The sequence below is a fragment of the Mustela erminea genome, chromosome 4 (assembly GCF_009829155.1).
Source record: "Mustela erminea isolate mMusErm1 chromosome 4, mMusErm1.Pri, whole genome shotgun sequence".
Classification (NCBI taxonomy): Eukaryota; Metazoa; Chordata; class Mammalia; order Carnivora; family Mustelidae; genus Mustela; species Mustela erminea.
Window position 1 is genome coordinate 49,488,478 of NC_045617.1, and position 144,179 is coordinate 49,632,656.

At 36.6% G+C, this 144,179-nt stretch overlaps 1 protein-coding gene and 2 non-coding genes across 4 annotated transcripts; 1 reads left to right on the forward strand and 2 right to left on the reverse strand.

Moving 5' to 3' along the window:
- Nucleotides 1–31,416: 31,416 nt before the first annotated feature.
- LOC116589532 lies at nt 31,417–31,527 on the reverse strand. Its single transcript, XR_004285308.1, has one exon. It is a non-coding gene; the product is annotated as a U6 spliceosomal RNA (small nuclear RNA).
- A 14,530-nt stretch (nt 31,528–46,057) lies between these two features.
- Nucleotides 46,058–109,225, forward strand: LCA5 (lebercilin LCA5). Of its 2 annotated transcripts, XM_032339216.1 has the most exons (9): nt 46,058–46,161; nt 63,760–64,093; nt 68,806–69,335; nt 92,459–92,497; nt 98,299–98,436; nt 99,371–99,467; nt 100,156–100,298; nt 102,585–102,717; nt 104,364–109,225. In XM_032339216.1, the coding sequence occupies exons 2-9, from the start codon at nt 63,901–63,903 to the stop codon at nt 105,224–105,226; spliced, it is 2,136 nt and encodes a 711-aa protein (XP_032195107.1). In that variant the 5' UTR covers nt 46,058–46,161; nt 63,760–63,900; the 3' UTR covers nt 105,227–109,225. The 2 variants fall into 2 exon arrangements, with proteins under 2 accessions (XP_032195107.1, XP_032195108.1); XM_032339217.1 differs by lacking the exon at nt 92,459–92,497 and having other exon boundaries at nt 46,059–46,161; nt 104,364–109,224.
- A 32,811-nt stretch (nt 109,226–142,036) lies between these two features.
- On the reverse strand, nt 142,037–142,147 carry LOC116589545. The gene has a single exon (XR_004285319.1). It is a non-coding gene; the product is annotated as a U6 spliceosomal RNA (small nuclear RNA).
- Between the last annotated feature and the right edge of the window lie 2,032 nt (nt 142,148–144,179).

Sequence of the window (144,179 nt, forward strand, 5' to 3'; positions counted from 1 at the left end):
AAAGGCAAATCATTTAAGATTATTTCTTATAATGTGAGATTTTCTACTATAAAAATCAATAAGTCAGTGTTAGTGTCTTTATAAGGAGGGCAATGAGAAATGGTGAGGAGGGTGTGCTAACAGGTTAAGGACATGTCTCCCTGATCACAACCCCAACAGAGAGAGAACACTGGCTGAGGTGCTTCCGGTCTTTATTAGGGAACACGCTCTTTTGAGAGTTATTCTTAAACAGAACACACGTTTCTATATTCAGCTGTTTCTTACGCTAGAAGAACAACAACAGCAACATACACTATAAAATGCTATAATCCTCCCTGGTATTTCTGGAGGGCTTTGGTTTATTATATTTCCCATTTGCTCATCCATTTGCCGCCACCAGTACTGAGGCTCCACCTAGGGCCCTTTTCTATAATTACATTCACAGTCATTAAAACTAATCTCTCTTATGACGGCAATATGGAAAACATTTATGCAAATAAGAAAGTGCGGTTGAGTCTTTGTTTTATTCTGGGCATGTGTCTAACATGTACAGATTATATTCGGTCACTCCTAGGAACCGCTCACTGAGGCAGCGAACCTTCGCGGGCTACTGGCCAGGCGAGGACGTGGTTAACATCTCCTCTCTGGCCTTGGACCGCTGCCCTCCAGGAATGCAGCCGGCTAACCTTTGTAACGGATGATCCCAGGCCAAGCGGGGACCTAGAAGCCGAGAAACAATAAACTCCTTGTGCATCACAGGGCAGGCCAGCTAGGAAAGGTGGGAAAGGCTTAAGTCAGAGAAGGCAGAGAAAGATCAATGAATCTGGTTTTTGAAGTTACAAAACAACACCTAAACCCGTCTCCCCCATCTTTTACATTTCCATTAGTTGGGTTTTCAGCATTTTCCTCCTAGTCCAATGGGCGATTTGGTTTTTGATTCCGTCTCTCTCCAGCAGTGAGTAATAGAGAGTGATTTGAGCTAACACCCCAGAGTGTTTCGACTCACACCTGCCATCTGTCTGCTTAGTCACTGTGCAACCATCCCTCCCCCAAGTGATGATTTCTATTTGATAGAAGAACTGGCAGGCAACAGTGGTTGTGTTAGGAGATCGCTAGATTCCCAGTTTTCTTTATTCTTGTGATGATAGCAGCATAGCGCATTAATGTTTCAGATATTCATTTGGCTTTTTCTGGGAACTACCATATGTTCCTAAGTTGTAAAAATGGAGGGGGACAGGGAATTATTTTTGAAAATGTTATTTTAAAATTGTAGACATATAGACTATTACCACCCAAGACAGGGCAAAGTAGAAATCTCCCAATTTATTCATATGCAGAGCTAATATAAATACCACCCTCAATTTCAGCCAAATTACCCCTATTTTCTGCATGTTTCCACTGATAGTATCACTCTGTAGAGTTCGGGTGTAAATTCCCTGTGAAGGAATATAGAGCTATAAAGAAGAAGTTCTATCTATATACAGTCATTAGAACCATGCATAGGAAGCAGAAATTATGCTTAAAATGACCATTGTTGGTATACATCCAGACTACTTAAACAAATCCACATTAGAATCATAACACAACTGGAAGTCCAGTTATTTAGCTGAACACCTGTTACATGGTAACCAAAGATTCATTCTGAATTATTTTCATATATGCAAAGAATATATGATATACATACATAGGGTATGACAAAGAGAAATTTAATAAATATGCCCACCACTCAGCGTAACAATGAAAACTGTAACCCCGCCTAGCATCACCATTCTTCTCAACTTACTCCATTCCTTGCTTTCTAGGTAACCAATATCTTGAATTGTGGGTTATTATTTCTTTATTTTTCTTCGTAGTTTGAAAAATATGTGTCCCTAAATAGCATGTTTGTTCAGTTTTGCATGTGGTTGAATTTTATATGAATGGAACTGCAATCTATGTATTCCTGTCACTTTCTTTTTCATCAGCATTATGTTTCTTTCATCAAGTACATGAAACTGTAGCCCATTTGTCTTCATGGCTGTATATTAAGTATTCCATTATGTGTATCTACTACGACTTACTTATCCAGTCTCTTGTCATTGGTCCTTTGGGTTGGTTCCAGTTTTTTACTGGTAAAAACAGTGCTGTGATGAATATTTTAATACCTGTACCCTCTTGTACAAACATGAAGGTTTCTTTGGATTAGGGTAGATATCTAGGGTTAATTTGCTGGGTGTGAGGCATAAGCAGCTTCAACTTTACTGGGTAAAGTCAAATTGTTCTCAAAGGGTGTTTAACAAATTCACTCTCTCATTAGCAGTTCCTGTTGTCCCTCATCTTCACAAACATGTTGATTGCTCAGGCCTTTAACATTTTTGCCAACATTTTAGGTATAGAAAAGTATTTCAGACTTTTCTTGATGATGAGTGGAATCGGGCATCTTTATATGTTTACTAATCATTGGTTTTTTCCTCTTTTGTAAAATAGGCATCTACTTTTTTTGCCCATTTTTCTATTAGTTTGAATGTGTTTTTTTGGAGAGTGTTTTTATATATAGAGAAAGAGAATACTAATACTTTGTTCTAACTAATTTGTGTTGGAAATATATTCTCCTGACTTGGGTATTGTCTTTTCACATTTTTAAAGTTGTCTTTTTCAATAAATGGTCGTTCTCATTTAATAGACTTGTTATAGATTCTGCCCCTTTTATGATCTTAAAACCTTTTTGTAACACAACTTTGCAAAGATAATCTCCTATATTTTCTTCAGAAGTTAAAAATTTAAATATATTTGTATCCATCAAGAATTTATTCTTTGGGTGAGATGTGGTCCATATAGGAAAAGATTGCCCAGGCATTAATAAGGTGTCCATTCCTCCAACACTACTCTAAAATTGTAGCTCTAACTTCTTTCATGTATGTGAAGATCTGCTTCTGAGGTTCCAATTTTTGTTTTATTGCTATATTTGTCTGTTTCTGCACCAGTAACACATTAGTGAAACTTGAAATAATCCTGGAAATCTGGTAGGGCAAATCCTCTCTCTCCCCATATGCACATTTTTTCTCCAATAGTGTATTGATGATTATTCTTCCTACTTGGTTATTCTTGCTCTTTTGCTCTTTTGTATAAATTTTGCCATTAGCTTATCAGATTTCACAAAAACAATTCAATAAACTTTTTGCAGGTTTACTTTCTTTCCTTATAATGTCTCTATAACATGGGCTGAGTCTGCACAAATTAGTGTTATACCATTTCAAAGGAACACTGAGAGACTAAGGAATGCGTTAACTCAGTAGCATCAATCCCGAAACATTTAATTAGCGAGATTTCATTTTGTTTAAAAGACATGGAACATCATAGCCTATAGGAAACCAGCCAAGATCAATGAATAGAGATATATACTCTATTTCAGCTAATTCATTTTTGAATCAGGTCTATCTTGGGAGAATCTAAGCTTTTAATAAAATCAGTGAACAAGTATTTATTCATAAGCAATTATAATGTACCCAGCCCTGTTCTAGATACTATAGAAAACATATAAATAGAGTAAAATGTGATTTAGGTCTTCTAAGGATTTAAAACTTATTGTGGAAACAATAGATAAAAAATAAAATTCCAAACTTGGGTTCTGACTATGAGCTTTAACGGAGTAAGTTCAGAGAAAAGAGTGAACAGTGTGGATTGAGGTAATCGGGATAAATTTCATACTAAATAAGTAGGATTTTTTAAAAATAGGAAAGGAAGGGGCGCCTGGGTGGCTCAGTGGGTTTAAGCCTCTACCTTCCGCTCAGGTCATGATCCCAGGGTCCCGGGATCAAGCCCCACATTAAGCCCTGCATCAGGCTCTCTGCTTGGTGGGGAACCTGCTTCCGCCTCTCTCTCTCTGTCTGCCTCTCTGCCTACTTGTGATCTCTGGCTGTCAAATAAATAAATAAATAAATAAATAAATCTTAAAAAAAAAAAAGGTTGGGGTGCCTGGGTGGCTCAGTGGATTAAAGCCTCTGTCTTCCACTCAGGTCATGATCTCAGGGTCCTGGGATCGAGCCCCGCATCGCGTTCTCTGCTCAAGCAGGGAGCCTGCTTCCTCCTCTCTCTCTCTCTCTCTGCCTGCCTCTCTGCCTACTTGTGATCTCTGTAAAAATAAATAAATCTAAAATAAATAAATAAATAAAGGTAAAAAAAAAAAAATAGGAAAGGAAGAGCAGTTTGGGCACAGAATAGACATCCAGTAAATATTTGTCAAATGAGTGACATCACGGATTATTTGGCCAAATTGGTACAGAAGGTATATATGGCACTCCGGGGGAAAGTCCATTTGATAGATTAGAGGGCAGAGTGAACAGAGAAGAAACTGAACTACAAGGTAGTGAATTCATCCAGTTTTAAGGCAACGAAGTTCTGCAAAACACATCCTGGCAAAGTGAATAGAACATAACTTGACAAATAAAGAAAAATTTATCAAATAATCAATGAAATTAGTGACATATTAGGTCACTAAAAAGGAATTATTATATTAATTAGTATCTAATAAGAAAGGGAAGAGTCAAAGATTACCTCAAATTTTCTCACCTAGGATCCATAAATATGATTAAACTGCTGATTTCCTCTCTTTTCCCCCACAAATTAAGAAGTTAGAAAGACTTTCTAGCAGGTTTTCGGGGGTTGCTAATATTTTTGTTCTGGGTATATTGAGTTTGGAACAATAGAAAAATATAAGCAATTGGAAGATGAGATGAGAATATAGTTGAGATGTCAGCTAAGGTTTTCAAAACTAAAATTATAGTGGGATCTCTCAACCCAAGACTTTGAATAGGGCTCTGTTTGGAAGGGGCACTTCTGAATTCCCTAGAGATTGGTAGAGGCTGTGGCTCAATTCCAGAGGTTTGTTGGATGAATTCAATATGATTCCAAGCCCCAAATATTTGGGACCAGCAAGCAGCTTGATATTATTCCCCAGAAGTCCTTCCTGTCATGGAATCCAAAATCTGGTAGGCACTGAGATGCTCTTGGGAAGTAACTCATTCAGAGGGAGGAAAGTGTTGAACACAAATTCTGGGATGAAAGGAGGAAGCCCTCAGATTCACTGCTCTTCTACCTTTCTCCTCGCCCCAAAACTCACTATGGCCATACCACTCATCTTGCTTAATACTAACTATAGGAATGTCGAGGAAATATGCAATTTTTGAGAAGCAATTTGTACCAGGATCTATCTGGAAAGAGCTAGAGCAGGAAAATTCACCAGCAATGATGAACGGGATGTCATTGCAGAAAGTTAAAGCAGGAAGAAGACAAATAGGTGCTGGCATGTGGGAGTGCAGAAGACTATTTCATGAGAGCAAGACGACCCCTTCAGGTTCCATAATTAGTTGATAGAAATTTAGAAGGGAGAAGGAGAGAGTTTTGGCTTTATCAAATTTGCCTATACCAATGAATCTCACACAGTTAGGGACAATATCATACCCCCAGAGTATCTGTACATGGGTGTAGGCATTTTTGCTTATCATGATGATTCTGGGGCCCCGCAGGCATTTAGTGTATTGGGACCAGGGTTGGCAAGCCAATGCAATGCTCAGAACAATCTCACACGAGGAATTGTTTTTCTGCTCCAAATGCAAATAAATACTGTCTCTATTGAGAAATCATACATTGTAACAATGCCGAATATGATAAGCTACGAGGTTGTATTCTAATTATCTTTGTTCCACAATATTTAAGATACTTTGGTAAATGATGAAACATCAAGTACATTTAATGACCTTTTTTTTTTCCTAAAGAGTTGCCAATTTCATTTTGCATTTCAGTGTATTTTATTTTTTTAATTTAATTTAATTTTTTTTTCAGTGTTCCAAAATTCATTGTTTATGCACCACACCCAGTGCTCCATGCAATATGTGCCTCCTTAATACCCATCACCGGGCTCACCCAAACCCCAGCCCCTCTCTCCTCCAAAACCCTCAGTTTGTTTCTCAGAGTCCGCAGTCTCTCGTGGTTTGTCTCCCCCTCTGATTTCCCCCAACTCGCTTCTCCTCTCCATTTTCCATTCACTTTTTTTAAATAAAACAACATGGCACAAGTGGTAGAAGATGTAATTTGTGAAATCAAGGAAAATACAAACAAATGTTGAACTTAAAAAATGTAATATGGAATAAAATACAGTGCAATTTTATATTCTTAAAGTTTCTTTTGCCACACATAATGGTCATTGTAGGAGGCCTGATTATTATTGTATTCATGTTTTAAATAGAGAATTTTCTTTTTTCCAAATCCCAAGAGAATGAAGATTATGAGGAAATTGAGCCAATGAGGGCTTAAAGAAATTTATCATCTGTGTTCTCTAATTCCAGGGAAAATAACATATAAATTGTTCCAAGAATAGAGTTTTCTTCCCTTTGTGGAAGGGAAAAAGAAAGAGCAATTATCTTAACTGAATGTATCCCTCCCTTCCTAAGTAAGTTTCATGTTATATCCTCCTGTTGTTGAAAATCCATTTCTTCCTTGTTCTCCTGCCAAGGAAAATTTCATTTCATTAATCTAAATGGGAATGTTCCAAATAAAAAGGGAGAGAAAGCTTATCCAGAAAAAGAGGACGACGCTAAGCCAGAAGCAGCAGGAGATCCACCAGGAGAAAGTCACGGGTCACATATCAAAGAGAGTCCACCTTCAGTCCCACACTGCTGGGACACCATCATTTCCTCTCTATTATAATTACAAAAGTGGAGAGCACAGTCTAGCCATACATAATGTATCATTCTATCACCCATCTTGAATATTAAAAGGATTCACTTCTCTGAAACTTGGGTATTTTTTGAAAATCCTTATAAATGAAAACAGAGTAGACATTTTATTTTAAGTTAGATAACGTACATTGGAATGTTCTCCTTTTGGAAAAAATTTGGAAAATAAGGAGGAAGAAAAGGTGTTCTGAAGAAAATATGAATTTGGGATCCAGATAGCTCGAGATCAGATCCCAGCCTTATTACTTGCTGTGCAACTGAGCAAATTTCTCAGCTTGGAGTATCTCATCAGAAGCCTCAGAGATTCACATTTTCTAATAAAACGTCATGGCAAAATTAGTAAAAAAAATAACCAGAATTTACAAACTCAAGAAAAGCACAATTAATACTGGATTTAAAAATCTAAAAAACTGAGGGGCACCTGCCTGGTTCAGTCGGAGGGGTGTGTGACTTGGCGTAGGGGTTGTGAGTTCAACCCGAACTTGGGTATAGAGATTACCTAAAAAAACAATCTTCAAAAAAAAAAAAATCTAAAAATTGAATAAAATATAGTACAGTTTTACATTCAAGGTTTCTCAAGATCATTATCTTCTAAATTCTATTTATAAACTGAACAGTTCCTACTTGACCTCATCTCTCTTTGATATACAGTGACCAGAAACTAGTTGGCACTGCCTAGAAGTCTCTTTAGTCAGATTCAAAGGGTTTGTGAGACTTATTTTCTATTTTCCAAGGTACCACAGGTGACAGTAGTAAAAATGGTTTCACTGATACCTCGCAAGGGTCACCTTTTTTTTCAGCCTGCCATAGCAGTTTACTTACAGTTGTTCCAACCTTTATTCTGCTCAACATTTACTTACTGTTGTTCCAACCTTTACTCTGCTAAACGTTTTTCCAGCCTCTGCTAACACTTTTCTTGCTACTATTCCTGTCTTTGCTAACAGCCTTGGTCCACAGTTTTCCCAGCTTCCACTTGCTGCTACTGTTGTACATTTTAGAAATTTGCTCCGGCAACACCCCACTTATAGATACAAATTTTTAGATCAGTTAATTTTTGCTTATAACAACCCACCCACAAAATAGTCCTTCAATAGCATAATTAGTTATTAGCTCACAAGTCGTAGATTAGTAATTTTGGCTGGTTATATCCAGATGTTCACGTCTGGATGGTCTCTCCCAGATTCACTCATGAGTCTACATTCACCCAGCATCACTGGGATCTGGTTGTTTATGAACGTCCTCACTCACATATATGGTAGGTGAATGGTAGGTCTCCCACATGGTGCGAGCTAGCCTAGACTTTTTCACATGGTTTCTGAGTTCCAAAAGCAAAAAGAGAAAGTAAGTTTCAATGCGTAATCACTTTACAAGTCTCTGTTTGTGTCACATTTGCTATTTTCTCATTGGACAAGCAAGACACTTCGGCCAAGGCAAAAGTCAGTGGTCAATATGGGACTTCTTTTCAAGGTCATGGGTGTTAAGGGAGGAAATTAAAAAAAAAATCTATAACAGGTAGTGATGTCTGAGCTTGGTTTTAAAGGATATATAGGATATTGCAGATAGTCAAGTGGGAAAGAAATTCATTGCAAGAAGAGGAAAAATAGCGGCACCTGGGTGGCTCAGTGGGTTAAGCCTCTGCCTTCGGCTTGGGTCATGATCTCAGGGTCCTAGGATCAAGACATGCATCAGGCTCTGCTCAGTGGGGAACTTGCTTCTCCCCCTCTCTCTGTCTGCCTACCTCTCTGCTTCCTTGTGGGTTCTCTCTCTGTCAAATAAGTAAAAAAAATCTTTAAAAAAAAAAAAAAGAAGAAGAAGGAAAATTTTATTGAAAGACACGGAGGAACAAACATCATAGCCTTTTCTGAAAATATGTGTTTCTACCCTTTCTTCATTTTGCTACCATTCAACCTTGCATATTTCAAGCTTCAAAAAAAGAACCTAGACAATTTTAATGTAAAATTTGAATTCCCACCCCAAATTTGCTCACCCCCAATAAAAGAAATCTTAAAACTCATTAAGAGAACAGTAAAAAAATGCAATTTGTATTGTTGAGCCAATTTGCCTATCAAACTTCAAACTGTCACTGTTTTCTAAATATGCTAATATTTGGGGCGCCTGGGTGGCTCAGTGGGTTAAGCCTCTGCCTTCGGCTCAGGTCATGGTCTCAGGGTCCTGGGATCGAGCCCTACATCAGGCTCTCTGCTCAGCAGGGAGCCTGCTTCCCCCTCCCGCTCTGCCTGCCTCTGCCTACTTGTGACCTCTCTCTGTCAAATAAATAAATAAAATCTTTAAAAATAATAATAATAAATAAATAAATATGCTAATATTTCAAGTCAGTTCACTAGCAACAATTAATGAGTCATTAATATTTCTTCCATTCAAAGTCAAGTCAGATTGGGAGTGGTGGTGGGCAGGGTATGAAAACAATAAGCATACCTATGGAATTCCTTGAAAAAACCATACTGTTGACTGTGATGGATTTTACAACTATAACTAGGTGGAAGTGATGAGTGAGTAAATTTAGTTTATGACTAAGTAAAGTTTATTAGTGATGGTCGTTTTTATGCAGAAAATGATTTAACCAGTTATAATAGTTGATCTTTTGTGTTACATACCCTACTATGTGCCTAAGTGACATTATACAAGTCACCCTATTCTGATGTTCTGAGTTGAAAGAAGCATCTGCATGGAGATACATTTCATCTTTAGCTGCAGGAGCCAGAGTGTTTTGCTACCAAATCTCTTTTATGCCACTGCCAAAGTGTCTGTTTTTTAACATTTTACCTCTGTGATCTAGATGTTGGAAATTCTTGCTCAGAGCACTTTTAACCCAAATTTATGTCTTGACTCCCTCATGACCTATCTGATATAGTGAGAGTTTTCAGATGAATGCCATACATTTGGGAATCAGTGAATTACTAACCTTTTACATCTGGAGTCTTGCAAAATTTCTAATTTTTTTTGGCAAAGGTGTGGGGAAATTAATCTTAGAGTTAAACTGGAGATTGGAAATATGATTCAACCTTTCATTTTGACACTGCCCAGAGAACTGAAGGATATTGTCCACAGCTCCACAGCCAGTTAATTGCAGAATTGAGAACTTAACCTAGTCTACCCATCTTGGTCTAGTGCTCTTGGTCTCCACATCATGCTGCCTCTGATCAAAATTAAATTTGTGGCACAAATAAATGACGTTGTATAAATATTTCCAAAAAGTGCTTAACCACTGATGAGACCAAGTGATAAGTGCTTAAGGTAGAACAGTGAACAAAACAGTACCTGCCATTGTATAGCCTGGTTAAAATAATCACAGAGCTGATGATTATGACATCTTATAATTGTTTGCTCCTGTATTCATTCATTCAACAAATATTTCATAAGCACCTAATATTATGTCATCATTTTTCCAAGCACTGGGAAAGTGTCAGTGGATTGGAAAAAAAATTCCTGTTCCCATGGAACTTATAAGTATTCACTTAAAAATGTATTTCTTTTTATAAATAAATATAAAATATTCTAAGCTAAAATATTAAAATAAATTAAATGTAAAATGGAGGGGCACCTGGGTGGTTCAGTGGGTTAAGCCTCTGCCTTCAGCTCAGGTCATGATCTCAGGGTCCTGGGATCAAGCCCCGCATCAGGCTCTCTGCTTGGCAGGAGCCTTTCCCCTTCTCTCTCTGCCTGCCTCCCTGCCTACTTGTGATCTCTCTCTGTGTCAAATAAATAAATAAAATCTTCAAAAAAAAAATAAAATGGAATATGAAGTAAACAAAAAAAATTGTATAACTAAAAATGTATATATAAGTAATATGGCATAGAGCAAAGGAAATTTTCTAGTAATCAGGAGATGTGAAATATATCTATCTGTATATATGTGTGTATATATATACATATATATATATATATATATATATATATATTTTGTTTTTTTTTTAGAAAGAGAGAGCATGAGCATGTGGGGTAGGGGCAGAAGGAGAGGGGGAGAGAATCCCAAACTGAGCATGGAGCCCGATGCAGGGCTCGATCTCACCATCCCAGATCATGACCTGAGCCGAAATGAAGAGTCCAACACTTAACTGACTGAGCCACCCAGGCATCCCAGAAGATGTGAATTTTAATTTTGATTTTTGCTTGTAAATAGTGTGACTTTTAGCAAATTTGAATAACTTTGCTGGGTCCCTGGAAACAAGGGGAATAGACTCATCCCACACTATCTACTATGGTAGCCACATGCCAGACCCTGGAATCTACTAATCCTTTGGGAAGCCCTGGTTCCTTTCAGGAGAGGATGACATTAAAGACCAAGATCTGGGCACTGGGTGTACTTGTGGTTACTGGAAAGTACTGTTTCCAGGCTTTTTCACAGGACAGATCTGCTCCTGTTTCTTTTCCTCCCGTCTTCCCCTGTTTACCTCAGTTATCCCTAACTCTTTCTGCATCTTTCAGCCTAGTTGCCTTACTTTTGCACCTGCAATACACTGTTATTCTACCAAACAACCCTCATTCCTGATTTGCCTTTCTTTTACAGATACAAACAGATACATGTTGACTTCCTTCTTTTATTTTCTTTCATTCTGTGCCTTGGAAATAGAATCAATCTACCATTTTGTATGGGTGTAAGAGTATGGTTGGATTGTGATTTTTATCTCACACTTCTTTTTAAAAAGATTTTATTTATTTGATAAAAGGAGCACAAGCTATGGGGAGGGGGTTGAAGCAGGGAAACAGCAGAGGAAGAGGGGGAAGCAGGCCCTCTGCTGAGCCGGGAAGTCTGAAGCAGGGCTGGATCCTGGAACCCTTGGATCATGACCTGAGCCTAAGGCAGCTTTTTAACTGACTGAGCCAGCCAGGCATCCCTCATTTTACACTTCCATTTTAATAGTTCTTATATCATTGTAAGTACTCATTTTACTCTCAGAGTACAATATTCTTCTAGCAGCTTCCTTAGTCCTTTTCTCTTGTTACAACTTTCTGGACTAAATCCTTTTATTTCTTTTAATTTGAACTTTGTTCATTAAATCGTTCATTTGTATGTGAGTGAGACTGTGCTTGGTATTCCAGATAATGAGATGAAAGAGTCAGACATCCCCTGCAGTAGTAATTCTCATCAAAGTCTATGCCACCAAAATATTGTTTTTACTTGGTGAGAGCTACATGGAGATTCATTATATTAATCTGTTATTTTTTTAAGATTTTACTTATTTATCTGACAGACAGAGATCACAAGTAGGCAGAGAGTCAGGCAGAGAGAGAGGAGACAGTATGCTCCCTGCTGAGCAGAGAGCCCGATGCGGGGCTCGATCTCAGGACCCTGTGATCATGACCTGAGCGGAAGGCAGAGGCTTTAACCCACTGAGCCACCCAGGCGCCCCTATATTAATCTATTTTTGCATATGCTTGAACATTTTTACAATAACGAGTTAAATTAAAATACACCCCAAGTGCCAAGAGTGCATCTTACAGGTTCACCTCAGTTTATTATCCTAATCTTTTGCTGAGCAACAACTATCTCACCATCAGTCAGAAGGTCAATTAGGGATATTTCTTATATCATGGAAAACTCATGTGGAGTTTTCATTTTTTAAAGTAAATGTATCACTGTATTTAGTTCATAGATTCCTGGTTTAAATACCTTCACATAGGGGTGCCTGGGTGGCTCAGTGGGTTAAAGCCTCTGCCTTCCACTCAGGTCATGATCCCAGGGTTCTGGGATCAAGCCCCTCATTGGGCTCTCCGCTCAGCAGGGAGCCTGCTTCCCACTCTCTCTGCCTGCCTTTCTGCCTACTTGTGATCTCAGTCAAATAAATTTAAAAAAACCAAAAAAATAAATACCTTCACATAAATTGCTTTCCCCTTTCCAAAGGGACTCTATAAATCAGGTTTATTCTATATATTTATGCAATTATGGAAAGATCTGTCCTGATACCAGCATGTAATGCTATCTTTATGTGAGCAAAATCCTAAACCAATGCCCATTTTACTGTAGTCGACACTTTTGTGTATAGATAACCTGTGCCCAAACTGCCAATTTAGACTCTATCCATCTGTGGAGCCAAGCTGCCTGCAGGACCAGCAGCAGCAGGCTCTACGCACACCCTCTCTCCTGTTGTTTGCCTCCCTTGCATGTGTCACTCATTCACGTGAAACTCGTTTGACACTCATAGCAAGACAACATGTTGATGTGTTTAAATTAGTTTCCTCTCTTAGGAGAGTCTCATTTAAGATATTAATTTGCATCATCAGTGTTTTCTTTCTTGATGATTTCAAGAAATACAAGACCCCAGTTAGATCTGAAAGATCACAAGTCCTAAATCACGGAGGTTCAAAACAATAAACTGTAATATACATAATAGTCTTTCCATTCCAACCTGGTTAATTCCAAATTCCCCACAATCAGGTTAACTTTTCTGGATGCACTTTGGGAAAAGTTTTGCATGCCAAATGAGACACATAGCTGAATAATTGTCTCATAAAATATTAAAATTTACTTAGAAAAAAGACATGCTCGGGACATCTAATGTTTGCTGGCTGAAGCAAGGTTGTGTCCTAGCAAGCTTATCTGCTACTAATTACGATGCTCTTTCCTCCAGTGCGTATTTAGTCCAAATGTAAATATTCCAAACATAATTACTCTTGGAAGGCTATTGCATGGTAATGGTTGTGACAATCTGGGAACATTCCCAGTGGAATAGCTCCAGTTTTCTCATTTATCTATTAATAGTTCTACACATTTTTTTAATGTACAGATGTTCTTTGAAAACCTTGCTGGATGTTTTCTGTTGCTAATAATAATTTAAATCTTTAATATTTTGATAACTTGGATAATTCAGTATCTTCTCCTTAGTCACAAATTTTAATTTTTCTTGTCCTGAACCACTAAAATAATCATGACATTAATAGACAAAAAAATTACAGGTAGGTATTCATTTTAATAAAAATTAAAACATAACCCACAGTTGTAATCTTTATTTCTTCTTCTTTCCCCACTTATCTTATTTATCACCAGTTAGTTTTGCAATGCTCTATAAGGTATTATAAAAAATATTAATTGCAGATATTCTATATCTGTTGATTAAAACTAAAGAAAATTTCTTTTTTTAAATCAAAGTTTGTTGAAATATATATATCCTTCTACTTAGACACCCAGGAATCTATAATTATGCATGTGGTTAGGGAAGAAAAAAACTGGCAATCGTTATTTTGTATATTTCTCACATAGGCAGAAATGTATGAATTATTATAAAGTAAACATGCTACTTTCAGTTTTCAAAAGTATCTCTTTCTAATCATAAAAGTTAAACATGTTCATGATAGACAAATCAGAACATACATTTAAAAAATAAGTAAAAAAGTTATTGTAGTTCCACTACCCAAAGACAAAAGTATATTTTTGCACATTTATTATACTTCCGTATGGAAGTGTATTTCTTTAGAAAAAATTATTATATTTCTTCTCATCTTTATAAATTTTATAAACATTTTAAATGTTTTCCAAAGTTTAATCATATACTGTAATATATGTAATCACATTACTATCTATGGTATGTTCAATTTTCTTTTATAAATGAATTTGTGATAATTATATGTACATTACAATTTTTGTATTTAGGAATTTCTTTAAGGAAAGTAATTTTAAAAGTAAAATATTGGGTTAGAAAATACAGTCATTTTAAGACTTTTATATATTACTAACAGAAAGGTTTAAACCAGTTTATACTCTTACCCAGTATGAGTGTGCCTTTTTAAATTATTATTATTCAAGTATAATCAGTGTACAGAGTTCTATTAGTTTCAGGTGTACAATATGATGATTTAACAAGTCTATATATTTCTCAGTGCTCATCAAGATAAGTGTATTCTTAATTCCTTTAGTCTATTTCACTCCTTCCCTACCCCCTCCCCTTTAGCAACCACCAGCTTGTTCTATTTAAGAGTCTGTTTTTTAAATTTGTCTCTTTTTTACTTTGATCATCTGTTTTGTTTCTTAAATTCCACATATGAGTGAAATCATATGGCATTTGTCTTTCTCTGACTTATTTCACTTAGTATCATATCCTCTAAGTCCATCTATGTTGTTGCAAATGGCAAGAGTTCATTCTTTTTTTTATAGATTCTATGATGTGAAAAACAACATCTTTATTCATTCATCTATGGATGGACACAGGTTGTTTCCGTATCTTGGCTATTGTAAATAAAGTTGCAATAAACATAAGGGTGCATTTGTCTTTCTGAATTACTATTTTCATTTTCTTTGGGTAAAAACCCAGTAATAGGATTACTGAATCATATGGTAATTCTGTTTTAATTTTTTGAGGAAACTCCATAGTGCCTACAAGACTTTGCACTCCCACCAACAGGGCACAAGGGAACATCTAATGTTTGCTGGCTCCATATCTTTGCCAACATTTCTTATTTCTTGTGTTTTTGATTTTAGCCATCATGACATGTATAAAGTGATATCTCATTGTATTTTTAATTTGCATTTCCTTGATGACTAGTGATATTGAGCATCTTTCTATGTATCTGTTGGCCATCTGTATGTATTCTTTGGAAGAACGTCTCCTTAAATCCTTTGCCCATTTTTTAATTGGATTTTTTTGTGTGTGTGTGTTGACTTGTACAAGTTCTTTATATACCTTAGATATTAACCTTTTATCAGATACATCATTTGCTAATGATGTAGGTTGCCTTGTTGGTTTATTTGTGATTTCTGTCACTGTGCAAAAGCTTTTTATTCTGGTGTAGCCCCAATAGTTTAACTTTGCTTTTGTTTCCCTTGCCAGAGGTGGTATGTCTAGAAAAATATTTCTGTGGCCAATGTCAAAAAAAATTACTGCTTATGTTTTCTTTTGGAATTTCATGGTTTCAGGTTTAACATTTAGGTCTTTAAACAATTTTGAGTTTATTTTTATGGGTGGTATAGATAGTGGTTTAATTTTTTTGTATGCATGCAGCTGTCCAATTCTCCCAACACCATTTATTGAAAAGACTGTCTTTTTCCCATTGTATATTTTTGCCTCCTCTGTCATCTATTAACTGATCATAAAATCATGGGTTTATTTCTGGACTCTCTATTCTGTTTCATTGATCTATGTTTCTATTTTTGTGCCAGTACCATACTATTTTAATATAGTAGTGTATCTTGAAATCTGGGATTGTGTATCTTGAAATCTGGGATTGTGATATCTCCAGCTTGCTCTGAGCATGGCTTTTTTGTCATCTTCTTACAAGCATTCAGTATTTTTATTTTTGAAATGTGAAATAAGTGGTGAAATGAAAATGGAATCTACCTGGATCTAATTTTAAAGGCCTCTAATAATGTCAGACTTTTCCACATTTGTTAACATGTATTAATTTCTCTTTAGGCAATTATCTATTCATATCCTTTGTTTTTTTATGCTTAGTGGAGACTTTCTTTCTCTATTTTTAATCTTAAGAAGTTTCCTCTTTGGAGAAATATGATAAGCATTTACTTTAGTTTTATGCTTGCTTTTTATATTTTGAATTTTAAATTTAATTCTTAAATTCATTGGTATGTATTTAATGAAATGGTATAAAATTCTGATTAGAAATAAAGATCTCTAAGCCTACAACTTTTCCCAGAATCATTTAATGAATAATTCGTTGTTTTTTTTCTTTGACTTGGGACATTTAGTTTATCATATATTTTAATTTTGTGTTAGTACTATCTTAATATCTGGACATTTTATATTTCTCCTCATAATTATTATTTTTCATTTTTAACAACTTATTTTGTGTGTTTTTTCATTTAAAAAAATTTAAGGTTATTTTGAATAACTTAAATTGTTTTGAAATGTCAGTGAGTCTATAATTCAATTTGGGATGATTCAACACCTTTAAATTATTCAGTTTCCTTTTCTAGGGGCATGGTGTATTTTTAGTTTTTTTCCTTATGTAGGTCACAGAATGTGACTACTGTGAATGAAATATCTTGTCTTTTATATTATCTAGCCAGATATTGGCAGATATATAATGACAATATTTGTATTAGTTATATTTGTCTATATAATAATATCTATCTCTTTCATTATCTACCTTGTTATTACCAGGTATATAATAATAATATAATAATACCTACATTCATTAGTCTTGGGCTTTACTAAGCAATTGTCTTATTTAACTTCCAAAACAATCTGAGGAAGCGGGCATCATGTTTTCCATTTTATAGGCAAGGAAGGTAAAACAGAGATTTGAGTAACCGGCCTCCATTTGCATCTTCTGGATGACAAAGTCAAGTCTCTCTGACCTCTGACTTGATGGTCTGTGCTCTTAACCACACCACTTTATAATATGAAAGCTATTACATTTTATATTTTTCACTTATATTCTGACTGACTGAATTTCAGGATTTAGAGAAAAGTGTATTTGAATAACAAATTTCGTGTCAGCATTCTTTATTCCCTATTGCAGACTCCTCAATAAATCCTCTATTGAATTTCAAAGAATACTCCAGAAACAAGAACTCTCAAATGACTGTCAGTAGAACGTCAAAAGAAGATTAGAAAGGCTCTATTAATATTTTTGCATATATTATGTCCTAAGCACAAACTTTGCAATTTAAAAATTATGTCTCCCTCCCACCCTGGAATTAAAAGCCTTCTGGACACTTCTAGAAACTCTTATTTAATTTTTGCATACACTAGAAAACCATTATAATGATATAGTATTAATATAACCACTATAGGTACAACAGGAAAAATAGAGGGAGAGATAGGTCATTTCCTCTCCAAAGTCCATTGAGGAATTGTAGTTATGAGCTGGAGGTTCTCAGCACAGCTCAAGTGACCACCTAACTAAAATGACCATTAAAAAATGGATGATAACATATCAAATAATAGCTTGTGAACAACAACTATAGTATTTCCTCAGAATGGAAAAAGACAAGACCATATCATTTTCTCAGAAAACTAGGTATTATCAAAGATACTTAGTTGAAGAAGAAAGAAAATGACTCTGTCTTATAAGATTAAGTCACTGGGTGACTTAATCTGGGTTTGAGGTTTTTTTTCTGTTCTTTTTTTAGACATAACAAGGCCTTATCCCTTTTATTAAGGACGTGTTGGAGGCATTCATATGTAAGAAAATGGTTTTCATTATACCTAACTTATAACAAATTTCAACACATCATTCTATTATCTCTTTAATTAAACCTTATTGTGTCATGAGTTTTAGGCATATCATTCAGGTTTTTAAGGAGAACATAAGGAAATGTTCTGGGTGAGATCCTCCAATATATCAAGGCATAAAAAATGTCCTCAGACTCTCTGGATCCCTGTAGACCTAGCCCATACTGCTAGTGTCTGATTAAATTTTCCCGCATATATGTATTTCAGAACAACTGGATCAGTAGACTCAAGCAAGCCTACAAGGAGAACAGATTTTTAACAGTAAACAATTCTATTTTCTAAAGTATTCATGTGATTTGAATACTATCTCTTTCCAGCAGCTGGTAAATTCTGAGAACAGAAGTGACCTTCATGTCACTCATACTTTTAGATTTGTCCTTTAAATATTTCTTCAATTAACAATTCAGCTTCTCATATTAATCCTTGCCCTTAGGTAGCTTAGTGTGATCAATGATGATATTGATAGGGTTTTGGAATATAGGTGAGGTTTGGTGGGGGTAGAGTCCAGAGCCTACAAGCAAGAAAGAATTTTTGAGACGTCTTTGGTGCAAAAAAAAGGTGATTTTACTAAAGCATAGGGACAGGACTTGTGGGCAGGAAGAGCTGCTGCACCAAGCTTGTGAGGGGTGGCTGATTATATACTCTGGGGTTGGGGGAGGTAAGGAAAAAGGGAGGTTTTGAAAGAACTTTCAGGTATCAAAGAAGACCTACAAGATACAAAGGATGGTGGAGCTTGCCCCTGTCAAGTTAAGGTTGTTTACCCCTCTAGTAAGACATTAACATTAAGATAGCTGGGAGTTTCCTGGAAGAATGTTACACTCCTCCTATCTTGAGTCCTTATCAATAGGCTGCGGGTTTCAAAGAAATTCAATTTTGTTTACATTTCCTTCTGCCTCAGCCTCCCTCAATCTAATGGAGGGGAGGGTGATGGTAGGGCTTCAGGAAACTGAGTTATAGGTCTCTGGAAGTTAGGCTATTGACCAGAAAGTTTCTTCCTTATAAATCACTAGGAAATTTGTAAACTGAGGTCTTGCAGGATTGTGATTCCCATTAATTAACTACTTGTTTTTCCTTTAGGGCATCCAGGAGTCCCTGAGGAATGTCGCTTATATCCCACGGTGGGGGTGGGAGTGGGGGTGGTATCAGCTTCTGCTTTGTCCTCAGGTAGCCTCAGTTCCCTCATCTGTTTCTATCCATCATAGCTGCAAACATCACCCTTGTTTTGATACATCATGTTTGCATGCCCATCCAAATGGTAAAACAAAACAAAACAAAACCACACACACACACACACACACACACACACACACACACACACAAAACCAAAAACACATATGAATTTTTAGGTTCCTTCTATACACTGGAGTCACAGCATGGATTATTTTCATTTAGATGATGAAATTCTTCATGAAATTCATTTGAGCATGTGAGTATCTTATCCAAAACTGAGTTTTTGTTGTGATTTTGAAGGGGTTCATCAGAATTCAGACTTGCAAAGTATTTCCATGTGTAAGAAAATATACAAACACCATTTTCTTTCTTTTATATTTTTGATCAGAGTAGTATCAGGACCGGCTGGTATAAAATCAGAGACAATGCAGATAAGAGGCTGAAATGAGAAATTTGTTCCTTAACTTGCTTCAGCTGTGAACTCTGTCCTTTCTTTCTTCATTTGGTTGTGTAGAACATGTAAATGCTCCTCAAAGGAAAATTCCAACCAATAACTGGAAAGCAGCTTCCATATGAAAAACTCTTTGGGAGTTGGAATCCTCTCTGAGTTAGGCAATCCCAATTAAAAGGGTGTGAATCACCAAGACAATGAAGGGGTTGATTCCATACCCCAGGGCATAGTATCCTATGCTTAGAGTAACTGCTATTTGAAATAAATACTGCTGTCATTATGAGAAGCATCCAATCTATCTTAAATATCAAATAATCAGTATAGCATGTTCAGAAGTTAATTGTGAAATTTGTAAGATATAAAATCTCTGTGTTGACAGCTGTGAATATTCCTAAAACAACCATGAATTTTCCTAAACCAGTACCTTTCGAACTTTATTGTGCAGACAAATCACCTGTGATAAAGATTCTTATTCTGTAGGTCTGGTTTGGGACCTGAGATCCTGACTGATTCTCAGCAATGCTGACATTGTTTGTTCAGGGACCCCACTTTGAGATGCAAGATCGAGGCCAAAAAAAGATCCCAGCTGACTTTTGGACATCCTACTGGGAAGACAGCCATGGCTTCCTTAATAGTTCCATAGCCTCTAACTGCTCCATTATATAGTAAAGAATTAGGGATGAGGCTTTGTAATTCCAAAGAACTTGTACATAGTTTAATCATTACTGCCTGCAATGAAAAAAGCCCACCAGAAGAATCAGTAGAAAAGGTGCTTCAAAAAGTAAAAATCTGGGGCGCCTGGGTGGCTCAGTCTGTTAAATGGCTGCCTTCGCCTCAAGTCATGATCCCAGGGTCCTGTGATCCAGTCCAGCATCAGGCTCCCTGCTCAGTGGAGAGCCTGCTTCTCCCTCTCCCTCTGCCTGCTGCTCTGCCTACTTGTGCTCTCTCTCTCTCTCTCTCTGTTTCTCTGTCAGTTAATTAACTAATTAATTAATTCTTTTTAAAAAAGTGAAAATCCTTCAAATTTTGGAAACATTGCACAAAACTCTCAAATGGCCTTTATCAGTGGTCCTTGAAATGTGGCTCACTCGCTCGCTCGCTTGCTTGCTTGCTTTTAAGATTGTATTTATTTGACAGAGAGCAACCGAGCACAACCAGGGGGAGCAGCAGGCAGAGGAAGAAGCAGGCTTCTCACTGAGGAGGGAGCCCGATGTGGGGTTCCATCCCAGGACCGTGGGATCATGATCTGAACCGAAGGCAGACGCTTAACCAACTAAGCCATCCAGGTGTCCTGGTATGTGGATATTTCTGAAGGAACTCTTTTCATGTAGTAGGCTGGCATGCTACCCTTTTGACGTTCCATTAACAGTGCATCCTTGACCACTGACTTTTGTAGCAAATCATTGCTGGATGTTGCATAAAAGAATATGCTCTTTTGAGACATTGGCAGAAAAAGTATAAGAAGAAAGGCACAGAGAGGCATGCCATGGTCATGACACTGAAGTACAAGTACCAGAGGTTTGCTGAAGGCACAAGTGTTGTGGCTGCATGAAGACTGCTATGCAGATGTACCTTCCACAGTAACCAGTTTCTCTCTGGTCATACTCTATATTAACCACACCGTATGTGACAAGCTCTTCTTGTGGAAAAACTCAACAGCGTGCATGGCCCCGACTCCTTGACCAAGTAAGAACAGTGTAAGGTCATGTCTGATTTGTAGGGACATGATCAGCAAGTATATGATCAGGAAGCAACAGCTTCAGGTGGAGTATGTCCTAATGGGAAAGGTCTCATTTGTGATCTCTGCAATAGTCGGATTTGTATCTGGTTGTAATAAATAGGAGAGGGAAAATGGATACGCATGCTCCTCATCATACAGAAAAATCTAGATAAACAAGATCACAGTGGACCAAAATCCAGGAGTGGCTCTGTAAGCTCCATGGCTGGTCAAACTTTCCATTCTAGTGTACATTCAGAATTTATTCCTTTCTGAAAGTGGTGCCAGCTTCCTCTCTTCAATCCCAACTTTCGCTTCTTCCAATTACCAGTGAATGGAAGGTCAAGCCTTTCTTCTTGGCCTCCTTGATTCTCTTTTATTCAGTAAATATGGTTTTAAATTCTTTATTTGTATGTATAATACTTTATAGCAAACCCATGGCCATGACATTTAATGATTTTTTTCTACTGTAGAAATAATGAAGTTAGGAAACTTGGAAAATGTACAAATGTAGAATCCACCTGCCACCATTGTCCATAAATCTTATCATTCAAAAATAACCACTATTAACATTTTAAAGTCACATTTTACATTTTCTAATTACTACCATTTAAAAATTAGTTTGTTTTTAATTAAAGCAATATCAAAACTTAGAAGCCTTTTAAAATTATACAAATGTGTCTGATACTCATAGCCCCTCTTCCCACTTCTTATGCAAGTCTCATACCCTAGACAAAATTATTTTCATCAAATAATCATGCCCATTGAATATTTTTAAGGGATTTTTGTTTGTTCCTTTGTTTGAGGCAGCTATTCTTTAAAAGAATATATTTTACTTCCATTTCTTGACTTACTGATTTTAGAAGTATTCATCAACTTGTTATGAAAGATGAGGAAATTAGGATACTTCCACCTCTGTTCTTCCCAACTTTTGTTTACTTCTTAAATTGTTGATGTTTACATTTATATTGTCTTATTGTTTTCATTTTTAAAAATAGCTCTTCTCTACTATGCTTATAGATTGAGTTCGAAAATGTAAACCTGGGGGAAAGATAGAGAAAGAGAGGGAAAGGGGATCAGGGAGGACCCAATAGTCTCAGCACTTCTTTACTGATTGTTCTGATGAGACCCCCTAACTGAACTGACTTTTGCAAATGACGCCTCTGAACTTGGAATTCCTCTGGACCTCCTTCAGAAAGGAGTTTTGGGACTATAGTGTTTCACTCCTCGATGTGTTCCTTTAGTCAGAACCTGTTTATGTTTTTGTTTGTTTATTTTTTTTTTCCCCATTAAAACATTTTGAATTCAATTAATTAACATATAATACATTATTCATGTCAGTGACACGTCAATATTATATAATACCCAGTGCTCATTACATCACAAGCCCTCCTTAATATCTATCACCCAGTTACTCCATCACCTCACCTCTCTCCCCTCCAGCAACCGTCAGTTTGTTTCCTATGATTAGGAGTCTCTTGTGATTTGTCTCCCTCTCTGGTTTCATCTTGTTTTATTGTTTCCTCTTTTCCCCTCTGATCCTCTGTTTTGTTTCTTAAATTCCACAAATCAGTGAGAGCGTATGATATTGTCTTTCTCTGACTGACTTATTTTGCTTAACATAATGCCCTCTACTTCCACCCACAACATTTGTTGTTGCAAATGGCAAGATTTCATTTTTTTATGGCTGAGTAACATACACACACACACACACACACACACACACACACAGAAGAATAGGTAAAGATTCCATATATATATATATACATATATATCTGGGCTCTTTCCATAATTTGGCTATTGTGGACATTGCTACTATAAACATTGGGGTGCAGGTGCTTCTTCTGATCAGTATATTTATATCTTTGGGGTAAATACCCAGTAGTGAAGTTACTGAGCTGAAAGGTAGCTCAATTTTCAACTATTTGAGGAACCTCCATATTGTTTTCCAGAGCGGCGGCACCACACTGGAAAACAGTGTAAGGAAGTTCCCCTTTCTCTGCACCCTCACCAACATTTGTTGTTTCCTGACCTACTAATTTTGGGCATTCGGACAGATGTGAGGTGTTATCTCATTGTGGTTTTGATTTGTATTTCCCTGAAGAGAAGTGATATGGAGCATTTTTTCATGTGTCTGTTGGCCATTTGTATGTCTTCTTTATAGAAATATCTGTTCCTGTCTTCTGCCCATTTCTTGATTGAATTATTTGTTCTTTGGGTGTTGAGATTGGTAAGTTCTTTATAGATTTTTGGATACTACCCTTTATCTCATAAGACACTTGCAATTATCTTCTCCCATTCTATCAGTTGTCTTTTGGTTTTGTCAACTGTCTCTTTTGCTGTGCAAAAGCTTTTTATCTTGATGAAGTTCCAATAGTTCATTTTTGCCTTTGTTTCCCTTGCCTTTGGAGACATGTCTAGCCAGAAGTTGTTGTGACTGAGGTCTAAAAGGTTGCTGCCTGTGTTCTCATCAAGGATTTTGATGCATGCATTCTTTTTTCACATTTAGGTCTTTCATCTATTTGAGTCTATTTTTGTGTATGGTGTAAGGAAATGGTCCAGTTTCATTCTTCTGGATGTAGCTGTCCAATTTTCCCAACACCATTTTTGAAGAGAATGTCTTTTTTCCATTAGATATTCTTTCCTGCTTTGTTAAACATTAGTTGGCCATAGCATTGAGGGTCCATTTCTAGGTTCTCTATTCTGTTCTACTGCTCTATATGTCTGTTTTTGTGCCATTACTATACTGTCTTGATGGTTATAGCCCTGTAATAGAGCTTGAAGTCTGGAATTGTGAAGCCACCAGCTTTGGTTTTCTTTTTCAACATTCCTTTGGATACTCGGGGTCTTTTCTGATTCCATACAAATTTTAGGATTATTTGGTCAGCTCTGTGAAAAAAGTCAATGGTATTTTGATAGGGATTGGACTGAATGTATAGATTGCTCTAGGTAGCATAGACATTTTCACAATATTTGTTCTTTCAATCCATGAGCAGGAACATTTTGCTATTTCTTTGTGTCTTCCTCAATTCCTTTCCTGGGTGTTCTATAGTTTTCAGAGTACAGACCCTTTGCCTCTTTGGTTAGGTTTACTTAGGTATGTCATGGTTTTTGGGATTGACTCCAAATGGAGTAAATGGGATTGACTCCATAATTTCTCTTTCTTCTGTTTCATTGTTTGTATATAGAAATGCAACTGATTTCTGTGTATTCATTTTACATCCTGTCACTTTACTGAATTCCTGTATGAGTTCTAGCTATTTTAGGGTGGAATCTTTTGGGTTTTCCACATTGAGTATCCTGTAATCTGCAAATAGTGAGAGTTCAATTTCTTTGCTGATTCAGATGTCTTTTATTTCTTTTTGTTGTCTGATTGCTGAAGCTAGGACTTCTAGTACTATGTTGAATAGCAGTGCTGATAGTGGACATCCCTGCCATGTTCCTGACCTTAGGGGAGAAGCTCTCAGTTTTTCCTCACTGAGAATGAGATTCACTGTGGGCTTTTTCATATATGGCTGTTATGATATTGAGGTATATTCCCTCTATTCCTACACTGGGAAGAAAGGATGCTATACTTTGCCAAATGCTTTTTCTGCATCTATTCAGAGGATCAGATGGTTCTTGTATTTTCTTTTGTTAATGTAGTGTATCACATTGGTTGATTCAAGTATGTTAAATCATGCTTGCAACCCAGGAATAAATCCCACTTGGTTGTGGTGAATAATTCTTTTAATGTACTGTCAGATCCTATTGGCTAGTGTTTTAATGAGAAATTTTGCATCCATATTCATCAGGGATGAATATGGTTTGTAATTCTCATTTTTGGTGGGGGTCTTTGGTTTTAGGATCAAGGTAATGTTGGCCTCATAGAAAGAGTTTGGAAAATATCCTTCCATTTTTATATTTTGAAACAGCTTCAGAAGAATAGGTATTAACTCATCTTTAAATGTCTCGTAGAATTCACTGGTGAATCCATTTGGCCCTGGCCTTTTGTTTGTTGTGAGTTTTTTGATTATTGCTTCAATTTCTTGGCTGGTTATGGATCTGTTCATGTTTTCTCTTTCTTCTTATTTCAGTTTTGATAGATTGTATGTCTCCAGGAATGCATCCATTTCTTCCAGATTGCCCAATTTGTTGGCATATAGTTGCTCATAATATGTTTTTATAATTGTATTTCTTCAGTGTTGGTTGTGATCTCTCCTCTTTCATAACTTTATCTATTTGGGACCTTTCTCTTTTCTTTTTGGTAAATCTGGCCAGGGGTTTATCAATCTTATTAATTCTTTCAAAGAACCAGCTCTTAGTTTCATTGATCTGTTCTACTGTTCTTTTGGTTTCCAGTTCATTGGTTTCTGCTCTAATCTTTATTACTTCTTTTCTCCTGCTGGGTTTAGGCTTTATTTGTTGTTCTTCTCCAGCTCTTTTAGGTGTAGAGTTAGGTTATGTATTTGAGAACTTTCTTCATTTCTTGATTCTTGAGAAAGGTTTGTATTGCTATATACTTCCCTCTTAAATACCACCTTTGCTGCATCCCAAAGGTTTTGAACATTTGTGTTTTCATTTCCATTTATTTCCATTAATTTTTAAAATTCTTCTTTAATTTCCTGGTTGACCCATTCATTCCTTAACAGAATGCTCTTTTGCCTCCTATGTATTTGAGTTCTTTCCAAATTTCCTCTTGTGATTGAGTTCTAGGTTCAAAGCATTGTGGTCTAAAAATATGCAGGGAATGATCCCAATCTTTTGGTACCAGTTGAGACCCGATTTGTAATCCAAAATATGATCTATTCTAGAGAAGGTCCCATGTGCACTTGAGAAGAATGTGTATTCTGTTGCTATATGATGGAATGTTCTGAATATTTCTGTGAAGTCCATCTGGTCCAATGTGTCATTCAAAGTCCTTGTTTCCTTGTTGATGTTCTGCTTAGATGAACTGTCCATTGCAGCAAGTGGGGTGTTAAAGTCCCCTACTATTATTGTATTATTATCAATGCGTTTTTAATTTTAGTATTAATTGGCTTATATAACTGGCTGTTCCCAGGTTAGGGTCATCAATATTTACAATTGTTAGATCTTCTTGTTGGATAGATCCTTTAATCATGAAATAGTGTCCTTCCTCATCTCTTAATACAGACTTTGGTTTAGAATCTAATTTGCCTGATAAGAGGATTGCCACCCCAGCTTTCTTTTGATGTCCATTACCTTGATAAATGGTTTTCCACCTCCTCGCCTTAAATCTTGAAGTGTCTTTGGGTATAAAGAGTCTCTTGCAGAGAGCATATTGATGTGTCCTGTTGTTCTATTCAATCTGATAACTTACATCTTTTGATTGGGGCATTTAGCCCTTTTACATTCAGAATATCTACTGAAAGATATGAATTTAGTGCTGTTGTATTACCTGTAAAGTGACTGTTTCAGTATATATTGTCTCTGTTCCTTTCTGGTCTATGTTACTTTTGGGCTCTCTCTTTGCTAAGAGGATCCCTTTTTTAATTTCTTATAGGGCTGGTTTGGTGATCACAACTTTAAGTTCTGTTCATCCTAGAAGCTTTTTGTCACTCCTATTTTGAATGACATCCTAGCTGAATAAAGTATTCTTGGCTGTGTATTTTTCTCATTTAGCACCCTGAGTATATCATGCCAGTCTTTTCTGGCCTGCCAGATCTCTTTGGATAGGTCTGCTGCCAATCTAATGTTTCTACTTTTGTTGGTTACAGACCTCTTGTCCCCAGCTGCTTTCAGGATTTCCTCTTTGTCTCTGAGATTTGTAAGTTTCACTATTATATGTAGAGATGTTGAATTATTTTTATTGATTTTTGAGAGGGGTTCTCTGTACCTCCTGGACTTGGATGCCTGTTTCTTTCCCCAGATTAGGGAAGCTCTCTGCTATAATTTGCTGCAATATACCTTCTCCCCCTCTTTCTCTTTCCTCTTTTTCTGGGATCCCAATTATTCTAATTTGTTTCACTTTATGGTGTCACTTATCTTTTAAATTCTCCCCTCATGATCCAGTAGTTGTTTCTCTCTTTTTCTCAGCTTCTTTATTCTCCATTATTTAGTCTTCTATATCACTAATTCTCTCTTCACTCATTTATTCTAGCAGTTAGAGCCTCCATTTTTTACTGCATCTCATTAATAACCTTTTTGATTTTGACTTTAGTCAAATTCATTTTAGATGAATTTTAGTTCTTTCATTCCTTTAGAAAGGTTAGATTTTAGTTCTTTCACTTCTTTGGAAAGGGATTCTTTAGTGTCTTCTATGCTTTTTTCAAGCCTTGCTAGTATCTTTATAATTGTTATTCTGCACTCTAATGCTGACATCTTATTATGTCCATAATTGTTAGGTCCCTGGAAGTCAATCTGTCCTCTTGTTCTCTTTTTTGAGCTGGGTTTTTCTGTCTTGTCATTCTGTCCGGAAAAGAAAAGATACAGAAGAGAACAAAATACTAAATTGGCAACAATGATTCAAGAGAAATGTGCACTAAGCCAATCAGAAGAGACCGGAAAGCAAAAATAAATAAATAAATAATAAAAATTGTTAAAAAAAGAAAGAAAGAAAAAAGGGAGTATTCAGACAGGTGAACTGAATAGAGCAATACACTAGATACTGTGTGTATTTTGGTCCCTTTGTTAGAAAACTAGATCCCCAAATTGTAAAGTAAGAAAAACATTTATGTACAAAAATAAAATTAAATACAATGAAGGGATGGAATATAACTGTAAAAGTGAAAATTAAAAGACAAGCAAAAACAGGAGAGAAAAACAACAACAACAAAGAAAGGAATAAAAACAGACAGGTGAACAGAATAGAATAATACACTGTATCCTGTGTGTATTTTGGTTGGCTTGTTAGAAGAAAATACATCGCAAATTTGTAAAGAAAGAAAAACTTATATATACAAAAATAAAATTAAATACATTGCAGTGATAGAGTGTAATTGTAGAGGTGAAAATTAAAAAAGACTTTAACAAAACAAAACCAAAAAAAAAAAAAGGAAGAAAGAAGAAAAAGCAAATATGATGAAACAGATGAATTGAACAGAACCATATAACTAGATTTTGGGTATATTTTCATCTGTTAGAAGAAACTGCATCCCAAAATTATAGAGAAAGAAAATATATATGAGTGTATATATACACTCATATATATATATATATATATATATATATATATATATATATATAATTTAGCTTAGTTTAGTTTTTATTTAGTTTAGTTTATTTAGTTTATTTAATTTATATACATATAAATTAAATACAATGAAGAGATCGAAAGTTACTGCAAAAATAAAAATTAAAAAAGATTTTAAAAATAGTTATAAAATAAGAAATTGGTTGAAAGTAAAGAAAAACAAATTAAAAAATTAAAATTGAAAGACTAAAGAATCTTGGTCAAAAAGTCATGGATTCTGTATGTGCTATGTTACCCTCCACTGGACTTTTGCAGCTCTCATTTATCAGTAAACTTGGTCTTGGCTGGATGTCCTTGCTGATCTTCTGGGGGAGGGGCTTGTTGCTTTGATTCTCAAGTGTATTTCCCAATGGAATTGTCAGGGAGCCAGGCTATGTAATCTGCTTAGGTTTGCCCTCTGTGATCTTTTTTCCGTGAAGGCTTTCCACACAGCTTTAGAAGATGAGAATAAATATGGTGGCCTCTCAATCTCTAGCCCCAGAGTCAAAACCTCAGGGCCCCACTCCTCAGTGTGCCCTCAGAGAAAAGCAGTCTGTCGCTTCTGTCTCCTTGGTCTCTGTCCACACTCCATGCTCACCTGACCTGTGACTTCGAGTTTCTATCACCTGTTTAGACCCTGTTTAGAGTCTCCAAACCCTGCAGACTCCTGTGGTGCACTCGTACACTGCTCCTCCAGGGGGAGATAGGAGAGTCTTGTGGTTCTGCTGCTTGTTGGGTCCTTGCTCAGAGAGCAGTTGCCTGACTGTGCCATGGTTTGCAGTTTATGGCAACCTCAAGCTAAGGGTCCTCTCCTGGGCTTGCTGATTGGAGCTGGCTTCCCCACTCTGATATCTGGGAGCTCTGCCACACTCAGGCACCCCTGTCTTCCTGTGATCCCAAGGATCTTGAGACCACATTGTTCAAGCAAGTGTTCTGATCCCACTTAGTCACCTGAGCAATTTCCTCACCAGAGCAGACTTCTAAAAGTTCAGATTGTACTCCCTGCTGCTATATAACTTTCTGGTAGCTGGCTTACAGAGGGTCCCTCCCCACTATAGTTTATCTTCCCGTATATCACCTAGGATTCACTTCTTAGATCTCTGGTTGAGTTCAGAGTTGTTTGGAATGATTTGATAGCTATCTAGCTGAATGCCTGTGACCAGATGCGACTAAGGTCTCCTACTCCTCTACCATCTTGGACTCCTTCTCCTGTTTAGGTTTTATCTTCCAGGATTTTCTCAGATTTGTGGTCTGTGGCTATGTCTATTCTGTGCCTCCTCCCTTAATGGTATGTTCTTAATCTTTAAAAAAATCTTTTAGGGTGCCTGGGTGGCTCAGTGGGTTAGAACCTCTGCCTTTGGCTCAGGTCATGATCCCAGGGTCCTGGGATCAAGGCCCACATTGGGCTCTCTGCTCGGCTGGGAACCTGCTTCCTCCTCTCTCTCTGCCTGCTTCTCTGCCTACTTGTGATCTCTGTCTGTTAAATAGATGAATAAAAATCTTAAAAAAAAAAATCTTTTAAAAATGTGTTTAATGACTCTTCCATTATTTTACTGAGACTGAGAGTCCAGGGGTAAGAGAGGTATGTGCAATCCACCACTTAGCAATAGTAGAAATAATTTCTCCCATATATCCATTGCTTGATTTCAACCATCTTATTATGAGCCTGATGTCTTACAGATTGTATTAATCAATTTAAATCTTAATGAAAACAAAGACATAGGATTGCATCAATGTTTATTTAGATGCCAGGGACCCAGAGCTCCCTTTTTCTCTTTGTCCCTATCTTCTGCTATATGCCTTGCATCCTTCATTATTTGTTTTGTATCCATTCTTGCCCTAATCACTTACTTATGTGATTTCCATAAACCCACTCTGCAGAAACCAAAGGGAAATTGAGGAGTAATTATGTCCCACTCCTACTCAAAATTGCTTTCATTTTTTTCTTAAGTATTTTTTTAGTGCCTACTCTGTTCTGGGCCCTATTCTAGGTGTTAGGCATACAGCAGAGAATGAAACAGAGATGAACTCCCATCCTTGTGGTGATTACATTCTAGAAGGCAGGGATATGTTACATCCTGTAGAATTATAGTCATGGGCTCCACACAAACTGGCAAACACTAGCAGGATAAAATGTGTAATGCTGCCAAGTTAAACATATCATCAAAACTCCTGGCTATCTTCTAACAAATTACTCAGTAATTAGAATTACTTTGGTCTACAGATCAGTGGATATTTAGTAATGATAATAATAATCACATAAAGGAACAAATAAATATTAAAATTCAATTCTTAGCATTTGAAAACAACATCACTGTCTTAGAGTAATGGTTAAATAAATTATGACATATCTGTAAAGTGGAAATATGAGACTATCATAAGTGATACTAATGAAGACTTTTTAAGATAGATGAAAAAATTGTTACTATTAAGCAAAAAATCATGTTATGAAACTATGTATATAGTTTGACTCTATGTTAATGGGGCAGCCTCAACTCAGTGGGTTATTAATAAAAAATAGTATCACTCTTCCCCATGACTGTTTTCAACTATGTTCTACTGATGAGTAGGACTCCAAGCACATGAAGTGTGCCTCCCTTGGGATAATGCTCAGTTTATCTAGCTCCCTTTAGTTGTGAGGAAGAGAGGGCAAAGTAGACTTCCCTCAGTTTGACTAGGAGTCCATCCTCTCAGCTTCCTCTCTGGGTTGTAGATCTACCGCCCAGCCACCTCCTAGGCAGCCCTGTGCTCTTCTGCCTCTCCTCTCACTTGTCACTCCTTTATATGGAATCATGAAACTCGGACATCTTTGCCATGGCCTTTAAGGTCATGAAGAACCAGACTGGGGCCAGGAGCCCTCATTTTCTCAGCTATACTGCATCTTTAAACGTTATTTGCAGTAGTTTTTTTTGACTCCTATCTTTGGACATTTCTAGAGTAAGAATGGACATTAGCATCTTAGAGATGCTACCATGAACAATGGAAAACTCTCTCTTTTTTTAAATTTTTTATTTTTTTATAAACATGTATTTTTATCCCCAGGGGTACAGGTCTGTGAATCAGCACTCAAAAATATGGAACGCTTCACGAATTTGCGTGTCATCCTTGCGCAGGGGCCATGCTAATCTTCTCTGTATCGTTCCAATTTTAGTATATGTGCTGCCGAATTCGGCGAGCACAATGGAAAACTCTCTTAAGAACTGTTTCAAATGCTTTACTCCAATGGCAGCACAAAGTTCCAAAACAGCTGCAACAAAGGAGCAGATACAAGTCAGGAATCTAGATGCTAGTCTCTTCTTCTTCATGGCACCTTATGATTCTCTATGAATTCTTCCTTTGGACTTCCTCCCCTCACCCCCACCCACTAGGCCATTCTGTTGGTGAGGTGAAGGTGAAAAGAAGAGTTTTCTAGGGGTGTGTTTGACAATAGGAAGGTTAGTTCTACACTTTTTAGTAAGATTTGGTAGATTTTGAGTCCTAATTATTTATGGCTTTTAAGAGAATCACCTAAGCTTCAAACAGTTTTAGGGCAACAAGAAAAACTCCAAGTAAGATTCCATTTGGCAGGAAGTGGGGTGGAAGAGACTAAAGACACTTTCAAATTTAGCAATTTTTTACTTCATTATTTTTATAATTTAATTTGTATTATCTGAATATCTTAATTCACTCAACTGTTATGATTTCCCTAAATATCTTGGATTGTATCATGTTGTTAGAGTCTACTTGGCTTCTGTTCCCATTTAATTTTGTTGTCATAAACCAGATCAAAACACACAAAATTGCTATCCTGTTCTCCCTACCTTGCACTGATTCCAGAAACCATGACCTTGACCTCACCTCTTTTCCATCATTAAGAGCAGGGAATTGATCACTATGCCCTTGAAGAGAAGAAACAGAGTTCGGTGATATCAAACAGGCCAAGTGGGATCATGCTTCCCGTGGTCTGATTTCTTACCCTAATCTACATAGCCAGGTCCCTTGCTCTTGTGTCAGGATCCAATATAGTGAATCACTAGGTTATTGATACTCAACCACAGCCTAGACTTGTCAAAGATCCCTTGTTGCATCTGAATTTTCAAAGAGGACATCCTGTGCATCAGCTTCATTAAACTCTAATGGCAGAGTGTGACCTGTGACCCATCACTAGTTTCTGCCTAGGTCAATTCACTAAGATTTCTTTCAGTAGGAATAACGACAGCTATAAATTGCAATAGTTTAAGCTTGTGGTAAAACACACATAAAAATGCAGAAAAGCTACTGTTTTAACGATACATTTCAGTGGTATTAAGTATATTCCAAGTATGTATAACCAGCACTACTCTCCATTTCTAGAATTTTTTTAACATCCCAAACAAAATTTCTGTAACCATTAGATGGTAACTTCCATTCCCTCCTCTCCCCAGCTCCTGGTTGCCTCAACTTTCTGTCTCTAGGAGACTGGATATCCTAGATGTTTTATATAATATGAATGTTTTTCTCAAGGCTAATCACCTCTGGTTACACTGAATGTTGTGTGTCCAGACTTCTGAAGCAGGAAGATGAGAGGTTATAGCTAACTTAAGAAAAGTGTCTGAATGCATGTTTCCCTTCGTCCCCAGAAAGAGAGGCAGGATCTTGGCTGTTAATACAGCACAAGTGTAGACAACTGAATTTCCTTGCTATTTGTTTGTATTGATTGATCATTTTTTAGTAGAAAGGATCACTAGTGATATCAAACAGGCCAAGTGGGATCATGCTTCCCGTGGTCTGATTTCTTACCCTAATCTACATAGCCAGGTCCCCTAGATCACTAGAAAGTCAATGTTATTTATAAATGGAAGACACTATAAAAATTGTTAGAGTTTAAACATAGTTCTTACATTTCAGCTAGAAACTACTGCATGCAGTTTGCATGCAAAAAGCAGTTCTCATTTTTCATAAAAAAAGTGATTAACAAGTATTAGCAAGGTACTAAAGACTACCAACAGATTGAGATGTTTTCTGAATTTAAAAAAATTCAAAGCCAGTTACTTAATACTGTATCAATAGATCACTAAAGTGATTTCAAGTACCGCTAGTGTTAAGTGATCAACGTTTTGGACAACACCACTTAGTAAATGTTTATAGCTTTTGTTATGTTTCCCTTGCGTTATGTAAGCCCTCTACACTTTACTCAGCCTAATAAAAATTCCTTATAAGTGTGTAGGGAGAAGGAACTTCAAATTGTATCTTTTATAATTTCTTTTCCTTTGGAATCATATTTCTAAAATTGTTTTCCTATTGGCTTAATTATCAAGAAAAAATTTTCAGGTGCTGAGATCAAAGAAGATTATTTAAATTTACCAAGGCATAAAAGGTTAAAAAAAAAAAAAGCAAAGAAAGAGAAGGCATGTTAATTCCTCTTTAATAATTCAAGATTTCAGTGATCTGAAAGTATTGGGGGGAAAAAAATCACCTGAGTAATAAAGCATGCATCATTTGAATGGATTAAAGTTCAAATCACTGCAAAGCAGCTTATTTTTCATCCATCACCATGGATACGAAAGGACAGCTGAAGTGCAGGCATCTGACATCACAAGCATGCCCAAACAGGCCCAGGAGGAGAGCTGCTGCTTGCAATGCCAGCGCCACAAAGGACAGAAGAAAAGCAGTGAAGGGCGGGGAGAGAGAGGCAGAGGGAGAGGGTCATTGTTAAGGCGATGAATCAGAAGTTCAGTTGGGAGGATTAAATGCGGGGAGGTTCAAGGCCATCTGAGAAGCTTGGAGACTGGCAGTTGTTTACACCGACCTTTTAATACCTTCTTAGCCAGAAATAGAACCAGAGGGGACTGAGAGAGAAGGTATATCAGATAATTCGCTACTCAAACGGCAGTTTCGATAATTTCTTTTAGGTTTTTTTTCTGTTATGGATTAATTTAACTAATGTTCTTTGAGCTGCCTGGCTCACTTAATACTAAAAACCAATCCCCAAAGTGACGGAAGACTCCAAATAACAGCTTGAAAGACAATGGAGCCCGTACCCACAGGACAATAGAAAGTGGTAAATACGGAGAAAAATGGCTATTTTTGGTACTAAGTCCTTTTTTCATAAACAGACACTTTTTTTTAAACTTTATTTTAAATTTTTTATTAACTTAAAATTGTGTTTCCTATCAAAAGACGTGCGTCTATTCCCAGGTTGCTGTTTAGGGTATAAAGACTTGGGCCCAGGAACCCTGGATACCAGTGTACTGGGAAAAGACTTTAACAGCAAGTTCTCTGGGGAAAACCCTGATTTGTAGCATTTACTGATGTCTGTGGTGTCAGTATTCTCCCCATGGCTGATTTCCAGCCACCAATATGATGTCAGCTGGCTTACAAAATTTCTGAAGATCTAATAATGGGCCCTTGTGAGCCAGTTGCCAGCTAGCTCTAGCATATCAATGACTTGGGTTCTGGGTCAGTTCTGCCAGGAGGTTGGGGTGAGATTTTGAACACCTCTCTGGGCCTCTGTTTCCCCATCAGATGAAAGGGTTGGAGCTAGGGTTAAACTCTAGCTGTTCAAAGTCTCCACGAGTTTGCCCTGGCGGTTAGAAGGAGGATTCTTGGGGCTTCTTTTGGGAAATAGTATTTGAGCGATGCTCCTCCATTAGGGTCGTACCTCCTCACATCCTCTTCAACTTTGCGGACCCATGCTGACTCTCTTGGAGAGGATTTTAGATTTCTATGTCAGGTACTGTTTGAAGAGAATCTTCAAAAGCCATTTGAATAATTGGTCTCAAAGTGTAGCTTCCATTTATGAAAATCAATACTATGAAACTTAAAATCGTGAGTCAAACACCAACATAAGGATGTCTGTGGATAGTACTGGACTGACTTTCTTGGTTAAGTGTTAAACAAAATGCTGGTTGAAAGAGTCAACCATGCCTGAGTGGAATTATATGCATGGGATCATAGACTTTTTACAGTATCTTAGAGAAGACTTCTTCCAAGCGTTTTCAAATGTACGCAAAGTGTTCATCAGAACCCCCTCAGAAAAATGCCTCTGTGTGTATGCATGTGTGTGTGTGTACAAACAGGGGTGTGCACTAACATGGTAATCCACTTCCCTCCCCACTACCATGTCCCTTTAGATGGAGAAGCAGCCCTTCCTATACATCCTATGAAATCGTGCTTTTTGTTTTTTAAAATACTGGGTTTCCATACAAAGTTTCTTTAGAAGAATCAGTTCTGCTAGAGGGTGAAAGGGGAAATAAAGGCATCGGATTAATGCTGTTTGCTTTGTTTAACAAACCAGAAACCAAGCTTTAAAGAAAACAAATATCTTGTCACTATCCCATAACCAGTAACAGGCAGAGGCATGTCTGGAATTCAGGTCTGTGAATTCAGGTTTCTAGACCAGTCATTCCCTTTTCAGAAGCTGGCTACCTAGGAACACTACTTCCCATTATATGTCTCTGGGTAAATAATCTAATCGTGTGTTGTCCCAGCAGGGTAGTCACAACCCAAATGTGACTGCTGAGGTACATGAAATGTGGCTCATCTGAATTGAGATGTGTTGTAACTGCAAAATACATACCCAGTGTCAAATTCTTGGCACAAAACAACAGTGTGAAATAGCTCATTGATAATTTTAAAGTATTGATTACATGTTGAAATAATACTTTGGATATATTGCGTTATATAACATATATGGTAAATTTAATTTCATTTTTTAAAACTTATATTAATGTGACTGGCTACTAGACAATTTAAAATGAAATATGTGGCTCATATATTGTGTTTCTATTAGGCAAATCTGATCTAACCAAAAGGTCAGTTTGCACACTATGTACAGTGGGAAATATCTGCCCTTCCTATTTTTCAGGGTTTTAAAAAAAATTTTATTAAAAACTTTTATTTTAGTCATCTCTATACCCGGCATAGGGCTCAAACTCACTACCCTGAGATCAAGAGTCACACACACTTCTGACTGAGCCAGCTAGGCATCCCTCTCAGGGTTGTTTTAAAATCAAATGAAGTAATCATTGTGAGTGCTATGCAAAACGCTACTCAAATATGATCACATTCTGAAGCATTTTGAGCATTTAAGTTTGCTTGGTTACCTACTGTGTTAATTGCTCCCTGGCAAGCAAGATAAGTTTTGTGGAGTTTTTCCTTTGTTGTTGTTTATATGTTTTGGGGGGGAAGGAGGTAGATCATAGTGTAGGCTGCAAACATTATAAAGAACACATTCATGCAGACTTATTTATATGCTGTGTATGTGCTGAGCCCATCTACTCATTAGCCTCAGTGCAGAGCCATATAGATTGTAGATGCTACTTACATGCAGTGAGAATCTCAGTTTGAGTGATAGGCCTTAGAATCCTCCCCAAAAAAGAACTTTTCTAAGGGGAAGAGTCAAGCATGGTTATCTTGATCAAGAGTTATCAAAGAAGGTAGTGTCCGACTATATAGCACAGTGACTTATTCAAAGATATACCAGATCACCTCCCTACTGGTTTGTGTCATAATGCATGAGAAATGAAAGCACTGCTTCACTAACTTACATGAAATGTCTGGGAATAACAAATGTCTTAGTTCAGGCTGCTCTAACAAAGTAGGATACTGAAGCCTCGGTGGATTGAACAACAGAAATTTATTCCTCACAGTTTTAGAGGCTGGGAAGTCCAAGATCATGATGCTAGCAGATCTTTTGTGTGGTGAGAACCCAGCTCCTGGGTTGCAGATGGCTGTTGTGTTGTACCCTCACATGACAGAGAGCAGAGAGCAGAGAGCTAGCTTTCTGGTGTCTTCTTTAAGGGTACTAATCCCATTCATGAGGGCTTCATCCTCATGGTGACATTACCTCTCAAAGGCCCCATCTCTTAATACTATCTCACTGGGGATCTGATTTCAACATATAAATTTTTTTGAGGGGGAAAGCACAAACATTTAGTCTGTAATAGCAAGTAACACTTTACTGGGATCCATTTAATAGAGAATAATACATAGGAAAGGGGCATTTCACATTCACCTCCAAAACTTGGTTCTAGAACACTAGATCAGTCAGGGTACGGTCAGGAAAAGAGAAACCACAGTAGGCTTGAACAGAGGGTATTTAATATAGGGAATTAGAACATAGGTGGTGAAAGGCTAAAAGATCACAAAGGGAACACTGAGATAACCTGGATATCTGTACTGCAGAAAGCAGTTAACTTGTTAAGGGAACAAAATAATTGGGGTTGGGGGTCACTAGAGCCTAGGCACTCAGAGGAGGCCCTACAGAGCTGATGTCTACACCTCTAGGGGACAGTTCCAGGTATGTAGACCTAGGAACAGCAAAAGACATGTTAGAATAGAGCCAGCTGCTGGTGTCATAGTCACATCGATAGAAGCAGGGACATGAAAAAGGAACTTTGCTCTCACCAACTCCCACCTTGCCACCTTTTCCTAATGTGTTCTATCAGCAGAACCTAATATTCAACCAACTAGCAAAGACTCTATGGGAAATGTAGTTTGTTGAGTCCTCAGCACTACATAACAGAATATAGAAAGGCAGGTTTGGATCTGAGAAAAATAGGTATACTTCTGATGCAATTCCAATTCAACTGTGGCCCTGACATGGTGGTGCCACTCAGAGAGCTAGTGACAGCCACCAGTGGAAGCTGCTGGCTTCTGGAAAGAAATGGGATAGACTTTTGCATAATATAGCAGTGGTCCTGATGCCCTTCCTAGGAAGGACTACCAATGAAGGTTGGTGTGTTTGTAAGTGTGAGACACTCTCTGGGAGGTCCCAGAAATTACTGTGGGAAAGTCTTTTGACAATATAAGCATTATAAATCAGAAGGGGTCAAAAGACAACCATATATGGTTGCTATTATCTATATTTACAGCCTATATAATTACATACTTTTTTTTTTTTTTTAAGATTTATTTATTTGACAGAGAGATCACAAGTAGGCAGAGAGGCAGGCAGAGAGAAGGGGAGAAGCAGGCTCCCCACCAAGCAGAGAGCCCGACACAGGGATTGATCCCAGGACCCCGAGACCATGACCCACGCTGAAGGCAGAAGCTCCAGCCCACTGAGTCATCCAGGCGCCCCTACATACGTTTTTCTTAAATGAACTTTAAATTAAGTATGCCAGACTGGTTTACAAACCTATTTGAGTAAAATTGTCATTGTCACTTTTGGGGACTTTTTAAAGTTTTGGCTGGTATTCTTTTTTCTAATAACAACATTCCAGTTTTCCTTTGGGGAAACATTTCTCTCAGCTCTTCTGGAAGAACATGAAAATTCAGGAGACTTGATCATACCCTTTCTACTTCCCCTACCGCAAGCAACCCCTTGGCAGCAGTAATTAGTTCATGTCCTGGTATGAGAAGTCAGAATGAATACCAGGATTTCTGTTGGACCAATCAGAAAAGAGGTGTTCTTTTCTCCATGGGGTTGTTAGGTGAATAGAGTGTAAGTCTGGAGCTTAGGTGTTAATACCTAGTATTTCCTACAGCCCACCTGGTATAAAACAAACACATAGGGAAGTATGTGCAAGATAAAGAGATCATTTTTTAAAAGAGAAAATAATTTTAATGACATTGAATGTATGGATTTAACCATATTTGGAAATAGGTCACCTTCTAGATTTTTCTATTTATATGTCAATGCAATTTTTTAATGAAGTCATTCAAAAAGTTGAAATAACACATACAGTGAAAAACACCTATTGTAAGTTTACATTTTGATGAGTTTTGATAGAGGAAACACTCTTTTAACTCCACCTCAGTCAAGATACAACCTGTTTACAGCACTCTAAAACATCTCTCTCATTTTTTTCTAGTCAATTGCTACCCTGTTCCCGTAGTCAAATGTTCTGATTTTCACCAGTATAAATGAACTCTGCCTGCTTTTGAACTGATTATTGGTGGTAATATACAGAATATATTCTTTTGCGGTTGACTTCTGCTTAACATACCTTGGAAATTTATCATGTTGATCAGTTAATTTTCTTGATACCCAGCATTATTGTAAGGATATACATTTTTGTTTTTTAAAGTTTTTATTTAAATTCTAGTTAGTTAACATACAGTGTAATATTGGTTTCAGGAGTAAAATTTAGTGATTCAACAGTTCCATATAACACCTAAGTGCTATTTCACCCATCCCCCACTCACCTCTCCTCTGGTAATCATCATTTTGTTTTCTATAGCTGAGTCCGTTTCTTGGTTTGCCTCTCTTTTCCCCTATGATCATTTGTTTTGTTTCTTAAATTCCACATGAGTGAAAAAAATAAACACATTCCTTAACATGACCTAAAGATATAATCACTTATTGTGTATAAAAAAAAAAAAGAAAAACCCCAAAGTGAAAATCATGTGTAGTAATCACTGTTCAATATTCAGCCTTACAAATGTTTTAGGTATCAAAAGATTATTCATTAATTAACTTGATGTACTATCAATCCAAGTTCTTAAGTTTCCTAAGGATTTTAGAAATTATGTTTAAACTGAACTACTATAATACATAATTACTGTTATAAAACATTAGTTGAAATCATGATTCAATTTAGTTGAACACAAAGGGATATACATTTTAAACATTTATGCTCATGTTGAAGGATAATTAGGTTGTTGCCTATTTCATAATATTAATAAATCAACACTGTTGATTAAGTATTTTTGGATATCTGATGTTGTTTCTCCTGTTTTACCTTGGAGTAAAATTACTAGGATATGCTAGAGATGTGTGCTTGTCTACATAAGAAACACCATCGGCATTCTTACCTGGATGTCCTGCAGATTTCTCAAACAAATTACTCCTTACTGTCCTTTACCTCGCACTTGCATTCTGTACTCACTGTCTTGGTGAAGGGTGCCACGTGTCTTACTCAGGAATCTGAGCTCAACCTAGCTTCCTTCTTCCCTCTACACCCTCCTACATGCAATCAGTCTGGTAACACAGGTAGCACATACCCATTTTCTTTCTCTCTTCATTATGATTGCAATATGGTGATTTTTTTCAAACTTTTTTTTACCTTTGAGATATAGTAAAAAAATACGTATTACATGTATATAAAAGTAACTGAAACAAAAACTTCACGGTACTTATCCTTTCTGTACAGAAAATACTTTATTTTTCTGTTCCACTCTATATCCATTTAAAAAATGTGATCATAAAGCATAAATTGATTTGATGATTCATTAATAAGTTGCAAACACAGTTTGGAAAAAAGATGGATGAAAGCTCAGGTCCCAGAGTCAGACAAGGGTTTAAATCCCTACTCCTCTATTTAACTGTAACCTTGGGCCAAGTTCTTAACTGCCACCCCCACCCCCCAACCATGGCTTCACTTGCAACAACAACAACAAAATAATAAAATAATATGGTATCATAGAATTGTAACAAGGGTTAAAATGGGTTGTAGCAAGGATAAAGGGAGGTTATAAAACTTTAACCTCAGGTCCAGGAATAGAAGGTGCTCAACTGATACTAGCTGAAGCAGGCCTCCTCATTTCTTGCCTTTATTACTCACCCCTTTCTGAAGTTTTAAAGCCCTTAGCTGACCTTCTGCTTCTGGTCTCACCCCGCATGAGGCCACTGAGAAAATCTTTCTCCAATGCAGATCAGATCGTATCAATCCTCTGTTCAAAAGCTCATTAGTCACTACTTGGCTTTTGGTATTAAACATATGCTTCTTAAAAAGGCATTTAAACATTTAGTCTTTGCTCCCTCTCTGGTCATATCTTGGGCCGTTCCCTTTCTAAGTGCTCCTCATCATGTCTTTCTCAGTGATTTGTCCTGCCCCTCTAATGCTGTATACTGATTTGTTTCTATCTTATCATTCTTCCCACCTCCAGTTAGCTTTTATGTAACATAAGCTACAAGTCGAGAGTTAGTTTTTCTGGGAAGCATATCTGGGCTCAACCTAGCCAGGTTGAGCTAAGAGTCACTCTTCCAAGTCCCCTTAACACCCTAAACATACCTTTATAATAGCCTTTACTACACAGTAACTGCAATTCGAGAAACTTATTTTTCTTGTTCATTAGACAGTAAGCAGCTAGAAGACAAGGACTTTATTTTTCTTATCTGTATTCTCTAACTGTGTAGTAAGTACTCAATATGTATTTAGTGAATGAATGAAAGTGTTTAACTTAGTTTTCCACTGTGATTCTGCCATTTTCCTGTCTTTACTGGAGAAATAACTGGCTATTTTACGCTAGAATCCTGAAGTAGTAAAAACACTTTTTCAGTAAAAATATTGATTCACCTAACATATCTGTCAATTAAAATTAAAAATCACCTAGCACATTATTACTTAGCAATAATTTAATATTAATTAAAATTACCTAGCATACTTACTGTAAATTAAAAATATAGTCACTGATATTAACAGAATTTCCTATGGATTATTTTTCTTAAGAACAGGCAATTGCCTACTAAGAAAATTGTACTGACATTCTCCCTTTCAAATCTAACAATGTAAACAAGAAAACAAAGAAAACAAATAGAATTGTTTTCTTTCAGTGCTATTTCTACTGCTTTGGAGATAGCACTTAGTCTGTAGGTCAATTTACTTAAAGATGTAGTTGTGGAGTAATGAAACCCAAGAACATTTATTAAAAACTAACTTAAACCAATTTTAGCTTAACTCTTTTTATGCTAAACAAAAGTAAAACATCCTCATGTTCAAATAAATTCCATGAAATCGAGAAACTATCAATGATTTATTTACCAGTTATGAAAGAAGAAAAATACTAGTAAACATCTCAAGGGTTTTATTTCTTTCTCCACTAATAAAATAATAAACTTGTAAATTTAATATAGCAATCAAAAAAGATTTATCCTTTGTTTAAAGCAATTTATCCTATTGTTTAAAGCAACAACCAAAGGGTATCAGCCTTCTGTACTGTAAGGGCAAATAATAATAATCAATTAGACTAAATTTATTTCTGGAAGATCAAATCACCATATGTGTCTCCAATTTCACTATTATTTACACCTGGCTCAAGTTTTCCTAAGCCATTCAATTTCTTTTGAACGCCTAGCATATTAGGTGCTGTTTAAAAGTTAGTATTATATGCTGACAATCTATTTACCTGTAATTTCTTTTTTTTTTTTTTTTTTTTAAAGATTTTATTTATTTATTTGACAGAGAGAGATCACAAGTAGGCAGAGAGGCAGGCAGAGAGAGAGAGAGGAGGAAGCAGGCTCTCCACTGAGCAGAAAGCCCGATGCGGGACTCGATCCCAGGACCCTGAGATCATGACCTGAGCTGAAGGCAGCGGCTTAACCCACTGAGCCACCCAGGTGCCCTGTAATTTCTTTTTTTAAGAATATTTTACTTATTAGAGAGAGAGAGAGCACATGCACATGCACCCATGATCATAACTGGGGTGGGGGGAGGGAGGGCAGAGGGAGAGGGAGAAGCAGACTCCCTGCTAAGCAAGGAGTCCACTAGGCCGTGGATCCCAGGACCCTGAAATGGTGACCTGAGCTGAAGATAGACGCTTAAACCAACTGAACCACACACAGGAGCCCCAACCTGTAATTTCTTAATAAGTTTAAAATTTTCTAGCAATATGGACACTGGAAGTTTGATTTAAAAGTTTCAAATTTTTTATTTTTATTTTTTAAGAACATCTTTTATTATTTTTTAAAGATTTCATTTATTTATTCGAGATCGAGAGATAGTGAGAGAGTGCAAGATAGAGCACAAGTGGGAAGGAGGAGCCCCATGTGGGGCTCAATGCCAGGACCCTGGGATCCTGACCTGAGCCAAAGGCAGACACTTAATCGACAGAGCCCCCCGGCCCCCAATTTTTTTATTATCACCTATCTAGGAAAGATATGTAAAATTGTGACAATGCTTTTTTCCCCCCCAAGAATGGTGCAAAATGGACAACTAAACTTTATTTTTTAATTTAATTTTTTAAAACGATTTTATTTATTTATTTGAGAGAGAGAGAGAGTATGAGAGTGGGGAGGGTCAGAAGGAGAAGCAGATTCCCCACTGAACGGGGAACCCTATGTAGGACTTGATCCTGGAACTCCAGGATCATGACATAAGCTAAAGGCAGTTGCCCATCCAACTGAGCCACCCAGGCACAACCAACCTTTAGCTAAGGATGATTATACTGGTGTGCTTTCTAAGATATGATTTTTTATAGTATGCTCCTTTAAAATGCAGTCATTGTACTTTCTGGATTGTCTACAGAAGGAAGTCTACCTATTAATTTTATGAAACTTCTGATTTATTGCTCAAACTTCTTAGTTTCTTCACATAGAAAATGGGAATAATTTCATTAGTAAGCACTTCTAGGAAGAGTTTAATTAATAATATCTATCATCACATGGTATTAATCAAGGCAATCAAAATCTTGCAGAAAGAGAACATTCAGTTAGCAAAATGATTAATCTGGAGATATTGCAATACTGTGTAAGGCCAAAATACTAAAAATAAAATTACAATGTTATATGAAAATATATTAAAAATATTTAAAAATATATTTTATATTAAAAATAAAACTCCAATTATACTGATTATTATAATATATATAGTATAATTCCTTTCATAAATATAATCTTTAAAAATAAGAAGGCTTATTCCTATTAAATACAATTTCAAGTGTCATAATATAAAAATATACTTTTGTTGGCTTTCTATTTTTCTGAAAAGCACAACAGAAATTATCTCATGTTTTGGGATACATTTTAAAGAATTAGATCAATAAGCTGGTTTTTAGTCCTGGAGATTTAGAAATCCTTTGGGTCTTTATTCAAGGTCAAATAAATTGATAGTCACTATTACTTCAAATATGATAGAATGAATAAAAGCGCACATTGTAAACATCTTGAAAATGTGTTATATACAATTAGATAATTTTTTGGAGACGACTAACCTTTTAAGTACTTTCTGGCTTTTTAGCAACTCTATTAACCTGTAGGTGAAACACATTAAAGGCATTCAGTTTGAAGCCTGGAATTTAGCTGACCTAGGCTTGATTCTTGCCCCTACCACTTACTACTTTAGTATTTCCTAGTGGATTCTTTCATTTCTCTGAATCTGTTTCTTCAGGTATAACAATGAATAACACCCATCTAGAATCAGCAATGAAGATGGAATGAGATTACATTGCCTAGCACATTGCTAGTGCAGAATGAATGTTAGTTTCATTCTCAGCTGTCCTTGAGTGCTAGCAACCTTCATTTGACTCCTTGGAGAGAGACGTTTGTTCTTTCACCTAAACACAGCATGTTTCTTCACCCTTTATAGCTATTTCCTTTAAAAGTACTCCACCAATGCGCTTATTAAACTACGTAATATTAACTCTAATGGAGTCAGTAATAACCAGTGAACTATTTTAACGAAGAGTATTAGCAGATTTAAACTGATGTTATTTAAGTGCACTTAGGTATTACTCATCTATTTTTCACTAACAGACGATTCCTATCTTCTACTTTCTATACAGAAAATTGCATTTAATTACAGTATTGTTTAGGTGGGTTAGTCTGTAACTTGAAGTGAAAGATATTGACAGGATAAAATGAAAGCTTTGAAATAGGGCAAAATTGGGAAAACGAGGTCAGGCCAGAAACAGAATTACCATAATTCATGGTGAGAGGACTGATTACAATGCATTTGCCTTCAAGATTTAGATACTCTGCAGAATGGAGGTAAAGCCCAGTTTTCAAGAAATTACCAATGGCGAAAAAAGCGGGGTGCGGTGTTAAGCCATCTGAGTAATCAGAACCTTTACAATTGCTTAAAATAGCCTTCACCGAAGAGAGCATTTTCTTTTTACTTTCCCTGCCTCCCGCAATTAATGCCGTTTAACGCAGTTTTTTAAAAGGGAAAATGCCATACTGCAATTCTCAATAGGTTACTGACATGCATCATGACATTTACTTTTTTTTTTTTTTAATGTGCAAGTCTCTCAAATGTCATTCCACCTCAAACCCTTTCCAAAACCTTAAAAAACCCACTTTCAAGCCAAACTTGCTGCGCGTTCGTTAATTACAAAGGTCAGGACCTCAAGGAAGGACCTACTTAGTACACTAACTCCACCAACTCCTGAAAACAATCTCGGTGCTAAGACCGAGAAGTAACTAGCTATTTGTTTATAATTAATTTCTTCCTAATTTAAAATCAATTGATTTCCAAGAAGGATTCAAAACAGTTTTCAACGTTTTCCATCACGCATTTGCCAATTTCTACAACTCATTACACCAACCCTCTTTCCCCTCCGCCCACATGCTCCCCGAACCATCCAAGGCCCTTGAAGCGGTGCGGTCGCGTGTCTCCCGGCACTGCCCACGGAAGCCAGGCGTGCCCCGCAGAGCTTGGGCGGGAACCACTTCCCCACTCCGGGCTGCCGCTACAACTGAAGCGGTCAACCAATGGCTGCCTTCTCCCGTACTCATTGTCCCGCCTTCCAGTTCCACTGACCCCAATAGGAATGGTTGTCTCGTGCCGGAGGCCAATGGGAGATTGGGGGCGGGAATCATTGGCTGCAGTCTTGCCGCAGTGCAGTATGGTCCTCTGTCTCCGTTACCCTGGTGCTGAAGTCGGCGCGTCGCCGCCGCCAGGGAACTACGGTCCCCGCCCCTAACCTGGCCCTGTGTTCAAACTTCCCGCACCCCGGCAACCTTGGCTCCCGCCCCTCAATCTTCGCAGCAACCCGGCACCCACTCTTGGGCGGCTAGACGGGGAGTTTGTTCCGCGGAGAGAAGGCAAGGAGGCGGGACGCCGCGTCGAATCTGAGGAGGGGCCGGGGCGGGTTGGGGGTGGGCTTTTGGCGTGGGCGTGGAGACTGGGGAGTTCGGGGTGCGAAGTGAGATTGGGACTGGAGCGTGGGGGGCTGGCTATTCGTGGATGGAGGTACGAGAGTGGAGCTGTTAAAGCGGGGAGGATGAGCGGATTAAGGATAGGGAGGGTTTGGGGACGCGGGGAGAGCAGAGTCCTAAGCAAAGAAGTGAGGAGCACGGCAGCCGGGAAAGGACGAGGAGGAGGGGAGGTTGGCTACAGGTGGGGGATTGGGAGGTTAGGGGGAGACGAAGTTATAGAAGGTTTGATTATTTGTTGGAATCGAGAAAAGGGGGAAGGGAGCTCGTTGCAGGAGGATCTAGAGATAGGGTTAGGAATTACTAGGAAACCCTAGAGGCCTGTGGAGACTGAAAATGGCAAAGGAGGGACAGAGCCGAGAAGGGGAAGGAGACTGTGAAACTTTCGGTATCTCTGGGATAACTGGAGATTAAAGACGGTTTGGTTAAAGCGGAAAGGCCCATTTATCCTGGCTGTGAAATTTTTACATGTCCACCAAGGCTGGGATGAGAGGAAAGATGTTTGGCAAAAAATGCGCCAGGTGAGTCGGAGTGCTCTGGTTGGTGTTCTGCGTGGGCAGGACCAAAAGGATACAGTGTTTCGCGGTGGTGAAGACCATGGGCCAGGTTCACCTGAGTTTAAACCCCCTCTCATTCACTTTGTGACCTTGGACAAATTACTAATATCAATTAGTAACAAATTGTTGGCTAGTAACAAGGGGCATATATATTTTTTTCCATTTGGGAATGGGAATAGTAGATACTGTTGTGAGGATTAATTTCTTGTGGTGTTCCTACCTATAATGAGATAACTGAAGAAAAAATTGGATGGTTCTCTTCAAGTGGATTTGTTCTTGAAATTTTGTTTGTGTGAGCAGTTCGATGGGCTGCAATTACTGGAGATTTTCTTAATCCTTTTGCTTGTTGGATCCTCCTCTGAAATTCTGAAGAACGTTTTGGCTCCTCTCCATTGGAAAGTACACTTGGGCACAAACATTTTTATGCTGGTTCTTTACCATCAACTTGGATTAAAAATATCTTTGAGATTAAAAGTCACCATTTAAGTGATTTTTATGTATTTATCTTTTTTGGCAGGAGGGGTCTACATGCAGTTTTGAAAAAAGGGTACAGTTCTGGACATTATTTATTATGTTATTTTAATTCATGTTTTCAAGTTATAGTTCCACATTTGAATTTTATATTACAAATATATACAAATAGAGAATCATTTTAAATATCAAAAAGTAGTTGGTGATTTTTGGAAAAGATTTTTCTTTTTTTTTGTCAGCATCACATCTTTCCTATTAAGCATTCATGGAATAGCAGACACAGAAGTCCATTAGAAGATGCTACTTTTGGGATGCCTGGGTGGCTCAGTTGGTTAAGCTTCTGATTTCAGCTCAGGTCATGATCTCCAGGTGGGGAGATCAAGCCCTGCATCACGCTCTGGCCTGGGCATGGAGCCTGCTTGATTCTCTCTCTCCCTCTGTTCATCTCCGCCCCCCCCCCCCGCCCCGCCCCCAAAGAAGATTCTGCTCTTTCACCGGGTTCTTCTTCTGCCTGTTGTTACTGATCTTCTTTGCTTCTTTGTGGATGCTCCTCCTTCTCTGCTCACCAGTATTGCGTTTCCTCATAATTTAGTCTTCTGCCTTCTCTTCACTCTGTTCTTTTTTTGGCTGAGTTCATCTTCAGGCTTCTGGTCATCTTGGCTTCCACCATCTATATTTTATTAATGCACAATCAGTTTTTGTCTCTGTCCTGGAACTCTTGAATTAGTTCTAAATTTATATAGCTAAATTTTCATGTTTCCACATAGATTTCTTACAGGCATCCTAAACTCGATGTATCTAATATGAAACCATCACCTTTCTCCACCAGACCTGTCCTATTGAATGGTACCATATTTACCCAATTTTTTAAGACCAAAACCTTGAAATTCATTTTCTGAATTTGGAAGAATTTTGAATTCTCTGTTCTCATAGTCCACATATAATCTGTCATCAAGTTCAGTTTGTTTTATTTGATAAACATTTCTTAATTCTATACTCTACATCTCTAGTTACCCTCTGTTAGTTCAAAGCTCTATCACTTGTCACCTGATTTCAAGACCAGCTGTTTTTCTGCCTTCAGCCTTATTGGGCCTCCAGTTCTTGGGCTGGAGAAGGTCTTTGTAAATGTGGATCTGATCATTTTAATCCTACTGAAGATCCTTTTTTTCTAACCAACTTCTTTGTATGATATAAAGATCCTTCTTGTAACAGTCTCTTCCACTTGATCCAGTCTCCTTTATTACTTTAATCACTACCCTCCAGCCAGTGCAGTCATTCTAAACCAGCATTGTCTAAAAGAAATATAATGTGAATCATATACATAATTTAAAACATTTTTTCAGTAGTCACAGGAAAATACAAACAGGTGAAATTAATTTTAATAGTATATCTTATTTAAACCAGTACATCCAAAATAATATTTTAACGTGATGAATATTTATTTTTATTATTATTTTTTAAATATTTTATTTATTCACTTGACAGAGATCACAAGTAGGCAGAGAGGCAGGCAGAGAGAGGGGGGGAAGCAGGCTCCCCGCCGAGCAGAGAGCCCAATGTGGGGCTCGATCCGACGACCCCGAGATCATGACCCAAGCTGAAGGCAGAGGCCCAGCCTACTGAGCCACCCAGGCACCCCTAACGCGATGAATATTTAAAAATATATTCAAGTAGATAGTTTATGGTTTTTTTTTTTCTTATGTACTGAGTTTTCAAAATCCCATGTGTATTTTACACTTAACAGCATATCTCATTTCTCACTAGGTACATTTCACGTTTTCAGTAGCCACTGTTTGAATAGCACAATTGCATACTTTTTGCAGTTTGATTATATGCCTCACCTATCTCATGCCTTTTACTTTTGCACATGCTGCTTTCTTTTCCTGAAATAGACTCTTCTGTCATGAACTGTGTTCTTTTAGTAACCTCATCTTCCATTATCCACCCCCTGCACCAAAAAAAAAAAATCAACCCCCAAACACCCATACTTGTGTTTAGCCTCAGGTAATACCTAAAGACTTAATTTAGGCATTATTTCCTCTGGAATTCTTTCCGATTTCCCTCTGTCCTCTCAATCTTAGTTTTAAGTGTACTTAGCCTACTTTACTTCTTTTGTCATTAGTACTCATACTCTTGCATTATCTTTTTCTTCCTGCGTTGGAGTTTCTGAATGGTAAGTTGTATCTTATTTTTTGTATCTCCATTCATAGTTTAGTGCCTGACATAGTAGGTGTTCAGTAAAGGCCTTATACATGTATGAATGAATATTCTGTGATGTGTTCATTTGACTGACTACACTTTGGGAATGCATATTGTAGTTAAGATGCTTTAATTTGAACCACTGTTTCAAAATGCCGTTTAAATGAAGCTGATTATGCCTTAAATTTTAAGTCTAGCATATGCTGTGCTCTGCCCTAGAGTCCAGAAAACTATATTTAAAATCTAAACATAGTTTGATTTTAAAGCAGGAGTAGGTGTTGTGTAAATAAAGGTAGAATTAAAAAATGCTTAGGAATATAGTGGAACATATCAGTAGAAGGGTAGAAAAATGACTTGGCTTTATCTGTTTCTAATAATTTTTTCTCCTTTGTAAGAGAGAATTAGTTGCAGTTTTATGCAACAAGATTGTTTTTAATTTTGTCTCATCTTCAGTTATTTATATTCCTTTTTGAGGAGAGAAATCTTCTTATTTATACCTTTCTCTCTTAGTTTATTTTTATTTTACTTATCTAGTTGCTTGTTTTGAGTTCTTTTGCTGGCAGCAGAGGTGGCCAGGCAGCAATGTTTTATACAAAGAAGCTGAACACAAGATATGAACAGTTCTTTGATTTTATATAGTTTTTTTCCTTAAAACTAAGAACCTTTATTCAAGTTTTGTAAATCAGATAATTATTATGCTATTCCATATATAGTAAGCTTTTCAGCTTAGATCTAGTTTTGATTCATTTGAAACAATATAAAAGGGACATTCTGGTACTGAAGTGGCTTATGGTCATCTTTTTTCTGACCTTTTACATGCGAACTATACTATTTAGGACTTTTTAGAAGTTTATTTTTGGATGAAAAATGACATGTTAGATTTGCTAGTTTTCTAGCATTGCCATGGTAGCACTCCTGGCTATTTTTAGAAAATAAACAATTCTTAGGAATTGAAATTGGGCAAGACTTGTAGTTTTTCTTTTTTGCTTTTATGTAGTTACCCTCTTACAGATAGGGGTGACAGATGAACCAACTGTTAGTTGATTTACTCCCCATCAAAAGGAATTAGCTTAAATTAGCTGGAAAACTGTACATGGAATATAGATTTTCAGTGTTCTGTTAATCTAGGTAACTTTTTTCATTTAAGAGAAAATAATATTTATTCATTTAGTAATATTGTGACCATATTAGTCAAATGGAAAATATTATTCTAAGTACAGGTGAAATTTATTTTGTCTGAAGCCATATTAGTTCATCTCAGTTATTTAAAATTAACTGAGTTAGAATATTCCAACTTTACTGTGGTAATGGCTCTGAGCAGACCTTTTTGATTTGCTAACTTTTCTCCCTTCTAAGGAATTTTAGAGATTTAAGTAAGTCTTACTTACTTAAAAGTTATTTAAAAGAGGGAAAATTTAACACTTCGTTTGAAACAGGAAGATAAACTTTATAGAATGAAATTATTAATGTTCTATTTGGAATAGCTTTATAGAATAATCATTCAGTCCATAAAAAATTAGTGAGTGGTGTTGTTACCATGGTGAACTAGGCAGACAAGATTTCTGGTCTTACAGGTTTTCTATTTAGTAGGAAGAGAAAGATGAATGTAAGATTATTTCTAATAGTATCAAGGTCTATGAAGAAAATAAAACAGTAATTAAGATAGAGTGACTGGGCTTACTTTAATAGAAATGTTAGGATAGCCATCTTTGAGAAGTTGACATTTGTGCTGAGAGCAGGAGGAAGAGAAGAAGCAAAGTTCTAAGAAGGACCTCTTAGGGTTAAAGGATGAAGCAAGTCCAAAGTCTGTGAGTTGGCAAAAGGTTGGCATGTTGGAGGCAACAAAGAAGGCCACTTTAGCTGAAAAAATATATAAGTGGCATGAGATAAGGATGGAGAAGTAGGCTGAGGGGTTAGATCTTGTATGAGTTTGAAGAGTATTAAGCAGGAGGGCAATGCTATCTGCTTCTGTGTCATAGCTTACTCTGTGGAAGCAAGGATAAAAGCAGGTATCACTAGGAGACAATTGCAGAAGTTCAAGTGAAAAAAGATGGTGGCTTGGTCTAGGGCAGTAGCAGTGGGAATGATAAAAAATAATGTGGAATGTATTTTGGGAGATAAAACCAATTGGTTTCACAGATGGCTTGGATGTGGGATGTGAGGTTAAGAAGGAATCCAGGATGATCCTTAGATTTGCGACAGGAGTTAATTTAGTAGATGGAAGTGCCATTTAATGAAATTAGAAAAATAGGAAAGAGTGGGGATAGAAAGAGGACAAATTATGATTTTGGCTTTGGACATACAATGATTTTTGGATACCCAGATAGAGTTGTCACATATGAAGGTGGATATGTGAATCTGGAAGTCAGAGTAAATGAAGCCTAGATGAGACCATCTAAGGAGAGAGTGTAGATGAAGAAAAGAGAGCCAATATGTGGTGCCTTGGGTTTTCCAACATTTAGATAAGGAAGAGGAGGCAGATTCAACAAAGTAGAGATAACATTCTAGATTATAGATTACTCTTCAAAAGAGATTTATTGGAAAATTAGAATAAAGCAACTGGGTCATAGATGTATTAGGACATCTATGGGATGTATATCTCCCAAAATACATTCCACATATCAAGCCACAGCTTTATTACAGCCTCTTTGTTGGTAGGAATGATCCTGTGCAGAGTACAGTAGCAGGGGCACAGTCCTGAGATGGAGAGAAGATATGGGAAGGGAGACAGGTGAAAGGTGAAAGGTTTAGCTCTGAAAAGGAACAGAAATGCTTCTTCAGTTTTAGTGGCAGGAAGGCAACAATATTGATAGATGCAAATGGAGATGATTTCAAAGATGAGGTAGTTTTCATCTGATTGTTGAGACTGAAATACCTAATGGGATACTCAACCAAGAGAAAACTTGTACAGGGATACCTTGTTTAATTGGACTTTGATTTATTGTGCTTCGGAGAAATTGCATTTTTTTTTTTAACAATTTGAGTGGTGGCAATCCTGCATTGAGCAAGTCTGTTGGCGCCATTTTCGTCCAATAGCATTTGTTCACTTTCTGTGTCACATTTTCTAAATTCTCATAATATTTCAGACTTTTTTGATATAGTATTTCTTATGGTAATCTCTGATTAGTTGGTTATCTTTGATGTTACTGTTGTAATTGTTTTGGGGTGCCATGAACTGCATCCATATAAGACAGTGGACTTAATTGATAAATGTGTGCATTCTGACTCCTCCACCAACCAGCCATTCTCCCTCTCTCTCCTTGTCCTTGGGCCTTTCTATTCCCTAAGAAACAGGATGGAAATTAGGCCAATTAATAACCCTGTGATGGCCTGTAAGTGTTCAAGTGAAAGTCAGACATTTCTCACTTTAAATCAAAAGCTAGAAATGATGTAAGCTTAATAAGGAAGGCATGTTGAAAGCCAAGAAAAGCCAAAAGTAGACCTGTGCATCAAACAGCCAAGTTGCAAGTGCAAAGAAAAGTTCTTTAAGGAAATTAAAAGTGCTACTGAAGTGAACACATACAGTAAGATAAGGAAATGAAAACAGCTTTATTGCTGATGTGGATAAGTTTTGGTGGTCTGGGTGGAAGATCAAACCAGCCCCAACAGTCTCGTAAGCCAAAGCCTATTCCGGAGTACAGCCCAAGCTCCCTTCAGTTGTATGAAGGCTGAGAGAAGTGAGGAAGCTGCAAAAGAAAACTTTTGCAGCCTTGGAAGCTGCAAGAACTTGGTTTATGAGGTTTAAGGACAGAAATCATCCCAGTAACGTCAAAGTACAAAGTGAAGCAGTAAGTGCTGTTGTAGAAGCTACATCAAGTTATCCAGAAGATCTGTCTCAGATAATAAAGATGGTTCCTTCTCCAAACAACGGATTTTCAATGTAGACACAGCAGCCTTCTAGGAAGGCTTCTGTGGAAGCCTTCTATGGAAGAAGATGTCATCTAGGACTTTGATAGCTACAAAGGAGAAGTCAGTGCTTGTCATCAAAGCTTCAAAGGACAGACTGACTCTCGTGTGGGCTAATGTAGCTGGTGACTTTAAGTTGAACCGGTGTTCATTTACCATTTCAAAAATTCTAGAGCTATTTGAAGCATTATGCTGAATCTGTTCTGCCTGTACTCTACAAATACAAAACAAAGCTTGGATGACAGCACATGTGTTTACAACATGGTTTACTGAATTTAAATTTTAAGCCCACTGTTGAGGTCTAATGCTCAGGAAGGAGAAAAAAAAAAATCCTTTCAAAATATTACTGCTCATTGACAACACAACAGATCACCCAAAAGCTGATGGAGATATATAGTGAGATTTATGTTGTTGTCATGCCTGCTTACACAGCATCTATTCTGCAGCTTGTAGATCAAGGAGTGATTTTGACTTTCAAGTTCTCTTATTTAAGAAATATGTAGCTGCCATAGGTAATGATTCCTCTGATGGATCTGGGCAAAGTAAATTGAAAACTTTCTGGAAAAGATTCACCATTCTAGATGCCATTAAGAACATTTGTGATTTGTGGGAAGAGGTGAATATATTCATATTAATGGCAGTTTAGAAAAAGTTGATTCCAACACTCATGGGATGACTTTGAGGGTTTCAAGACTTCAGTGGGAGAGGTAACCATAAATGTGGTGGCAATAGCAAGAGAACTAGAAGTGGAGCCTGAAGATATGACTGCATTACTGTAATGTCATGATCAAACTTGAACAGAAGAGTTGTTGTGTCTTATGGATGCACAAAGAAAGTGGTTTCTTGGGATGGATTCTCCTGGTAAAGATGCTGTGAAGATTGTTGAAGTGACAAGAAAGGATTTAGAATATTATAGAAACTTAGTTGACAAAGCAGTGGCAGGATTTTAGAGGACTGACCCCAATTCTGAAAGTTCTTCTGTGAGTAAGTGCTTTCAAACAGCTTTGCATGCTACAGAAAAATTGTTCGTGGAAGGAAGAGTCAATCAATGAGACAAACTTTATTGTCTTATTTTAAGAAATAACCACAGCCACCTAGCTTTCAGCAATCATCACCCTGATCAGTCAGCAGCCATCAACACTGTGGCAAGGCTCCACCAGCAAAAAGATTACAACTCACTGAGAGCTCAGATGATGATTAACATTTCTTAATTCTTAGCAATGAAGCATTTTTAAATTAAGGTATGTACATTTTTTTAAAACAATGCTCTTACACAGTTACACAGTTAGTAGACTATCATATGGTATGGTTCAAATATTCATATGCATTGGGAAACCAAAAAATTCATTTGACTATTTTTATTGTAGTCTGCTTTATTGCAATATTAACTTTATTTTGGTGGTCTGGAACTAAACCTGCAATATCTCTGAGGTGTGCCTGGATCCATTTCAAGGCTTATTAACTTAATTCTGTCACCTTAGGTAAATTGTACTCTTGGGCAAGTCAGTTTTTTTTTCTGGGTATTAGTTTCCTTATTTTATTCAGAGAAAAAAGTGATTCCTCAGGGTTCCTTCAATTGCAAAGTTGGTATGTTAAGCTACAGTACTTATTTTTATTTGCATACACACACACACACACACACACACACACACACACACATATTTTTTAATTGAGGTTCAAATGACACACGTTACATTAGTTTTAAGCATACAGCATAGGGATTTAACTCTATAGGTTATGCTATGCTTATTGTAAGTGAGGCTACTGTTACTACCAATGCACCAGTTTACATTCCTGCCACCAGTGTGTGGTGGTGTGTCCCTCACCAGTGTGAGGCATTCCTCCACATCCTCTTCAGCATTTGTAATTTCTTTTTTTTTTTTTTTTAAAGATTTTATTTATTTATTTGATAGAGATCACAAGTAGTCAGAGAGGCAGGCAGAGAGAGGGGAAGGGAAGCAGGCTCCCCGCCAAGCAGAGAGCCAGATGCAGGACTCAATCCCAGGACCCCGGAATCACGACCTGAGCTGAATGCGGAGGCTTTAACCCACTGAGCCACCCAGGTGCCCCAATTTATTCTTTTTTTTGATACTAACTGTTCTGAATGGTGTGAGTTGATACCTTATCGTGGTTTTGATTTGCATTTCCCTGATGATTAGTGATTTTGAGCATCTTTTCTTTTGTCAGTTGGCTATCTGTATGTCTTCTTTGGAAAAACGTCTATTAAGGTTTTCTGCTTAGTTTTTAATTGGATTGGGTTTTTTTTTTTTTTTTTTTGGTGTTGAGTTGGATAAGTTCTTTATATATTTTGAATAGTAACCCTTTAGCAAATGTACTAGGTTGCCTTTTTGTTTATGGTTTCTTTTGCTGGGCAAAATTTTAATTTTGGTGGAATCCCAATAGTTTAGTTTTGCTTTTTTGTTTTCCTAGCCGAGGAGAAATAATCTAAAAAACGTTCCTAAGGTCTATATCAAAGAGATTACTGCCTATATTCTTTTAGGAGTTTTATGGTTCCAGGTCTCACATTTAGGTCTTTAATTATTGTGAGTTTATTTTTTTGTTTAGTTTAAGAAAGTGGTATAGTTTCATTCTTTTGCATGTTGCTGTTCAGTTTTCCCAGCACCATTTAATGAGAAGGATATCTTTCCCATTATATATTCTTATCTTCTTTGTCATAGATTAGTTGACCACGCAAGGGTGGGTTTATTTCTGGGCTCTCTGTACTGTTCCATTGATTTATGTGTCAATTTTTGTACCAGTACTCTCTGGGATTGTGATACGCCCATCTTTTTTCTTCTTGAAATTGCTTTGGCTGTTCTTTTTACTTGTATCTTCTGTCTTTGTACTTCTATACAAATTTTAGGATTACTTGTACTAGTTATGTAAGAAATATTACTGGTATTTTGATAGAGTTTGCATTGAATCTGTAGATTGCTCTGAGTAGTATGGACATTTAAACAATATTGGGGCACTACCCCAACTGGGTAGCTCAGTGGATTAAGCCTCTGCTTTCGGCTCAGGTCATGATCCCTGGGTCCTGGGATTGAGCCCCACACTGGGCTCTCTGCTCACCAGGGAGCTTGCTTCCCCCTCTCTGTCTGCCTGCCTCTCTGCCTACTTGTGATTCTCTCTTTCTCTATCAAATAAATAAATAAAATCTTAAAAAAAAACCCAATATTATTCTAACCCATGAGCATGGTATATCTTTCCATTTGTTTGTGTCATCTTCAGTTTTTTTCCTCAGAGTTTAATAGTTTTGAGAGTAGAGTTCTTTCACGTTCTTGGTTAAGTTTATTCCTAAGCATTTTGTTATTTGTGGAACAATTGTAAATGGAATTTAAAAAAATTTCTCTTTCTGCTGCGCTGTTATTAATGTATAGAAATGCAACAGATTTCTGTGTATTAATTTTGTATCCTGCACCTTTATTGAATTAATGTATTCTAATAGTGTTTTGGTGGAGTCTCTAGGGTTTTATATATATAGTATCATTATCTACAGTTATTGACTGTTTTCCTTTTTCCTTTACCAGTTTGGATGCCTTTTCTTTAATGTTTTTGTCTGATTGAGGTGGCTAGGACGTCCAGTGTCATTTTGAGTAAGAATGGCAAGAGTGGACATCCTTGTCATGTTCCTGATGTTGGAGGAAAAGTTTTCAATTTTTCATCATTGAATATACTGTTAGCTGTGGGTTTGACATATATTGCCTTAATTATGTTGCAGTATGTTTTCTGTCAGCCCACTTTGTTGACAGTTTCGCTCAGTAGATGGATTGAATGGATTTTGAATTTTGTCACATGTTTTTTCTGCATCTGATGAGATGATCATATGATTTTTATCCCTCTGTTATGTGGTGTGTCATGTTGATGGTTTGTAGTTGATGAAATGTTGTGGTGTTCCTGCAGTAAATCCCACTTAATGGTACTGAATTATTCTTTTAGTGTATTATTGAATGTAGTTTGCTAATATTTTGTTGACATTTTGCGTCTATGTTCATTAGGCATATCGGCTTATAGTTTTCTTTTTTTGGTATTATCTTTGCTTTTAGTATCAACATAATGCTGACCTTGTAGAATGTATCTGGAAGCTTTCCCTCCTCTTCTATTTTTGAAATAGTTTGAAGAAAACAACTATTCTTTACTTTTGTTTTGTTTTTATTTAAATTCCAGTTAGTTAACATACAGTGTAATATTAGTTTAGTTGTACAGTATAGTGATTCAGCACTTCCATACAACACCTAGTGCTTAATCACAACAGGTACACTTCTTAGTCCCCATCACCTTTTAACCCATTCCCCCACCCACCTCTCCTCTGGTAACCATTAGTTTGTTCTCTATAGTTAAGAGTTTATTTCCTGGTTTGCCTCTCTTTTTTCCCCCTAAGCTCTTTTGTTTTGTTTCTGAAATTCCACATTTGAGTGAAATCATATGGTATTTGTTTTTATCTGACTTATTTTGTTTAGTGTAATACTTTCTTGTTTCAGTCACACCATGGCAAACGCCAAGACTTCTCTTTGATAGCTGAGTAATATTACATTATACACCCCCCACACACACATCTTTTCCCATTCATCAGTCCATGAATATTTGGGCTGTTTCCATAGTTTGGCTATAGTAGATAATGCAGCTATAAATAATCAGGGTAAAAAATAGTTTTCTTTTTTTTTTTTTTTTTTGTATTCTTTGGTAAATACCTAGTAGTACAATGGCTGGATCATAAGGTAGATTTTTTTGTTTTTCATTTTTTGTTTTGAGAAAGAGTGGGGATAGGGAGGAGCGAAGGGACAGGGGGAGAGAGAATTTTAAGCAGGCTCCAGTGTCTTAACACAGAGCCCAACATAGGGCTCAGCCTCATGACCCTGAGATCATGACCTGTGCCAGAATCAAGAGTTAGACACTTAACTGATTAAGTCATCCAGGTGCCCCAGGTAGTTCTATTTTTAACTTTTTGAGGAATGTCCATAGTGTTTTCCACAGTGGCTGTACCAGTTTGCAGTCCCACTAGTAGAGCAAGAGTGTTCCCTTTTTTCTACAACCTCACCAACACCTGTTGTTTCTTGTGCTTTTGATTTTAGCCATTCTGACAGGTGTGAGGTGACATCTCATTGTAGTTTTGATTTATATTTCTCCTAATGATCAGTGATATTGAGCATCTTTTCATGTGTCTGTTGGCCATCTATATGTCTTTGGAAAAATGTCGAGAATAGGTGTTCTTTAAATGTTTGGTAGAATTCACCTGTGAATTTATCTGATCCCAGATTTTTGTTCTTGGGAGTTTTGTGAGTACCAATTCAATTTCTTACTAATAATCAGGTGTTTAGGGTACTGTCTGTAGATGAGACATCACAGCACATTTCTGAAAGAGGAAAAGCGTAATGATAGATGAAACACATTGAAACAGAGAAAGCTGTGTCTGAAAACATTCAGGAGGAAACTACAGCAAAGAAAGATTCAGTTATATCTAAAAGAATCTCAGAACATCTTAGAATTTGAAAAGTCAGGGAGAAAGGATAATTGAAAATGGGAAGGAAGAATAGTTGAAAAACTGTGTAATAGTTATGCTTCCTTTCCTACCCAGTCCCATATACAGTGACTCAGTGTAATAGTCCCTGCCTTTCACCATTCCCTTTCTTTGCTGTCAAAAAATACAGAAGCAATTTCTTAAGAAAATCAAAATAAAGACAACCCTAAAAGAGAAATAGAGTTGCCATGGTGGATATTTGTATCTGAAGATTATCCCTTGTAATTCTAGCTTTTTAGGATCCCCCTGGAAAATGGCTGATTCTCTGCTATTCATCCTAAAGCAAAGTGTGCATGTCAGGAAGCCTTATTTATAAATACCTGTTTTCCATTTATTCTTTTTCTTTCTTTTTCCTTTTTAAAATATCAATGGACAACCAAAAATTACCTTCAAAGAAATAAAACCATATATAAATAAGAAAATCACCGTGTGAGACGGAGGTCCTAGATCAGGAGATAGTGTTCTCAGAGGAATGAAAATATATTCCATCAGTAAATCAGGAACAGGATAGTTATTTAAAAAACCAGAACGAGAAAGAATTCTTGGGAATTAAGGTGTTTGCACAAAGTAAATAAAAACACAACAATCCTGGATAGTTAAAAGATAAGTTGAGTGAAAATAGAAATACCGAGAGAACAGTTTGTTATTTAGCCAGTAGAAATCTCAAAAAGAATAAATAGGAAAGCCAGTTATCAGAAAAATAACATAAACATTTCTAGTGCTTAAAGGTACTTGTTTCAATATTAAAAGGAAGAGGGAGGTAAAGGGGCAACACAATCAGTGAAAAAAGACTCGGACCTATGCATGTTGTGGGATTGCAGTATAAGAGGAGGGAAAATCCTAAAAACTCCTAGGAAGGAAAAGAAAAGATAACCTATAAGGGAATGAGAATCAGATGAGCATAACTAGAGTGTAAACTCCGTAATGGCAGGGATTTTTGAGGTTGTTGTTTTCATTACGGTTGCATTGTGAGAGCTTAGAAGAAGTACATGTTGGATAAAAGAGAGAGTATGACATCTTCCAAGAACCTCTGAGGGTTTAGAAGGCAGTGGAGTAGTGTCTTTAAAGTTCTGAGAGAAGGGACGCCTGGGTGGCTCAGTTGGTTAAGCAGCTGCCTTCGGCTCAGGTCATGATCCCAGCGTCCTGGGATCGAGTCCCACATCGGGCTCCTTGCTCCGCAGGGAGCCTGCTTCTCCCTCTGACTCTGCCTTCCACTCTGTCTGTCTGTGCTCGCTCTCGCTCGCTCTCTCTCTGACAAATAAAAAATAAAATCTTAAAAAAAAAAAGTTCTGAGAGAAAATAACTTAGATGGCAGAACTTACAAAAACTACCAGATTGGAGGGCAAAATAAAGACCTTCTCAAACATACAAAGACTCAGAACATTTTTCTCAACCTATTTACCCTTTTTTTTTTGGTAATTTAATTTTATTTTTTCAGTGTTCCAAGATTCTTTGTTTATACACCACACCCAGTGCTCCATGCAATACTTGTCCTCCTTCATACCCACCACCAGGCTCACCATCCCGCCATCCCCTCCTCTCCAAAACCCTCAGTTTGTTTCTCAGAGTCCACAGTCTCGCATGTCAGCCTACTTACCCTTTCTGTAGAAGTTACTTGAGAATATAGACTAGAAAAGTGATGATCAAAACTAATAAAGATGATGTCATGAGCTGTTAGAAATGGTGGATTATCCCAGAAGTACTACAAAAATGATTCCAGAATGACAGTGGTACCACAGGGCTACAGAATAATTGATTTAAATTAGAATTGGAAATAATTGATCTCCAAGAAAAATGTTTTTAAGAGGAGGAAAGAAGTGGAATTCAGGCTACAGATAGAATGACTACCAAGCTAGGTAAATATTAGTGATATAGGAAGGTTGTTTTTTCTTTTCAATAAGAAAAAAGGACTATTAGGAATCTGAAGGGAAAAAACTTCCAAACAAGTCATTACATGTTGCAGCCATTTAAAAATGAGTCACAAGTTAAATCCTCATCTTACGTGGTCTTAAGTTGCTAATTCAAGAAATAGCATAAGCGTAAAAGTATAAGCCACTAAAATAGCTATCCCAGGGAGAGGGACCTGAATAATGGGGCAGTGGATGGTTCCTTTTTTTTTTTTTTTAAATAAACTGTATGCATATATTTGAGGCATGGATGGGGAAGGGTGAATGCTGGTGCATAGAAGATGAATGGCAGGTAATGTTTTGTGAGGTATATCTTTTGCAGTGAAAGGTTAGGTGGCACCACTGATTAAGATGGGACAGGTCATAGGGAGCTCCTTCTGCTATAGGCATATAAACAAATAATCCTCATTTATACCAAATGATCAGCTTTTAATTATATTGTAATTAAAACTGAGTCTTTGACAAGGAATATCAATCAATTTACTGAGCATCTTGTATGTTTGAATTGTAAATGTAATTGATTTTTTACTGAGTGCTTATGGTGTCATAGTTCTTGAATTAACCTAGTTAACTGTCCCAGCAGTTCTCCAAGGGAATTACTATTACTATTCCCTTTAAAAATGAGATCATTGAGATTCAGAGAGCCAAACACCATTATGTATAGCTTTTAAAACTTAAGTTAATAAAATTCAACAAAATTAAAAATTAGTCACATTTGCCACATTTCAGGTGCTCAGGTGCTCATATGTGGCCAATTTCCATACCAGATAGCACTGATTATAAAACATTTCCTTTTTTTTTTTTTTTTTTTTTTTGCCATGATGCAGTTGAAGTTTATGTAAATAAGGACACTATGTGAAGGAAAATACAGAAACCTTGAAATCAGTGCTTATTCTTTACTTGGGGACAGTTTCAGAACATTGGGCTGTAGATCTCGTCATAAGCTGCTTTCATAAAAGTTCTCCTTTGAGTGCAGCAGGCGCTGACGCCCCATGACAAAACATTTCCATTCTTGCTGAAAGTTTTATTGGGCAGCCTTGCCCTACAGAACCCCTCCCCCTTTTTTTTACATTAAGTGTTTAGTTTATCCTTTTACTTTTTAAAAACGTGAAACATTGTGTATACAAGTTTGTAATTTTTTTTTTGATAAATGGTAATATACTATACATGCTTTGTCCATATTTTCCCTTAATATTTTGTGGAGATCGCTCCAGACAGATCGCTCATTCCTTTAGTAGCTTCATAGTACAGTACTTCATTATGTGGTTATATTATGTCGCCAGTACCTTATTTATGGTCCTTCTAATTGTTTTAGTTCTCTACCACTATAATACTGCAGTGAACATTAGTACCACTGCCTTGTCTGCATATCTTTTTACAGATAGTACTAGAACCACTATACTTGAAATATTAATTTTGTCAATGGGACTTTTTTCCCTGAATATTAAATACAATTATTGCAATTAAAAAGGTAATCCAGTTTTATTTTATTATAAAATAAAAATTTATAAAGAGAGGAAAAAAATCATCTAAAATTCTTGTGGGCCAGACACTATTTTGGTGTATATGTATCTCGCACTTCACAAATTTTTTTCAGTTTCTGAGGAACGAATGAATACTCCGTATTTTCAGTATTTTCTTTCAATGAATATGTATAGTGGAGCCCATATTGTATTCACCAGTTTGAATTTTGTCTTTACTATAAACTTTTCCTCTAGTAACAAACTTTTTGTGTTTCTAATAATAGCATGATATTATGCTGTATTGATTTTTACAATATTCTTTTTTTTTTTTTTTTAAAGATTTTATTTATTTGACAGACAGAGATCACAAGTAGGCAGAGAGGCAGGCAGAGAGAGGAGGGGGAAGCAGGCTCCCTGCTGAGCAGAGAGCCCAACGTGGGGCTCCATCCCAGGACCCTGGGATCATGACCTGAGCCGAAGGCAGAGGCTTTAACCCACTGAGCCACCCCAGGCGCCCCTGATTTTTACAATATTCTTAATTATTCTGCAGTTGTTAGACATTTATGTTGCTTCCCTTTTTTAAAAAAATTGTACTGTAGGGGCACCTGGGTGGCACAGTTGGTTGCAAGCTCTCTCTTTCTCAAATAAATAAATAAATCTTTAAAAAAGTTGTACTCTATAACCATTTGTACGTAATTTTTCCTCTACTTTTAGGATACTTTTCTTGTTATTTTAGGCATAGAATTACGGGATCAAAGATTAAAAGTGCAATTAAAGTTTTAATATATCTTGCCAACTTTTTTTCCAAAAATCTTGTGGATCTTTTCTTGATAGGCATTCTAGCAGCATTGAGTGTTATATTGAAAAAACTTAGGTAATTGGTAAGTTTAAAAATGGTATCTGAAGTTGAATATTTTTATGTGCCTATCATTTGTATTGCCCACTTAATATGTAATTACCCATTTAACTTTTAATATGTAATTACCCATTAATATCTTAATATGTAATTACCCATTTAACTTTTGGCCTCATATTTTTTCGTATGGGATGGTATGAGTTATTTACATATGTAAAGGATGGTAACCATTTTTTTCACATGTTGCAAATGTTTTTCATTAGGTGTTTTAATTTGATTAATTTTTTTTCCCATACTTTAGTTTTACACTTTTATGTAGGTTGGTTTTTGTTGTTGCTATTCCTGTTAGGCTTGCCTTAACCACCACTGCCCCCCCAGAAAAAAAAAAATGGTGATTTGGTCATTATACATCTGTAAAAAATAAGCATTTGTTTTTATAAATCTTAAGAGTCAGGGGAGTCAAATTCAGTTAACTTTTATTCGAAAAGAGTTATATGTTAGTTATTTTACATGTTCTCTAAGCTCCAACATTCTGTCTGTTCCCCAAATACTATAAATAACAATGTGAAAAATATAGGTGAATCGAATTATAGCTTCTTTTAGAAATTATAAATAGTATACTATTTGTTTTTAGTATCTTTCATTGTAATTAACTATAAAACCTATTTCACGAAATATAATGGGTTTCCTTTCCTCTTCCTTAATTGTAGGGGCAAAAGTGTATCTTCTCTTTGCTAATGTTCTAATCTTTACTATAGATACCTGGAGAAAACAAAGTGCAGACATGAATAGTATCACCAGGATCTGAAGACTCTAAAACTGCTATTCAGTCTGGTCATGGAGTTTTTTGGAGAAAGGAATCTGTGAAATTATGTGAATAGAGACTATTTTACAAAGCCATGGGGGAAAGAGAAAGAAGTCCAGATAATGATCAAGAAAGTAAGGCAGGAAAACACCGTTACTCTTCATCTGATTTTGAAACTACCCCACAGTCTTCTGGCCGGTCTTCGCTGGTCAATTCTTCTTCACCCACAAGTATTAAGGGAAAAAATCCTAAAAGACAAATTTCAGATAGCCAAGTGCATCATCAAGGTAAGCATTCTTTAAGAGTCCGGTGGACCTTGAAGACTCATTTTAAGTGTTTAGGAAAGTTGTATGAATGAAATTTCCATTGCTGTATATATATTGATATACACATGGAAATGGGCTGATCGTCATTTTGAATAAGATGTATTTTTGTATATAGTTGTTATATATATAGTTGTTGTATATATAGTGATATATATTGTTGTTGCCTGTGGTGCTGTGTATTATCCTTTGTTATAATTAAAATCATACTATATACAGAAGAAGGAACTATTAATAAACCTTATTTTGTTTTCTTCTTTCTAAATGAATGTCTTGCTGTTTCTGAGGTACTGTAAAGGCAAAAAAAAAAAAAAGTCAGCAAATGTTTATTCCTTTTTAAATCTTCACCTCTAAAAAGCAGCAAAAGACATTGCTAAAAGGTAGTTAAGGGACATTTTTATAAAACTGCTTCCTCTAGGATACACAGTGCTTACTGCAAAAGCTCAAATTAAATCTAGAAATGGAATTTGGGACTTGGGACTACCACTTGGTTTTCTGTAAAATTATGTTATAATGGAAACAAGATTAATTATTAGAAATGATTTGTTTTATTAAAATTTTCCTAGTTTGGATCTACATATTAATACATATTTGACAAGGCAGTGTTCTAGAAATCTCCTCTTCATCTTAATGAATTTTTGGTCAAAAAGCCCCAGATGTACTTAGTAACAAAATATCTAAGGACCACTGTAGAAAAATACACCATAGAAAATTAAGCTAAGGTAAATGAGGTAATTACAGTATACATTGATGAACGCAGCACTAGGTTAGAATGCTTATATAGAGGTTTTCTAAAAAAGATTTTATTTATTTATCTGATACAGAGAGAGAGAAAGAGAGAACACAAGCAGGGGGAGTGAGAGAGGGAGAAGCAGGCTTCCCGCTGAGCAGGGAGCCTGATGTGGGGCTTGATTCCCAGAGCCTGGGGATCAGGGCCTGAGCCGAAGGCAGACTCTTAATAACTGAGCCACCCAGGCATCCTGCTTATATAGAGTTTAGATTGCAAGGCAGGGAGGGGTAAAATTGGAAGCCGAAAAGGAAAACGGGACCTTGAAACCTATAATAATATATTGGCTCTCTTTTTCAGGAAATAATTGGCTATTGAACAGATTTAAGCAGAGGTATAATTAAATTTGCCTTTATAAATATCTACTTTGCAAAGTAATATTTGCTTTAAAAAAAATCTGCAAAGAATGTGTTACTTTTGAAAGCAGCCCTTTCGTGGACCCCTGATCTAACTTCCCAGAGATGTCCTCTGTTCTTATAACAATTGGGTGCTTTTTCTTTTTCTTTCTTTTGCCTATACAGTGCTCAGGGTTTTTGGTCTTTTGCTCCAGATCTGGCTCAGTGAGAGCCTCTTGTTTTGATTTTGTGGTTGAATGCATGATCTGATACTAAACTTTTGCTATCTAATTAAGAAAAAACAGACCGTAGGGTTGAACCTTAGAAAATGCTTTCTTGTTCCTAAGAAATAATGTACATATTTGAGGAATTATTGGTATTATTGGTGGGAATACTTTAATTTTTCACCACTTCCCCAGAAGCAGTTTAGGAGGCCACCTAATTAAGGAGTCAGAAATTCTTAAACCTTACATTATTAAGGAAAATAATTGAGAAAAAGCTTTGAAAAACATTTCCAACATCACCCAGAAAATTTCAGTTATTAATCTTCAATCTGACTTGTTTGTTTTGTATTCTGAATTAAAATCTGTGGTAATTTGTCTACCTTTAGATCAATCAACAGGACCATACCAGCTATAGTTAAACACTTTAGTGTTTTCTTAAACACTGAATTAGTTTCTTGTTAGCCTGGCAACCACCAGTGTACAGTAAACTAAGGACAGAACAAATGTTATTAAAGTAGCATCTTAAACACTTAAATTCGTGTATTTGCATGTTTGATACCATATTCTTCCTTTTTAATTTTCAGCATATTAAATATTGTAAAAATAAAATTGTTGCTTTATCAAAAATTATATGCACAATAAAATTTAATAGTTTGATTTATACATGTTTATGTATTACATGTTATGTATTTATTATATTTCGTGTTTTGTCAGTAGTATAAGCATCTTAAGTCTTTTATAGATGCATAATTCATCTTTACTCTTTGTTTTTTAAAGGAGTCATATTTTATTTTTATCACCTGAAGGTAGAAACAAAGCAGTATTTTTTCACCCTCTTTTTCATAGTGACTTAACAAGAAGTAGATGAAGAGTGATACACATGATAGTCAGTCATCTTTTCTCACTCTTACTAGTACTGTATTTCATCTTGATAGTTTTAAAAATGAAAATAAAAAAGTAAATGGCAGCTAGGAAATCTTTTTGAGTTCAGGTTAAGTGTACTTTTTATGATCAGTTTGTAGTCATGCTAATAGAATATGCTAAAAATAAATGTTCAGATTTTTAGGATGTGAAAAATTTGGTTTTGGAAGCCCTTCCTGTCTGACTGAACAATCGAAGTAAGGTATTAGTGGGAAATTCTATCCTGATTCTTATATAGGCTTTAACTTTTCAAATAAAATAAGTTTCTATTTGTATTTTGTAATTTTGTAATTTGTAATTTTGTTTGCTGAGAAATATAATTTTATACATAAAAATCAGAGATTTGGAATAATTAACATTTGTCTTTATGTATAATCATTTGTATGTGTAAAGTTTCTGTCATTCCAAGAATTGAATACATATTCTCTAAAAGTATATGGATACCAAAACTGTTAACTCAATATGTTGGGAAGGAAAGAAAATTGAAATGATGGATGCCCCAATTTAAAATTGGAGCAGTGCCGTCCAGGGGAAATATAATGCAAGTCACAAACACAAGCCACACATGTAATTTTATATTGTCTGATAACCACGTTAAAAAAAGAAAAATAGGGGTGCCTGGGTGGCTCAGTGGGTTAAGGCCTCTGCCTTCGGCTCAGGTCATGGTCCCAGGGTCCTGGGATCGGGGCCCACATCAGGCTCTCTGCTCTACAGGGAGCCTGCTTCCCTCTCTCTCTCTGCCTGCCTCTCTGCCTACTTGTGATCTCTCTCTCTGTCGAATAAATAAATAAAATCTTAAAAAAAAAAAAAAGAAAAATAGGTATAATTAATTTTAATAGTATATTTTATTTGATCCAAAATATTCAAAATATTATCTTCTTAAAATGTAGTTAATATAAAACACTGTGTTTAAAACATTATGCATTTTTTTGAACAAGTGTTTGAAATTCAGTATGTATTTCAGTTATGGCATATCTCAGTTTGGATTGTCCACATTTCGAATCTCTCAAGCCACATGTGGCTAGTGACTACTACTATATTGGAAAGTGTAGTTCAAAGTTGTAGGCTTTTCCCCATTTCTTAGTATTACCGCTTCCTTTTGTGTAGTCAAACAATTATAGAACTGAAATCCCAAATCAGTACACAGTCAAAACACACTCTTTAGAGTTGTCCATTTTTTAAATGAACTTTTGTAATGTAAACTGTAAATATTACCTGTTACTCTTTACTTGTTTACATAATGGAATCAAGGTATCCACAGCTGGAGGGAGGATAAGGAAGGGTTGGATTTTCTAGTTTTTCTCCACCCCCCCCCCCCCCCAATGCATTTCCTTCTTGGAAAAAAAAGCAGTCACCTTGGAGATTAAAGTTCAATATTCTCAACTGTGGCAGACTTCCAGATGTCTCTTTTTAAAGGGCAGGTGCTTTGTGTATTGGGGCCTAAGTTTAATGAACTTTTAGTAAAAATAATGGCATTCCACAGTCTTGTGAAATGTTATTTAATATGTACAATTTAAAGATTTCATATGCCTATATTTTTTAGGGTGTAGGTTTTTGTTTTTATCTTGTTCTCAAATTTCTTCAAATGTTTTTGATTTGAACCTCCCACAAAAAGCCCCTGAGCAAGCATTTGAAATAATGCAGAAACATCTGTACTGCTAAAAGCATTTTTCATTTTCAGTCACTGATAAATGGGATTAAGTTCTTATTACTGACAGAGAATATGTGTGGAGAACTTCCTGTTTTACATGCATTCTTTGTTTAATCCTCACACAACATAGTTATATAGGTGGTGGTATGCTCATTATATGGGTGGGGAAAATAGACCTGGAAAGGTTTAGCTGAATTGCCCAAGGAGTTATTAAGTGGTAAATCAAAGTCCCAAACCCAGATCTTATCGCTGTACAAGGTGGTATTGTCTTGTTTCCCCAAATAAAGAAAAAGAGTTCTAATTAATTTAGAGAAAACATATGTTTCACATTCCAAATTATAATCCCAAATATCTTGGCATAAATTACTTGAATATCACAGTATTTTTCCAGTGTTTATTATTACACCCCATTCTAATGCTTGTGCTTGAATTCTGGCTTGCTATCTTATCTATAAGGTTAAAAATGGTAAAGCCTGATGCTGTTATTTTTTAAAGCAATGTAAAAATAATTTCCTATGAACCATTAGGGTATCATTTTAATAAGTCAGAATGTTCCTAACCTTTCTTAAGAAAAGATTCTGGACCTGTCTTAATAAAAACATACTGAGACCTCTAAATAAAACCTGATACTTAAATATTGTAGGATCATTTTTTAAGGAAGAAACTAAAGAATGTTATAGATTCATTTATATTAGAATGAATAAGTAATATTACATTAGTACAGCTTTCACTTTACATCATTACTGTTTCTTTTTTAGCCCCTAGGAAGCCAAGCCCTAAGGGTCCACCAAACAGAAAGGGAGTCCGAGTGGGATTTCGCTCCCAGAGCCTCAATAGGGAGCCACTCCGGAAAGATACTGATCTTGTTACAAAACGGGTTCTTTCTGCAAGACTGCTAAAAATCAATGAATTGCAGAATGAAGTAACTGAACTCCAGGTCAAGTTAGCTGAGCTGCTAAAAGAAAATAAGGCTTTGAAAAGGCTTCAGTACAGACAGGAGAAAGCCCTGAATAAGTTTGAAGATACAGAAAATGAAATCTCACAACTTATTGCTCGTCATAACAATGAGATTACAGCACTCAAAGAACGCTTAAGAAAATCTCAAGAGAAAGAACGGGCAACTGAAAAAAGGGTGAAAGATACAGAAGGTGAACTATTTAGGACAAAATTTTCCTTACAGAAACTGAAAAAGATCTCTGAAGCTAGACACCTACCTGAGCGAGATGATTTGGCAAAGAAACTAGTTTCAGCAGAGTTAAAATTAGATGACACCGAGAGAAGAATTAAGGTAAAACTAATACAGCCTCTAATTGTACTGTTTTGTGTTGGTTTTTCATTGGGTATTTAATGTGCTTTGTTAAGTTTGCTTATTGTAGTTCAGTGTATGTTTGGAAATGAAAACTATTTCTTTTAATATTTGTAAAATTATCTTTGAGTAAGAGATTAGGAAAAAATTAAAATTGTGTACTTAAGAGCAGGATACAAAAAATTTACCCATTAATGGGCCACCTGTTAATGAATGAATGTTTAATTCCATGAATCTTAGTCATTTTGGGGAAATACATTATTTGATTATCTGATTGTTTCTCTAAAGTTGAAAATGATACACTAATAGCTATAGTTTATAAAACTGACATTTGGGGGCATTTTATAACAAATGTCACATAAAAAATTCTTTGTTTTTATTTCTTTGAACATTTGTAAAAGACTTTTTGGGGGCAGGGCTTACCCTTATTCCCCCAGATAGAAACTAAGATGAGAGGTAGGTATAAGAAGAGTCACTAGTCTGAGAATATAGCAGAGTTTTTAAAAAGGTATTTTTCTTGGAACAGGTTGAAAAAAAGAGTACTACCCCATGATATTTGCACAAAGAATTTGTATTAGATGCTACCTCATACTTGTGTGTGTGTGTGTGTGAGTATGTATGTATATATACATATCACATACACGTGGTAAAATTGCATAAAACTAAATACATATACAGTGTATCTATATAGATATATGTGTGTACATATGTATATCAAACGGAAGCCCTGAGTCAGTGCTTATGAAAATCAATGAGTAGTTTGGAAAGCAAAGCTGAGGAAAAGTATAGGAATAATGCCTGCTGTGAGAGCTCTCTGAACAAGTGCAAGTCAGAACTACAAATAAATTAACTTTCTGCAATGTATTCATTAGGGGTTTTTAATTGGTATGTTATAGTGCTTCTTTGTATAGGATACCATGTTTAGTACACCAGTGCTAAGCCCAGGGGCAGTGGCTTGCTAATACTGTGTACATCAATGGTTAGAGAAAGTAGCTAACTTACTCTATATAATTAACAATCATTTTTCTGTTTCAGTGCACAGAAGGTACCCTATCGTGTAGGCTTTACCAGTAATCAACCCAAACTGCAGAGCAAGCTTATGGAAACTTTTTTTTTTAAAGGGCTACTTACCTTGAGGTGGAGTGGGTGTAGGATCTGAAAGCAATTATTGTCACAAAAAAACAAAACATTTTAATTAATTTTTATTTTTTATTTTTATTTCATTTCTATTTTTTGTTGTTGTTTTTTAAGGATTTTATTTATTTATGACAGAGATAGCAAGAGAGGGAACACAAGCAGAGGGAACAGCAGGCAAAGGGAGAAGCAGGCAAAGGGAGAAGCAGGCTTCCTACTGAGCAGGGAGCCTGAGGGATGCTGGGATCATGACCTGAGCTGAAGGCAGATGCTTAATGACTGAGCCACCCAAGCACCCCATTTCAATTATTTTTAAAGGGGAAATAGAAAATGTTCCATACCATGGATTTTTAAAATTGGGAACCATGAGCACAGAATGCTAATAATGATTTTAAAGAAGAAAATACCTCTGTGTATGTATAAAACTAGAGAGAACATGGTGTCGCAATCTACACACACACACATATACTGTGGTTCTCTCTTACAGCCAATTATGAAGGAGGTTTATGAGTGTTGAGGGGAAGAGGCGAAAAAAGAAAGAGAGGAAATACAGAAGTCTTTGGATTCTTAGTAATAGATGAAGTTGATTATTTAGCTGCTCACTTAGCAAGAAAATCATCTGTAGTAAAGTCTTTGAAATAGGTGGTAACTGAATAGTGTCCTCAGTTCTTTTTTTTTTTCCTTATTGGGTGTAAAAAAAGTGTTTTTAACTTTTTATTTTGAGTAAATTATAGATTCATATGCTGTTGTATGAAAATTATATGTAGAGATCCCCTATATGCTTCATTCAGTTTCTGCAGTGGTAACATCCTGCATAACTGCAATATAATACTGCAACCAGGAAATTGTTTTTGATATAATGATTCAATCCATGAACTTTACTCAGGTTTCACTGGTTTTACAAGCCTTCATTTGTGTTTGCATGTGTGTATGTGTTTAGTTTTATGCAGTTTTATCACACGTGTAGAAAAATTTATGTGGACAACATCCAGAATCAAGATGCAGAACAGTTCCATCACAAGGATCCTGAGTTACCAGCTTTTATAGGCACAACTGCCTTATTGCCTTCTCTTTCACCTGTGGCATCCACTAATTGTATAATTTTTTCATTTTAAGAACGTTATATAAGTGGAATCATGTAGTATTTAACCTTTTGAGATGAATAGATTTAATTTTTTTTTCCTTGAGCTCCATCCAAGTTGTATATATCAATAGTGTGTTCCTTTTTAATTCCTGAATAGTATGCTATGGTATGGATATAACATGGAGTGTTATGGTACATCCCATTGAAGGACATCAGGGTTGTTTTCCAGTTTTTAGCTATTAACTAATAATGCTGCTATGATCATTCATACACAGTTTTTTGTCTGAACATATATATTCATTTTTCTGGGATATATGTCTAAAAGTGCTTGATGGGTTGGATGATAAATGCATTTTTGTTTTTTTAAGAAACACCGTTCTCTTTCTTTCTTTTTTTTTTTTTTTAAAGATCTTATTTATTTATTTGACAGAGAGAGAGAGAGAGATCACAAGTAGGCAGAGAGAGGGGGAAGCAGGCTCCCTGCTGAGCAGAGAGCCCCATGGGGCTTGATCCCAGGACCCTGAGACTGACCTGAGCTGGAGGCAGAGGCTTAACCCACTGAACCACCCAGGCGCCCCAACCATTCTCTTTCTAGAGTGGCAGTGCTATTTTACATTTCTACTAGCAATGTGTAATTGATCCAGTATCTCCACATCCTTGCCAGCTTTTGATGTTACTACTTTTATATTGTAGCCATTCTGATAGGTGTTTAGTGCTATCTCATGGTTTTAATTTGTATCATTCCTAATGGCTAATGATGTATATCTTTTTGTGTGCTTATTTGCCATCTGTAGATTCTATTCATGTTGTTCCTTTAAAAAAATTTTTTTTTTGGCCCATTTCCTAATTGGCTTGTTGGTGTATTTACTAATTTTTTAAGTTCTTTATATATTCTAATTACAAGTCCTTTGTCAGATATGTGGTTTGCAGATATTTTCTCCCAGTCTGTAGCTGTCTTTTCATCTTCATCACAGGGGCTTTCAGAGGGAAAGTTTTAAATTTTGATGTAATCTAGTTTATCAGATTTTTCTTTTATGGATTGTGCTTTGGATAAAGTCTCAGAATTCTTTGTCTATTTCTATCACCCTTTGCCTGTAGCCCCCGAGATTTTCTACTGTACTTTTATCCAAAGGTCTTATGGTTTTGTGTTTTACTTTCATGTCCATTTTGAGTTAATTTTGTATCAGATGTGAGATTCAGGTTGAGGTGTTTTTGTTTGGTTGGGTTTTTTTTGTTTGTTTGTTTGTTCTTGTTTTGTTTTCACCTGTGGTGCCCAGTTACTCCAGTAACCATTTGTTGAAAAGGTATCCTTCTTTTGAATTTGGCACCTTTTTCAAAAATCAGTTGGGCATATATTTATTGGTCTCTTTCTGGATTCTTTAGTCTGTCCTGTTGATCTGTGTGTCTGTCCCTCTGACAATACCACACCTTCTTCATTATAGGCAAAATAATAAGGTTTACATTAGGTAGATTGATTTGTCTCATTATGCTTTATTTTTAAAAGTTGGGCTATTTTAACTAATCTGGGTCCTCTGCCTTTCCATATAAACTTTAGGATAAGCTTGTCTTTGTCTACAAACACTTTCCTGGGATTTTAATGGGTAATGCATTAAAAATGGATCATTTGTGGGGGCGCCTGGGTGGCTCAGTGGATTAAGCCGCTGCTTTTGGCTTGGGTAGTGATCTCAGGGTCCTGGGATCGAGCCCGGCATCGGACTCTCTGCTCAGTAGGCAGTCTGCTTTCCCTTCTCTCTCTGCCTACTTGTGATCTCTCTCTCTCTCTGTAAAATAAATAAATAAAATCTTTAAAAAAAAAAGAAAGGATCATTTGTGGAGAATTGATGTGTTGAACCTTCCTATTCTCGAACACAGTATATTCTTCCATTTATTTAGGTCGTCTTTCATTTCTTCCATCATCAATTTGTCATTCTTAGGATATAGACCCATACAGGTTTTGTTAGATTATACATAAATATTTTATTTTCTTTAGAACAGTTGTAAATAATCTCAGGTCTTTCTCGATGAGAAAATTGTGTTTGAACTTGTATTTTCAAATTTCAATTATTTTTTTGGTAATAATTATTTTCACAAGGGGTTATAAATGTTTTATGTACATGAAGGAGTAACTTTTTTTAGAAGTTTACTCTCAGATTTTAGGAGTGTTGAGTTAATTAGCTATAAGCCTCAGAGTTTGGTTGGGAGATCTAAACTACTTCATTTCTGTTGTGTTTGAAGTTTTATTAGAATTGACATTTAATATGTTATTACGAACCTCCTTTTCTCAAATCAATCTGATTTCAGCTGTCACACTATATACTACCTCTCTTCTGAATGGAGGAGCCTCGGCAACCCACCTGAGCGTAACTTTCTAGCTTACCTTTTCATACTTCCTAAAGCCTTTGGTCCATTATGTCTAATTTTATCTTTCATAATCTCAGTAATCAACCCAGAATTTGAAATATTTACCATTGAGTTTCTTAATTCAGTGTGAAATTCAGCTTTTGTTTTTGTGCCTCATTCATTTACTCAGTTTTCTTACTTTATCCAACACTAAGTTGATCTTTTTTCTTCAAACTCAGTAGGTTATAGTCACTACCATTTATTAGGCAAAGGAGAAATAAAAAAGAAATCTAGAAGCGTAATTGCAGTGTTTCATTTTGCACATTAACTAAAAACCAGGACAGTCCTGAGTATCCCTTAAAATTGCAGTGAAATATTAGTAGTGCTTTCTTTTAGTTCTGTGCCACTCTTTCTTAAGAATCGTGTTTTTTCTATGTTTCATTTGGTGTAGCTTTTTCTTTTGAGTCTGTCTCCTTAAGCTGAAACTTGGAGCAGCTTTGTTAGTTTACAGATTGCCTCATTCCAGGAAGGATTTCAGGCTACTCTCTTACTCCCTTTTTGAGTTACCTTTTCTTCTTAGGGGAGGGACAGAAAGCAGTTTTCAAGGTTACCTGTAAATAATTTAGCTGTGAAAAAACTTCCCTCTGAATATTAACCTCTAAGTTGGGTGCAGGCTTAGTTGGTAGGTTGATGGAACTGAGTGAATGCAGTGGCTCTGTGATTTAAGAGCAGGTAGTTCAGAAATGGATACCTGATTACTGAAACAAGCAGCCCAAGTTATGAATGGAGAAAAGCACCCATGACTGCTGTTTTTCTCTTGTGTGATGTGGTCTGCCCATCCTGGACTGGACACCAGGGATGAAGAACTGCTTGATGAGGTTATATTTGTTGAATTCTATACTAGGGGTAGGCAGCTAAATCAGAATACATATTTCTTTACTTATAGTTGTTTTTGTACTGTTATTTTGATTACGTCAATAAATTTATTGAATAGAGTTTTGTCGTAGTAGCAGCCTCGTTTTAATATGTTTATTTAATATTAATAGTACATGCATTTTAATATTTAAATAAAATTATGACAAAGTATAAAGCTGCAAAAAAATGTAGAGGTGTGCTAACTTTTACAACAAAAAACATTTTTAGTTCTATAATTCAGTGATTCCCAAAGTTTGTGGTCTTAAGACCTGTTAAATGTTTAAAAATTATTGCAGACCCCTCCACCCTGCCTAGGAGCTTTTGTTTATGTGGGTAGGTCTGTTGATATTTACCATTTCAGAAAGAAAAACAGAACTTTGAAAAATATTTCTTAATTTACCTAAAAATAATAACTCCTATATGTTATCATGAAATTTTTTCAAGAAAAATATTTTCTAAACCAGAAATAAATTGGGAGAAGAGTGGCATCGTTCTATATATTTGCAAATTTCTTTAATATCAGTCTTAATAGAGGACAGCTGGGTACTTAGAGGTGTTTCTGCATTCAATCTGTTGCAATATGTTACTACGGTTAATAAATATTTTAAAAATGCAGCCTTACACAGATGTCTATAGGAGTCAGAAATGGAAGAATATTTTAATAGACTTTCCAGATAACTAGATATGCCTCTTTAATACTACATCAAAACTTAGTAAGTGGTATTTCTTTCTTTCTTTTTTTTTTTTTTTTAAAGATTTTATTTATTATTTATTTGACAGACAGAGATCACAAGTAGGCAGAGAGGCAGGCAGTGAGGCAGGCAGGGAGAGAGGGGGAAGCAGGCTCCCCGCCGAGCAGAGAGCCCAATGCAGGGCTTGATCCCAGGACCCTGGGATCATGACCTGAGCCGAAAGCAGAGGCTTTAATCCACTGAGCCACCCAGGTGCCCCAGTGGTATTTATTTCTTATTAGGTTTTTTGCAGTGTGATATGTGAAGCCGTAATCAAGGAACTTTTTGTACTGTGTACATCACTTTTGTACTTGTTCATTGTGTTAGGCAGATTTTCTGGATGTTGACACTTTTCTTTATATAATATCATAGTCTTTGGAAAATTCCACTTTATATTCATGACAATGACTGAAAATAGAAATAATACTGCATTATAAAAGTGTTCTGAACTTTCAGACTCCTGAAGGTGTCTAAGGGACCTTGAGGTGACCCTTGTACCACCCTTTGAGAATCGCTGATTTAACGTAAGCAGTTCTGGAGTGCCAGGGTGGCTCAGTCGATTAAGCATCCAGCTCTTGTTTTTGGCTTAGGTCATGATCTCAGGGTTGTGAAATGGAGCCGTACACACTCTGCACTTAGCAGGGAGTCTGCTTGAGATTCTCTCTCTCCCTCCACCTCTATGCCCCCTGCCTGCTCACGCTTTCTCTCTCAAATAAATAAATACTAAAAAAAAAAAAAAGCAGTTCTTTATTAGTGGCTTCATTAGTGACTCCCCCAAAATGCAGTTTCTTTCTTTCTTTTTTTTTTAAAGATTTTATTTATTATTTGAGAGAGAGAGCATAAGTGGGGGGAGCAGCAGAGGGAGAGGGAGAAGTAGGTTCCCCACTGAGCGAGAAGCCTGGATATGGGGCTCCATCCCAGGACCCCAGGATCATGACCTGAGCTGAAGGCAGAAGTTTAACCAACTGAGCCATCCAGGTGCCCTTAAAAATGCAGTTTCTTTTAATGACTGCCAAACTGCACCATTGCTACTAGGCCTGTGACTGGCCTCCAGTAGGGGCTGAAGGCAAAGGCACCAATTCTGTCCAACCCCTCATAAGAAAGAGTTAGGGGTTGTATTCCTGATCTAAGGATGCAGTAGCATATTAGTCATAGATAAGACCAATGAAACAAATACCATGAATTGTAACTATCATAAGAATCCTTAGTCATTAAATGAGAAATTATCTACTAAGTTTTGGAAAAGATCATATATGTAATACCATATACATATTATTAAAAGGACCAAGGGTACATACTTAATATATTAAAAAAATCCAACTCTGTTTTAACATTGAATTGCCACAGACTGAATTACCATGTTAGAAAAACATAAACTATTAACAAGGCTTTCTCTCCCTTTTTAGAAATTTGTAAAGATTTTGGGGAATTATTTGAATAGCCTGAGTACCATACAGTTGTGAAATAAAGTTTCAAGCCTTTTCTTTTGATAGATTTTCCTGTAAGAGAGTGGCATTCAAATTTCCTTGACCCTAGAGCTGCCCTCAAGTAGCTGTTTCTTGGTGATAAAAACAGTATTGTCCTCCACTGTAAGCCATTTTCAGAAGTAAGAATTGATTCATCATTATCTTCTTTTACCCTTCCTAATTTAATCAGAACCAGAATTGAACTATCTAATATTAGGCCCTTTTCCTACATCTTTCCCTGCCATTTTGTACTCTACGGCCAGGTATCTGCTCTAAGTATTTTTCTGCCCTTGAACTCTTCAGAAACTCAAATCTGGAAGGCCTGCCTTTGCCTCACTTACCTGTTCTGTATTATTTCTAAAAAATGAAGCTAATTAGGAGAGATGAAAGTCAAACCAAGAGTTCAGTTTTGTTCTTGTCCTATACTGACTTTGAGCAGCTCTCTTAACCAACAGGTTTCAGTTGCTTCATTGAGGAATGAAATGGAATGATTCTGAGGCTCCTTCGGTTTCTGAAACCTGATGAGTATAAATCATAGTTTATATCTTTTATGTGCCAAAAGTGTTTTTAGCATGGTAAACCATATTCATTCCCCCCTGAATTAAGTCCTTATCATACCTATTATTGAATATTGGGAGAATGGAAGATTTCTAATGTTGAAAAAAAGGAACTACTTATAAAATAAAATAGCACTTGTTGAGGTCCCAATAATTTTTCATCGTATAATAATTCAAGGAATTGGCTAGATTTTATTGTTTATAAATTTTTTTTTTTTTTTTACCAGTTTTGGTGGGGGAAGATTTACAATGAAATTATGAGATCTGTGATTGAAGGGTAAAATTTAAAAACATTCCAGAGAATACATTTTACAAAATCCTTTGAAACTACTCATTGAGAACAATTGTTACAACAATTTTATATTAGTATTTAAAATAATTTATCTGTTGGAAAGTAATACAAGCATTACAAAAGTCCTAAAAATTCAAATAATAGAAATATACAGTGAAACATTAGTATCCCTTTTATGCTATCCTTGTAGACTGCTTCCCATGAAATAAGCACTGTTAAAAATCATCTCAACATGTACAAATTCATATATGTATATGCTTTTTTTAATTCTCTAACTACAAATGGGAGTGTGCCATGCACACTGGTTTGTATGTTTTTTTGTTTTTTTACTGAAACATATTTTGGTACTCTTTATGTATTATTATATATGTATACGTACCATGTTTATGTATAAACTCACATGTATATAAAATCTGCCTCATTCTTTTTTTAATTTTCCAGATACATTGAGATATAGCTGACGGTAAAGGGTGTACAACCTAACGGTTTGCATTTATCGTGAAATAATTACCACAATAAGTTTTTGTAAGCATCCATCATCTTATATAGACTCAGTAAAAAGAGAAAGAAACTTTGTTTATTACCTGTGATTCTCTTAGGATTCAATCTTTTAACAACCTTCATGTATATCATACAGCATGTTAACTGTAGTCACCATGTTATATATTACATATCTAGTACTTATTTACCTTATAACTGTAAGTTTATACCTTTTGACTGTCTTTCTCCAATTCCCTGTTCTCCCCTCCCCATTTCCCTCCTGCTAACCCCAAGTGTGATCTCTTTTTCTGGGATTTTTAAAAAATTATATATTCCACATGTAAGTGAGAACATACAGTAATTGTCTCTTTGTGACTTATTTTACCTAGCATAATGCCTTCAAGGTCCATTCATACTGTCCCAAATGGAAGGATTGCCTCATTCTTTATAGCTGAATAATATTCCATTGTGTATGTATGTATACATCACAATAGCTTTATCCAGTCATCCATTGATGGACACTGGGATGTTTTCATGTCTTGACTATTAGAAATAATGCTGCTATGAACATAGGGGTGCAGATATTCTTTAGAGCTAGTGTATTTGTTTCCTTTGGATATATTTTCAAAAATGGAATTGCTAGATCCAGGAGTCCATGTAATTTTAGTTTTTTGAGGATCCTCCATACTGTTTTCCATAGTGGCTATCCCAGCATACAGTCTCAGCAATCGTGTGTAAGGGTTCCCTTTTACATTCACATCCTTACCAATATTTGTAATCTCTTGTCTTTAATGATGGCCATTTAAGGCATGAAGATAATATCTCATTGTGGTTTTGATTTGCATTTCCTTAATGACTGGTTATGTTGAGCATCTTCTTGTTGGCCTTTCATATACCTTTGGAAAATGTCTATTCAGGTCTTTTGACCATTTTAAATTGGATTTTTAATTTTTATTTATTTATTTTTTGCTGTTGAGTTGTAGGATTTCCTTATATATTTTGGATATGACACCTTATCTGATACATGGCCTGCAAATATTTTTTCCCATTCAGTAGGGTGTCTTCTTAATTTGCTGATGGTTTTATTTGCTGTGCAGAAGCTTTTTAATTTGATGTTGTCCCACTTGTTTATATTTATATATTATATTTTTGCTTATGCTTTTGTGTCCTATCAAAAAAAATCATCACCAAGACCCATGTCAAGGAGCTTTTTTCCTATGTTCTGGGAGTTTCATCATTTTGCTTCTTACGTGTAAGTCTTTAATCCATTTTGTTAATTTTTGAGAGTGGTGTAAGATAGGGGTCCAGTTTCACTCATTTACATGTGAATCTATAGTTTCTATTGAAAAGACTGCTTTTCTCCATTAAGTATTTTTGGCTCCCTTGACAAATATTAACTGACCGTATATACTTGGATTTATTTCTGGGCTTTCATTAGTGCTCCATTGATCTCTTTGTTTTTATGCCAATGCCATACTATTTTGATTACTATAGCTTTTTATAGTACACCTTGAAATAAGGAAGTGTGATGCTTCCTGCTTTGTTCTCTTTCTCAGGAGTGCTTTGGCTATTGGCTATTTGGCTTTTGGCTATTGTTTTTGTGGTTCCATGTAAATTTTAGGATTTTTTTCTACTCCTTTAAGAAATGCCATTGGAATTTGATAGTGATTCTATTGAATCTATAGATAGTTTTGGGTGATATGGGCATTTGAACAAATATTATTAATTCTCCCCCTGTATGAATACAGGTTACTTCTTCCCATTTATTTGTGCCCTCTTTGATTTCTTTTGACAATGTCTTATATTGAGATCTTTCACCTCCTTGGTTAAGCTTATTCCTAAGTAATACAGAGAACAAACTGACAGTTGCCAGAGAAGAGGTGGATCAGGGAATGGGTGAAACAGCAAAGGGAATCAAAAGTATTTTTTTTTTTTAAGATTATTTATTTATTTATTTGATAAATAAATCAGAGAAAGATCACAAGTAGGCAGAGACAGGGGCAGAGAGAGGAAGGGAAGCAGGCTTCCTGCTGAGCAGAGAGCCCAATGCAGGGCTTGATCCCAAGACCCTGGGATCATGACCTGAGTGGAAGGCAGAGGCTTTAACCCACTGAGCCACCCAGGTGCCCCGGAATCAAGAGTATTCTTACCTTGATGAGTAATGTATAGAATTGCTGAATCATTAGATATACCTAAAACTAATATAATCCTGTATGTTAATCATCCTTGAATAAAAATTATTTTTTAAATTAAAAAAAAAGATTATTTCAAAATATTTTATTGTGTTGCTGTTATTGTAAATGGGATTATTTCTTAGATAATTCATTGTTAGTGTAGATAATTTTTTTGTATCCTACAACTTTCTTAAATTTGTTTATTCATTCTAAGAGCTTTTTGGTTGAGTCTTTAGGATTTTTTATATAAAATCATGTCATCTCAAATAGGGACAGTTTTGCTTTTTCCTCTCCAATTTTGATGCCTTTTATTTCCTTTTTTTTTTAAACCTGATTGCTCTAGATAGGACTTCTATTAAATAGGAGTGGTGAGAGTGGTCACCCTTGTCTTGTTCCAGATCTTAGAGGAAAAGCTAAAGCTTTCATCCTTTCACTATTGAGTATGGTATTAGCTATGGGATTATATGTGGCCTTTATTATGTTGAGGTAAGTTTCTTCTGTATCTAATTTTTTAAGAGTTTTTATTATGAACATATGTTGAATTTTGACAGATGCTTTTTCTGTATCTATTGAGATGATTATATGATTTTTTCTTTCATTTTATTAATGTGATGTATCACATTGTTGATTTCTGAATGTTGAACTATCCTTGCTTGTATCCCAGGTATAAATCCCACTTGGTCATGGTAAATGATTCCTTAATGTGCTGCTAGATTTGGTGTGTGAATATTTTATTGAGAATTTTACATCCATTTTCACTGAGATATTGTCTGTATTTTTTTTTCCTGGTAGTATCCTTTTCTGGCTTTGATTTACTGGTTATTCTAAAGTGTTAATGTCCTTGTATCTGTGAATTATCCAGTTTTCCTTTTGTTAATGATTTTGAGTTTCATACCATTGTGCCTAGAGAAAATACCTGGCATGATTTTAATCTCAGATTTGCTAAGGTTTGTTTTGTGTCCTCAAATACGGCTTATCTTAAAAAAATGTTCTATTTTTACTTGAGAAGAAAGTGTATTCTGCTGTTACTGGATATGCGTGTGTTAGGCCTGTTTGGTCTATAGTGTTGTTTAAATCTCTTTCTGTATTTTTTGTCTAGATGATCTGTTCATTGTTGAGAGTGGGGTGTTAAAGTCCCCACTGGGGGCGCCTGGGTGGCTCAGTGGGCTTAAATATACTGATAACAGCATGAAGTGACTGTTTAGTACTTGTTTTTTTTTTTTTTTTTAAAGATTTTATTTATTTATCAGAGAGAGAGAAGGGGAGAGAGCAAGCACAGGCAGACAGAGTGGCAGGCAGAGGCAGAGGGAGAAGCAGGCTCCCCGCTGAGCAAGGAGCCCGATGTGGGACTCGATCCCAGGACGCTGGGATCATGACCCGAGCCGAAGGCAGCTGCTTAACCAACTGAGCCACCCAGGCGTCCCAACTGTTTAGTACTTGTAAGCCCATTAAAGAAACCACTTTCCAACTCACTCTGACTTTGGTAATACTTCAAGGCTTCTCCTGTAAACCCAGACAGACTCTTACTTAGGTCACTGGAGAGAGAGACGCTCTCCTGGCTGAAGACAGATAACCCTGCTAGCTAACCGTAAGTTAGAGAGCTTAATCTACCCTTCACTCCTGAAAAAGTGGTTCTTGCCATCATTTCACAACTACTCCAGCAAGACAAACCAGATATATTTACAAATACTCATAAGCTTACAGCATAATAAATGAATAAAACCTCCAGTGTTTTAAGTGGGTGTTAAAGTTCCCAGCTGGGGAGCCTGGGTGGCTCAGTCAATTAAGTGGCTGCCTTTGGCTCAGGTCATGATCTCAGGGACCTGGGATCGAGTCCTTTATGGGGCTCCTTCCTCAGTGGGAAGCCTGCTTCTCTCTGTCTCTGCCTGCCTCTGCCTGTTTGTGCTCTCTCTCTCTCTCTCTTTCTCTCTGACAAATAAATAAATAAAATCTTAAAAAAAAAAAAACCCTCCCCAACTATTATTACTATTGTATTACTTGTTATTTCTTCTTTTAGTTCTTTTAGTTTTTACTTTACATATTTAGGTAATCTGATCCTGGGTGCATAAATACTTTTAATTGTTGTATCTTTTTTTTTTTAAGATTTTATTTATTTATTTGACAGAGAGAGATCATGAGTAGGCAGAAAGGCAGGCAGAGAGAGAGAGAGAGGGAAGCAGGCTCCCCACTGAGCAGAGAGCCCGATATGGGGCTCGATCCCAGGACCCTGGGATCACGACCTGAGCCAAAGGCAGAGGCTTTAACCCACTGAGCCACCCAGGCGCCCCAATTGTCTCTTTTTATAATTTTTAGTTTAAGGTCTACTTTGTCTGTAGTTACCACTTCCTTTTTTTTTGGTTGTCATTTTCTTGAAATGACTTTTTCCATCCCTTCTCTCAATCTGTATGTGTCTTTAAGGCTGTAGTTGGGTCTCTTGTAAGCTGCATATCAGTGGATTTTTTTTTTTTTTTAATGTATTCCACCATCATTTCCATATCTTTTGATTGGTGAACTTGATCCATATACATTTAAAGTAATATTGATAAAAACTTGTGCCATTTTGTTAATTGTTTTCTGGATCTCTTTTTCCTTGTTTCCTATCCTGTTGTCTTTTTGTGTGTTTTGATGTCTTGTGATATCAGTATGCTTTGACTTTTTATCATATCCTTTTGTGTAATTAATACAGATTTTTCCCTTATGGTTATTCATCATGATATTTTATTTATACATAAAAATATCTTTAAACTGGGTTGCCTGGGGTGGCTCAGTCACTTAAGCAGCTGCCTTTAGCTCAGGTCATGATCCCAGAGTCCTGGGATTGAGCCTGGCATTGGGCTCCCTGCTCAGCTGAGAGCCTGCTTCTCCCTCTCCCTCTGCCTGCTGTTCTACCTACTTGTGCTTTCTCTTTATTTCTCTGTCAAATAAATAAATAGAATCTTAAAAAAAAAACAAACTTTAAACTATAACGCTGTATTTTAAACTAATAACAAGTTAAAGTTAACTTCAGTAGAATTCTTAAGCTTTACACTTTCACTTCTCTTTGCCCTCACATTTTAGGTTGATGTTACAACTTAATATTTTTGAATATTGTGTAACTAATAAGATCATTGTAGTTATGGTTATTTTTACTGTTGTTTTTTTTTAAAGATTTTATTTATTTATTTGACAGAGAGCTAGAGAGCACAAGTAGGCAGAGAAGCAGGCAGAGGGAGAAGGGGAAGCAGGCTCTCTGCTGAGCAGAGAGCCCAACACAGGGCTTGATTCCAGGACCCTGGGATCATGACCTGAGCCAGAGACAGCTGTGTAACCGACTGAGCCATCCAGGCACCCTTTACTGTGTTTTTATAAACTTCTAATCTAGAGCTGCAATTGAATTATGCATCAAAATTGCCATATTATAGGGTTGAACTTTGACTTACTCTACCTTCTTATGTTTTTAGGATATTAATTAGTGTTCTTTTATTTGCAATCAAAGATCCTGCTTCAGTATTTCTTATAAGGCAGGTTTAGTGATGATGAATTCCCTCAGATTTTGTTTGTTGGGCAGAGTCCTTACCCCTCCATTTTTGAAGGACAGCTTTGCCAGGTAGCATTCTTGGTTGACAGTTTTTTCTTTCAGTATTTTGAATATGTCCAGACATCTGGGTGGCATAGTCAGTTAAGCGTCCAACTCTTGGTTCTTAGGGTCATGAGATCAAGCCCCTTGTGGGATTCCACACTTAGTAAGGAGTCTGCTTGGGATTTTCTCTCCCTCTGCCCCCTGGTCATGCACTTGCACTCTCTCTCCTCTCTCAAATTAATAAATAAATCTTTAAAAAATATTTTGAACATGTCATCCTATTCTTTTCTGTCCTGAAAAGTTTCTATTGAGAAATCTGCTGATTGTCTTATGGGAGTTCCCTGGTGTGTAACTTTTCTCTTTATGTTTTTAAAATTCTGTCTTTGACTTTTTACAATTTCATTATAACATCTCTTGATGTAGCCTTATTTGGGTTCAACCTATTTGCAGTCCTTTGGGCTTCCTTTGGGTCTATGTCTGTCCCTAGGGTTGGGAAGTTTTCAGCCATTATCTCCTTAAATATACTTTGTCTTTTTCTCTTTCTCTTCTTGGAATCCCCATTATGTGTGTATTATTTCTTTTTATTGTGTCCCATAACTCCCATAGGCTTTTTCTTCACCCTTTTCCATTCTTTTTTCTTATGCTTTTCTGACTGGATATTTTTGAAATATCCTACATTCCAGCCTGTTTAGTTCACTAAACTTTAATTAAATTATTCTTTTTTCAGATTTTTTCTATTTAAATTCAGGGGCACCTGGGTGGCTCAGTTGGTTAAGCAAGGTGCCTTTGTTTCAGGTCATGATCAGGGACCTGGGGTTGAGCCCCACATCAGACTTTATGCTCAGCAGGGAGCCTGTTTTTCCCTCTCCCTCTGCCTTTCCTCCCTGCTTGTTTTTTCTCTCTCTTTCAGATAAAATAAATTAAATCTTTAAAAAAATTTTTTAAATTTAAATTCAATTTAGTTAACATATAGTATATTATTAGTTTCAGGGGTAGAATTTAGTGATTTATCAGTTGCATATAACACCCAGTGCTCATTACATCAAGTGCCCTCCTTAATGCCCATCACGCAGTTATTCCATCCCCCAACACAGTTCCTCTCCAGCAACCCTCAGTTTATTTCTCATAGTTAAGAGTCTTTTATGGTTTGCCTCCCTCTCTTTTTATCTTATTTTTCCTTCCTTTCCCCTGTGTTCATCTCTCTTGTTTTTAAATTACACATATGAGTAAAAACATATGGTATTTGTCTTCCTTTATCTGATTTATTTCACTTAGCATAATATCCTCTAGTTCTATCCACATTGTTGCAAATGGCAAGACTTCATTCCTTTTGATGGCTGAGAAAAATACTCCATTGTGTGTGTGTGTGTGTGTGTGTGTGTGTGTGTGTGTGTATACACCACATCCTCTTTATCCATTCATATGTCAGTGGACATCTGGGCTTTTCCCATATTTTGGCTGTTGTGGATATTGCTGCTATAAACATTGAGGTGCAGGTGCCCCTTTGAATCAGTATTTTTGTATCCTTTGGATAAATACCTGGTACTGTAGTTGCTGTGATGTAGAGTAGTTCTATTTTTAACTTTTTGAGGAACCGCCACACTGTTTTCTAGAGTGGCTGTACCAGTTTCCATTCTCACCAACAGTGTAAGAGGGTTCCTCTTTGTCAAGAGGATTGTTCTGAGTCACAGTTTATAGATCTCCATTTCTTTATGATAAATTATTAGAGCTTTATTCGTTTCCTTCAGTGGTGTCATATTTGATTTCTTGTAATCTTTGATTCTTACATTGGTATTCCACATTTGAGTAAGTAGTCTCTTCCATACTTTGCAGGTTCACGTTGTCAGAGACAGTTCTTCACCAGTTAGCTTGGCTTGAGTTTCTACTGGGAATGTCCTTAGGCAGATGGGGCCTGCTAAGAGGGTCTAGTTTGGGGCAAGTCAACTGTTTGCTCTCTGAGTCAGGGCTGGTGGGACATGCCACTGGCTGAGAACAGCTGCTAGGACTGCTGGCTTGATTCCCCGCCCAAGTGAGATTGTAGGATGGGCTCTGCTATTGCCTAGACTCTCTGATCAGGCTTCTTAGATAGTGGGGCTTGAGTATTATAGTCATTATCGGGTATCAGGACAGGACCCAGGGCCTGTGCAGCTCATTGTTTGGGGATCCAAATAAAGCAAGAGTGTGTATCAGATATCCTGTTCTGGTGAAGCCACTGGGTTTGCTTTGCAGGCAAGGAAGGTCCCAGGCTGTTTAGGTACTACTGTAAGCACGGCTGTGGGATGTGTTACACAGCTTCGCATGTGGTCTAGGAAGTTTCCCTGGTCAGGAGGGCTGAAGGCTATATTCAGCAATAGGGGCAGCTATGAATTAGTTCCCTGTCCAGGCACAGCAGGAGAAGCAGCTCCAAGGCCACTAATGCTCTTTGTTTATGGTCATGAGTCAACCTGACCTCCGCCGAAGTCTCCTGGCTGAACAGGGCCATTAGCTTTGTCTACAGGTCATCAGCTCTGCTTACCTACCTCTCACCTTGAGAATTACTTAATTACTATGCATCCTCCAGCTGTTCTTGCCAACTCTTACTGGCGGATGGGACTGTGGACTATGTTCTGCAAGAAGAGGGGTGTGACTAAGGCTTCTACTTGGGCAGGATTAGGAGGGCCCTTTCTAGACAACTGCTAAATTTTCCGGAGCAGGCTTTCTGGTCTCAAGAGCCTGGGAGCCACAATCTGCAATAGGGTAGGACTGTGACCAGCTCTGCTGGTCTTGGGAAGACCAAACCCCAGGGCTGGCAAAATTCTTCATTTGGGGATCCAAAGTGGGCAGACTTGCACCCCACTGAGTTTCCTAGTCAGACTCCACCCTAGACTTGATCTACAGATCAAGTACAGATCAAGCTGCTTGGGGTTACTACTCGGGCTGTGCAGATAGGAATTTGGCCTGCCAAGATCTTAGTGCTGGTTGTTAGAAGTCTTTCTCCATTTCTTTCACAGTTAGAGTCCCAGTGCTTGAGTCCTGTAGTTTCCTGTGGTCCTTGTGAAGTAAAACCAGAGTAAGGGCTCCCACAAAGCAGCCCACAATTCTGTAGGGGCTCTCCCTCTGGGCTCTATTTTCCCACTGGAGGAAGTAGAGGCATAGGGGAAGGGCAGTGGTATCAAAGTGTAGCTGTTCCTCTCACCCTTCTAATGCAATCTGTCTTGGTCTCTGGTGCAGGGGTTGCTTCAGCCTCACTCCTGTTCTAGAATTGTCTTAATGGTGTCTTGTCCTTGAGTAGTTGTTAGTTGTTTTTATAAGAGGGAGTGATGTGAGGAATGATGTATGTCATTATTTTGGTAACATCACTTTCTCCTGCCTTATTCTCCCCCCCCATTTTATTTTATTTCTTTTCAGTGTTCCAAAATTTATTGTTTATGCACCATACCAGTGCTCCATACAATACATGCCCTCCATAATACCCACCACCAGGCTTACCCATTCCCCCACTTTCATCCCCTCCAGAACTCTCAGTTTGTTTCTTAGAGTCCTCAGTCTCTCATGGTTTGTCTCCCCCTCCAATTTCCCCCATCTCACTTCTCCTCTCCACCTCCCAATGTCCTCTGTATTATTCCTTATGCTCCACAAGTAAGTGAAACCATGTTATACTTCACTCTCTCTGCTTGACTTATTTCACTCAGCATCATCTCTTCCAGTCCTGTCCATGCTGATATAAAAGTTGGGTTTTCGTCCTTTCTGATGGAGGCATAATACTCCATTGTATATATGGACCATATCTTTTTTATCCATTCGTCTGTTGAAGGGCATCTTGGTTCTTCCACAGTTTGGTGGTAACTGTGGCCATTGCTGCTATGAACATTGGGGTACAGATGGCCCTTCTTTTGACTACATCTGTATCTTTGGGGTAAATACCCAGTAGTGCAATTGCAAGGTCATAGGGTAGCTCTATTTTTAACTTTCTGAGGAATTTCCACACTGTTTTCCAAAGTCTGCCTTATTCTTTTTGAAGGTGATTTACTATTCCATTGTGTAGATATATGATGATATGTTGGATCTCTTCCCTTACTAACACATATATTAGGAACTTGTTTTGGTGTAGAATAAATATACATTATGGCAGTGAAGTTAATTCTTTGCATGCATATGTAAATATACTAATGGAAAATTCCTGGAAGTGGAAATCAATAAAGCATTTTCAGATCATTTTTGGTTATTTGGGTATGTAAGGAATCTAAAGAATGCTACTGAATTATAGTTTTTCTTAACTAATAAAGTTAAATTCTTTTATTTTAAATATTATAATGTTAAATATTATAATATAAAATGTTTTTAAATTCTTTTATCTTAAAGATATTATTCCTTAAACTAAAAGAATTTAACTTTATTACTACAAGAAAAACTGATTAAATTTACTTTCCTTGTGATTAATATCACTCAAGAAGACTTTAAAATACATGCATTTTTTGGAATGGCTGGGTGGCTTAGTTGGTTAAGCCGCTGCCTTCGGCTCAGGTTATGATCCCAGGGTTCTGGGACCGAGTTCTGCATCAGGCTCCTTGCTTAGCGGGGAGTCTGCTTCTCTCTCTGCCACTGCCTGCCACACTGCCTGTGTTTGCTCTCGCTCTCTCTGACAAGTAAATTAAAAAAATATATAAATAAAATCTTTAAAAAAATAAAAAAATACATGCATTTTCATGAACGCATCTTTAATATGGAAGCAGTGATGACTTTTGCTAACTTGTCAAAAATTATTGGCTCACAGTTTAAGACCAAATAAAAAAATTACTTAGTTTCTATTTAATTACGCTGTCAACTAATACTACTTCCCAAGGTGTTGAGTTCCTAATGAAACGGAATTGTATATATGCATACAGATACTCAACCTAGGTTCAATTTCTGGGCTAGCTTTGTGATTTTCAATACCACTTAGATTATCTGAACTCGAGTTTTCAGTCTGTAAATGCTTGCAGGTGGTGATAAACAGTGTTAGAGAAAAGTTCAGGATGGTTCTAGCTCAGTGCCTAATACTTTTTAGGCATCTGTTATATAACTGAAAAATAAAGTGCACTCAAATTACATTATTTAAAAGTAAATACATCACAGAATAGAAGTATTTGAGACTTCGAAAGGACCATAAATATTGCTTTTACATTGGTTTTCACAAGAGCTCAATGTACTTCAAGGATTTTCTTGTTTTACAAAAATATTTAAAAACTACCAATTTCATCCATTGGTTTTTTTCAAATTTTAAGCATTTGTTCACAGGCAGCCAGATAAAGGCTGAACTATACGTGTGGTGACTGGTGAGTTAGGCTGCAGAAACTCGGTTGCCCAGCAATCTGATGCAGCCCTGAAACTTCTTGGGAAACTTTCCAGTTCAACTTAAGCATTTAACAGTTCAGGAGGCTAGGACAGAAAGATGTTATCTTTCTTCTCTCAGGCCACATAGAATCACACAGGATACTAGAACCACATGTCTGGAACTAGAACTGCAGTCTGCTGTCTCTCATTCTGTTGCTCTTTTTTTTCTATTACCATTTAGTAAAATCCTTGTAATTTTATCACATTTCTAAAACTGAGTAGTATGATATTCTTTCTTGTAATAATATATTTGAGGTTTTTCATAGTTTTATGGTGGCATGAATTAAAATATTAAAATTAACTTTGGCTATTTTATCAGTATCTTCTGATAAGATGGATAAGATGATGCCCACAATGGAGAAGAAAGAAATTATTTTTTTTTTCAAAATCTGTCATATCATGCTGATTCTTTATATGCAGTTTATTGAGCAGGAATCACTTCTGAAATGTGTTTTATTTTTGGTACTAGCTGTGCTAAATACTGTGGGGTAAAACCTAGTTACATGTTTGAAGACAAAAACTTGAGAGTGAGCAAAGGCTTGTTGTAAACACTTTAAAACAAAACAGCAGAGTTTTCATTAGAGTAATAAGACCAAAGCCCACTGTTTCTAATGCACAGAGAAAGTATAACTATTAGATTCCAAGCTTGTTCTTATCTTGTCCTGCTCAAAGCAGATGAAGAAATAAGAGATGGATAACTTATTTAAATGAGCTCAGGCTCCACATTCTAATGAATTATCCCCTAGAGGACTTATGAATGTGATTTCACAGGCTTTGTCAGTGTACACTGGGGAGTTGGGAAAACTAGGGCCGGATAAGAAAAGTGAGAAAAAGGAAGTACCAATGTTTTCAAAAGTAGGCAGAGGTAAATATTAGATACTGTTAATCAGTAAACTTAATGCCAATCTCTACCAAATTTTTGAATGTTTTGGAACATATTTCTCAGAACTATGCTTACTCTTTTCCTCATAAGATTACAAGTACAACAAAGTATACTATACCTATTAATTTTTCTCTGTACAAAGTACAGTTAAAGTATATGCTAGTAGATATATTTTCATGTATAGTAGATATAGTGTATATAGTAGATATGGGAAATCTTTCTTGTTTGTGTGTGTGTGGTTTTTTTTTTTTTAGATTTTATTTATTTATTTGACAGACAGAGATCACAAGTGGGCAGAGAGGCAGGCAGAGAGAGAGAGGAGGAAGCAGGCTCCCCACGAAGCAGAGAACCCGACATGGGGCTCGATCCCAGGACCCTGGGATCATGACCTGAGCCAAAGGCAGAGACTTTAAGCCACCCAGGTGCCCCCTTGTTTGTGTTTTTTTTTTTTTTTTAAAGATTTTATTTATTTATTTGATAGGCAGAGATCTCAAGTAGACAGAGAGAGAGGGGAGGAAGCAGGCTCCCCACGGAGCAGAGAGCCCGACGTGGGGCTCGATCCCAGGTCCCCGAGATCACAACCCGAGCTGAAGGCAGAGGCTTTAACCCACTGAGCCACCCAGGCTCCCCCCTTGTTTGTGTTTTAATGGAGAAATGACTGGTTGAAAATATTAGAAAGCTTTACAATTAGATCAGCAACTGAACCCAGAGCGTTCAAATACATAGCTATCAGTTTTGAGAGAACATTTCTAGGTGGGTGCTTTGGAGTGCCATCTTAGGCCCTGGCCCTTTGTCAGCATATTTATCAGTGAATTTGACTGGGCTCCTTTTAGAACAAGTATTGTTTCATTTTGTATTTGTAACATTTGACTATCTGGCTAGAATTAATGTTTTTTTAAAGGAATGAGTGGATAGATGGATCAGTGAAAGAAAGTGGCATTCATGACAGGTTTAGAAATAGGAGGGGCAGCAAATTTCATCTTAACAAGATTAAGATCTCCCCAGGCTCAAAATCTGGCCCAAAACAAGCAAGATAAAATTTAATCTGGTTAACTGTTGAGTCCTCAGTTTTTTCCCATCTATTTTATGGGTACCACAGAGGGATACCTGATTTGACAGTAATTCAAGTTTTTTAAAAAAGCATAGCGTTTTAGTTGTTGAACTTACAGTCATATAGCTGCTTAAAAAGTTAACAGAAGGAAAAAAACAGTTAACCAGTTATGGTGCTGCCCAGGCCCTAGGCATTAATAACAACTAATTTTACCAGCCAGATCGCATCTGAAAACAGGCACCATATTTTACGTAACAAACTGACATGTAGAGATCAAGCACAGAACCAGGGGGTGAAAAAATAGGAATATAAGAAACAGTGGAAGAACCATGGAGCCATGAATAAGATTCAAATTAAGGGAAAATGTAATATATTTCAGTATTTAAAGAACTGTTTGGGGGCACCTGGGTGGCTCAGTGGGTTAGGCCTCTGCCTTCAGCTCAGGTCATGATCCCAGGGTCCTGGGATCGAGCCCTACGTCGGACCCTCTGCTCGGCAGGGAGCTTGCTTCCCCCTTTCTCTCTGCCTGCCTCTCTGCCTACTTGTGATCTCTGTCTGTCAAATAAATAAATAAAATCTTTGAAAAAAATAAAAGCTATTTTGTTGGAAAAGGAGAAATAGATATGCTCTTGGATGTTCCTGAAGGCAGTACAAAGATAACAGATATTTCTGGGAGCAGGTTTCTGCTTATTCATAAGGAAGACCTTTGAAATAATAGGACTTGTCTAATGACAGTGAAATGAAACCCTTTGAATTACTGAACTTTCTGCCACCAGAACTATTTGTACAGAGGCTAAATGATCACCTGCTAGCACTGTTGTAAAAAAAAAAAAAACAAAAAACTATTACTATAAGTTGGGCTATGGATCTTGTTTACCCAAGTGTCTAAATCTCAAGGATTGAGTTACAATAACTCAGCAGAGATGAAATCAGCTGACATTTATAGACTTTTCTAAACAAATGCAATATTGTTATGTAAATGTATATTGCTTTATTAATTAATAAGCAGTAAGTGGAGGTAAGATTAGTTATCATTTGGGTTTGCTCGCAAAAGTTGCTAAATTATATAAACCTTTATTTCTTTTAGAGTTACAGTTCTGTGATACTTCCTTTTGGTGAAATATCAGTTAAGTATTTAAATTTTTGTTTAAAGACATTTTGAAATTGACAGTAAAGTAGGGAAAGAAATACCGGTAGTCCTTCCAGCAAAAGATAACCACTATTTATATTTTTTCAGTTCTGTATCTTTAATTTCTTTTTTTTTAAATATTTTATTTGTATCTTTAATTTCTAAAAGCACTTTTAATTTTTTTTTCTTATGAAATATATTGAACATACAGAAAAGGGAATATTTAAAAGTCATTAATCTACTTACTATTTTGCTACTTTTTCTATAGATCATGTACTTCAGATGTTACTTTAAGGCTTCCTTGTACACTTTTTTCCAAAATATCTCCTTCTCTGCTTTTCTCTCCTCAGAAGTAATTTTTTTTCTGAAGTTGATAGATATATCTCCTTCCTATTTTATTTTCATCGAATCATATTTTTAGAAATTGTCTTATTTTTAAAGAAGTAGCACATGTGCATTACAAAAAAATGAGGAAAATAACAAAAAAAATTCTTACACTGAGATATCACCAATTTTAGCATTTTGGTATATGCCCTGTATGTTTTCTGTGTGTACATATTATGTATATTATATGTGAAGAAACTTGCTTTCTATTATTAGCTTTTAGGAATTTCATTTTAATTGAATAATAATTGAATTTTATTAAATATTCAGATGCTTTTCTTCTATTAAAATGATTTTTTTCTCATTTAACACAGAAAATTACACTTTTACATTATTAAACTACTCTTATCCTTTGCTTTCTTGGTATAAATGGTATAGTTGTGATATATTTTTTATACAGTGCTCTATTTCTTTGGCTAATATTTGGGATTTTTACAACATTCACATATAGGAATGGCTTGGGGTGCCTGGGTGGCTCAATGGGTTAAAGCCTCTGCCTTCAGCTCAGGTCATGATCTCAGGGTCCTGGGATTGAGCCTGCATCGGGCTCTCTGCTCAGCAGGGAACCTGCTTCCTCCTCTCTCTGCCTGCCTCTCTGCCGACATGTGATCTCTGTCTGTTAAATAAATAAAATCTTTAAAAAAAAAAAAAAGGAATGGCTTATGATTTATTTTTCAGGCTGTCCTTATCCAGTTTTGGTATCAAGATTATAAAAATTCTCAAAGAATGACTTTATCAAATTAGTGTTTTCATTTTCTTTGGATAAGTAGTGGAATTACTGAATCAAATGGTATTTCTGTTTTTAAGTTTTTGAGGAACCTGCATACTGTTTAATACTGTGATTGTACCAATTTACATTTCCATCAGCAGTGTAGTGTATGAGTATACATCCATGCCAACACTTGTTATTTCTTGATTTTTTTTTTTTTAAAGATTTTATTTATTTATTTGACAGACAGAGATCACAAGTAGGCAGAGAGGCAGGCAGAGAGAGAGGAAGGGAAGCAGGCTCCCCGCTAAGCAGAGAGCCCGACGCGGGACTCGATCCCAGAACCCTGAGATCACGACCCGAGCTAAAGGCAGAGGCTTTAACCCACTGAGCCACCCAGGTGCCCCAATTTCTTGATTTTTTTATGCTAGCCATTCTGACAGGTGTAAGATGATATGTTATTGTGGTTTTGGTTTGCATTTCCCTTAAGATTAAGGATGTTGAGGATCTTTTCGTGGGTCTGTTGACCATCTGTTTATTTTCTGGAAAAATGTTCGGGTTCTCTGTATATTTTAATCAGATTGTTTTTGTGGTGTTGGATTTTATATCTTTATATGCTTTGGATATTAACCCCTTACCAGATACATTACTTGTAAATATCATCTCCCATTTATTAGGTAACCCTTTCAATTTGTTGCTTTCCTTCTCTGTGTAAGAATTTTTCATTTTGGTATAGTCACAATAGTTCATTTTTGCTTTTGTTTCCTTTGAGAGACATCTAGAAAAATGTTGGAACAACCAATGTGAGATTACTACCTATGTTATCTTATAGGAGTTGTATGGTTTCAAGTCTCATATTTAGATCTTTAATCCATTATGACTTTATTTTTGTGTGTGGTATAAGAAAATGGTCCAGTTTTCCCAGCACTATTTTTTGACAGACTGTCTTTTCCCCATTCTACACTCTGGACTCCTTTATTGTAGGTTAATTGGCCAAGTAAGTGTGGGTTTATTTCTCTGCTCTATCCTGTTCCATTGATTTATGTGTCTACTTTTGTACTGGTACATACTATTTTGATTACTACATTTTTCTTACCAATCCAGATGCCTTTATTTCGTTGTTTGATTCCTGTGGCTAGGACTTCTAGTGCTATGTTGAATAAAGGTGGTGAGAGTGGACTCCTTGCGTTGTTCCTGTTCTTAGAGGAAAAGCTCTCAGTTTTTTCACCATTCAGTATGATGTTAGCTTTGGGTTTATATGGTCTTTATTATGTTGAGGTATGTTCCCTCTAAACTCATTTTGTAGAGGTTGGGTTTTTTTTTTTAATCATAAATGGATTTTGAATTTTGTAAAATGTTTTTTCTGTGTATTGAGATGATCATTTGATTTTTATCCTTGGTTTTGCTGATGTGGTGTATCACATTGGTTGACTTGTAAATATTGCACCACCTTTGTATTACTGGAATAAACTTCACTTGTTTGTGGTGAATCGTCCTTTTAATATGTTGTTAGGTTTGCTAATATTTTATTGGGGATTATTGAGGATTCACTGATGTATTTGGAAGCTTTCTCTCCCAAGAAAAAAGGACCTAAGTAAATAAATTCAGAAATGATAGATAAGTAACAAATGATACCACAGAGATACAAAATATTATGAGAGGCTACTATGAAAAATTATATGCCCACAAATTGGACAACCTAGAAGAACTGGATAAATTCCTAGAAACATACAATCTTCTAAAACTGAATCAGGAAGAAATAGAAAATTTGAACAGACTGACTACTAGTAACAAAATTGAATCAGTAATATAAAAACTCTGAACAAACAAAAGTCCATGGCCAGATGAATTCACAGGTGAATTCTACCAGACATTTAAAGGGTTAATACCTATATTCCTCAAACTGACAAAAAACAGAAGAGGAAGGAAAGCTTCAGATACATTCTACAAGGTCACATTACCTTGATACCAAAACCAGACAAAGGCACTACAAAAAAAACCATAGGCCAGTAAAATCCCTAATGAACATAGACACAAAAAAATTCTAAAAAAAAAATCAGCAAACTTTATTCAATATATTTTAAAAAATTACTCACCATAATCAAGGTGAGTAATTTATTCCAGGATATCAGGGTGGTCCAGTATTAACTGGGGGTGCCTGGGTGGCTCATTGGGTTAAAGCCTCTGCCTTCGGTTCAGGTCATGATCCCAGGGTCCTGGGATCGAGCCCCACATCGGGCTCTTTGCTCAGCAGGGAGTCTGCTTCCTCTTCTCTCTCTGCCTGCCTCTCTGCCTACTTGTGATTTCTGTCAAATAAATAAATAAAATCTTGAAAAAAAATCTGTCAACATGATACACAGCATAAAGTGATAGATAAAAATCATACTATCTGCTCAATAGCTGAGAAAAAGCTTTTGACAAAATTCAACATCCATTCATGATAAAACCTCTCAGCAAAGTAGGTGTAGAGGGAACATAACTCACCATAATAAAGGCCATATGTGACAAACTTAGAGCTAACTCTAATCATACTCAGGGAGGGGGAAAGAGCTTTAAGATTAGTAACAAGACAAGGATGTCTTGTTCTTACCACTTTTATATAACATAGCACTTGAAGACCTAGGCATAACAATCGGACAGGAAATAAATGTCATCCAAATTGGTAAGCAAAAAGTTAAATTTGTCACTGTTTGCAGATAACATGTTATCATATGTAGGAAACAGTAAAGACTCTACCAGAAATTATTAGAGGTATTAAATGAATTCAGTAAAGTTGCAGAATACAAAATTAATAGCAGAAGTTAGTTTGTTTCTCTACAGTAATAGCAAAGTAGCAGAAAGTGAAATTAAGAAAACAGTTCCATTTACAAATGAACATGGAAAAAAAGAGGGGGCAAACCGTAAAACAGACTCTTAACTATAGAAAACAAATTGAGGGTTGCTGAGGGGGCTGGTTTGGGGGTGGGGGGATGGGTTAAATAGGTGATGGGGCCTAGGGAGGGCAGAAAAGATCCATAAAGACAGATCAGACTGATGGTTGCCAGAGGGGAGAGTGGTGGTGAGAGTGGAATAAGAGATGCAGGCTTCCAGTTATGGAATGGGTAAGTCACAGGAATAAAAGGCACAGCACAGGGAATATAGTCAGTGGTATTGTAATAGCGTTGTATGGTGAGATGTTATAGTTGTGGTGAGCACAGCGTAAGGTATGGAATTGTGGAATTGCGATGTTGTACACTGGAAACTAATATAACATTATGTGTCAACTATAGTAAAAAATTAAAACTTAAAAAAATGCCACCTTATAGAAAATATTTTTTCATATATACTCTCCTTCACCTCTCTGTATTATTTCAAAGTAGATCTTGAATATCCTATTGTATTATTCATAAATATTTCACTTTTATCTCTCTAAAATAGATAGACTTTAAAAACAAAATGCCATTAACTGATACCAAGAATAACATCTAATAAATAACAGCTTTTTAGTATTTTCAAATATCTAGTTAGTGCTCAAGTTTCCAATTGTTGTTTGAACTATTTAAAGACCTTAAGGCATCCCTCGGGTCAGAAGGGTCTACATACCTAACAGTCCTGAGACAATCAAGGGGTTTTAAATGAAAAGCATATGAGAAAAAAAATTATACAATTAAAAAAAAGCTCTTGGGCTGGATAGAAAAAGTGTGGTGACAGAGTGGAGGGAGGTGTGTGCTTACCACTTAATGCTTTGGCTGTGCCCATTACCCACTTGGGAATCCTTGAGCTGGGGGATATTTCCTAGAGATTCATCGATGATCTCTTGTCAGACTCCTGGGCATACAGTGGGAAATGGTATTCCTTCAGTTCTCTTTACCTCCTTCTCTTTCCTTTTCCTCCCCTTAGTCACTGTGGTCTCTCCTCAGAGAGAGTGAGGCCCTCCAAGTGCCGCACATGTGGCCGGGCAGGTCCCCGCTTAACATCTTTACCCTCCACCTCTTCTGCCAGAAAGGTCGGATGGGCCTGCCACTACCTCTGCCACCTATACCACCCCTGGCTCCACAGCCTCTGCTGATGTCCAGTCCATCCACTTTCAGGTGCAGAGATGGGTGGTTCTCTCAGGTGTCCTGGTGTGCTGTGCAGAAGTGCTTTTGTTTAGTTATAGATGTTTTGTGGCTCTGATTAGTTCTAAATTGAAAGGTGGGGAAAAAAGAATGACTCATGCTACCATGATGTTGATGCACCTGAAAGAAAACATTTTAACCTAAATTTTTTCACAAACTCCATGAAAAACATTTGAATACTGTGGACATGACTGTTATTTTCATCTAGAAATGTTTTACAAAGTAATCTCTGCACCTTGGATAGTGCTGTGTAGTTTTATGCAGCTGTCTTGGTATATATTTGCCTGAATTATGACTCCCCGAAGCCAGTGTTTCTCATCACATCCTTTGGCTGAATTTGCAACCAACTTAAGTAACTGTTCATATATGCTTCAGGCAAATGCTTAAGAATTTACAAATCATTATGAAACGCAAAATAAGGAATAATAGGCTAAGTGCCTTACTAAATTGTTGGTAAATCTGTTTTCCAGTTTATGTTCATGAACACAAAGCTCAGCCTGATTTGTAGGTCTTGTACTACTAAAAACATTATTTCAATGCTAAGTGCAGTGTTTTACTCTTCAGTTATTTTCAAGTATTATTTTTATATGTTTCTATACACATCATAGGAACTATCCAAAAACCTTGAGCTGAGTACTAACAGTTTCCAACGACAGTTGCTTGCTGAAAGGAAAAGGGCATATGAGGCTCATGATGAAAATAAAGTCCTTCAGAAGGAGCTGCAACAACTGTATCACAAATTAAAAGTATGTATTTGTTTATTTAATGGATAATAGATATGTGAACTATATCGAACACTCAGCATTTTAAAACACTTATTCATATTTGTAATTTGGAACAATGTAATTTACAAAATTCTATTCTTTTTTGGTACTTTTAAAGAAAACTTTTGGTAATATAATCACTATGACAAATGCCAAAAGTGAAATATTGAATCCTAGTAGAATTGATATAACTGAAAAAAGTTATGGAATTTTGGAAGGAATTATGGGAACTAGTGTTTTTCTCTGTTGTGTGTTTGAATAATCCAGTGTTCTTCCTCAGATAACCCTAGGATTATTTTAAAAGTTGTTTCAAATAATGTCCTTCATTGTCAGTGTTGAGAGGAAGCATTCACATTATTTAATTTTGTTGAAAGTGTTCTTAATTCTATTCAGAGGTCGTTGATGGGGAAATTTTGTGCAAAATTAAATGCTCGTGCATTATCTTACATAGGATTTTCATTTTGTTAATCAAATTCTCAGAAAGAATCATTGCCTCAAAATGATAAAGAACACTGTGTTTTTAAAAAGTCTAATTTTTAATGTGTCAGTAACTCAAAAGCCATGTTTGAAAGATACTAATGAAATTATTTTGGCCTCTGTTGCCAAGTTAGAAGACAGTTGAAGACGCAGCTAGCTCTATTAGGTAGGAATGGGTAGAAAATGAATTTTGCCTTATTTACTCTAATTTTTTTGACTGTCAGTACATTACACTTTTTAGGGAGAATCATTGCTCTAACCTAGATGTCCTAGAGATATTCCTTTCTGTAGTTCAGTAGTTAAGAAGGGAAACTGAGCTGGTATATATATTCTAATTTGGTAAGGACAATACCAGTTGACAAGGTGAGAATTTTTGTTTTATTGTAAAATGCTACTCTACATCCTTAATTGTATTGTTTTTTGTTTGTTTGTTTTTCAGGAAAAGGAGAGAGAACTGGATATAAAAAACATATATTCTAATCGTCTGCCAAAGTCTTCTCCAAAGAAAGAAAAAGAACTTAGGTCACGAAAAAATGGTATAATAGTTACTATTATTGATAAACATTGTAGCTGTCACTAATAATAAAATCAAATAATTCTAAAGTAGAAGGAAGGGGAAAGAACTTCATTGAAGTAAATTTAAATTTCCTTATAGTTAATTTTCAGAAATCCTCTTTCTCAGTTTTTCCTAAGGTTTAAATTTTTTCTTATAATTTATTTTTGAAACTTTGAAGAGAAGTAAGAAGACTCCAGACTGGTGCTTGATTATATTTTAATGAACCTTTATTTATGCATCACTTAGCTTTAACAGTTACATATTTTACTAATCTTATTGCATCTATTTTTTTCTACTTCTAGAATATTTTTTTAAAGAGTATTTTAAAGTTAATCCCAGCTGTCATTTCATTTCACCCATAAATACTTTGACATTATTATGCATGTCTTTACTTTTTTTAAACAAAAGTATAAATTTTCATCTTATAAATTGCAGAAAGTTAAAATCAAACTTTGTAAAAGCTTAATAGGGTTTACCTGTCTAAATTGTCCTCAAATTATATAATTGCCAGTAAATCCTAGAAACACAAATGGTAATAGTGAGTAGTCATAGAGCTAAGCAAAACGTGCATTATCTCATGTAGATGGTGAACATATACCAGTTAAATTCCATATATCTTAGCACTGTTCAGTATGATTAGAAAAATTCTTCCATACTTTTCATGGTAGCTGCATGCCAGAGTGATTTTACAGACCAGTGTACAAAAGGAGTACAAACCAGTGAGGACTTCGAGCTGGAAGAATTTCCTGTGACACCACAAACAGTTATGTGTTATGAAAACAAATGGGAAGAACCTGAATGTCTTACTTTGGTGAGTTTAGCAACATGATTGGTTACTAAACTCTAGGTTTGAAGTTATTCCTAAAAACACAATATCGACCATTTTAAAAGTTAGCAATGATGCTAGTACTGTATCTGTGTAAATAAGCAAGTAGCCTTCTAAAGAGAGTATTTTATTAAATTCCTTTGGGTTGATTCTTAGTTTTCATTGCATCTTCCAGATACATCAAGAAGGTTAGTTATACCTTCTGGGTTGGAGATAGAACTTTTTCTTTTTCTTTCCTTTTTGTAGAGAGAGAAAGAGAGAGTGGTGGGAGAGGGAGAGAGAGAGAATCTTATGCAGGCCCCATGGTCAGTGCAGAGCTGGAAGAAGGGCTTGATCTCACAATCTTGAGATAATGACTGTGCTAAAATCAAGAATCAGGTGCTTAACTGACTGAAGCCACCCAGGTGCCCCAAAGATAGAGGTTTCTTACCTTTTATGTACCCAGATAGTCTCTAAAAACCCTCTTTGTTTTTATACATAATAGCAAATTTTACTAGTTTTCAAATAATTTTTTTAAGATTTGTCTTATGTATTTTTGGGCCTCCTATTATGTGAGAATTTTACAGATTAGCTGAATGTTGATCAAAGTATTCCAGTGGACTCTGACTTTATTTAGATCATTCAAATTAGAGTGAAATTCAGGGGAGTCTGTGTTTGGGCCTTCATTTAAAAGGACTTATAAATACAACACCAGATGTTCTTTTCTCTAAGAGGGTTCTATATTTTAAATTCCAAAGAAAACAATATATTGGGGATCAGCATATTTCATATATTCCTGGGTTTTTGTGCCTTAGAGTTTTCCCAGTGGCCCTGAGATTTTTTTCTTGTGGTATAAAACAGAAAGGATGGGCTGATTTAGTTCCTGGGTAGCTGTACCTGCTGAGTGTCTTTCTTCTTATATTTTCACTATCATTGAAACTAAATCATGTTGTCTCTTTGAAAAGGGTAAAGTGTGCAATAGCAAAGTCATTCTTAACTTTAAAAGGATTAAAAAAATGGTCTTTGTAAGATTCAGCATGAGGAGCAGCAACCTTATAAAATGAAAAGAGCAAAAGAGCCTTGGAGTTAGAACCAGAATTTAATTAAAAAGGCAGTGCTAACATTTTAGTTGTGTGACTTTCTGGAGCCTCAATTTCCTAATCTATAAAACAGGGATGGTTTACCCATCAGCTTGTGGTAGTAACTAATCACAAAGTTTGTAAAGCTCTTCAGACTGATCCTGCCACTGAAGGGTCTTCGCAAAAGGGAGCATTGTTCAAGTGCAAGCTAATTTGCTATTGGAAAGAGATCGAGAATTCAGTGGCTCAAGAAATACATGAGTTTTCTTTCTTTTCGAATAGAGTGAAGGTCAGTGGGTAGTCCATTATAGGTAGATAGCTTTGTTCCTTGGTAGTCATCCTCTTACTGTTCTTTCATCTGAAAGAGTGTAGTCTTCCTCTGTATGGTTGGAATTGGCTCAACACCTTTGTGAGAAGGAGAAACATGGAAGTGGAGGGCAAGCAGGTTTTATTTTTATAAATGTGATCAGAAGTTGCATACCTACTTTCACTCAAATCCCTTTGGTCCTGTTTACTGCAAGTGAGACTAGCAGATGTAGTCTACAGTTCAGCCGCCTTGTACCCTGCTAAAACTCAAGGGATTCCTAACTAAAAGGAAGAAGAGGAAAATTGATACTAGGGGACAACACTCGCTGTACTAATAATAGGTATTTTACTTTTAAATTACCTTATTATACCCACGCATGAAAGGGACCATAAAAAACAAGTAATTTTAAGTTTATATTTTTATTTGATTTAAATATTATAAAATTTACTGGAGGCTTTGGACACAGTCTTAAGTATAAACTCGAAAGATTCAATGCAGTTGTTACTGCCTGTGTTATAATTCAGCAGACCTTCCAACGTGGCCTCCATAATTGGCTAGTAACCTTTCCTGGTTAACTGAATCAGATTTTGTTGTGAAACATACAAAGCAAGGATACTTCGGAAACATGTCTCTTCAGAATTTTTTGTGGGTTATTGGCTTTAATTCCATGATACTGGTTCTGATATATGTTATACTTTAAAAAAATTTTTTTAAATAATCTTGTGTGCTTCTAAAGCATCTTTCAAAGGGTGGTAACTTGTGACTTACTCCTTTATTAAATTAAGATTGGCTTTAATTTCCAACTTACTTGGTGTCATATTTAATACGAGATGACTCTGATATTTAAATAGCTTTTTCCCCTTTTGACATGTGAACTTGCATTTTTAAAAAAAATATATGTAATAGGACCTGGAACTGCAAGAGAGAGGGGAACATGAAGAAGCAAGGATTCTAACCCCATCTGTGAAAACAGAAGAAAAATTTGTTAAAGATCAAGGACTCCGTGTTGTAAATCAGGAAGTTGAAAAGCTGGAGAATGGTAAGAAAATTTGTTTAATCAAGTAATGAGTCAGCATCCTTTGGGAAAGAAAGGGTTAGCATCCCCTGATACTTTCCAGCTGAACGGTAAATTGGTTATACAGAATAAAAAAAGGTTGATACAGTGGTAGGACATGGTCTATTAGGAATCACAAACATTTGAATAAAGTTACTAAGGAAAGAAAAATGCAACTGTTAAGTTGCTGTTTGGAGTTAGGGAAAAAGGACAAGTTACGTTCAGAAAATTCAGTTGAAGTAGAATTCAGATAAAAGAGGAAATTTTTGTGTGTTTGTTAACTAAATCTTGATGAAGAGATAACTGAAAGACAATGCACTCCATTGGCTTGACCTTGAGACTCTAATCTGTAGCCCAAACATTAAAATCAGTGAATTGTGAGGTCCTGAATATATTCCTGTAGGTATTCTTTCATTTTGGCATGAAAGTTTAGTGAACCAACTCACATAGTTTTAGATACTGAAAATGAAGTTTAGGAATAAATTCATTTCCATCTGGATAAAAAGTCTTAAAGGTATGGGCAAGAGGGATCCCTGACTCTAATCCTCTGCACATATTTCATTATAGAAGCTTCTTGCAGAGAAATCCTTTTTTTCCCTTTAAATTATGACTTAATTGTTGCTTAAATTAGTGAATGTATATTTGTGTGTGTGTACTTAACACAGTTGAAATAGAAGATTTATTTATATTACTATTGGCTAAGGCACAAAGGGAGATGCTTTCATAGTATTAAAACATAGACTAGAAAGGTATTATGGTCAGTTGGGTTTAAGACTGGCCCCTTCTTTTCATCTCTATTTTTTCCCCCTGGAGTTTGTATGAATTAAGGACCTCAAACATCAGTGAGAATGTATGCCATTTACTAAAGTTACTCAGAGTAAGTGGTATTTCTCATGCCTATACCTTAAAATACTTGCATGTGTATTTTTCCAAAATAAGGACATTTTCTTAAATCATTCCAGTATAATTTTCAACTTCAGAAAATTTAACTTTGATACATTTCTCTAATCTGCTGTCCATAGTACAGTTTTATTAGTTGACATAATATTGTCCTTTATAGCATTTTCTTTTCGCCAGAATATGATGATGAATTGCATTTAGTTCTCCTGTCTCTTTAGTTTTCTCTAGATATTTTGTGGGGTCAACATTTTTGATGAATAAAGACCTATTTTTTAAAAATAGAATGTTCATTTGAGGTTTATCTGAAGTGTTCTCTTAATTAGACTCAATTTAATTTATCTTTAGTCAGAATACCAAATAAGGGATATTGTATCTTTTTTAGGGTATGACGTGCAGAGGTTCAATTTAAGTTTAAAATAAACTCCCATCTATCCATCACCTTTCATTCAGTGTATAGCACGATATTAAGTATAAAAAATAGAGAACCTTCTTCCTTACCTCTACACTGAAGAACAAAATTTCTTCCATAAATGTGAATTTTAAATTCAATACACATTAAGTACATTCTTTCTGAATTCCAGAATATCAAGTGTAGCAATGAAATTTATGGTGTTCATTCTCACTATACTGATAACTAAATTAGACTGTTTTGTAAAAGATGACAATTGAGTTTTCCTACTTAAAAATATTAACTGCTGTAAAATCCCATTTTTAAAAATTTGATTTTACAGAGTGGGAAGGAGAAGAACTTGTTAAAAAGCAAAAAGACAAAATATCTTTGTTAGAGAGAGAAGAAAAGCCCGCATTGGAAACTGGAAGATACCAAATGGAAATATGTCAAATTCAAAATATAGATAAATTAGAGGAAGAGGAAGAAGAAAGGCTGAAGAGAGAAATGCTACTTGCTAAACTGAATGAAATCAACAGAGAACTCCAAGATTCTCAGAATATAAAATGTCCTCCTCTGCCATTGCTGCCTGATTCGGAATCAAAACTGCATTCCCCAGAGAGAAGCCCCAAAACATACATGTTCTCAGAATCCTCAGAGAGAGTATTTAATGGGCATAATCTGCAAGAGATCAGCGTTTTCACTACAAAAGGAGATGGTCAGAATCCAGGAAATACTAGAAGCCCAGTCTCCCCAAGTGAGCTTGCATTTGGCAGCTATGTGCCTTCGTTTGCAAAAACATCAGGGAAGTCAAATCCATTTAGCCAAAAGAGTGGCCTTTTGGATGTCCAAAGAAACAGTATAGAGAAACTTGGTAAAGACAGTGTAGATTTAATTACAAGAAGAGAGAAAAAAGCTAATCTGATGGAACAGCTATTTGGTGCCAGTGGCAGCAGCACCATCTCCTCTAAAAGCAGTGACCCGAATTCTCTGGCTGCCAGCAAAGGAGACTTTGATCCTCTAAATTTTCTCTCAGGGGATAAGAGCAGCAGGGATAGAGAACATGAGGAAGATGACGACTTTTTCCTCAGTGAAGGAAGAAGTTTTAATCCAAATAGACACCGATTAAAACATGCAAACAGTAAACCAGCAGTAAAAGCAGTGGAATCTGTAGAAGATGAAATTGAAGAGGTAGCCCTGAGATGACTGACTGCAGTATACAGTTTTCCAGTTGTAAATATTAAAATATTTTAATACAATATTTATTATAAACCTTTAGAATTTTTAATATTAAAAAGTCCTTTTTAAGGAATGATTTTTAGTCGACAAATACAGTGTAAATGAAAAGAAGTAGATCATACCACACCCCCTAGCTAGTCTGCAAAGAATGAAGGAGACTCTTGAATGAAACCAAAAAGAGAGGTATATCTTACTTGGTTTTGGCTTTTTTATTTACAAATAGGTTTTACCTCTTAATCAGCTCTATAGGAAGTTTTACTCCATTGGAGTTCATATTTATTTCCTGTTTTTAATCCCTATTTATTTATTTACTTTTTTTTGGTCATGTCCTCACTGAGCTAATTATAGTCTTGTCGAGTGGAAATTAAAAGTGGGAGGCTCTGGGTTGGGAAGCGTAGCTCCCAGATGGTGGAGCCCTGGTGCTACTTAGGAGCCCTGTGCTCTGTGGACAAGAAAGGGGTCCCTTACGTAGCATAGTTGAGCTACACGTAAGTGGAAGCAGTGACAATAGCATAGGGATTTCCCACTTAAGAGAACTGTGCTAACACAGGTTGAATTCAAAAGACAGTTGTCTGTTTGCATGGATAATTCCCCTTTCATGGCTCCTAGCAGCTTGGGTACAGTATAATCAGTACTTCTTTTCCTCCCCCTCTTAACACTCTGTATCTCAGTGACTAGGTATGAGATTTCATACCCAAATACAGGAAATTAAATTTTATCCTAATATAAAAAGATTTATTTCAACACAATTATGTTTCCAGAGTAATCCAACTTGGAAAATTTAATATATATTTTTAAGGTTTGAACTTACTATCAAAACCAATGATAATGATATTGTAATACTATTGGACTTATAGGACTGATTTTAAAGCAACCTTTGGTTACAAATGTTTTAGAGATGGGGCTTCTGCCTTGCTGAGTAGGGCGGATATTTTTATGTTGAAATGCATGCGTTGGTCTTCTGTTGTTTGTAGCTTACTTCAGCTACAAAGCAGTTGATGACCTTGGATTATGTTGGGTATGATTGATCTTTAAGAAGTGGTAATATACCACCAACTGGGGAGAAACACTCTTCAAATGAAGAGTGGTGGAAACTGTTCCAGGGAAAGCATAAAAAAATGTAGGTTGACACTTACTCTAAAGTTAGTTCCTGCCCCCTGCTCCAGAAATTAGTATGATTTCTGATGCCAAGCGTATACACTGATGATGGGACCAAGTTACTCTTTTGAGTTCTTATGAATGCTTATTATTGAATATAATTTCATAACAATTTGGCAAGACTTACCTGGATAGGTCTCTAATGAAAAGATATGCTATCTGTCATCTTCTAAATTGTGTTACTGTCATTTATTGGGAACTGAATCTCCCCGAAGTGCTAAAGTACATTAAAAAATTGTTGTAGCAAAGAGATTTTTATGTCTGATATAAATAAGCTTTTAGTATGTTGCAAATCATTCTAATATATGTAAACCACAATATTGTAATGCAGTTCTTGATAAAATATTATGTAATGTTAATTTTGTTGATAGCTGCTAACTTTTCTGCCAAAAGTATTCTAATTTTTAGATTGTTTTAAGCGGCTTTTAAAAAGCCTTCTAGTAAAAGCTTTATATTTAGGTCATTTAATTCGTCTCTTGGTTTTTTCCTACATAATGTTTTCTAGTCTCTTTCACCAGATAAAATAAGACAAATATTAAAATTCAATCTAAAATTGATATTAAAATGTACAGAACAGGTTTTTCTTTATGAAGAAACCTCAGAGAGTAAATCTTTTTTTTTTCTTTTGTAAATGTCAAGTTAAATTTGTTATTTGTACTCAGAACTCTTAACTAATAAAAACTAAAAACACACTCTGGCTCTTTGTTTGAGTGATACCTTAGGTCATAAAGGAAATTCATGGTAGAATGGTAGGAAGAGGACCTGCATAGTTAATTTTTATTATTCTTTTTTTTTTTTTCCTGCCCAGTATTTTTAATTGAAGTAGACGAATTTGCCCTAAATCAGGTTAGACAGTATGCTAGTCTTATCAGATAATTATAGTTTTAATTAATCCTTTCACCCTTAATAGCTATCCTAATGGCATATATTCTCATAATATAAAAAGGTGGGGGTAAGGAGGATTAAATTGAATCATAAAATAAACTTACTTCATGGCTGACTCTCTATTTTTCTGATCCTCCTCTCCATCTCCTATCAGACATACTCACCTTCTGGTAACCCTGGTTGGGTGTTGGATACAGCATGCAGATCTGCCTGGTGAAAAGGGGAAGGGAAATGTGTGTTACAGTGACAATGTGGGGTTTTTAGGATTAAAAAAGGAACTATAAATTATCAAGGAAAGATCTGCCTTTAAAGCTTTCTCCTTTCTACACGACAAGTGCCCCTTTCAGATTAAAGTCACCTTTTATATCATTTGAAAGTGCTCTCTTTTTAGTGAGGAGCATATAGTCATTCATTAACTGGGTGCCCTGCATGTAGGAGGTGCCAGGAAAGTAAGATAGGCCCTGTGCTTGCCCTCAGAGTGAATGCAGAGCGCAGGAGGCCAGACCACACATAGCTCCATCCCTGCCCTCCCACCAGCTCTCTCACTGTCCTTGGGTTTGCTCAGCTGTTACTGCTCTTGTTTAATACTTTTAAGGTAGTTATGAAAGATGAATGAAATACTTAAGTTAATGCTTGGCAGGGTGCCTGGCACATAAGTGTTCAGTAAACATTAGCTGTTCTCATAGCTGATTGATGTTATTTTAGAGTATAATTGAAAAATAGAGCATAGGTATGTACATATATTGACACTATACTTTGCACAAGATAACAAGCAGAAAAACTCTCCAAGTTATCATAAAACATCTATGTTAAATATACTGTGTCCCTTAGGTCTGCACTTGGAACTTTCCTTGCTTTATTCAGCATTAACTGTGCAGTAAGCTTCACAGCAAAAATGAAATACAGAAAACACAGGCCTTTATGATTGCATAATGTGAAAATTTGTTCCTCAGCTCTCCCACAATGTGTGTATCCATGGGTAAGCTACAAAACCTCTCTGTATCTCCTTTTCCCCCTCTATAAGATGGGGCTAATAATAGGACCTACCTCATGGTGACTGCATATGTTAAATGAGTTTATATGTGAAGAACAGAAATGTAAAGGCTCAGATTCTTGCTGTTGATGTTTTGGAAAGGTAATGGAGAAACAGGGAAGAGAAGTGATACTTATTGAATGCCAGGCATGGCAGTTGGCATTTTTATGCATGTGCTCCCCATAAAATTTTTTCTCAAGTAGATACTGTTACTCCCATTTTACAGTTGGGGCTAGTAGACTGTAATAATGAAAGTGATGGATACAGGTGATAGACTATATTCAGTAGTGTCAATTTAAGAAGTCCAAAGAAATAAGATATTTCAGAAAATACTCTTGCAATAGTGGTAAGTGACAGAAACCCAAATCAAACCAGCTTAAACAAAATGAAATTATTTTTGGCTTGAATATGGAAAGCTCAGGAAAGTGTGGTTTAATCTGGAGTTTCAAATAATAGTGTTTACTCTGCCCACCTTTTAGCTTGGCTCCCTTTAGCTAGGTACCCGCTTCAAAAAGAAAATCTTCTCTATAGCTCTGGCAAAAGTCTGGTTGACTAGTTTATATTATATGCCCACCTACAGGGCTGGTGGCATTGTGTAGAAGGAAGAAACTACTATCCCTCTTCATGGAATGATCACAACTTCTATGGATAGGGGAGGCATTTTTCCCTGATGAAGAAATTTTAGACATAAAAAATCCATTTAGTTATTGTGGGCTTGGTTCTATACCACCACAATGAAGCGAGTCAAATTATTTTTTTAGTTTTCCAGTGCATATAAAACCTAGCTTTACATTATAGTCTATTAAATGTCCAATGGCATGATGCTTAAAAGCAACATACATACTTTAATAAAAGTATTGCTAAGGGGTGCCTGGGTGGTTCAGTCAGATATCTGCCTTCAGCTCAGGCCATGATCCCAGAGTCCTGGGACTGAGTCCCACATCAGGCTCGCTGCTCAGCAGGGAGCCTGCTCCTCCCTCTCCCTCTGCCTGCTGGCTCTCCCTGTCAAATAAATAAAATATTTTTTAAAATAATAAAAATATTACTAAAAAAGTGCTTACCATCATCTGAGCTTTCAGCAGGTTGTAATTTTTTCGCTGGTAGAGGTCTTGCCTCAATGTTAATTACACTGACTGATGAGGGTGATGGTTATTGAATGAGGGTGGATGACTGTGTCACTCTCTTAAGACAACAATGAGGTTTGCCAAATTAACTCTTCCCTTTCATGGTTTCTCTGCAGCATGCAATGCTGTTTGACAGCATTTTACACACAGTAGAGCTTCTCTCAGAATTAAGAGGCAATCCTTTCAAAACCTGCCACTGTTTTATCAAGTAAGTTTATGTGATCTTCTAAATCCTTTGCTGTCATCTCAACAGTCTTCACACAATCTTTAGGAGTAAATTTCCATCCCAGGAAAACACTCTTTGCTTATCCATAAGCAGCAGCTCCTCATCCATTCAGGTTTGATCACAAGATTGCAGTAATGCAGTCACATCTTCAGGCTCCACTCCTAGTTCTCTTGCTATTTCCACCACATCTTCACTTACTTCCTCTACTGAAGTCTTGAATACCTCCAAGTCATCCGTAGGGGCTGGAATCAGCATCTTCCAAACTCCTGCTCATGCTGACACTCTGAATTCCTCCCATGAATCACAAGTGCTCTTAAAGGCATCTAGAATGGTCAATCTTTTCCAGAAGGTTTTCAACTTGCTTTGCCCAGCTCCATCAGAGGATTCATGACCTATGGCAGCTACAACCTTACAAAATGTATTTCTCAAATAAGATTTGAGTGTGAAAATGACTCCTTCATCCATGGCTACAGAATGGATGCTGTGTTAGGCATGAAAACAGCATGAATCTCACTGTACATCATCAGAGTTCCTGGGTGACCTGGTATGTTGTCGAGCAGTAATAATTTGAAAGGAATCTTTTTTCTGAGTACTAGGTGTCAACAGTGGGCTTAAAATATTTAATAAATGATGTTGTAAGCAGATGTGCCATCATCCAGGCTTTATTGTTCCACTTATAGAGCACAGGCAGAGTAGATTTAGCACATTCTTAAGGACTCTAGGATTTTCAGAATGGTAAATGAGCATTGGCTTCAACCCCAAGTCACCAGTTTCATTGGCTCCTAACAGAGAGTGTTGGCCTGTCTTTTGAAGCTTTGAGAACAGACACTTTTTAATAGCTATGAATGTTCTAGATGGCGTTTTCCAGTATAACGGTTTCATTTGCATTGAAAATCTGTTTACTGTAGCTTCCATTAATGATCTTAGCTAGATCTCTTGGATAACTTACTGTAGCTTCTACATCAGCACTTGCTGCTTCACCTTGCATTTTTATGTTAGAGAGATGGCTTCTGTCCTTAGACTTCACGAACCATTATTTGCTAGCTTCAGACTTTTCTTCTGCAGCTGTAACACCTCTCTCAGCCTTTACAGTACTGAAGAGAGTTAGGGCCTTGCTTTGGATTAGGCATTGGCTGAAGGGAATGTTATGGCTGGTTAGATCTTTCCTGAACACTAAAACGTTGAATATCAGCAATAAGGCTGTTTTACTTTTTTTTTTTTTTTTTTTTTTTTTTTTTTACCATTCATGTGTTCAATGTAGTTGAATTTTTAATTTCCTTCAAGAACTTTTCCTTCACATTCACAGCTTGGCTCTTTGGCACAAGAAGCCTAGCTTTTGCTCTATGTCAGTATCCAACATGCCTTTCTCACTAAGCATAATCATTTCTAGCTTTTGATTCAAAGTGAGAGACATGTTTCCTTTCACTTGAACACTTAGAGACTATTGTAGGATTATTAATTGGCCTAATTTCAATATTATTGTGTCTTAAGGAATAAGAATGCCCAAGGGGAGGGACAAAGGGAATGACCAATCTTTGACTGCTCCACAGTGAGAACACACAACAGTTACTGATTAAGTTCGTTATCTTATATGGGAGCAGTTTGTGTCCCAAAACAATGACAATAGTAACGTCAAAGATCACAGATTAGATATTTTTGTATGGTTCCAGATGGTAGCTACACTTGCTAGGAGCACAGCAGAATATATCGACTTGTTGAATCACTATGTTGTACACCTGAAATTGGTGTAACATTGTGTGCCAGCTATAGTTTGATTAAAAAAAAAATCACTGACTAAAGATCACCAAATGGGGCGCCTGGGTGGCTCAGTGGGTTAAAGCCTCTGCCTTCAGCTCAGGTCATGATCCCAGAGTCCTGGGATCGAGCCCTGCATCAGGCTCTCTTCTCTGCAGAGAGCCTGCTTCCTCCTCTCTCTCTGCCTGCCTCTCTGCCTATTTGTGATCTCTGTCTGTCAAATAAATAAAATCCTAAAAAAAATCACCAAATAAAATGAAAAAGGTTAAAATCTGTTATTAACAAGAATCATTAAAATGTGACACAGAAATGAAGTGAGCAAATACTGTTGGAGAAATAACACGAACTTGTTCAATGCAGGGTTGCAACAAAACTTCAAATTAGAAAGCAATTTTTTAAAAAAATGTAGTATTTGTGAAGTGTGCAGCAAAGTGAAGCATAATAAGAGGAGGTATGCCTGTATTTTCCAATTAAAAATATTTAAATTAATAGCTCTTAGGGAAAAACATTGAAAGGTTCTTTATGGAACAAGTGTTAGTTAATCACAACACCTTATTCCTAGGAACAAGCTACTTTTGTGATATGATTGTAATCATGGGGTTCCATTACGAAGTTCGCTGTTACTGAGCTGTTTCATCATTATGTAAGATAAATATGCAAGACAATTAAACTACATTTTGGGATTCACAGAAAAGTTCCAGATAAGTATTTTTTCATACTAGATGCTACATTTGTGAAATATATTAATATATAAATGAACATTTTAGCTCAATCTAGAATAAAACAAAAATTAGAAATGGGTAGCCAGGATAGGGTTGAAAGAAAACTGGCTTTTCAGTCAGGAGTTGAGTTGGAGTTTACCACTTACGAATTACAAATAATCTAATTTTTCTTAAGGTTCCTCAGATGTGAAATGGGGTTGATGATATTTTACAAATGAGGATTAAATGAGATGATTTTTCTTGAGAGAAGAGAACAGATAATATAAGCATGTCACTAGAGGGAAAACATTACCTACCTATTAGCATTTTCTTCTGGTTCTGTATCAGCACCCCAAGCTTTTTTTTTTTTTTTTTTTTAACAACAGAATCTTGTCCTATAATCTGGCATCTTTGAAATCGTCCTGTCTTTATGGACCCATGCAGAAATTGCAGTCCCCCACAAAAGGCACGTTGCTGCTGCCATGAACAGGCAGCCTGTGGGAGAAGCAGTTTTACACACATAGTTTTGCTTCTCCAGCTGTTTCCATGGGGAGTAACAGAAATCAGGAGCCCATACTCTGGTCTGAAGGCAGAGTAATAGAATTCAGGAAGAAGCCTCCCTGCTACCATAGCAGGGGAATGCCATGAATAGCATGGCCAAAGGCGCCTGCCTTTTTTCTCTGTTTAACTGACTTGAATATCAAATTTCAGAATTTTTGTCCCAGTTAATATGGATTCTGGTAAGGCCTACCTTTTGCACTATCTGTAATAGCACATCACAGACTTCAGTTTTTTCATCCTGGTAAAAAGAATCTGAGAATTACCATACACAGACAATAATGGATACTGAAAACTTTTGGGTACACCTAGAAACAAGGGTTTATTGCAGCTTTTTTTCCTTCTACAAGAACTTCCCTCCAAATCTTAAATTTAGCTTCAATGTTTGTTTCTAATATCAGTGACATCCATAAAGTTTATTCTCCTAAGTATTTACAGAAGAGCTCATTCAAATAATCACGAATCTCTTATGTTCCATATCCAAAATATTTTTCAGTAGAGAAATAGTAGAATCAAAGAATGTATGCTAGGAAAATCTATTAATGTTAACATCTCAAACATTATCACTGGGGTCCAGAGTCAATGGGACACATAACTCTGAAGTCTAGTTTTAAATAAATTTGCTTTATATTTTAGGCAGTAGTTCTCAAAAGTTGTATCTTAACCCCAGCCCCTAAGCCTCACCAGTGTCCCTTGGGAGCTTGTTAGAAATGCCAATTCTCAGGACCCATCCCAGACCTCCTAAATCAGAAACTCTGGAGGTAAGGCAGTCTGTATCTGTACAAGTCTTCTAGCAATTCTGTTGCAACTCAACTTTGAAAACCAGTGCTCTAAGCTAACACTAGTAGGTGGTAGTTGGGGACATTCCTATTTAGAGTGGCTATCTGCAGGGTTTTGCAAATTGAAATTTAGCACAGCTTGGGATCACAGTGTGTATGTACAGTATATGAACTCACCTTTGCCCCCTCACACTGTACTTTCTGGACTAGAAACAAACCACTGTCTTTTTTATGGCTACAACAGTTATGGCCTGTAACTGTCAGTTCTCTGTGGTTAATATATCAGAAGAGTCCAACTAGTCAGGAAAGAGGAATGCCTTTGGAACAACCAGGACCAAAAAGGTTGGGTGATTCGTATGTCAGTTCTCTATTATAGTCTATAATCCCCAAGCTTCCTGAAAAACCTTCAAAATCTCCTACAGCATTCCCTGAATTTCACATTCTTTGTAGAACATACACTTTGGTATAGCAACAAGCTTATTAAATTTAAAGGTTTAGCTTTTTCAATGTTTAAGTGTGTGTGTGTGTGTGTGTGTGTGTGTGTGTGTGTGTGTACTTAATGGTTCATGCAAGTACTTTCTGTGCTGAGGTTTGATAAATATTAAAATTACCTAAATGAAATTAGCCTAAAAACAGGGAATATGTTAAATAAAAGAAAAGTTAGAACGAAGTATTCAAATTTCTCATGTGTCCACTTTTTGCATCTGTGAAGACAGATGTATATAAATAAGAATTTCTATATACATCCCAGTGGTAGTGTTTACTTATAGATGAAGTAGGTCATGTTTTCATGAGTTTAGATTTTATATGCTATATAAAGTCTCCATCTGTCTTTCTCTGGCTTCCTTGATTTAGATAGCTATTACCAGAAAACCCCCACCTCATCAAGGACAGACCTGTTGCTATAAAATCTGCTATAAACATATAGATATAAACAGATAAAGTTGGTGCCAAGTATTGGACCACATAAAATAGTGGTGGTAGTAGTGGTGATAGGGTAGGAGGAGTGGTGGTTGGAGGAAATGGTGGCAATGAAATTAGCTAAATTCCCAAATACGTACTCAGGAGAAACATTTTTCCAGGGTTTAGTTCTCATAAAACGCATTGCCACTAGAAAATGTAGTGGGGTTGCAAGTTTTCAATATATTCTTAAAGCTGTGATTATCCCAATGTAATTTTGGTCCTGGACTAGCAATCTCATAGAGTAATCAATATGGTTCTGACACCCCCATAGCAATCGTAACTTTACCAATTTGTAAAATCATAATTTTACCAATTTCATTTCTACTCTATTGATAAACATGTTCCAAGCAAAGAATTCTCCTTTAGTTATGAAATTCATCCCTTATGCTCCTTCACCAGTTCTCATTTTCAGCTGTGACTTAATTTCTGTTTCTGTTTTTAAGTATTTTTTTGATTAACTGCAAAGTTTGATAGAGCCAGTAGCATAATTAAATCGGTGTATATTGTCAGTTGGGTCTTTCCTGAGCTGCTGAAAGGTTGCTAGGATACACTCTTAAAGATAAAATTCTCTTGATTAATTGCAAAACCTGGATTACCCAAGTAACATTTTTATTAATTCATAAAAATACAGGTCAGGATTGCATTTAAATTTATAGCAAGATGAGTGCTATATATCTCTGGATGCTTTTAGCTTTACAGAAATGTGTTTAGGTACACTTACAAAGAACGTGTTTTGAATAACAATTTAGTGGATGAGAATTAGTCACTTTTATTTAAGAGAGAGTATTCCTTTGTGTTGCACAATATATATGCATTTGGAGCTGAAAGAATTGTGAATTTTAAAGTGCCACTAGGAAATACATCTCCATGGTATCTGTAATACTGCAGAAATGCTATTGTAGTTATTAGGGTTATTATTATTGACATATTCAATTCCAAAATTTCATATAAATTATGATCATTGTTTCTGGCTAATTTAATAAAATCAAGAAACTTATAAAGAAAAACAAGTTCATTTACAATAGTTCAATGTGATATGGCAGTTGTTTCAAAGGTTAAGAATCAGCAAATGTCTTTAAATGGTTGGCATTCTTCCAACAATTGTTTTATAGCTAATAAGTCTGAATATAACTGACTGAACCTACTCAACTGTCAATCATCGAGTTTATTCATTCATTTTAAAACAGTTTATGGAGGTTCTATTGTAGACAATGCACTTTACTAGAAGTCAAAGTAGATTTTTAGATGACATGAGGTTTTCATTTTGGAAGAGCAACTTCTATACTAATATGGGAGATAGATTGCACCATTCAAGAACTGCAGATAAGAAATAAGAGAGAATGTAAATAACCAGAAAACAATGAACAAAATGCCAGTTAGTACATGCCTATTAATAATTACTAAGTGTGAGGTCTAAATGCTCCACTCTAAAGATAGAATGGAGGAATGGATAAAAAACAAGACCCAACTATGCTGCTTATAAGAGACTCACTTTAGACCTAAAGACACATACAGACTAAAAGTGAAAGAGATGGAAAAAGATATTCCACACAAATGGAAGCAAAAACAAAAACCAGGATGGCAATACTTAGACAAAATAGAATTTAAAACAAAGACTATAATAAAAGACAAAGAAAAGCACTACATAGTGATAAATAAATCAATCCAATAGGATATAACAACTGTAGATATTTATGTACCCTATATTGGAGTATCTAAATACATAAAGCAAGTATTAATAGACATAAAGAAAAAGTGACAGCAATACAATAATAGCAAGGGACTTTAACTCCCCACTTACATCATTGGATAGATCATCCAAGCAGAAAATAAAATGTCTTTGAAAGACACATTAGACCAGATGGACATAAAAGAGATAGAATGTTCCATCAAAAACAGCAGAATACACATTTTTTTCAAGTGCACATGGAACATTCTCCAGGACAGATCCCATGTTAGGCTACAAAACAAGACTCCATAACCTTAAGAAGATTGAAATATCATACATCTTTTCCAACTACAAGAGTATGAAACTAGAAATCAATTACAAGAAAACAAAACAAAACAAAATCCCCGCAAACAAGTGGAGGCTACACAACATGCTAGTTAACAGCCAATGGAAAAATCAATGAGGAAATTAAAAAATACATGGAAACAAATGAAAACAAAACCACAATGTTTCGAAATCTGTGGGATGCAGTAAGAGCAGTTCTAAGATGGAAATATTTAGCAATAAAGGCCTACCTCAAGCAAGAAAAATCTCAGAGAAACAATCTAACCTTACACCTAAAGGAACTAGAAAAAGAAGAACAAAGCCTAGAGCTAATAGAGGAAAGGATATTAAGAAAGATCAGAGCAGAAATAAATAAAATGAGACTAAAAAAATAGGAAAAATGTCAAGGAAAACAAGAATTTGTTTTTTTAAAAGATAAAATTGATAAACCTTTAGCTAGACTCATCAAAAAAATAAGAGAGGACCCAAATAAATAAATCAGAAATGAAAGAGGAGAAGTAACAACTGATACCACAGTAATACAAAGAATTATAAGAGACTATGACAAAAAAATTATATGCCAGCAAACTGGACAAGTTAAAAGAAATAGATAAATCCCTGGAAACACAATCTTCCAAAACCGAACCAGAAAGAAATAGAAAATCTGAACAGACCAATTATAAATAACAAAATTGAATCAATAATTTTAAAACTCCCAAGGAACAAAACCCAGGACCAGATTGATTCATAGGTGAATTATACCAAACATTCTCCTTAAACTAATCCCCAAAAAAAAAAAAAAAAAAGGAAAGAAAGCTTCCAAATACATCAATGAATCCTCAATAATCCTTAATAAAATAATAGCAAACCTAATTGAATAATACATTAAAAGGACCATTCATCACAAGTAGAATTTATTCCAGGAATATAAAGATGGTTTAATATTCACAAATCAACCAATGTGGTACATTGCATCATGAACAAGACTAGGATGTCCACGCACCACCATTATTCAACATAACACTGGAAATCCTTGCCACAGCAATCAGACGACCCAAAGAAATAAAAGGCATCCTTGTTGCTAAGGAAGAAGTCACTATTTGCAGATGACATGATAACCATATGTAGAAAACTCTAAAGATTCTACCAAAAAACTATTGGAAGTTATAAATTAAATTAGTAAAGTTGTAGAATATAAAATTAATACCCAGAAATCAGTAGTGAAAGATTTACACCCTGAAAACTATAAAACATTGATGAGAGAAATTGAAGATGACCCAAATGGAAAGATATTCCATCCTCATGTATTAAAACAATATTGTTAATATGTCCATACTACCTAAAGTAATCTAAAGATTCAACGCAATCCCTATCAAAATACCAACAGTATTTTGCACAGAACTAGAAGAATCCTAAAATTTCTAGGGAACCACAAAAGACTCCAAGCAGCCATAGCAATCTTGAGAAAGAAGAACAAAACAATTCTAGATTTCGAGATTTATTTTAAAGCTGTAGTAATCAAAATAGTATGGTACTGGCACAAAAATAAATACATAGACCAATAGAAGACCCAGAAATAAACACACATGTATATGGTTGATTAATCTATGACAAAGGGGGAAGAATATACAATGAGGATAAGATAGTCTCTTTAATAAATGGTGCTAAGAAAATTGGACAGTTACATGCAAGAGAATGAAACTGGACCACTTTTTATACCACACACAAAAGCACTGGAGACCTGAAACCATAAAACTCCTAAAAGAGAACATAGGCAGTAATTTCTTTGACACTGGCCATAGCAGTACGTTTTTTTAGCGGTATCTCCTTAGGCAAGGAAAACAAAAGCAAAAAATAAACTATTGGGACAGCACCAAAATGAAAAGTTCTGTACTTTTGTGAAGTAAAAAAAACTATCAACAAAACTAAAAGGCAACCTACTGAATGAAAGAAGATATTTACAAGCGATATATTTGCTAAGGAGTTAATACCCAAAATATATAAATAAGGTACATAGCTGAACACCAAGAAAAGCAAATAATCTGATTAAAATTTTTTTCCGTTAATGGTACTTACTGGGCTCTCTTCCCACTGGAGAAGAGAGAAATGCCAATCAAAACCACCACAAGATATCATCTTATGCCTCTTAGAATGGTAAAATAAAAAAGACAAGAAATAACAAGTGTTGGCAAAAATCTTGAAAAAAAGAACCCCTCATGCACTGTGGTGGGAATGTAAATTGGCACAGTCACTGTGAAAAACAGTATGGAATTTTCTCAAAGTTTTTAGAATAGAAATACCATATGATCCAGTAATTGGGTAAACAAAAGCAATTAGATAAAATATATGCAACCCTATGTTCATTGCAGCATCATTTATAGTAGGTAAGATGTGGAAACAACCCAAGTGTCCATCAACAGATAAATGGATAAAGAAGATGTGATATATATAAATAAATAATGGACTATTAACTATAAAAAAGAATGAAATCCTGTCATTTGTGACAACACAAATGGACCTAGACTATTTTATACTAAGTGAAATGTCAGAGAAAGACAAATACCATAGGATTTCATTTATATGTGGAACCTAAAAAACCAATAAAAAAAACCAAAAGCAGAAACAGATACGTAAAAACAGATAACTAGTGGTTGCCAGAGGGAAGGGGGTGGGGGGATTTGCAAAATGGGTGAAGGGGAGTGGGAGTACAGGCTTCCAGTTACGGAATGAGTAAGTCACAGGGATGGAAGGTGCAGCATAGGGAATAGAGTCAATGTCTTGTGTGGTGACAGGTGGTGAGCACAGCAAAGCCTATAAATTTGTTGAATCATGAGGTACACCTGAAACTACCTAACGGGGTTAAATATACTTCAATTAAAAAAAAAAATGAGAGAGGATGAAAAAGTGATGTTACCAAATGGTAAGTTAGCTTCCTCCTGACTTCGCTCCTTCTCATAAGAACAAGGAACAGCTACTCATGGACAGAATAGCATTGAGACGATCCTAGAACACAAGAGTGAGCCTGAAGCACCGCCCCCTCCCCACTGCTCCCTGGAAACCAAGACAGACTGCATTAGAAAAGTAAGAGGAATGGCCACTCTTCTTCCAGGCAACCACAGCACAGCTTAGAGTTCCTCCAGTGGGAAGAGAGCCCAGTAAGTACATTCAGGACCCCCAGCATCATGGATCATTTTGTGGAAGCCCCTACGCTGGTTTCGCCCCATGGAGACTGTAGGGTCATGTGCTAGGCTCAACGGCTGAGAATTTAATTGTGATGAAGTAGTGTGGAGGGGCTTCCTTTTTTTTTGAGGGGTTTTTAATAACCACCACTCGAGATCTTGACAGAGTTCCTACCAGCACAGCCCATCCAGTAATCCTGACTGGCAGTTCTGCTTGTTTGCAGACCAAGTCAGGGGAGTAGGGGAGCAGTCGGGCCAGGGAACACAGTGGGGTGCAAGTCTGCCTAACTTGGGTCCACAAACAAGGATTTTTGCCAGCCCTGTAGGCTGGTCTTCCCACATGTAGCAGAGGTACTGACTCACAGCCGTACCTGCCATGGATTTGGCTCCAAGTTCTCCCTATCAGAAAGCCTCTTTGGGAAAATTTAGGGCTTGTTGGAGTGGGCCTTCCTAGTTCTCCCAGTTAAGGAGGTATTATAAAAGCCCACTTGCTGTGCCTGGACAGGGAACCAATTCATAGTCGCCCATATTTCCGAATATAGCCTTCAGTCCGCCTGACCAGGGAAACTTCTGAGACCACATGCGAAGCTGTGTAACACATCCCACAGCCGTGCTTACAGTAGCACTTGAACAGCCTGGGGCCTTCCTTGCCTGCAGAGCAAAACCAGTGGCTTCACCAGAACAGGATATCTGTTACACACTCTTGCTTTATTTGGGTCCCCAAACAATGAGCTGCGCAGGCCCTGGGTCCTGTCCTGATGCCTCACCTTATACTGACTATAATACTCAAGCCCCACTATCTAAGAAGCCTGATCAGGGAGTCTAGGCAATAGCAGAGCCCATCCTACAACCTCACTTGGGCGGGGAATCAAGCCAGCAGTCCTAGCAGCTGTTCTCAGCCAGTGGCATGTCCCACCAGCCCTGACTCAGAGAGCAAACAGTTGCCTTGCCCCAAATTAGACCCTCTTAGCCGGCCCCATCTGTCTAAGGACATTCCCAGCAGAAACTCAAGCCAAGCTAAATGGTGAAGAACTGTCTCTGCCAACATGACCCTATAAAGTCTGGAAAAGGAGGCCACTTACCCAAATGCACAACTACCAGCATAGGAATCAAGGATCATGAAATATCAGGCAAATATATCACCACAAAAGGAAACCTATAAAATTCTAATAACTGATCCTAATGAAGTGGAGATCCATGGACTACAACAAAGAATTCAGAATAATCCTCTTAAAGAAGTATAGTATACTCCAAGAACACACAGAAAACAACATAAATTAGGAAAACAATGCATAAATAATGAGAGGCTCAAAAAAGAAATAAAAAACATTACAAAACCCCCAGAATTCCTAGAGTTATAAAATACGATAGCTGAACTGGAAAATTAAGAGAGTAAATCCTAAGAGTTCTTATTATGAGAAAAAAACATTTTTTTTAATTTTTCTTCCTAACGTATCTTTATAAGAAAATGGATGTTCACTAAACTTACTGCAGTAATTAATTTATAATATGTGTAAGTTAATAGTTATGCTATATGCCTTAATTTATACAGTGATGTATGTCGATTAAAAACCACAAAAAATGAAAGAGTCAGTGAAAATACACTATAGATGAATTGTAGAGGTATTCAGGAGAGGAAATTAGTAAGTGGTCGGTACCAAATATATGTGGGAGAGCGGGAAGCAAGAAGAGGCTGAGAAGGTGCCGGTGATACAGACCTTTATGAACAGAGCAGATTTGAGAGGTAGAAGATGAGATGAGTAGCTCCTTGGTAAGCCTATTGAGTTTGTTGTGGGACATCCCTTAGGACATGTTGAGCCAACAAAAGGAAGATCTGCACCAGAGATACTGACTTAGGACTCGATCACATATGTATGGAATTTGTAGCCATGGGTCTAAACAGGATTACTTAGTGTGTTTAAAAAAAAAAAAAAGTGTCAACGGAAATAAATCAATAATAGCAGAGGATGATCATGTCAGTTTCCCTAAAGATCATGTCTCACCTATAATTCTGAGTTTCATAAATACCTGAAATATCCCTGAGATTCCTGAAATACACATACCTGAAATTCTTTCTCCTTTCTTTCTTCCTTCCAAATCCTTCAAGATAAGAAATGTATCTTTAAAAAAAATATGAGAGGCTTCAGTTTTTAAACATTTTAAAGAGGAAGAAATAAGCTCCCCGAGGAAATAGACAATACAGATAAGTAAAAGAATACAAAATTAACCTCTAGTTCTACCGCTCATTTGAAAAAAAAAATTTTAGTGTGTGTGTCTATTCTGAGACTTTGTCTTGTTCTAATAATCAGCTTTTTCCCACACTAGAACCTACTGTTACATCTTAAAAAAAAAAATAAACATTTTGCCTATGTAGTACATTTCATGGTTCAAATACCAAATAACAGTAAAAGGTATTCAATAAATTCTTGTTCCTTTCCTTGTCCGCAACCAGATACACATGCACACATGAGAATCCTTCCAGAATTCATGCCACTTTATGCCAATGCAAGCAATATCAATTCTTACTCATCCTTTTTGGTAAATGAAAGGTATACACTATTTTGTACCTTGACTTATTTTACATTCAATACATACCTTGGCGGTTATGATGGTTAGTTTTACATATGAACTTGGCTACCTATGACACCTAGTTACTTAACTGAACACCATTAAAGGGGAGACCACCACATGGAGATGGAGATACATACTGGAGTGAAGGCTGCAAGGTAAGGAATGGGAAGCATTGCTGGAAGCCATGAGAAGCTAGGAGAAAAGAATGGAGCAGATCATTTCTAGGGCCTTCAGAGGAAATGTGGTGCTGCCAACACCTTGATTTGAGACTTCCTTCTCCAGAATGGTGGAAGAATAAATTTCTGTTGTTTTGAAGCTGCCCACTTTGTGGTGATTTGTTATAGTGCCCTGAAAAACTAATACGACGATCTTTTCATATCACATAGAAAGTATCCTCACTTAAAAAATAGCCTCATGTTATCCAAAATTAATTCGCCAGTCCTCTATTGATGGACATTTGGATTGTTTTCAGTCTTTGCTATTATAAACAATGCTTTGTTGAATGACTTTGTACATCAATTTCACATATATCTAAGTATATCTGTAGGACAAATTCCCAGCAGGGGAACTGATGGGCCAGAGGTATAGCATTTGTTATTTTGACAGATACTACAATATTATCCTCCATGGTTTTAACCAATTTATACACGCATAAGCAAGACAAGTGCATGTTTTGCCCTTCTGAGAGATATCTCAATATAGTTTTCATTTATGATTTCTTTACTAAGTATGGGATTGTGTTTAAAAGCCATTTACATTTCTGAGCTGCCTGTTCATATTCTTTTCTCATTTTTCTGTTAGGTTATTAATCTTTATTTCTAGGATTTATTTCTACATTGGAGAGATTAGCCCTTTATCTATTATATGACTTGGAAACAATTCCCTCCAATTTGTCACTGTCTTTTGATTTTGCTTATTTTGTGTGTGTGTGTGTTTGCTTATTGTTTTTCTTTTCACCATGAATAATTTATTTTTATGAAAAATTTATTAGTTTTTTTTTAATCACTACAGGGTTGTGAAAGAATTCTCCTTTATTTTAATGTAACAATTCTTTTAGTTTCATTTTCTGTAGAATTTATACTTGTATATACTGTGAGATAATTTCAACCATTCTTCCAAATGGTTATCCAATAGTCTTGACACTATTTTTTAAGAGTCCATCTTTAAACTTTGATTTGAAATTCCATCTTTACCACATATAAAATTATGTGTTACACATATGCAAATTATATACATTTGGTTCCATTACCAAAATTTCTATTATGTTCCTTCCGTTGTCTGTTTATGTCTATTACACTGTTTTAACTTTTGAAATTATAAAATAAACATATCTAGTGGCATATCTAGTGGCACTAGACCTTTTACTTCTTCACTCATCTCACATTTCCCAGAGTTTTTCTTGTTTTGCCTTATAAACTTCAGAATCATTTTGTCTAGTTTTTTTTTTTTAAGATTTTATTTATTTGAGAGAGAGAGCACATGTGAGTGAGCACAAGCAGGAGGAGCAGGAGAGAGAGAAGCAGGTTCCACACTGAGCAGGGAGCCTGAGGCAGGGCTTGATCCCAGGACTCCGGATCATGACCTGACCGGAAAGCTGACACTTAACCCACTGAGCCCCCCAGGTGCCCCAAAGTTTTGGTGTTTTAAAATAGTATTTGGCTGAAATCTAAGAATGTGTTTCCCTTGGTTCTGTATCCTTCAGTAATGTTCTAAAGTGTTATTGTTTCTGTATAGTCTTACACATTTCTTGTTAAATTCATCCTTAGGTTTTTAAGCTTTTTGTTGTTATTATAAATATCAACTTTACGTTCATATTTTTTTTTCTGATTACCTTTGTATATGTGAAGCTATTTTTTTCAGTTTCCATTGGATAGTTTTAGCTGTTCATTTCCATTTCTCCTGTCTCTACTTTTTTCTCTTGGTTGATAGCATTGGCTCTTTCCTCTAGTACAGTATAATATATAATAGTAGTGACAGCAGTCATAATCGTTTTGGTGGAGATGCTTCTATTGTTTTCTCTTTTAAGCATGATGCTGACTTTGGGTTGAGACAAATTTATCATATGAAGTAATCATCTCTTTCAATTTTAATTATTTATAATCAAGAGTGGATATCTAGTTGTTTTCCAAATGTTTTTGTGATAATAGGATTATATAATTGTCTTTTTAGGTCTAATAATGTGATAGAATATGTTTTTGTTTCTCCTTACATGTTCAGTAATTTTTGCTTTATAAAATTTGCAGAAGCATTATTTGGGATGTGAAAGATTCATAATTATTTACTTGCTGTGAATTTTGGCCGTCAGGTTTAAGAAAGTTCTCATTTTCATGCATAGTTTATTGCTCTTTGGTCTGACTTTCACCTTTTTTTATATTTAGATCATGAACCTATTTTTATTTTGGCAGGTGTTTGCCTCGTATTTATTTTTCAAACTTTCTGGGGTTTTTTTGTTTGTTTGTTTTGTTTTAGATATGTCTCTTGTATACAGCATAAAATTGGGGTTTATTTTGTGATCCAGTCTGTAAATCTTTCTTTCAATATATACATTTATTTTATTGATATTCAGATAAGCTTGATCTTTGTTCCATTGTTTTGGTAGTTTATAGGTTTCTGGGAATGCATCCATTTCTTCCAGGTTACTTACTTTATTGGCATAGAGTTGTTGATAATAATTTCTAATAATTGTTTCTTTTTCCTTGGTGTTAGTCATGATCTCTCCCCTTTCATTCATAATTTTATTAATTTGTGTCCTTTCTCTTTTCTTCTGGATAAGTCTGGCCAGTGGTTTATTGATCTTATTAATTCTTTCAAAGAACCAGCTTCTATTTTTGTTGATCTGCTCTACTGTATTTCTGGTTTCTAATTCATTCATCTCTGCTCCATTCTTAATTATTTCTCTTCTTATGCATGGCTTTGACCTTATTTGTTGTTCTTTCTCCAGTTCTTTAAGGTGTAAAGTTAATTTGTGTATTCATGATTTTTCTATTTTTTTGAGTGAGGCTTGGATGGTTATGTATTTCCCCCTTAAGACCACTTTTGCAGTATCCCATAGGTATTTGGATCAATGTGTTTTCATTCTCATTGGTTTCTGTGATGTATTTAAGTTCTTCTTTGATTTCCTGGTTGACCTAAACATTCTTAAGCAGGATGGTCTTTAACTTTTAAGTGTTTGAATTTCTTCCAAATTTTTTCTTGTGATTGAGTTCCAGTTTTATCTATTTAACAGACAGAGATCACAAGTAGGCAGAGAGGCAGGCAGAGACAGGGGGAAGCAGGCTCCATGCTGAGCAGAGAGCCTGACATGGGGCTCTATCCCAGCACCCCGGGATCATGATCTGAACTGAAGGCAGAGCTTTTAACCACTGAGCCACCCAGGTGCCCCTCCAATAAGATTTTTGTTGATAATATTACTTCTTACTCTTTATATTGTTAAATACCATTACATTTCTCCTTCTTGGATTGTCAGCTTTAAATGATATGTTTTAACTCTAAAGTATTACATATGAAGCAATTAATATACTTACCATAGGTCCTATTTCTTTTTCCTTTTTCTTCCCAAGTTTTATTGGTTTTATAATTCTCATAATATCAGGACATAAAACATTTTTACTCTGTTCTGAGACCCTATTATGCATTTACTTTATTCTTAATTCTGTAGTTAAATGTATTTAGCATACATAAGCATCCTTTTGGGTGACGTTTCTAATCATCTCTCAGTTACCTGAAGTTTATTTCACCACAGTGGGATTCTCATTGTCATCTGATTGGTGAATTGGGTTCCAGATACCATCCCAAGGTGGGCTTTCCAGGACCATGCTTGACTTCCCTTGTTTTCCTGTAAGATAAGAGCTTACATTCAAGGAATTTATTTGAGAAGTGATAACAGGAAGAGGGAATGAGAGACCAGGGAGACTGAAACAGGGAAAGGAGGGAAATCCAATTCATAGATACATTATTGGGTTGATGACTCTTCATGGGAGAGTGGTCTTTGATACCATAAGGATATTCTGAAGACTATACTAAATGTATTATAGCATTTTCTCCTTAAAGGACAAAAGAAGAAGTATTTCTCCATTGATTTCCATCTCCATTGGTTGACGGCCTTAATTTCCTCTATTTCCTGATAAAGAATCCATGAATGCTAAGTATGCCTCACCCTTGAGATATACTGCTATATGCACAAAATATGTTCCCGTTCCAGTTTTAAAGCATTATGATCTGAAAATATGTAGGGAATAGTCTCAATCTTTTGGTATCAGTTGAGACCTGATTTGTGACCCAGTATCTGGTCTATTCTGTAGAAAGTTCCTCGTGCATTCAAGAATGAATATTCTGTTGTTTTAGGGTGGAATGTTCTGTATAAATCTATGAGGTCCATGTGGTCCAGTGTGTCATTCAAAGCTCTTGTTTCTTTGTTGATTTTCTGCTTAGATGATCTGTCTATTGCTGAGAGTGGCATGTTGAGGTCTACTATTAATGTATTATTATCAATATGTCTCTTTGGTTGGGTTAACAGTTGACTTATGTAGTTGTCTGCTCCTATGTTGTGAGCATAGATATTTGCAATCGTTAGATCCTCTTGTTGGGCAGACCCTTTAAGCGTGATATACTGTCCTTCTGTATCTCTAATTACAGTCTTTAGCTTAAAGTCTAATTAGTTTGTTATGAGAATTGTTTTCCCAGCTTTCTTTTGAGGTCCATTGGCATGATAAATGGTTCTCCATCCTTTCACTTTCAGTCTGAATATATCTTTAGTTCAAAATGAATCTCTTGTAGATATCATATGGATGGATCTTGTCTTTTAATCCAATCTGCAAACCTGTGCCATTTTATGGGAACATTTAGACAGAAAGACCTCAATGTGAGACAGGTAACTGAGAGATGATTAGAAACATTACCCAAAAGGATGCTTATGCATGCTAAAAACATTTAACTACAGAATTAAGAATAAAGTAATAATAGGGTCTCAGAACAGAGTAAAAAATCCTAGAGGAGAATATAACCTCTTCCACATCAGCCATGGTAACTTCATTCAAAACATGATTCCAAAGGCAAGGGAAACAAAAGAAAAAAATGAAGTCCTGGGACTTTATCAGGATAAAAAACTTCTGCATAACCAGGGAAAAAGTCAACAAAACACAGAGACAGGGGCGCCTGGGTGGCTTAGTCAGTTAAGCATCAGCTTCGGCTCAGGTCATGATCCCAGGGTCCTGGGATTGAGTCCCACATCGGACTCCCTGCTTGGTGGGAAGCCTGCTTCTCCCTCTCCCACTCCCTCTACTTGTGTTCCCTCTCTCACTATATCTCTCTCTGTCAAATAAATAAATAAAATCTTAAAACAAAAAACAAACAAACACAGCAACAACCCATGGAATGGGAAAAGGTATTTCCAAATGATACAACGGATTAAGGGCTAGTATCCAAGATCCATAAAGAACTTCTCAAACTCAACACCCAAAAAACAAATAATCAAGTTTAAAAATGGGCAGAAGACATACTAATGGCTAACAGATGAAAAAAATGTTCAACGTCATTAGCCATCAGGGAGATTCAAATATGTTGAAACCTATGTGGAAATATACTTTAACTTCCTGAAACTGATTTTATCTCTTTGACTAGAAGGTTAGCATTATTTAATATTTTTAATCTATTTTAAATTTTATTTTATTGTTGCTTTGTATTGTTAATTTCCAGTTTTATTTTTATAGCCAGAGAATATGGCAGGTAGAACTCTCACTTTTTTATTATAATTTTTAAAATTATGTTATGTTAGTCACCATACAGTATATAATTAGTTTTTGATGTAGTGTTCCATGATTCATTGTTTGTATATAAAGTGCTCCATGCAATACATGCCCTTCTTGATACCCAGCATGGGGCTCACTCCCACCCTCCCAAAACCCTCAGTTTGATTCCCAGAGTCCATAGTTTCTCATGGTTCATCTCCTCTGATTCCTCCCTTCATTTTCCCCTTCCTTCTCCTAATATCCTCCATGCTATTCCTTCTGTTCCACAAATAAGTGAAGCCATATGATAATTGTCTTTCTCTGTTTGACTTATTTCACTCAGCATAATCTCCTCCAGTTCCATCCATGTTGATGCAACAGTTGGGTATTCATCCTTTCTGATGGCTGAGTAATATTCTACTGTATATATGAACCATATCTTCTTTATCCATTTGTCTGTTGAAGGGCATCTCTGCTCTTTCCACAGTTTGGCTGTTGTGGACATTGCTGCTGTGAACACTGGAATACACATGGCCCTTCATTTCACTACATCTGTATCTTTGGGGGTAAAAACTCAGTAGTGCAATTGCCGGGTCATAGGGTAGTTTTATTTTTAACTTTTTGAGGAATTTCCTCACTGTTTTCCAAAGGGGCTGTACCAACTTGCATTCCCTCCAACAGTGTAAGAGGGTTCCTCTTTCTTCACAACCTCCCCGTTTCTTGTTTCTTGTCTTGTCAGTTTTTGCCATTCTAACTGGTGTAAGGTGGTATCTCTTTGTGGTTTTGATTTTTAGGCCATTCACGTTAAGAGTGATTATTGAAAGATACGATTTTACGGTCTTCATGTTGCTTGTGAAGTCCTTGTTTCTATAGATTGTATCTGTAAATTTCTGTTCTATATCACTCTTGGGGTCTTCTTTTATAGAATCTCCCTTCATATTTCCTGCAGGTCCAGCTTGGTGATCACATATTCTTTCAGTTTTGCCAGTCTTAGAAGCTCTTTATTTCTCCAGCCATTCTGAATGACAGCCTTCATGGATAATGTACTCTAGGCTGCATGTTCTTCTCATTTAGTACCCTGAATAAGTCTTACCAGCCCTTTCTGGCTTGCCAGGTCTCTGTGGACAGGTCTGACATTATTGTGATGCTCCTCCCTCTGTACATAAGAAATCTCTCCCCTCTTGCCACTTTTGAGATTGTTTCCTTGGATCTAAGATTTGCAAATTGTACTATTATGTGTCCTGATGTTTCTCTGTTCTCACTGATCTTGGGAGGGGTCCTCTCTGCCCTTTGGACACAAATGATTGTTTCCTTCTCCAGATTAGGAATGTTCTTAGCTATAATTTGCTCAAATATATCTTCTAGATCTCTCTCTTACTCCACCCCCTCAGAGATCCCAATAATTCTGATACTGGAACATTTCACCCTATCACTAGTCTTTCTCAGTTTGAGTCCTTGGATTTTAATTTGTTTTTCCCATGCCACCTCTATTTCCATCTTTTCTATCATCTTTTTTTTTTTTAACTTTTTTTTTTAATCTTTAATTTTTATTATTTATTTATTTATTTTTATTTAAATTAATTTTTTATTTTTTATAAACATATATTTTTATCCCCAGGGGTACAGGTCTGTGAATCACCAGGTTTACACACTTCACAGCACTCACCAAAGCACATACCCTCCCCAATGTCCATAATCCCACCCCCTTCCCCCAAACCCCCTCCCCCCAGCAACCCTCAGTTTGTTTTGTGAGATTAAGAGTCACTTATGGTTTGTCTCCCTTCCAATCCCATCTTGTTTCATTTATTCTTCTCCTACCCACTTAAGCTCCCATGTTGCATCACCACTTCCTCATATCAGGGAGATCATATGATAGTTGCTTTTCTATCATCTTATTCTCTATCTCACTAATTCATTTTTCTGCCTCATTTACCCTGGTGGTCAGCATATCCAGCTTTGACTGTATTTTTCTTTTCTTGTCTTTTCTTTTTAAAAAGATTTTATTGATTTATTTGACAGAGATCACAAGTAGGCAGAGAGGCAGGCAGAGAGAGGGGGAAGCAGGCTCCCCGCTGAGCAGAGAGCCTGATTCCAGCCTTGATCCCAGGACCCTGGGATCATGACCTGAGCTGAAGGCAGGTCATGAGCCACCCAGTTGCCCCTAGACTGCATTTTGTTCATAGCATTTTTAAGTTCAGCATGATTAGATCTCATTTCTTCCCTTAGAGATTCTATATTTTTGTTAATATTTTTCTCAAGCCTAGATATCACCTTGATAATTGCTATTATGAAGTCAATTTCTGACGTCTTGGTTATATCTATATCCAGTAGTTCTGTGGTAGAGGCCACATTTTCTGGTTCTTGCTTTGTTGGGGGTTCCTCCTCTTAGTCATTCTGTTGAGGGGTGGTTAAGGGAATCCAAGCAAGATGCACCTGTTTTATAGGGAATGTAGGGTTGTCGGCTTCTTGTTCTTCCAGCTGTCTTCTGAGGGTGGGGCTCGACTGCTGTTACTTAAGCAACTCTGTCTGGGCAGAGTTGCTCTGCCCCCTGTTGGGGGGAGGGGCTCAGTGGAAATTTTTTTGGGGGGGCTTTTGTTCTCTGGTGGCTTTCCCTGGCGGCTTTCTGCATCTCTTCTGAGAGTCAGAGTAGAAGTGACTGTATCCAAACCTCTGTCTCAGAACAGAGAGATTGCAGTCTGATTGTCACTGAACTCTCCAAGCCACGCTGTCTCTCTTTCTGTCTGTGTTGTTAAAAACTGCAGCATCCTAAATTGTGTGCCCCACACCACTCCCATCCCTTGCTTCCAGTTCCAGGCCCGTCTCTGCCCTTTGTGCTTCTGAAACTGCCAGCTGTTCCTGGTTCACATGCTTCACATATGTACCCCCATAGCTCCAGATTTCGGTCTGGGGGGGCTGCCCTAAAACCCTTCCCTGCTGCTACAGTTCTGTGAGCCTGTGCCTGGCCTCCAGTACAGGAGGCTTTTGCACTCCTATGTTATTTCGCCTTCCTGGTGCCAGCACTTACGGTGGCTCCCTCTCCCTTCTGTTTATCTTCTGATAGCTGCCCACAGAATCAGGGCTCCCAACTTCATACCTTGAGACCAACTGCTTGAGATATTCTGTTTGTAGAGATCCGGATAGATCTTCTTACTTCTCAGGCTGATTTCATGGGTGTTCAGAATGGTCTGGTAGATATCTAGCTCAATTCAGGGGACTGGTTGAAATAGGGTCCCCTACTCCTCCACCATCTTTGTCCTCCTCCTTCCAAACTGTCGCTTTTGCAAGCAAGGGCAAGCAGGGGAAGGGTTGAAGGAGGGGATAGAGAGAATTCCAAGCAGGCTCCACACCCAGTGTGGAGCCCGATATGGGGTTCAATCTCATGAAACTGAAATCATGACCTGAGCTAAAATCTAGAGTCGGCCATCTGAGCCATCCAGGCACCCCAGAATTGTCACTTTATTTTGTCGAGATTCTATTTGAGACAATATATGATCAAATTTTGTGGATTTTTTCAAGAATATGTGAAAAGAAGGCCTAGTCTCTCTGTAGAACACAAATTTCAGTATATCTTTTCATTAAAGCTCTTATTATTTGTTCAAATTCTCTATCTCCTATTCTAGTCTTTGTCCTTCTGTTCAGTTAAGAATTGAAAGAGAATGTTTAAGTGTCCCTTTGGAATGTGACTTTGTCAATTTCTTCTTATATATTCCTTTAATCTATTTTCATTAAAGTTAATGGCCTCCAGTTTGGAGGTTTGGAAGGTGTCATTACCCACAGCTCTCTCCTTTCCAGTTTATAAACTATTGAGAAAGATACTCAGAAATCAGATTGGGATGAAATATGAACTTCATTGCATGTTAAATTGCACTGGAAGATTAAGCTTGGATTTCTAGCCAAAACTGAATTTCTATAACTTAATGTAGTTATAAATGGGGTAGCTAGGATGGGAAAAGGCAGTAGCTCCAAACTTTCTAAGTGGTGGGGGGACTAGGGACAACAATGAGGTTGGAAGGGCATCCTACGGATGTCTGAATAGCAAGCACACTGTTTTACTGTCCATTCTAGTGGCTTGAGTAGGGAGGATTGAATTTCTCTGAAGTCACACATTAATGGTACCATTCTATGTTCCATGGAGCTTTCCACCTAGAACTCACTTTAAGTAGGTGGCTCTAAGAAAGCCTGTAAAAGAGAGGAGCCCATGAGTGCACAATGATTCTTTTCTGATTTTACTGATCGCATAAGTCATCCCTGTGGAAGGAACATAGGAGAGCTACAGGGGATGTACTTCTGGAGGCCTGGGACTTGATTCTGAGAGGTGGGAGAGTTTCTATTTCAAGGGAGACAGGCACTCAGAGAAGGGAAAAATGGTTTCTCTCCCCTTTGACATTAGTGTGCAATTTTTGGCATTATTAAAATCTTTATCTCTAACTTCTTTTAATTTAAATTTTATTTGGTTATTGATATCAAGACTCCCTACTTTGGTTTGAATTTCTCATTACATATTTGTCTATCCCTTGGTTTATTTTATGTTTTCCACATAATGCTTTTCATAGATTATTTATAAAGAACATATAGTTTAGGGGCACCTGGGTGGCTCACTGAGTTGAGCCTCTGCCTTTGGCTCAGGTCATGATCTCGGGATCCTGGGATCAAGCCCCAAATCGGGCTCTCTGCTCAGCAGGAAGCCTGCTTCCCCCCTCTCTCTGCCTGCTGCTCTACCTACTTGTGATCTTTCTCTCTCTCTCTCTGTGTCAAATAAGTAAAATCTTAAAAAAAAAAAAAAAGCATACAGTTTGGAATTTTTTAAAAGTCAATATAGTGTTTTAGCTTTTAACACTTATAGTTGTCACTACTGGGTTTTGTTTTATATTTGTCATCTAATAATAGGATTTATTGATTTTTTTTTTTATCAGGTTTTTGTCTTTCTCTGTTAATGTGAAAGCTACTAATCTTAATACTTTCATGTTACCCTAAAATTAAATATGTATGTATGTATTCATTTGTTCATTTATTTTCTAAATTTTTCTATCAGTTGTCAAGAATAAATCTAAATCTGTTGACTTCCCTCAATGTAGAATAGAAAAATTAGCATACTTTTTTCATTCTTCCTTTTCCACTTCTTAGTTTTTTGTTAAAACATTATAGGCTTTTAAATTAATTGCTACTATTTTACTTTATCTTCCTTTTCAAGACTTTTGCCTAATATGAATATTAAGTTTTAGTAACCAAAAATAACAATTACTTAGATGTTAATAATTTCATTGGTTTTACTGCTTGCTGACTTTTCTTATATATCCTGCCTTTGCTTTTCAAATTTTGATGTCTCAAATATGCTTTAGTAAGTTCCTATAAAGTACTATGTTACTTTAAGAATAGTTACTAGGACTGTATTTCCCCTCTCAAATTGAAGTAAACTAGCATTCCCCAAATAATGACTATCTTTCCGAGTCTGGGAAATATGAGCATGAACAAAATTAAGCATGCTTTCTTATTGCTAGCTTCTCAGAATCTGTAGTACACAATTACATATTATGAATCTTTAAGAGAAGTAGGCATCAATTTCCTAAACTTGATACCACTCTAATTCTTTTGGTATTCAATGTTATAGAGAAGAACTATTATTCTAATTCAAAGGTCCTCCCCTTGGTAATGTCTTTGTTTGTCCAGATTTTACTTTACTACTGAAATGAAACATCAACAGGACGTGTTTACTGTACTTACTATGGGTCTTTTATTTTCTTTAATCTTTTGTGGTACTCTATATCAGACAAGAGTTCAGTGTATAAAACAGAAACTATTCTAGGTATTTTGAACAGAAAGGATTTAATATCAGGAACAAAGTGCTTAAGAAATCAGAACTGGAGGAGCAGTCTCTAGATGGGGCTTCTGCAACTGACTTCCAGAACACTCCTGACTGGCCCACTCAGGGCACCACTTCCTCTGCAGTAATCAGGAGGTCACCTGACTTCAAGGACACCTAAATGCAGCTCCAGTTCAGAGAATTAAAAGCCAAGATCAGAAAGCTATCACTACCTCAACTGCTGGGACTGGAGCCCAGAGTCTGGTTCCTGCTATCCCTGCAGCCACTAGAGACTATATACTCCAAAGTCTTGGTTGCTAGCAAAAAAAAAAAAAATGCCCCAAGTTGAAGGAAGAAAGCCTTCACCCCAATGCGTCTAGAACCCTGAGTATGAACTGGTATGGGGAATGTCGTTTTTAGCTTTCTAGTTTTGGAGCCCAGAAAAATAATGGTTTCCTGATTGGTGGAATCTTGGACTGCTGGCTGGACTAGTCTGATGGAGATCAAATGTCTCCAGTGACTGACATTGAAATAGGACTTCAGAAATAGTCCTCAGGATTTATTTTCTTTCTCTTTATCAGAAGACCAGTAAGCAATTCAACTGGTGATGAACATTCTGGACCAATGCTCACTTAGGTAAACAATCCCACTGACTCCTGCCAGTTCTTCTTTCCTTGTCCTATCTCACAGCACTTTAAACAGGCTCCCCAAACTGCTCCTGTTGTTCTGGTCACCTGAACAATGCTCAAATCCAGGGAAAATAGAAACGAAATTTGCAAGAATAATTGTCCCTCTGTATAAAAGAAACATCCCAAATGACTCTACAATCAAATGACTATTATGTTCTGGCAGAGAGTTTTCATACATACCGGTCAAGTTCCTTTATCTAACAGATATAGTACCCAAGCTCTGTCTCCCAGTACCCCTGAACTGGCACAAAGCAGAATCCTATTATCTTTTTTTTTTTTTAATTTTTTATTTCTTTTCAGCATAACAGTATTCATTGTTTTTGCACTGCACCCAGTGTTCCATGCAATCCGTGCCCTCTCTAATACCCACCCCCTGGTCAGAATCCTATTATCTTGACCTTTTTTTTTTTTTTTTGAATAACCAAAAGATTCATGGGTGTGCTCCCAAGCATCCTATATGAGACCCATCAAAAGATACACATTAACTCATAGCTTTCATCACCCCAAAGCCATGAGAAAATTCCGTCCTTTCTAGCCAAAAAATTCTTATCAAGTCAGGGAACATTTTAAGACATTATTTCCAGAAAGATCTTAGATGAGAGAGACCAAGAGAAAATACCTCTGATCTTCTACTGGTGTTAGTTATTTTATCAGATTGCCTTTTTGACATATGGCACAGGACCAAAGGGAGAATGGATAAATGATACAAAGCAAAGAGCATTGGGTTACAGGGAGGGAGCCAAGGGTTGTTAGCTAGCAGAGTACAATCAAGCCCAAGCACTTAATTTCTCCCTAGCAGCAAGAGGGGGTTAATAATACTCATCCTGCCTACTGTGTGGGGTTGCTGTACATGCTAAGTGTTTCTATGTCCAAGTACTAACATCCATACAGAGCAACATAATAATTACCAGGATAAATGGAGCTGGTTTGTGAAAGTGAGAAGACTCGGTGGTTATGGGTCATTAGGAACTCAACAGCACCCTCCGCAGGGCCACAGGCAGAGTTTAGCTCATGATACAGAAACCACCATTTCTGTTCAGTGACCAAGGCACTGAGGGTGGATCCTTCTGACCTTCAGTTGTACCCAGGCTGTATCTGTCCTGCCCAGGCTCAAACTTTCTTACTCCACTATCCAGAAGCTCCTATGAGCAGCAAACTCTTCAAGGGCCATTTTCCCCAAAGAGGGGCCTTGGTTCCAGAGAGAATTCTGAAACACAGAACATTTCCCATCACAGGCTGAGACAGGGCAGTCACACACGAGTGTTATGATTCATGCCCAGCCAGTTCCTGGGCCATGCTGTGGTGCTGATTAACCGCTGAGAAGTACCTCTTGGGCGCCTACTTTGAAATAGCTTCTTAGCTAACCTGAATAAGTCAGAGGAGGAGACTTTTTTTGTATGTGTTAACTTCCTGCCCTAGAGATTTAAAAGAATCTATACTTTCCTGGATCTTTTTCCAAGAACCATTCAGAAGGGAAATCTAAATGAACATTTAAATTCTTTTGACTCTATGGGCGCCTGGGTGGCTCAGTGGGTTAAAGCCTCTGCCTTCAGCTCAGGTCGTGATCTTGGGGTCCTGGGGTCGAGTCCCATGTTGGGCTCTCTGCTCGGCAGAGAGCCTGCTTTCCCCTCTCTCTGCCTGCCTTTCTGCCTATTTGTGATCTCTCTCTGTCAAATAAATAAATAAAATCTTAAAAAAAAAAAAAAAAAACCTTTTAACTCTAGCCTGTGAAGCTCAAAATGCATCCTAGGAGGCCCACGAGTCAATGTGTTAGTACAAATGAGCCAAGTGTTTCCACAAGCTTCTGCTCACCTGCTGCTCTGCTGATGTACCTTCAGCTTTGGTGGTGGTTTGAGGAACCTGCTAAGGATGACTCTAAGTGCCATAAGTCTCCGATTTCTTCAGACTGATGTGTCCCATTTAGTTAAGCTATTGTCACCTTGCTGTGCTAACCGCAGTTGTCTCTGCTGAAAAGTGCCAGTTTACCTGGATTTTCCCAAAAGGTGGGGACCAGCTTTGCTATGGCTGATGTACCATCTTAGTCAATTTTTATTTCCATTAATATTTAACCTAATATCTCTTCAAGTGTTTTAATATTCCAATCAGTAGAAAAAAAAGATATTTGAAAATTGATTTTCGTCCATAACCCTACCCGTGTTCCATGAAGTTTTTTTTTCTTTCTCTATTACAATAATTGCCCTGTGACCTCACAAGGTTGATGTGAGGCTCAGGAGAAGTATGAGGCTTGAACATGCAGAGTAAGCTGGCAGGCAAGCCACGGGTGTATGTGTTAAGTGCTGATCGGTATCGCCTGACAAAGCTGGACCTGACTCTGAAGGAAGAGTCTTAAAAGCATACGTGGTGCTCTATATGTACAGCTTTGGTAGCAGAACAACATATTTTAAACTTCATCCTCAACTATCTCATTATGACCGTAACTCTGCTGCATTACCTTATATCTGGGATTAACATTCATCTGTACTTACTGACTTTTTGTGCCTGTAAGGCAGATATTAGTCTTTACAACTCAACTCACATCTAATAATAGTAATAATAATGCAAAACTAATAATGCCCAGTATTTCTTGTAACATCATCAAGGAATTTGTGATTAGTTCTCTGCATATCATGCAAAATGGATAGAGAAAAGAAATGTGAGAATAAACCGCAGAATTGGACTCCAAATAAAAATCCACAAGTGTTCCAGAGCACCTTTTTCTTTTAACTTTCATGTGTTTCAGCCAAGCTACACTGAATCTAAATCAGCTGATGCAGCTGTTTTGCCAACATATAGGTTTTCCTAGCTGGCCCTGGACAAAGAGCTGATGAGGACTCTTCAGCACTCAATTCTACACAAGGTTCCCTCAGTGTAGCACATTTTCCCAAGACAGCTATCTGGATCCCTTTCTCAATTTCCCATGTCTCAGAATCCAGGATGTCCAGCCCTCAATTCAGAAACCATTGCCGTGAATTTCAAGCTTTCCACAGGGATGGTGACCATAGTTCACAGCGAGTGGATCAACTGGGGCTCAAGGATGATCTGTTTGCTCTACCAGTCTAAAATTTATGTGGGAAGCTACCTATGATACTTATGAGGAGGGCCAGCCCACACTTTTTATAATCTTGAATCCATTTTGTGAATTACAATTAAGTAACACTTGGACAAAATGCATGCTGAATTAAACCTTGATATTGAATGTACCTCCCATGGACTTCCTTTAGAGGGCACTATTGATTCTCTGAAACCATGGAAACCTTTCTTCATGTTTCCTTGGTAAAGATGGCCAATTTTGAAGTCATATTGGGTTTCAAATCTACTCATGTAGGATATTAGGACCATACTCATTATCAAATCTATTTTTTTAATATATTGTCGAAGTATAGAGTAATTCAGAAGCTAAACCACAATGCTGGTTGTTAGGACAGGTCATCAGTATGACACATGTAGTTCTATATTTGGAAACTTCAACTGGTTTATTTGCTTTTGAAAATTCTTTAAGTGGGAATTCCCATTTGTAAATTAAACAATTCAGTCTTTTGTTTAGAAAGACAAATTAGCATCTTTTTGGAAATTAATGCTCCATTCTAGAATTAGATAATTATTTACATATTTTTGGGAGAAACCATTACTTTCATTCAGACCTATCCATTAAGGTCTGGGGATAATTCTGCTAAAATTTCTTCTTTATGTTTCTTATGTTTCATAGACTCTGCCAATTCAAAGAATTTTGATCAAGTCCCTAGGAGAGAACTTTCTCTTTTCAGTCTCTAAAGTTAACAGAAATAGCATTTTATAAGCTGGCTCACTGCAGTTTTTAATCTAATTTCAAAATAATGGTAAGCCTGAAATATTTCAAAGCTCAGGAACATAATATTTCAGATATAAGTACTTTCATGCCACCATCTATCAGGGTTTGCTTAGCTTTCATATCATAAGATACTATTTCATCACATGTGCCTTGTATAATAACTTCTTAATTACCAAACCAATATTCCAGGAGAGTAGCGGATAGTAGTCCTACAAAAATACAGTATCTTATAAACCAACAAATGAAGAAGCCATGTATGTACAAAGATAAGAGAAAAAAGCTGATGGCTTTCATCATTTAATGAAATTAAGTATAAATGATCATACCAGCCTTTAAGACTCTCACAGAATGGTCCCAGTTTATCTTCCTAACCTCAGCTTCCTCTACCAGTAACCTAAGTTCCCAGCAAATGGCACCACGCACTATTGTCTGGACATCTGTGCTTCCCCTTTACTCATCCAGAGTCTTCCACTTGGAATGCATTTTCCTCCCCAACTGTCCTCTCCAAACTTTATATATGTCCCGCCCACCTTTCAAGTGGCATTTTGAATACTGCTAACTCAACTGAGTCCTCTGCAGAAGGGATCTACCATTTTGTGAATTTCCATGGCTAGTTAGGCATAATATCTTTGTGGAATTTTTCAATTTCGTTTTGTATTTAAGTGGCTTAGGTGTTTATTTCATCACTCCTTCTGAACTACAAATTTTTTCGTTTGTTTTGGGATCTGTATCAAGTCTAGTGCCCAGCATGTGGTAACAGCTCTCTACATATTCTTTCATTTGGGTTAAACTGAGACATTATTGCCATTTGCTTGGTGAGGGGGCATGGAAGACAGAATTTGGACAGTGTGGGATTGGAGGGTAAGGATAAATGCCAGAGACATTAACGGTGAGGCAAAAGGCCTTACCAACTAATTGAATATAGAACACACTCTGTCACTCTAATGTTCTGTATCCTATTTTACTTTAAATTATTATACTTTTCTGATATAATACAATATATATTCCTTCACTAAATAAGGCTCTATTGGGGCTAAACTTTGTTTAGGTCATCCACTATATCTGCATGGAGGAGTCCAAGATATATTTTAGGTGCTCAATATTTGATGGGTGAATAGACTAATAAGGGTACCAAGGTGACAGCAAACTGTCCTACTAGAAGGATAGCAGCAGCCATCAACAGATTAGGAAAAAGGGAAGTAATAAGTTTAGAGAGAAAACAATGATTTCAATTTAGTTAGAGATTTATACATGGACATCCCAGGAGAGATGCTGAGGAAGCAACTGAAAATTGGTGTTGGGATTTGAGAAGAAAGTCAGACTCAGATATGTAGATTTGGGGTTTATAACATAGCTGCAATTGTTGAAACCTATGAGATTACATGGTGTTGTGAAGAGGAAAAGGTAGGGAGGTCTGCTCTGGCTCTATTACTGGGAAGCACCTCAAATAAGAAATCCAGGGATACACAGAATGCCCTTTTCTTGACTAACCTCTCTGCATATTTGACATCACTGAATTTTTCTTCCCAGTTAGTTTTGCCATTCTTTACCATTCCATCCTTCCTACCCCATGCTAAATGCTGTAAATTTTTATCTTTTGAATTTATTCTCCCTTCTTTTCTTTTCACCAACCATTATAATTGTAGTTCAGAAACATCAGCATTCTTGAGCACCCTTCTTACCAGTCCACCAGCTTCTGGGCGTCTGCCTGCCTATTCCATCCTCCATTGTTACACAGAAATGATTTAGCAATGGCTCACTTTTTTGCGGCTACCTATGATCCATGTCACTTTGTTGAAACTCTTGAAATGGCTTCTGCCTTCTTGAACAACTTCCCCTCTTGCCCTTCCCCTATATTCTCTACCATCCCCCAACCATACCAAGCCCCCTGTAGTTCTCTGATTGTACCATGATATTCCCTGTGTCTTACACATTTTCCAATGGATAAACTCCTTAATTTTTCCTAAAAACAGCCCAAGAATTATCTCTTTCTGAAACTCCACTAACTCCTTGATTTAGATGCTTACTCCTCTAGTCCTCTCACATGCCTCCACTATGGCTTTTGGCTGTTGTTTCATGGACTGTCTTCCCACTAGTCTTTATTAGTCTCCTTGAGGGGAAGGACTAAATTGTTTAATGTTTATATTCTCAGTATTTATCCCAGTGTGTGGCATGTGGCAGGTACATGATAAATTTTGATCAAATAAATTGATAAAAAGGAGGAGAAAATTTCAAAGTGGAAGGATCACAGAACTTCAACATTGATGGACTCTAACTTCTGTGGTGATCACAGAGGTTAGAGTCCATCAATGGCATTTGGATTCATTTACAGAGAAATGGTTCAGAGAGTAGATTTAGGAATATGGTTAAAGAAGAAGCAAGATGACCAAGTTGAGACAATGAAGATAGATTGTGTTTTCAATAACACAAACAGCTTGACAGAGTAACAGGTTTGGGGAAGCTGATTTTTAAATTTTAATTTAGCTTTTTGTTTATTATTTTGGATAAAAAAAAATGAGCATAAGTGACCCAATAAAAAGGGAACTGTTGATAATTCAAACAAAGGATAAAGTAACAGGAAAAATTTCCATAGGAAGGACTCAAAGGCACATGGTGAAGTAGACTTTGTGATGATATAACCAATATCTAGTAACCTTCCTTGCAGTCACAATCCTTAAGTTCAACCACCTCTTTCTAAGTCCAAGCCCACCAGATGACTAACTCTAGGAAGCTCGAGTCCCACTGTATTTTATGTGAAAGCCACAGAACAGAAAGCCACAGAGCACAGTTCCAGATGAGAAATCCGTATGAATCATGCAATGAGACCATGCTGCCAGGGTACTCTGACTTCTATGTGCATTGGAGAGAAATTCAACTCCACCCTGTTTCTAGAAACAGAGTTATGGGGTTCAAGCTTAAAATAACATGAACTTATCACCTGACCTTAGTTATGGGTTTAGGGAAGGCATTTCATCCACTTTAGACCAGTGAAATACGAGAGGGATTTTTCTTTTTTTTTTTTTCCTCTCCAGACTTTTGAAAATGAAGCTTCTCTGCTCTTCCAAGTAAAGTTTTAGAACCAATTTTTGTTCTCTGCTTGAATGTGCAAAATGAAGCATGTGGTTCTGGAACAGCTGCAGCCATTGTGTGATCCTAAGGAGCCCTAACCTTAAGGTGAAGCTGATACAAGCAAGGGCAGAGAAGAGAGCACAGAATGCAGTTCCTCGTGGCACGCGGAGAGGCTCAAGTCCATCCTCCTCCAGACTTGGCTACAAGAATGTGTAATTCCTCTTGTTTTAAGCTGGTAGAAATACAAAAGGAGCTTAGGATAGCCTAAGAAAAAGAATACAGACTCCTCTGTATTCTAAGACCAGAGGGTTAAGATACAGAGAAATGATAAAGTAGAGAAATGTGAAGTGTTTTTTGGTGAACATCTATTTGTGTTTTCTATGAACTAGACAATGCATTTAAGACTCTATACTCTTGATTCCACATATCCTCCCAACAGTTTTATAAGAACCATCATCTTTTTATTTTTATTTATTTTTTTATTTTGTTGCCATCAATAAGAAATTTACTTGTTTTTAAAAAAATCCAAATGCAGTGTCCAGAAAAATTTAATAAGCTTATTTATAATTGTTATAAAAATATGGAATGCTGGGTGCCTTGGTGGCTCAGTGGGTTAAACCTCTGCCTCTGGCTCAGGTCATGATCTCAGGGTCCTGGGATCGAGCCCCGCATTAGGCTCTTTGCTCAGCAGGGAGCCTGCTTCCCCCTGCCTCCCTGCTTACTTGTGATCTCTCTCTCTGTCTAATAAATAAAATCCTAAAAAAATCTGGAATGCTTCATGAATATGAGTGTCATCCTTGCACAGGGGCCACGCTCATCTTCTCTGTATTGTTCCAATTTTAGTATATGTGCATCATCATCTTATATGAACAAACTGAGGCTAAGAAATTAGGTGATTGAATGTGTCGCTTGGCAATAAGTAGCAGAATTCACAGTTGAGTAACATGTGAGTCTAGGTAGAGAGGCTTCCAGATCCTTTTCCCAGGAAAGCAGGGAACATGCAGAGGCAGAAAGTATGTTGAGTGGGGATATAGGAGTGCCTGAGGAGTGTAGGAAAAAAGCAGGGAGTCAGTTTGAGATAAATGAAAAAAGTACCGAGGAAGAGAGACACTCTGGAAATATCAAATCTATGTGTCACGGGTTATCTTGAACTGCATAGCAAGGAAAAACTGTAAACTGCCTCTTGGTGGTACATTAATTTATCTTTGTATCAAAAACGTTGAACAGAGGAGGACTTTAGTGTCATCAAGTAGTTAACTTTCTTCACCTTGTAGATATAGAGTCTGAAGTCCAGGGAGGACACTATGTTGTAATAATAGTAACTAGAGTCTCTGAAATTCACAGCTGACCAATTCTCCCAGGAGTTTGACGCCCCTATCTATGATTTTTCTGGAAGGTACATTCAAAATAAATGAGCCAGACATGGGTGGTCTTTACAGGGATAAACAGAAGAGATTCATCCCATTACTCTATTTATAGACCCTGAACTTGTCAATGATAGGTAAACACTAACTGATACTAGCTACTTCATTCTTTTACTACATTTTCTTCCTTTCAGGAAAACCCCCTCTTTAGTTTTTGCCTCCACTTTGTACCTTTGTATTCTTTTTACTGAGCCTGATGGTGAGAAGTGCACTAAAACTCTGGGGTAGAAAATGAAGGGTTGAATCCTCCTCAGCCACTGACTATGCTTGTAGGTAGGATGCCTGTCTTACTTATCTGAGTTGGGGTAAATGAGTGGGGGGGGGGGTGACCAATGAAATGCCATGCCATACAGTCCTCTGTGAAAAAGCAGATATGGGACTCTAGAGATGGTAAAGCAACTTCTAGTCTTGGCTCTCAAGGATGGTTTTTAGAGATGAGTAAAGATAGAGAAGTCTTGCTTATCAATAAGGGAAGGGAAAAAAACCCCTGAATATAAGTAATATATTGCTGGACAGATTCAAGATTCAAAATGAGTTTGACAGACATGGATATAGAGTAAAACAAATGAGATAAGGCTTAATAAGGATTCATAGAAAGGCTGGAAGCTGATTCAGAGACTGTTATAGCTGTAGAGATCCTGCTTTGGATTCAAAGCATTAATAGAATGAATTCAAATTGGGGAAGATGGACTTTATAATTGCTCATGTAGAAATTCTCTGAAAAAGTTTTAGTTGACTTCATGTTCATACAAATTATGGCCTTTGCTGGATAGACATTGAAGGAGCAAACAAGTCCATTGGATGCTGGTGGCCTGATCACACTTGGAACATGGGTGTATTCCGGATGACCTATCTTAAAAGGGAAGCCAACAACTCAAGAGAGGGAGGAGTCAGGAAATCACAAAGAAATGTTAAAAAAAACTTGGCATGTTATAGGGAAGAAAAGAGAATTGAGGAAGAAGGGAGGACAGTCTTTAAATAGCCAAGGAATGAATTATCTAGTGAATTAATGTGTGACTAAATTAAATGATCTCAAAGGCACTTCAGCTCTACAGTTTAAAGATTTATGATCTTTCAAACCATGTGTAGTTCATGCAGAGAGAACCACTACTAATCTGGTCAAAAGACCCTTTCAATGTTTTCTATGCATATTTACATATATTATTTATTCATATTCTATGTATTTTTCTTAATCAAATAAGGACTATTCTGTGTATACTGATTATAATTGATTTTTTTCATTTAACATTTAAATGAAATTTCATTTTATTTCTATGTTGTTTTATGACCCGACTTTTAGAGATTATGCAGTGTTTCTGTTCCATAATCGTGCAAGCAATCCCCTATTTTTAGACATTTGCCTTATCTTCAATTATTTAATAATTATAAATGACCATGGAATAAACCTTCAAACCTTCTCTTCAGCAAAACCAAACTCATTTTTAAGGAGAAATGGTTTCATGACTACATCAAACAAAC

Coding starts and splice junctions, on each gene's coding strand:
- LCA5 (XM_032339216.1), top strand. CDS start 63,901: ATGGGGGAAAGAGAAAGAAGTCCAGATAATGATCAAGAAAGTAAGGCA. Junction 98,437..99,370: donor AACTGTATCACAAATTAAAA/GTATGTATTTGT, acceptor TTTGTTTTTCAG/GAAAAGGAGAGAGAACTGGA. Junction 99,468..100,155: donor ACTTAGGTCACGAAAAAATG/GTATAATAGTTA, acceptor TTTTCATGGTAG/CTGCATGCCAGAGTGATTTT.